Here is a 144,179-nt window from a genome sequence, read left to right on the forward strand (position 1 = left end):
TTGAGCTCATGTGCTGAAGCATCATGTTAGAGGAAAGAGGTGGCTGAGCTGGGGAAAGGCATCAAGGAGCAGTGTTTAAGATACCAGTCCTCACAGTCTCTACCAGAGCACAGAAAGAAAGGGAGACAGTGTTAATATGAAGGGATACAATAAATTTTTCTCACTTTTGTTCCTCTAGAAAGCTTATTGAAGAAAAAGAAGAAAACATGAAGTTTCCATTTTTGATACCCTCTAAATGCAGAAGCCTAGAGATGCATCAACAACCCAACTTGCAATGTTCTTATATTCAAAGTACGCATCCCTTCAAGATCCCAATAACGTATCTTTGCTGTCTAGAAGCACTGCAGAATCATCCAGTTTCCTTGCTCATTCAGGCCTCTTCCTTGCATTTCTGCTCTCCATCCTATGTAGGTGTAAGTATTCCCAGCTAAGGAACTCCCACATCTTCTTTACGAGATGGTTATTCCATAGGTTAATATTTCTTATTTCCAGGAAGATTTTCATGATCCTCAGCACCGGTTTTCAGGCTCCAGCTTCAGGCTCACTCCCAAATCTTTTCCCTTCCATGATTATACCTGAATCAAGGGTTACATTTCCAGGATGGTGATTCCCAGGAGTGCAATTCTTTTGACTGTGTGAAGGTCTGGCACAACCTTCACTGTTTCCAGGTCTTCTGCTCCCAACCTATTTCTGCAGGGTGGTAGATGAAACTTGCTCACTTGTAATTATAGAATCCCCAGACTCACATCACCCAGCACTGGCCAGTTTGCTTCTTATCCAATTTTCCACATATTTCTCTACCTCTTTTCTATCAAGAGCTATTTTTACAGATTGATCCCCAATTGCTCAAGTATATTTTCATTTTTATTTCCTTCTTGGTTTTGTTTGCTTCTTTTTCTTGATGATGGAAGGTTAGAAGAAGGACCTGGTATTTCAGCTGCATCACTTGTGCTCCGTCCCTCCTTTTCTGCTGATACATTGCTAAAAGTGCATTTTCATGCTGCTTATCCATTCATTCAGACTGCTTTTTGGCTGCCTTTATCTTTTCCTTCAAAGCTTCAGCTTCCTCTCAGTGTTGTTGTTTGATTGCTTCTCACACTGCTTCATGCCTTCTTTTTCCTCCTTGAGCTACAGCATTCTGGCATCTCCTTTTGGTACCCTGTCAGCTACTTCAGCCTCAGGAAAATCATTGTCTGTGCCCCCTCAAGAGTGGATTTTCCCAGTGTTTTACCACATCAGTTCCCATTACCATATCCCTGTCTATCACTTCACCTGCTAGATTTCCTCCCATGCCAAACTGCTTTCTTTTAGTTCATTATTGCTGTATTCTCTGAGCCTACTATGCTGAAATCCTGCCAGTTTCCTTGATTTTTTTTACCACGTCTTTTCTATTATCCAGGTGCCTTGCTTCTTTCTTTTTCCTTCTCTCACCTTCTGTTTTTATCATGCTGTGTATCACATTCTCTTAGCTGGATGTCTTCCAAACTATAGAAATTAAACTATAAATGTTCCATTGCCTGATTTTCCATCCTTTTATCCCCAAGTTGATTATCAGGGAGAAGGGAAGTCTTTTCAGTTTTCCCAAGGTTCTTCTAGATGTTTTCCACCAGATACTGGTGGCAGCTACTCTGTGATGGTTACTCCTGCCTATTATTGCAGCTAAAAGAACATTCAGCTATAAGACAGATATGAAGGGGAATCCTCTATCCCTGTAAAAACTCAGAGAAAAAAAGATGCTTCTCTTCCTGAAGAGCTCAACACCAAACTACTTTTAAGATAGAATTTGTCAAAGGCATTAATGGGGTTATACAATGTTGTTATATTGTGGAAGTGAGGACCGTTATCAATGGCATTGTTATAACAGTTAAGAAGGGAGAAGTTCTTCCCTGTGAAGGTGCTGAGGTGCTGGCACAGGGTGCCCAGAGAAGCTGTGGCTGCCCCATCCCTGGCAGTGTTCAAGGCCAGGTTGGACACAGGGGCTTGAAGCAACCTGCTCTAGTGGAAGGGGTCCCTGCCCCTGGGAGAAGCCTGGAACTGGATGATCTTAAGGTCCTTTCCAACCTAAACCATCCTATGAGCTTGGCCCTACACAGTCTTTACACCATGGGTCACAGCTGAAATCTAAAAAGGTAATGTAGCATCAGCAGAGATGCAGCAGTGCCTGGGGCATGGACTCCTGCAGTTCCCAAGGACCCCATAGGTGAAGTTCTCAGGCAGGAGGGCTCTAATAGAGCATTTCTCATCACAACCCACATGGTGTACGCGTGCTCAAGGCTGAATGTTTGCCTCATCTCATGCTTTAGTCCATCGACTGTCATGTGAAGTGATCGCAAAGAACTGCCTGTTCTCACCATCACTCCCTGCTTCACTGGAGGCTGCGGTTTGTTCCCCAACTATGAGCATAAGTACGAACAGAGCTGCCCGTGAGAGGAACAGAGCGTGCATGCAGACGCAATCAGGAATGTTCTCCACATTACCACGCTGCTCTGTTTGCTTCCTCTCGTGAGGAGGCTCCAGAGAATTGCTTCTTGTTCATTCATTGAAGTCTGAAGAGGTTATGGCCCACATAAAGAGCTCGCAACATGCTCATGTGTATACCCAACACAATGCTAACCGGTAATTGGAAACAGGAAAGGTCAACAGGTTTTTGCACAGCAAATCTGAGCATCAAGGTAAACCATTGCACCCAGCAATGTTCATGGCATTGCAGTGGCATAAACAAAAGGAACCTGTGATTGCAGCAAAGGTCCCTGGCCTGAACTGGGAAGTCTTCATCATGCAAGAAGAATAACTAGTGTTTCTACGAGGCCAGCTCATGGTTGCACAAAGACCCACTGCAGGACTTTACCTCACGGTCACCCCGCTTGCAAATAGCTGTTCTTAATTGCTCCCATTGAACTCTGTACAGCTTCAGACTTTGCTGCTTTTATTTCCCTTAAAGTACTCACATGTGGCTCTCAATTTGTTCCTTTTCCAAAATGAAAGGTTTATTTGCAGCAGTGAAGAATTACTTTGTCAATAAATTTATGTTCCATTAGGAACTTGTCTATGACTCTATGAATGCCTTTCACCTTTGCTGGGCAGAGCAGCATGGACTTTGACTTACCAAGGGTCTATAGTCAAAACTAACTATAGAGGACAGTGTGCATTCTGGTGACCATGGATCAGGGGACAGCAGCCCTGAACCTGATTCCAGTTTCTGCTATTTGACCTGAATTATGATTTTGGCTCAATCAGTCTCTTCTGCCTCCTACACCTCAGAGGTGTGCCTTTTTAGCATGTAAATGCTTTTGGGTCATGATTATCTCTCTAGTACTTGCATTTCTTCTGCCACAAAGGAACTTGATTTGTCAGAGGTTCTGCAGGAATGAATATGAACTCAAATAATTAAGGAGAAAAAAGGCCTGGAAGGCTTTTTAAGGGTTATCTTGTTCAAGCACCTTGCCTTGAGGTAGGACTGTCTTTTTCTGACCCACACTGGCAGATAAGTGGCTATGTGCCTCCTTCTTAAACTTCTTCCCCCAAGAAACAAGGGACGGGACAAGAGGAAACGGCCTCAAGCTGCCCCAGGGCAGGTTTAGATGGAGCTGAGGAACAATTCCTGCCCCAGAGGGTGCTCAGGCATTGGAACAGGCTGTTGGGAGCAGTTGGACTGGGTGAGCTTAAAGGGCTTTTCTAATCTGATTCATGATTCTTCCACAGAGTGACTTCACAGCTTCACCAGGCAGTGAATTACATGCTTCCTCTTCAGCTTGTTAAAAAGAGTTTCTGAATATCCAACCTAAGCACTCTTCACAGCAGTCCAACCCACAACCTCCTGACCTGTCCCTAGTAGGGAGAACAATTTATTCCCTTCTTCTTACCCAAGACCCTACATGATTTTGAAGATGACCAAGCAATTTGATTCTACATAGTCAAGGGCAGTTGTAAGCATACATAGAAATTGTCTGGCTGCGTTGTTTAGCTCTCTGAGTAAAGGCACGGGTGATCTGGAGGTCTTACCTCTGCCAACTGTCTGTAGGCATGTCCTAGTCATTGGAGCACTTCCACTGCCTGTAACACTTACCTGAAGGAAATGGGGTCACCAGATACTGAACAATCACACTGTAATGGGAATATTTCTGGAAAAAGCTGCCATCCCACCCCAGTGCCAGGTCTAGAGCTGGGGTCCTACCCAGGACGTGATGGGGAGCCCTTTCTTCATCCCTGCTTCACCCCATAAACAGGGCCTGATTCTTCACACCCCCAGCCTCCAGGGCCAATGCTGTTACACACAGCATAGCACAAGCTGCTCAGCAAAGACCATGAAAGCCCCAGCAGCTGGAAGCCAGCCCTGATTTACAGCCGGAGCCGCTCCGAGCGTTCGCAGTGTGTTGTGCTGTTACGCAGACCAGAAGATGTGGATTTATGTCTTCTCTGCAGAGAACAAGTGCAGTCATAGCATGCCTCTGCTTTCCTGCTGCTCAAATTACCGCTGTAACAAGAGTTGTTATTTATAAGCAATACACAGTCCTGTAGCTCAGTTTTCAATGGATTTATGCCTGGAGGGTGAACTCCTCTGTGGACTCTCCGGTGACGAATCAGGCGCATGTTTACAGAGCAGCCCTTCCTTCAAGGGTACTTTGCCTCCATCTGGCTGCCTATTTGCACAATATTTGATAAGCACATCTCAGCCTTTGATATCTTCCTCCTTACCAAGTCAGGTCGACTTTGATTTGTAAGTAAGGGAGTTATTAGGGAATGCACAGGATTAGGGGATAAAGAGAAAGATCCACTCAGCACACCTATGCAGACACCACTGGTGTGATCTCTTACCCTTGCACACAGAAGGGTGACCCTCCAAACCATTTATGCTTCAGTATCAACACAGGAGACAGAGAAATAGACCCTTCCCACTGCTGACCATGCCTTAACCTTCTTCATCCTCCTCCTCCCACAGCCCCTTCACTCATGATACACGCATGGTGTGATCAATTCCATCTCCATAAATGACCCGTGAACCCATCTGATCTCTTTGTTGACCTACACCCATTCGTTTTTAGACTCTCTATATGATTTGGGGATGGAAGTTATACTGCTGTAAGTGTTCTACTACTATAGAAAAATGAGCAGATCAGATTGTGAAAGGCTCCAAATGACTGAAAGCAGTTGGTTCAGATGCTGCCTTCAGACGTTTGTTTCTCATTTCTATCACAGTGAAAGTTTTCACTGACACCTTAAACTCTGACAGATTTTCAAGTTTCTGTTGAAAAATTATAAATCCAAAAAGTTGAATTTTTTACAGTTACTGGAAGTTTTAGTTTTCTTCTTCTTAACATTTTTCTGTTGCCAAAAATGGGAAAGGTTTATTTTTTTTTTCAACCAAAACCTCTCTAACACTTGAAGTTTTGACATAAACTAAATATTTTGATGAAAACTGAGTTTCTTTGCTTTTAATGACATCCACGGGATAAAAGACATGTCCCAACAGCTCAACTGCTCTGTGAGAGAGGTTTCTCTTGTAACATCACTGTTCTGATCAGAAGCATATTTCTAGAATGTGTCTACCTAAGATGTTTAACATGCCAGTAACAGCAAAGAGGAATCTCTGCCTATAAATGGATGATTCTGCTTCCACCAGGTTACGAGTTAACAAGTTTGAGTGTTTGATTTTCATCTTTAAACTTACTATTAGTTCAGCTACGATTGGAATCCAAAAGTGTTTTGGAGATCATTCATGGAGGGAATAATTAGTCCTTTGAAATTGCTTCTCTAGGAATACGTCACCTTCTCAGTAAGCTGCTGTCTTTATATAAAGTTTTGATTTCTTTCCAAAATACAGGATAAAGGAAGATGAGGAAAAGATGCAGTATCATATGTGCTATGATAAGGCTTTCCCATCTGGCCTTAATCTACAGGAACAATGGATGAAACATTTATATGTCTATTAATGGGTTAGTAAATCATAGAATGGTCTGGGTTGGAAAGGACCTTAAGATCCTCCAGTTCCAACCCCCTGCCATGGGCAGGGACACCTCACACTAATGCAGGTTGATCAATTTTATTTTGAATAAATAAATGGAACATGCCTAAATAAAATCAAATAAATAAATAAAGGCACTTGGAATGATAATATGAGTTGACTGAAATAATCCTCCATTGTTATCATCAAATTTAACATCTCCAATAACATTGAATTTAACAGCTTTGATGAAGGACCAGAATCCTTCAAGTGTGGGCACAGAAGAAAGGGAATAGAAATATGAACATCTGTTGGGGCTGCTGGGGGGTGTTGTATTTGGGGAGAGATGCTTTCAGAAAGCAAGGGGTGATTTGTGGGGGGACAGTAAGAATAGAAGCCATGTTTTCTTGACATCAAATTCCAGAAAGCAGTACCCTCAGGAAGAGTAAATCAAGGGCTGGAAAACAATAGCACCTTGTATGTTAGGAATGTGAGTGGTGACAAGGCGAGGGGAGATAGAAAGCCCTTGCCCTTTGTGGTAAGGTCTTTTGTGCTGAGTGTTGCTGGATTTTGGACCTGTGTGCTACCTCCATCTGTTTGTGAACCAGCCTTTTCTCCTGCATGCATTCCTTCCTTACTGTCATCATGCTCCCAGCACTGGAATGACCACAGCCCAGCTCGTGTATCGCTATAAATACGTGTCAAGGAGATGTCCCCGATGCCTCTTCCTTTTAGCATCGCCAGAAGGGTGGACTGGCAGGCACCACGGTGATGGGAAGAGCCTGAGCAGAGTAGTTTGAGAGAGGATTTAGGAGTGACTTCACCAGTCAGCCCAATCCCAGGGGCTGAAATCACAACAGCTCTTGACTTCGGGCCAAGCTGTGAAGGTGATGGTCTTTGACAGGAGAGCATCTCATCTCCCCAGCTTTGTTTTTGTCCTCCACATAACTGGGTGATGTTCATACCCTGCTCTGAAATTTTAAGAGGCCAAATATTAGCATGGGTTATCTCAAGTAGGAGCTGATGGATAATAAAAAGGAACATTTCCTCCTGCATTCACCTGAATTGCATTATTAGTTCAGCTAATTCTCTTTGTCCCTCCACTGTTCACTTTCAGTGGAAGATCCAGAGCGAAGACCAAGAGCCGGGTGAATGAAAAATACCATTTGTGCGTGTGAGGGAAAGAGCCTCAAAACCAAACTTTGTTTTTTCTCCAGTAAAAATTTCCAGCAAAATGTGTCAGGTTTCTCGTAAAATAACAGCTATGTCACACATCAAAAACTGCCTAAGAAAAATAGGCTTTTGAATAAGGAATGTGGGGTTTCAACACATCCAAATTAAAAATTCTTGCTGAAAACAAGGGAAAATATATATACTGAAAGATTTTCATTTGGGGGGTGGAGGGGTGTTTCTTTAATTTTTCTCTTTTAAGCATTATAAAGTTTTGCCCAAAAATGAAAGGAAAAAATGATTCCAGTCATTTTCTCGTTGGTCAAAAGGTCATTTTGAAAGCAATTGTAAAGAAATCTCAGCATTAAAAAAACATCAAATCAGCTTCAGTGAACATATATTTTAAAATATAATTCTCCTATTAAAGTTGAAGGCAGCTCACTATTAATACTGGCAGTGATCCAAATACCAGGAATTAATCTGAAAATACATTAGTAAATGCTTTTAAATAATGAATATTTGGGGATCTACGTTCAGTTATACAAACCTTAAAATATATTTATATTTGCATCTGAATAGATGTGCCCTTTGTTAACGGCTAATTGAGAGAGTGGAATTCATGAAATAAACTCTTCATCAGAAATGGGACCTAAACCCGGCCAAGATGTTAGGCAGATGCTTAACTTTAAGCAGACTAACATCCCTGCTACATGTGGGTGATTCATAGTCTTCTGAGTGAACACAGATTTTCTTAATCCAAAGCTGTCCTTTGCTTTTCATGCCTGGAACAAGCTCACAACACATGATGCTACTGGCAGGGTCGTAATGAGCATCATCAGATTGAAGGAAAAAACCCATGTGTCATTAAAAGAACAGCAGAGAAGTAGATCACATCTCACCACTGGGATTCAGATGCTGGAATATCTAGGAATTGCCCCAAAGATCAAGTAATGGGGAAGGCTCTAGGTGCTCCTCAAACATCTCTGAGAGGTTTTGGGGTACTTGTGCAATACCAAGACCTTGTGGCAGTCAGTGCATCAGAGAGGCAAAGGGCTAACTGTGCTGATAGGATTAATGAGTGGGCTGGCCATGGAAGGGCAGTGGAAGCTGCTGTGTCTGCTGGGACTCCTGGTCTTGCTCCTCAGGCATCGGTGATTGCCAGTTCATCCTCTACTAGCACCATGAGGGCTTGGGTCAGGGACCTTACAGACCTTACACATGAACATCCAACTGCCTCCCAGTTCTGCAAGCTATCTGGATGGAGGCTTTGGGCTGAAAGGGGGTATCTATCTCAAGCAATCCCTCTATTAGGCTCTTTCCTTGACATGGACAGAGATAGGATGCTGGGGTAGATGGGCAGTCTTATCCAGTATACTAGACTTCAGCACTGAAACTCATGTTCTTTAAGCAACGAAAGTAGCATCAGAGACATATTTCTACTTCACAGTCTCACTATCTGCCTCACTAATTTAGGAATCTCCTTACAGAGCTCTTACAGAGCTCTTTTTCTAACTGAGTCTTTGGCAAGTCTCCCTGTTAGGAGAGGCATCCCACAGAGATGTGCTGCCTTGCTAAAACAGGCATGAGCAGCTCGTTTTAGTGAGGTTATACCTAAAGGGAAAGTCAAACATACCCTGCAAGATTTCCAGAATCAGAACTAAAGTGAAAACACTTTTCCTGTTTGGAAATCACCAAACACCAGAACTTCCTTATCTCTGCAGTGAAAATCTGGCAATGTTGGGGGTTTTTGCATGACTTCTTTTCTTTTTTAGCTCCAGGAAAGGGTTTTGCAGAAGCAGGAGACGCTACAAAGTGAAGGAATGGGAAGTGATTTGAGTTCAGTTGTTGTTTCAAAAAGAATTCAGACTTTTCCTTTTGCCCAGGAGATTTCCAAAATGCTTTTGAGACTAAAGAATGGAGAAAAATAAATGTTATCCACTCCTTCAAGGCAACCAGGACCAATGTGAACACAGCTGATGTCAAAGGACCTGCCCTAACACTGTATACTTGTTTAGAAGACAAACATCATGGAGCTCCATAAGCCACTAAACAAAGGAGAATTCCAGATGAGTAGAATTAAGCTCCATAAGCAAAGGGAGAATCTTCTCTTTCAATAGTAACTATTCCCTAAATCCGTGATCCTGGATTTAAGCACCTCTAATCCACAGATTTCAAGGAATATCTTTCTAAAAGGAAAAGAAGGATGTCATCTTTGATTCCTGTGGTTGCCCATCTCATAAGGGTACAGCAAGATCACAGGCCAAGGAAATGTGCCACACCGGTATCATCTGCCTGACCCAGCCTGCAGATGACAGCATTTGCCCAACATATATTCATGTTCTAAGGCAGTTTCTCATCCTACCACCCTGGCTATAACATCAGTGCCCTAGTACCTGACTTTGCCCTAGTTGCCTTGATGCATGAAGTCTTGCTGCAAACATGCCTCACCCTGCCTCTACTCCCATTCTGAAGTATCTCTGCTCCTCTCTCCTTCCTCACCCAGAGCTGACCAGGAAGCCTGGAGCCATTCCCTGGCATCAGGAGAAGCCCTGGACCTGAATTTGCATCCCGGCATTTCCTGGAAGACACCCCAAGCTCTGTCTTTTACACAGGCTGGTTGCCTTTCCTTCACACTCAGAGGTACTGGGAATGGATTTGACTCTTTCAGATGTCATGAAGACAGCTGGGTGACACCATCTCTAGAAGAACTTTAGCTGCTTCCAAACCACCCTCCATCCATCCAGACCTGTGCTTTGCGTAACCTCCGGGAATGATCACGATCCAGAGGGGTACAGCTGGTAGGAGACAAAGCAACAGCTACATCCTAGTAGACAATGCATGATGGTTTATTGCTTTGGACAGAGATCAGTAACATTTTCAACCTGCTTTGCCCCTTTTAACTCTGTGCTTAATTTATTCTGTATTATTTATAGGCAGGTAGGTTTGCACATTCATAAAACGTTCAGTTTCCTGTTATGTCTAGGGAACTGGTAGGAGGTATGGCAAATATATTCATAGCAGCTCAAATCCCCTGTGTGGTTTCCATTGAGTGAAATATTCATCACTTCCTGTCCTAAAGTCAGTGAAGCACTGCCAGTGTTTTAACAAGAGGCTCCCACAGAAATGTCTCCCTCTTCTCCCTTTTTACCTCTGCATGTGCCTTTCTTTCCATCCTTCCTTCCATCCTTCCTTCCATCATCCATCCATCCATCCATCCATCCATCCATCCATCCATCCATCCATCCATCCATCCACATACTTCTGACAGGGTCATACAGCACTTATCATCACTAAAAACAGGTAAGTCACATTACTCAAGAGAGGTCCATGATTACACACTTGCAGGTGGAGGAAAGGGAAAAGGAATCACCTCTCCTCAGGAGAATCTTAGCAAGAACCTCACTTTCAACTTACGGACTTGCTGAAACTGCAGAGGAACATTGCTGCGACATGCTCAAGCTGTCATTTGCTTTGGAACCTTCAGACAAAGGTCCAGGAGCTGGGGGCTGTCCCAGCCAGTGCATTGGACATCAAGAAGATCATCCCTGGAGCAGTCAGGAATAGATGCTGATTTTCCCAAGCTTTCACAGTACCTAACCTGTTGGCTGCATGGCCTCCTGTGACACTCTCCATAACTGACTCTTACTTGAGCTATTTTCTCTGCTCAGTGTGGGAAAATTCCATACCATAATGAGGGTTAATAATAGAAAGTTCTTATTTTATTTGAGAGTGTGCCGAAAAGCAAAAGAACCATTTCCGATCCTCTTCCCTGAGAATATGATTCCCTCAACCATGTATTATTATTCTGGGAGGGGGAGGCAGTGGGGGAACAAGAGGGGGGCATGGACCTTCTCAAATGAATGGCTGGGCTTCTGAATAAATGATTGTCATCTCCTTGTTCATATGGATGAATCAGCAGCGCCTGTCCAGATGGGAACAGGAGCCAACACACTCCGTGTGCTGTCCCTTGCAGAGCTTTGAGCTGCTTGAGTTTAATTGAGTTTCCTTTTCCCTTGCACAGTTGAACTAAGAAGCCACAAAAGAAGCAGAAAGGAAATCAAATCTGGAAAATATGCATTCATCTTAAAAGGGATCAGAAATGTGTCGACAATACAATAAAACATGGATGTGAAAAAACAACATTGACAGACCTCCTGAAACTCTTCTGGTTGGTAGCTTAGGTCAGATTGTCTTGCAGCTTTTCCAAAGGTCGTAATACTTCCCTCATGAACCCATTTATAGGGCATGGCTTAGATGCCAGCTCTCTGCATGGTGAGATTTCCTTCTTTTTCTTCTCAATTTCAAACCATATTGCGGTGCTCTTTATGGAACTGGATACCCAAGGCTGAGAAAACAGTTGAAACTCTTTAAGATTTGACTAATGCGAAGAGCAATGGACAGATGGAAGGACACATAAATATTGTGGAGGCATGAAGGACTTAGTGAGTAGATGGAGAGAAGAAAACACATTGAGGAGAGATGGATGCTCTGGTTAGAAGAATAGTTGGCGAGAACGAAAGGAGGAAGGAGAGCACTATAAATCTGTCTGTGTCGAAAGCTGCAGGCAGATGAAATGTCTGCTGGGGACGTGCTGTGTCTTGGAATCAATAAGACAATAACACAAAAGCCTACTCCAGTGTGTTTTCTGTCCCCAGAGTCAGGTGGTTCCTCACAGAATTCCTTCTGTCCACATTTGTCCGTGTAGTTTTGATCTACTCAGCGTCCTCATGAATAAAATGAGGTAAAGAAAACGAATTGCCACAAAACTTTGGCTTACAACAGCCTCCAGAGGTGCTGTCTGGTCTGGTAGGTACTCTCCATAACTCTTGGGTTTATTATTAGTTAGTATTTCTCCCCATGCTGTTCCAGGGAAGTTGCAGAGATATGGAAATAGTCACTTCTGGTTTGAGATAGATTTGAAGATGTCCCCATTATCAGTTTCAGAGTTGAAGAAAGAATGAGGATCACCTCCAGTATTTTTAAGCAAGGGAATTTAACTGCAAAATTCTTCATGGATCCTCAATAATGGGTGACCTGAATGCTTGGCTTTCAAGCTGCTGGTGATCCATGGACTTTTCTTGCCTGATTTTTGAAAAGCAATTAATAAAATCTAATTCAGCCAAATGATGTTTCCCTCCTTTGTTACAGGGGAATATTGCTGGGTTGAGGCCAGTTTGCTGGCCGCTAGGACCCACAGGTCTTTTTCAGCAAAGTACCTGTCCAGCCAGTCTAGCACAGCATGTAATGGTGATGCATGGGGCTGTTCCTCCCCAAGGACAGGACTTCACACTTCCCTGTGATGAAATTCATGAGGTTCCTGTTGGTTCATTTCTCTAGACTGAAGTAGGTTCCTCTGAATGGCAGAGCAACCACCTGGTGCAGCAACCACTCATGCCAGTTTTGTACCATCTGCAAACTTGCTGAGGACATTTGGAACTTCTTATGTTTGGACCTGGTTTCTGGGTGGACTTGCTCCATCACTTTCCTGGAGTCAATGAGAAGCTTACAAGCTTGTTGCTCCCCAAGTCCTCCATCTTGCTCTTCCTGAGGAGTGATATCTGCTTCCTTCTGTTCCTCAGGAACCTCTCCCCATTGCTATGATCTGTTAAAGATAATCAAGGGTGGCTCACAATGCCACCAGCCAGCTCCCTCAGCAGTCATGGATGCAGCCCATAGACTTGCCTCCGTTTAGTTTATGCACTCCTTAACCTCATTCTCCTCCACTGAAGGTAAGCCATTTTTGCTTCAGGTTTCTCCTCTGCTGATGTACATCTAGAAGCCCATCCTGTTGCCTTTCATAGTCCTCACTGGATTCAACTCTGAGCAGGCTTTGGCTTTCCTAGCTCCATCACTGCATACTCAGACAGCATCTTTACATTTCTTTTGGATCATTTGCCCCTGCTTCCACTTCTTGCATATTTCTTGTTACATTTCAGTTCCATCAGGAGCATCTTGTTGATCCATGCAGGCTTTTGGCTTCTTTTGGGGTATGATTGTGTTGTCAATGCCCATAGCTGTCCTCCACCACCAAAGAGGGTCCTAAAAAAGCTGTCAGGGACCTAAAAAGACTGACATAAAAGCCTAATCCCTGATTTCAACACCATCTCCACAATCCATTGTTGACCTCTAAGTTCCTTCCACCCCTCAAGCCCTTCTTCTTCACCAACAGGATTGAGGAAATGCATCCTGGTCCCCATGACCTTGGCCATCACCCACAGAGCTGCGTAGCCTATATATGTTCATATGAGATATGCCCATATGACATGCCCATTTGACAGCCCAGTTTTATATGCCACAGGTCTCCGTGACCATATTGTTGTTGCCTACATAGAAAAGCATCCGGGAGTAGTAGTCCAAGAGCTGGACCAGCCTCAGAATTCCCTGCAAAGTCCCAAGCCATGGCAAGGTGCTAACCTCCATAGACAACAGTCAAGTGGGCAGGTGGGGGCCTCCATCCCCTGAGGCAGGGAGCCCCATCACCATTCCTTCTCCTAGTACTCCTATGAGGCCCAGGCTACCAGCCTGGATGCTGTTTTGGGCATTGTCTGCTACTAGGGCACTGAACCCATTCTCTAGTTGAATATCTGTAAGCAGAGAAGGGAGAGCAAGGTTCACCACTGCACTGGGATGTGTTTCCATTATCCTCTTCCTTCAACCTCTTCAGTTCTCAGCTACCAGCAGAAGGAATTGCAATGCAAGGAAAAGGAAGCACCTGCAGGATCAGTGCTGCAGGAGGAACAGATAAAGGTTTGCTTTTTGCTGGTGTTTGGTCATATATAATGTGTATTTGATATCTCACTTGGAGATCACTTGGAGTCACTTGGAGAGAAGGCACGGACTACTACTTGTCTGACAAAAGAACCACAGCCTCTGAGAGCTGGTACATTGTGATCTCATTCTTTCCCAGTCCTGCCCAGCATCCCAGCATCCCACTTTTAATTCCTTCTCTACTGCCATATCCTTCATTCCCTAGAACAGAGCTCAGGCATCTCCCTGGCACTTATATCCCCAGATGTGCATATTCAGATGTGTGTACCCCTAGACTGTATATGGGTATGATGTGTATATTGCTGGAAGTGACGCTGTACCATTCCCCTTTCATGCTGCACTTCTCATGTACCAGGAGCAGACTCAGAGTGGTGGTGGCCCCTGCACAGCATGAGCAGACAGGTTTAAAGCTGTCCCCAGGCTCTGTGTAAGAAGGAAGCATCATCTTCAGCAGCTCTTAAATCCAAGCGGAGCTAAACCAGCACTGACCCATTTGTCCATGCTCCCTGGCATCACTCCTGAGAGCAGCACAGAACTGAATGCATCACAACCACTGTGATAGGATATTTCAGGTGGTGTTTCCTATCCCAAAACTGGGTTAAAAAGAGATGACAAAAAGTTATCAGATGGCTCAGAGAAGAATATCCACATGAAAGACTGTCCTGGGAGTATCTCTAAATGAAAAGAATCCATCCAGAGGGTTATCTCTCGCTTTTTCCCTATTTTCCTCATGGGAAACGGTGTAGTTGTATTCCAAATTCATTTTCTTATTGCTTTGCATGCTGTGCACTCATTTACAGCGGTGCATTCAGCACTTTGCACTGGCACCTACAGCCTCACTTTGTGTGTTGTAAAGAATTAACTCGAAAGCCCTGTCTGAATGAATGCCAACAGCATTATTCCTTCCCAGGCAATACACCCTGAGCTGCTGTAGTCCCTGCGGCAGCCTTGGGCTGGAATCTAAGGCTGCCTTCTTTCTTGAGACCACAGCTTTGCCAGGAGAGCTGGGATGGAGAGCCTAAACCTAATCCAGCTTCTCCAAAGCCACGGACGTGGTGGTAGGGAGCTGGTTTGGTTCTGATTTCATCCAAGCTCGTAAATCTTTCCCTAGACTGAATTTCATTTCAAGCCCTCCAGGGAAGCAAGAAGGTCGCCAGGATTCTCGTTGCCATCAAAGGCTGTGGGTACTTGCTCCATCACGATGAATGCGGTGCCACATCCCCTTTCCTCGCAGTCTCCCTTCTCGCTCTCCTCCCACTAGTTTGAATGTTGAATAAAATAAATAAAAATAAAGAAAATCCCTGACTTTAGATCTCATTATAGTGGATCTAGGTGGGTTTTTTCTTTCTTTTTCCCCACTTTTTTAAGGCACATTGCACATATATATCGTTTCCAAATCCAATTGCAATGAAGTGGCTATTGTGTGTGTGTCACTGCTGCCCTCTACTGCAGGGAATCAGAAGTTATCAGCTGCGCATCACAAACCTGGGGGGGAGCGCAGGGGTCCTCCCTCCCTCCACTGGTCCAGCTCTCCCCTGTGAAGATCGGTAGCACAGGAAGCATCCCAGTGAGGTCTGTGTTAGCAAAGGCTAATGAAAACCCTGGGATAAGAGGACCAGCAGAGGTTGCCCATTCCAGGGCTTTTCAAACATTTTTCGCCTTCTGGATCCCTGAAGATGCTCCAGTGGAGGTGTGAATCCTTGCACATGAAGATCTCTGAGTAGCACAAGAGGAACTTGTTTCTCTCAGGCTGAATTCTGCCTCACAGCCTTCTTAGGAATAAACCCCCAACGCCGGATGTCCACTGCCCACAGGTTTAAATGCAGAGATCTATCCTATCATCCACATACACCCCTCCAATCTCAGCTCACCTTAAAGCATCCCTTTCAGATCTTTCTCCAGTATATTCCTAGAAATCACTGTTTTTTCCGGTTGCATCAACTAAATTGTGAAAGCCTTTTGGTAAGAGCTGTCATGATCTGTTGGGGAGTTACAGTACAAGACAACTCATATTCCATTACTTGGGTTGCTAAAACAGTTCGGTGCCTTCAGAAGATGCCATACTCCAGGTTTGCCTGAAATCTTCTAGATCATCCTGAAACAAGAGATCATTTACAGAGCTCTGTGTATCACTGCTATGAACAGCCAAAAGCAGCTCAGCATCCTTTTTATGCAGTGAACTCTGCTACCCCGCTGCAGGGATAAGAGGGGCATGATGTCCCTGGGTTAGGTCAGATCAGGAAATGACACACGCTCCTAACAGAAAGAAATCCAGGAGTAAAAGTAAACCATAATCAGAATAACCCAAACAAAGGAAAACTCACATGGACAACAACCTCCACTGTGTGAGCTGTAAAGCTTCCACTCATCTGGGGTATTTGGAGGGTAGGGGAGAAAAGGGCTGCTCAGAGGGCTGACTTTATACATGCATTTATTTAATTGTTTTAAGGAGCCTTTCACTTAAACTCCAGGCCTGGAAAGGAGCCATCAGTCAATGGCAGCCAAGGAAAAGTTAGGATTTTTAACAAACAGATAAGCTCCTTGGAGATGCTTCCTAAAGCAGTTTCAGTTAAGGGATGCAGATGGGTATTCAGGCTGGGGAGAATGCAGCTTAGCCTGCCCTGTGTCACTTGCTGCAGCTGCTTGGTGCCTCAGTTCCCTTCTCCCTGAAGGACCGAGAGCTTGGGGAAATAAAGCCCAATCCCAGTGCTGCCCGAGCCTCACTTCAGAGCTGGGGTTGGTGAGTGCTCCTTTGCGGGATCTGATTACTTTCTGGGGCCACAAGGAGGTCATTGAGCGTGACAGTGTTTGTCATACTGAATGGCTAAGCACGCTTCAGTTCAAAGGCATTTCCTAAGGAGCAATGCAGGTATTTATGTGAATGAACTTTGCTGAAGGTTTATCTAATAGCAACAAGCACTTACAGTCGAAGCCTTTTACGCACGTTGCCTTAACTCCAACACTCCTGCGAGCTCAGTCAGGGCAGGTGAAGCGGGGAGAACCTCCTCTAAACTCAGGGTCATCCTTTAAACCCAGTGCACATCTTCAAGAGCTTTTGCCCACTGCTTTGCCCGCAGCGCATGGGGTCAGGATGGGAAAGAGGAGGCAGCATGGAATTCCTTTATCAAGGTGAATTTACAGGCAGCACGTGCTGCAGCACAAATCTTTGCCTTTCTGTCTCTTACAAGCTGGGAAATCGGGACCGGCCTCTGAAAACGTTCTGGAGGGGGTTATTCTATTGCTAATGTTTCATGGTTTAATTGATCTCTTTCACTTTTGTACCAAATAGAAAAAAAAGATGTGGGCTCCTGCAGAGAAACTGTGGGTCTGAGTAAAACATTTTTCAGCATAATATTAGGAAAAAGAAAGGGGGGAACAATATTAGATTTTTAGGTGCTTTTAGAGCAAATTCCACAGAATTTCAATCAGAATGGACAAATGGAATAATTCTTCTTCAAAGTGGTCAGTTAGAAGCTTTTGTAATTAATAAAAAGGCTCTGATTTGCTTTAGCAGCATGTTCGTTTTATGCCTGTAAGTGTAACTTGCATGTCAGGCAGATGGTGAAGTTATGGCAATAAACTAAGATGTAGAAGTCCCGAATCCTAGAATCCCAGGTTGTGCAGGGAGCTCAAGGATCATCTGGCCCAATCTTTCCAGTCACAGGATGACCTGGACTAGATGGCCCGGTACCCTGTGCAGCCCGATCTTAACAGTGTCCAATGCTGGGGAGTCACAGCTTCCCTGGGGAGATTATTCCAATGGATGGTTATTGTCAGTGTGAAACGCTTCCCTCTTGTGTCCAGTTGGGATCTTCCCAGGAGTAACTTGTGCCCGTTATCCCTTGGCTTTCCTATGGGACTCCATGTAAAAAGGGAGTCTCCACCTTTGTAGCCACAGCACTGGTGCTTGTTCTTAAGGTGAACAAAGACGATGCTGTTTCCAAAGGTGTTTCACTCTCACGGCTGTGCTGTTTTCAAGGGTGAAACCTGTTCTCATCCCCTCCAAAATGAACCATTTGCTTCACCTTATCACCTAAAGAAAAGCCCTTGTTGCAAGCTAGACCCAGAACTCAAAGGAGCCTTGAAACAGAGATGCTACACCTTTCTTCATCAATAATATCATCAACAAGCTGTGAAGGGAAGGGCTATGAAGGTGGTGGGTTCCACCCGTATGGCTGCACTTCCAATTCATTTCTCTTCACAACAGCATGTTCATATCCAAGCTGCCCACTGGAGATGGTGTGAGCTAAGCCCTGACCCAACTAGTTTGACCTGACTCCTGTTGGGCATTGCTACACCACAGGGACTGTACAAACAATTAAGCAGCCTGGTTGCTCTCAGTCCAGGGCCCCACTGGCTGCAGTGGCAGGTCCAAACCAGGACATTGGGTTGGCGTGCTCCACCACAGCACGTCTGTTGTGTTTGCACTTGAAGGATGGGTAGGAGCAGAGCTTTGTTTTGAAATATTATGGTCTCTTTTCCCAGTCCCAACTGGAAGCCTGAGAGGCACCATGCCCACAGCATTGATGTCAGCTTTGTCTTGAGTTCAGGCTGACCTCTTCTATAGGCAGGATGAACAAGCAGCTCTGTGTTTTCCAGAGGGAAAAAAAAACCTCTAAGAGTACAGAGCAAAAAGAGGGATGGTTTATTTGGGTCTCACCACTCCTCATCACTCACCAACTTCATAGCACCACTGCTATGTGATGCTGCTTTGGAACAGGAGAGAGATAACAACTCTGACAAGGAGCTTCTGTGTCAATATGGACAATGTGGAAAGATGGGGAAGAAGGGGTTTGAGGCGTTGCAACTCTCTAAAACAAGAGGTGTACAGTATACTCTTCCATTTCAGCTATACAAAGACACAGAGATGATACAAGGTCACATTTCTCTCTTCCTGAATGCATGACCCAATTTTAGGACACCTGAAAAATCTCAGTTTCTTGTTTTGCCGTTCATGGTTTTCCAGTACTGGGACAATATTGCCACATGGAGACTTATTTGCAATGTGTTTATAAAAAAATGACATTCAAAAGGGGTAAGAATTGTATCTGGTCAGCAAAGCTGGAAATAACTAAGAAAATCAAATGCTCCTTGTACTATTCTGTTGTTCAAAGAAAATGCTGACAGCACTGGCCTGCTGCTTCAGGGAATAAAACTCATACAGACCCCAGTTTGCTGGGAAAACATAATGGTTTGCTCTAAGAAAGTTGAGTCAGAAGTTAGTGGCTGTTGCCCCAGTGCATACACTTTTGCCTTCTGAAGGAGCATTTCCCAACCATAGAAGGGATACCACAAACGTGTCCAGAACAATTACTTTGAAGATATAGCATTTTAACTAGGCAGGCATGTGTGAAGCATCACCACCGAGTCTGGGTGTAATTTTCCAGCCCACTCCCTGTGGTTCCTCTTTATGTTGGGTCATGAGGCTGCTCCTTCCCTGCGGCAGGGACAGTCTTTTCTGGCTATAAGTCTGCAAAGCAGCTGAACCGCTTTTGTTACTCTATCAATAGCAGGGATAATCACTGCATGGAGATAGAAGGCGGCTGGACTTCTGGTTTTGCTCAAATGACTTCTCAGGCTAGTTGTGGTCCTCAGGGAGGGGAAGGACAGAGGCATCTCCGCATAGCTGAGAGATTTCTTCTTTTGCAACAGGAGCTAGGATGAGATCTCCATGTGGCATACGTGGCACACGGCACCGAAATCCCCTTTGGAACAAGAGTAAATCTGCAGCAGAGTCTGGATGTACCAACTCACCTGGTGCTGTGCTGGGGACAAGGGTGCATTGCTCCTCTGTGGTGCGTAGACATGATCAGAATGGTCCAAGGCGAGCTGTGGAAGGCTGGTTCCATCATGTCTAGTTTCAACAAAGCAAAAATGTTATTAGGCAAAAGGGTTCAGCGTGGCACTCATTCAGAGCCCTTCAGGGAAGATCTCAGGTTCCAAAACTCACAGTCCATAATGGCTGGCTCAAGACAAATGGAAAGTGAAGTGCTCTCTGGAGATGTGGTGACTCTGTGTCTGATCCTAGAAGACTGCAGTAATACCAGAGCATGTGAAAATGGAGAGGGTGGAGGAAGAAACACCACCAGAATAAATGTCTACCCAGTGTTTTCATAACTCAAAAGGGGTTTCTTCAAGATTCAGCCTGGGTTTTAGGTCCAGCAAACGGGGCTGTTCCCTCCCTCCTTCGCCTCCCCAGTTCAGTTCATAAACGTGATTTGTCTTGTGTCATTTGGGGATATCAGAGAGCTCTCTTTTCATGGTTATTTTTCTTTCTAGAATGTCTCACATTTTCTGCTGTGCTTGGCAGTTTCCAGGAGCTGGATGAATATTCAGTGGGGACGACGGTGACTCCATTTAAATTGGCATGATAAGAAGAAGTGCCAGACAAACAGGGTGAGTTTCTCACTCCAAGACTTTGCAATCCATGGCGAACAGAATCTGAACAGGACTTTTGCATATGATGCACTCCACGAGACCGTTTTAGTCTTTCTCTTTAAATGTTCCTAAGGGTTTATTCTAGACTTTGCCTGAGTATAAATTACAGAGCATGCAATTGCCTCCAGTGTGGTAGGACTACGTGTGCATGTAAGTAGCAAGACACAAGGGTGTGTTTTTCTTAGACACACCACATCTGGGTGCCACTGAAGAGATCCACGAGTGTTGCAAGCCTTAGGCAAAGAGATTTGTGCTACTACTGAAATAGGTTGACCTGATTTCATTTTGACCCAAAGCTTTGCTTCCCAGAATAACCTGGGCTGAAGGAATCACCTCAGCTATGCATGAAGCACGTGTAGAAATGGCACAGTCCAAGAGCTAGTTCTGAAGGAAAAGGATAAAGTAAAGCACGGCTTTACTAGGGAGAAGCCTTCAAAGTTAGTCTTGCTAGCAATGTGGCAGGATAAGAGCATGGGATGATCAATGTCTGTTACGTCTGCAACAGCTTTGGGCAGCTGCTGCACTGAAACCAGAACTGCAACTTGATTATAAATAAGTCCCTCCAAAGAGCTGCAGTCTGTAAGGGGTTTTTTGTACCTGTAAGTGACAATGTGAAGGTGCTCCCTGGACCATCAGGCTGAGTTTCTATCAAGCCATAGGAATACTGAGGCAGCCTGACTCAGTGATGTCTTTTTGAGCTTTAGAACTTCCAGAGCCGGTTTATCCTTAAAAGTATATTAACAAACCTCTTGCTCAGTGCCAGAAGGATGCTGAGGGTTTTGTTCTTCATATTGCATCAGAGATGGCTCTGTCATAGCAAGCAGACTGGGAACACCAGAGCTGAGCAGGGTGCCATAAGGACTTACGAGTTTGCTCCTGGAGCTCATCCAGGAGTCTTAGGACTGCATCCTGATGCTGACCGAAGCTGATCTACTCTAACTCTGAGATCTACATTCACAGAATCATGTAATGGTTTCTTTGTTGGAAAGGACCTTAAAGCTCATCCAGTTCCAAGCCCCTGCCATGGGCAGGGACACCTTCCCCTAGAGCAGGTTGCTCCAAGCCCCATCCAACCTGGCCTTGAGTACAACCTTTGGGCAGGTTACACTGGTAACCTACTGCAAATTAGTTCTCCATGGGGAAAGGATAACATGCAGCTTACACCCCCCTCCTCCCCCTTAATAGCAGTGAGCACCAAGGTGTGATTTACACCTCCATATATCCAAGTCTATCTATGGAGCCACTCAGTCCCTCTCCACTGATGACATGCAGAAACTAGTCAACCATCCTGCCTCATCATCCCACTTCTTGACAGCTCAAAAGAGCTGTTGCAAATCTCATCTCTGGTTCTCAGGCAGTTCATCTAGGTGGAAAAAGCTGGACTTCCAGTAACTTTGCTGAGACCACACACTGTGTTTGAGGACAAGGCACTGAAGGCAGCTCTCCCAGGATCCAACCGGCACATGGAACTGTCTCAGACTTCCAAAGCTTCTAAAAACTTAGGATTCGTGTTTTAAACCTTTTTGGCGTGCTCAGGAAGCACGCTAACAGGGAGAGAATAGGAAAGGGAGAGAAAATGTTAGCAAAGCATGTCAGCATCTGTGTGCTATCCCCTTTCTCCACAACCTGGGGAATTAGTAAGTCCTAGCAACAAATCTCAGGAGATGCTTTTTACAGGGATTTGTAGAACAAGACGAGGTCTGTATTGTCTGCTGCTGTGTCATGGTGACCTGAAGCCAAGCTCATGTCTCTTCTAACCCTACCATGAACCTCCCTATGCTCCAGAGGGAAGAATTCAGCCTGCAGGGAGGGGACTTAGCCTCACAACCCGGTGGCCTTGAGTCAGGAAGACATGGGATAGAGCCATCCAGGACGTGCTATAAACAAATGAGCCAATGGACAAAATATGAGTTGCTATGTCCTGGGGATGAGGAGACCCACACACACTCACAAGGTTGATTTTGGGGTGGGGTTTTTTTGGTGTATAAGTTCCTGAACAGCACCACTCTCCGAGGAGCCAGAGCAATCCACGTACTGAAACTAAACTGACCCTGACTCACCCTGGAATCATGTTTCTGTTGCTGTCAGCCTGCTGTCCTCTATGGGGTATAGTTACAAAACACAATTCTATAAAAGAAATACACTGTACAGCCATCTATTTTAAACACAATGTCTATTTTTCACTGCATACTGTAAACCACTTGAGCATTTCTAAAGTGATTCATTCCTTTATCTTCTAAACAAAGAGCTTGTGGCTGCGCAGGGCTGGGAATTTATGTTTAGCAAGTAGAAGGATTTTCCAAGTTAGGATTGAAAGACGGATGTAAAGAGGTCACTTGAAAGCAATGTATTGCCAGAATATAGTAGTGTTATTGTCTTCAGGGCTAATTTATGTACGATTGAACTGTGCAGTCGTACATCAGTATGTGCCTGCAAGACATACATTAGACATGACAAGGAAAGAGGGAAGAACCTTCTCAACAAATTTACTTCACCTCTTTCAGCTGTACCTTGGCTGTATCTGTACAGCATTTTCTTGCATGCAGTGAGCAGACTCAATGGCATTTTAATGACTAAACCTTTAGGCTGTCACACTTCGCAATGAGTTTCCTGAACATACAGCTAAGTAGGAAGATGGAGAGAGATGAAGCTAAACCCTTTCATAACAGCATGACTGTGGGCTTTCTCTGCTTTGTAATCCTGCAGAGTTTCATGTCTTCATCCCAGTCCACATTTCACTGTCTATAGGGAAATCCCAGCTCTGCCCCTCCTGCTGGGCTTCCTACAAAGTTACTCTGACAAAAATAAAGCCATTTTTCTTTCTTTCTTTCCAGTCTATCACATCATGAATAAGCATTGTAAATATTTCCCTTTTTTTCTTTATTTTTGTCCTTTCTTAGGAATTGACCTTCCTAACTTTTTTACCATGTTTCTTTTATCATTTAATGTCTGAGTTCATCTTCTAAAACCTCATACATCCAGGGCTACCGCTCTGTTCCCGAGCTCCTTCATTAGCACACAAACATTTGCATGAGTTTTGATGGACCATAATGAGTGCTTGGCATAGATAAGGAACAACAGGGGAAGACTGGAACTTTCTGAGTGTGAAAAATCAGAATCTCAAGGAAAAGGAATATGAAACCAGATCAAAATTCCTGCAGAAAAAAAAATAGAAATAAACAGGGAATCTTTACATAACAAGAAAGATAAAAAATACAAGAAGAAGGAAGTAGACTAATGAGATAAGAAAGCTCTAACTGGGAGACTACAAGATTTTGGGGATTAAGTGTGCATTGTCAGGAATGGTTTGATCTGCTCTGTGATGAGCGCTATTAAAATAGACAGCAGAAAGGTTTTCAGCTATGCCAATAAAAAGACACTTTAAGAATAAGAAACACGGCTGCTACTCATTGAATACAGTTTAGAGACAAAAAGATGCTCTGAATATAGCGTAAAAAGTAAAGGAGAAGTGTCTGAGACCATTAAAAATGGTGATTGATGCTGTATTTGAAGACATTCAAAACCCTAAGGGACAATGTCTTGAGCAACCTGCTGTAGCTGACCCTGTTTTGTGTTTGGGGGGGTGCTTGGTCTAGATGGTTTCCAGAGGTCCCTTCTAAACATACTCATTTTGTGATTTAGTGAAGGTAAAGTATGAGGTGGGGACAAAGCAAGATCTAAGGAACTATTAGAGGTGGAGAGGAGAAGAAAGGAGACTGGGTCTTCTCCATCACTGAATGCAAAAGGAAATGGCACATGATTCTGCAAGTCTAACATGGAAAGTGGGACTGGAACTGTTTGACTGCACTATAGCAAAGGTGACTCCTAGCTTTAAAAATAGGAAAACGAATTTTCTGGGAAATGAAGGTGTCTGCTATTCTTATCTCAGCAAGTCAAAAGTGAAATATTTTGTAGATAAAAGAAATGAAGCTGATCTTGTATGTCCACAGCTCCGTAAAGGCTTTGAAAGGGTGCAGTGCCACATGTGACGTCTTTAGTTAAGAAGAGATTTAAATACTATATGGAAATCACATCAAAACTTTCTATAAGAGAGACTAGAATAGGTATTGTCAGAAGAGACTCTGTAAGATTTGGTCAGGATAATGGAGCAGTCTGAGGATAACTTCTGGAACTAAACTCACTGAATATAACCTCCCTCAGCAAAGTGGGTGTGCTCTGATGAATCCCACTACTGAGAGAGCTGGGAAGCACTTTCAGTACAGAGAAAATGAGCAGTACTGGATAGGAAGTGAAAAACACATGGCCTTGGCAAGTGGCATAATGAAAACAGCAACATACAGCCCTGCAATTCAGGATTTATAGCCAAAATTCCTGCTTTTTCAGTGGGACATCATGCAAAAAAAAGTTCTCTACATAGTAATTAATTGTGAAAGTGATGCCTTTTAAGCAAAACTCAGTTTTCAAGAGGGATGTATCAAGCAAGGTACTTCCACCAGCAAGGAGGCAGTCTTCATGTCTTTCTTGTAGGTATGCAAGGGTTCTGAGTGTAGGCATGCACTGGGTCCTGAAGATTTTTAATCATCCAAACAGGAGGATCTGACACCAGATGGAGAATTAGGAAAAAGAGAAATCTTCTTCCAAGAAGGGACCACATAACGGTGATTTATCTGACTTGGCAAAATGAGTCCTTGGAAAGTTCTTACTGTTTTCTAGTCACAGACACGGAGGGTGAAAGAGTGCAGAGAGAAGCAGCGCTGGCAAAGTGGCTATAGGCTGGCTGTGGATAAATTTAGGTTGGGCATGAAGGCTTGTGACCGCGGGAGCAAGGAGATTCTGTTGTTATCCTCGGAGAAGGCTATTTGGAGCAAATAACCTCAACATTTTAAATACAGGCTTGATCACTTTAGGAAAGCAATGATATGTTGTGGTTGCTTGGGTTTGCCTGGGGTGGATTCACTGGCCCAGAAAGGTCTTTCTGGTTCCATGCTCTTCTATTCACTCTTATTTTATTTTCCTTTTCTGTACGTGTCAAGTAACATCTTTGTGTTTCCCTTCCGCATTTTCCTCTCCAAACAAAGATCTGGTTTCTGGTGAGCTGAGATTTTTGTAAATGGATCCGGGGAGTTATGAACTGAGGAACATTTTTTTGGTCTGGCATATTGTTTATTTAATTTTTTAGCAATCTTTCCAACCTAGAATTAACAACACCCCAGTCTCTATGAGTCAGCGCGAGGTGTTGATGCGCTCACTCTCTCTCAAGGGACTCCAGAGGGGAGGGAAGGGGGTGTCAAGCACGTTATGCTCATACCCTCTATTCAAAGGCTGAAGAAAAGAGAAAGGAAAACACACAACAGTTGGGGTCAGAGTGAACTTAGGTGAACCACAGTTCAAGAGGACGTGATCAGAAGAGAGCAATTCATCCATAGGAGTGTGATCTCGTCCAGCTCTGCAGTGTGGTGACAGGGAGGATCCCGTATCAAGACTTTCAAAGGTCACCTCTTTTTCTTTCTTACAAGATAAGCCCATGGCCGGGGTGCATCTAACACACCCTCTTGTGCTGGTGAAGAAATCACCAGGGCAAGAACCTGCAGCAGGTCCAGGCGGAGAAGGAATGGTCAGAGAAAAGACAAGGACATGGCCAAAAGGCTGCAAGCTTCGGAAATACATACATGGAAGGTGTTTAGGAAGATCAAAGCCAGTGTTCGTGCAGGTGCAACAATTTCTGGCTAAAAACCAAGGCAGAGTCTGCGTTTAAAAAGTGCAGAGATCTCATCTGGGGTGGCTGCATTTATAGTGCAGCATGTGGTCTATGTTTGCATCTGAAGAACAGATGCGGTCCTCTGCACAGTCAAAACACTTGATGCCCTATTTGTCTGCCTGGTCCTGTTCCACTGATCACACACACTGCAGTTATTATTCTTTCACTCCATTGCATTTAATGAGGTCATTTTCTCCAGGACAGACTTGTGCAAGACTAATGGTGGCTCTCACACAGATGTCTTCCTACAGGCAGCCAGTATAAGACGTTTCTGGACCTGTATGCACATCCCCTGCATGGTCAGCCACAAGCCTTCATGCTGTGCTGTATGATGGACAATACAGCCCTCAGTTATGTCTACAGATGGAAACACCATGCTAGTGAGCTGGACCTACATAACTTCAGCTGTTCTAATTGCAGGAAACGTCAATGTATTTACTGACAAATCTACCTGGACTTGTGCAAAGCATTTGATGCATCCAGCACAACAGCTTTGTCTCTAAATGGGAGAGACATGGATTTGATAGACAAATCACTCAAGTGGATAAGGAATTGGCTGAATGGTCTCACTCAAATAGTTGTGATAGATGGCTCAATGTCAAGTGGAGACCAGTGATGAATGGTGCCCCTCAGGGGTTGGTGTTGGGACCAATGCTGTTCAGTATCACTGCTGTTGACATGAAAAGTGGGATCAAGCATCCTCAGCAAGTTTGCCAGCAACACTGTGCTGTGTGGTGACATTGACATGCTGGAGGCAAGGGATGGGATCCAGAGAGACCTGGAAAGGCTGGAGAGGTAGGAGCACACAAAACCTGCAAGAAACCTGGAGAGGGGCTTGGGACAAGGGCCTGTAGGGCCAGGCCAAGGGGAATGGCTTTAACCTGCCAGAGGGGAGACTGAGCTGAGCTCTTAGGCAGAAGCTCTTCCCTGGGAGGGTGCTGAGGCGCTGGCACAGGGTGCCCAGAGAAGCTGTGGCTGCCCCATCCCTGGCAGTGTTCAAGGCCAGGTTGGACACAGGGGCTTGGAGCAAGCTGCTCCAGTGGAAGGGGGCCCTGCCCATGGAGCTGGAGGAGCTTTAAGGTCCCTTCCAGCACAAAATCACTCTATGATTCTATGAGTAGGTATTGCATCCTCAGGCATATGGTCTTTGTATTGTAGGCAAAGTTTGTATTAACCCACACCTCTGCCCCAGAGCTAAAGGAGGATTCTGGCATTGAAGCAACATTGCTCTTAAATCATTATTTGGTTCTTTTCTACAAAGGAAGGTTCTTTCCTTTGTACAGTTGGGAGTTGCTTGTAATGCTTTGTCCCTGCTGGCCCCATATTTGAGAGGCTGGTTTCAAGCTTTGGTTTGGCTATGGTTTGCAAGCGTCAAGGCATGAAATTTAGACTTACATCCACACCCCATAATCCCTCAAACCCAGAGAGAGCAAAGTTAGAGAAGGAAGAAAAGGCTGTTTAGGGAACCGTCACGCTTCCTTAGAAGTCAATACTCCTAAGAAGCCCCCAGTGTAAGAGCTGTTATTCTTACAAACAACAAAGACAAAAGCCAGGGGTAAAAAGAGGTGAATTGCACGACAATCATTCAGAGGAGCACAAGTGCACTCATGGGAGTGAGCTGCTTCCAGAGCATGGATGGGAGAGGAAGCTCATTCACAGACAACCCATGGAATGTCCAGACCTGATTTATCTTTTAGTACCCACAACATCTTCATGCAAAATCGCCTTCTTCAGGACACATGCCAGCTTCTAACAAATGTAAGCTGGGAAGTCATTTTACAAGGCAGGGCAAAGGAAGAAAGACATATTATCCCAGAACTGTGGAGTTTTCCTTATGTTTTCCTATAAATTTCCCAAGAAGGGACGGACATGGCAAGGGAAATGAATTTATAGAATCATAGAATAGTTAGGGTTGGAAAGGACCTTAAGATCATCCAGTTCCAACCCCCTGCCATGGGCAGGGACACCTAACACTAAACCATGGCACCCAAGGCTCTGTCCAACCTGATCTTGAACACTGCCAGGGATGGAGCATTCACAACCTCCCTGGGCAACCCATTCCAGTGCCTCAGCACCCTCACAGGAAAGAATTTCCTCCTTAGATCCAATCTAAACTTTCCCTGTTTCAGTTTGAACCCGTTACCCCTTGTCCTGTCACTACAGTCCCTAATGAAGAGTCCCTCCCCAGCACCCCTATAGGCCCCCTTCAGATACTGGAAGGCTGCTCTGAGGTCTCCACGCAGCTTCTCTTCTCCAGCCTGAACAGCCCCAACTTTCTCAGCCTGTCTCCATACAGGAGGTGCTCCAGTCCCTGATCATCCTCGAGGCCTCCTCTGGACTTGTTCCAACAGTTCCATGTCCTTTTTATGTTGAGGACCCCAGAACTGCACACAATGCTCCAGGTGAGGTCTCACAAGAGCAGAGCAGAGGGGCAGGATCACCTCCTTCAACCTGCTGGTCACGCTCCTTTTGATGCGTCACTTGAAGATGACATGTCATAGCTCCCTGAAAGACACATTTGTGTCCAGCTTCTAGGAAAAAGAAAAGTCAAGGAAAAGTCCTTTTCCATACAGATGTGATGAGCAGTGATTGGGTCAGCCTGTTTGAAGAGTTCCACATAAAAAAAGAAAGAAGTTCTCCTTGCCTTGCTTTTGCCACAGATAACCACCACCTTCGGTGCCCTGAGCATCCCTTTGCAGGCTGGGCTTCAGTGCTGCAGGGGACAGATGGAAAGAACAAACAAAAGCTCCCCTTGGCTATTTGTGTCCTATAAATAATATGTATTTAAAGCTGGAAGGGAGCCCGGGAGGAGGCTTTTTTGGTCTCGGCAGCTGGTCCCAGGGGAGGTGAAGGTTCTAGTGGGGTTTGAGGCTTCAGGGGAGGCCTCAGACAGCTCCTGCACACGGCAGGGTTTTCTTTCCAGATCTCCCTTTGCACTGGAGCGAATCGTTCGCAAATATTTAAAGAGAAGGGCTCCATTCCGCTGCTTCTGGGGGTTACACCAGGGCAGCCAAAGGACACGCTCCCAGCCAACAGCCCCTGGATTGTTTGCTTAGGAATTAACGTGTGCGTGCACACGTGTGGGAGGGAACGGGGGCCACCGAGAGGGTCACCCAGACGTTGGGCTTTGTTTTCTGTCAAAACAGCTCGCACGTGGATGGCGGGAGGGCTGCGAGGGAGGGGATGGGGGACAGGGACAAATTGCTGAGCTGGGGATACCATTAGCTCGGTAAATAGCCTTTTTTGAAGGAAAATTAACAAAAAGCTTCCCCTTTCCTCCCCCAACCAGCCGCTCTCCTCCTCCCAGTCAATCCTCACCCCATCCTCCCTCTCCCGCTTTCATTTGCCCTTGTTCAAGCCACCCTGTTTGAAAGCTGAAGTCTCCCCCACACCAGCTACTATCCTCTTTTCTCTCACCCTATTTCCCTTTTCTTGACTTTTGTTTTCTCTCTTTTTCATTTCTTCCCTGTCACCTCACCTTTCCCTTTCCACATCTCACTGATTATTTTTGTTTCCTTTTTCTTCCCTGGGTCTCCTTTGCCTCCCTTCTGCCTTTCCCTTCCCTTCTGCTTTCCCCTCTTTCCTTATGCTATAGCTATGCTGTAGATGGGTATGCTCAGCCCCTGATGAACAACCTGGCTTCTCCCCAACAGCAGAAAGCCCCATGCTTGCCAAGACCTTCCCTAGCCTAGAGGACCAGATGCACCTACCCCCAGTACAGAAAGAGCTGGTGTGAGCACTGCACAGATTTATCCCCTACACCAAGATCAGCTGTGCTGGAACTCTGCTGATTTATATCACCCTGGGGCCTGGGGCTGAGTGATTTCAATTTGTGCCAGCTGGTAACTGCTGTAAGTTCAGCTGCTATTGCAGGAGGAGTGTCTCTTGCTCTTCAGGTTTGGCTGACAGCTTGTTCCTTTCCATAGTGCTGAGCACACAGTCCTGGCTTTTTCGAAGCTTGTTTCTGTATGCATGTTCTCCTGGCTGGATTGATGTATGTAGCTGCTGATATGGTGCCTTTCTTGTGCCCAGAAGTTGCTCCGAAAGTTCAAAGCTATTCCAAAACACAGAAATGTATTGCCTTCATTTGAAACACTGAGGAACCCCAGAGGCATTTATCTGCAAACATCATTTAAAGCATCCTTCAAGCTTCTCGGGGTGCTTCTGGCGTTGCTCACCATAGAGAAGAAAGCGGTAACCCGTGTTTTGCTTTTCCTTTTCTCTTACACTGAAGACTGAAGCAGGAGGTAGCAGAAGCCCCAGTGGTCTGAAGCTTTCCCCGGTGAGCTGTGTACACATCCCATGGGCGCAAGTAGGTGTTGCTCAGGCCAACTGCCTCCCAGTCACTGTAGGATGTCAGGGAATCCAGCTCCAAAACAGGCCCAGATCTTCAAAGGTAGTCATAGATCAACTGTCCACTGCATTACATTTCCTGGATGGTTTCCCAACATTGCTTCGTGGTGGTTTTCCTGCAGATTTGGCAGCCATGTGTTTTACCTGAGATCCTCATTTCTCAAGGCTGAAGCCATCCTATAGACTGTGGTGGGATTTCACTCTCTCTCCTCCATCCTACGGGAATTTGCTCAATTCACTTTGAGTTCAACCCCATCACAGAATTACAGATTTTATTATAGATATATATTATCTGTAATATTATAATTATACGTATGATAAAATCATAGAGATATTATTATAAGATAGAATAAGATGTAATATCTTATAAGCTAATATATATAAGCTAATATATATCTATATATATCTATAAGATATAATCTCTTATCAAGAGCTAAGCAGGCTTTGTGCACACAAATAACTGAAACAGAAGCCTCACATCCAAATAGCTTCATTAACATCCCTCAGAAAGCTGGTTGGTCTTGACTGTCTTCCATGCTAGGAAAGTCCTTGACTAAAGCTAACTTCTGAACAGAGCCTGGGCATTTCTTGGTAGGCTCTTGCTTGGATTTGGTTAAACCCATACAGAAGAGAAGAGAGGGCTACAGGGAGAGCATATTGCTCTCGTCAGCTGCCTGACAGGAAGATAGAAAGTAGCTGGAGACAAACTCTACCTGAAAATGCACAGCAGAAGGGCAAGAGGCAAAGGCAGAAGTTGCACTAAGGGAAAAATCTCATTATATACTAAGGAAAATAAGTTTTCACCATAAGGATGACCAAACATTGGACTGGAATCCAGAGAGTTTCTGAGTTATCCATCCTTATCTAAGCTGACCCTGCTTTGAGCGGGGGTTTCAATCAGAGACCTCCAGAGGTCTCCAGCATTCTTTATTCTGTAATCACATTGAGAAGCCATCAGACCATTCCTCAAGCCTGGCCTTTGGCTGTAATTTTCTGCTAGTACAGATGAAACTTTCAAGCTCAAAACATCTCCATCCTTCTCCGTTGTTCCCCCCATGTCCTCCTTGTCAGTTACTCACTTATTCCCCCCCCGTAGTTTCCTGGGTTTTGATATTTCTGTTCTTTAAGCCAATTCCTTTCCCATGTTTCTCCTGCTGCTCACTGTCCCACCTGCTGTGGCAGATGCTCTGCCTTCGCGTTCCTCACATAGCTCGACTGCATCCCACTAGAGATAAGGGGCTGTCAAAAGCTTGAAGGATCCCAGCATTTCTTATAAGCTCATTCCATTTAATCCTCAGGGTTTGGTTTTGTTTTCCTAGGGCATTTGCTTTCCAAAGCATTGAGATATCTTCTTTGTACCTTTGGTGGCTTTCCAGCACTCACATCTGTGTGTAAAGGTGGAAAGAACATCTGAGCTGAAGAGCCGGAGTTTGATCTGTCTGTTGCAGGTTTTCAGTGATCCAAGCTCCTGGATATCAGCAGCTGCTTTGCCAATTGGTGATATTATTTCCTGCTGAGTTTCATTCTGCCAAGGCACGTGAATAAATTCACTTTTTATAAACTTTTGCCCTCTAAAAGACAGTATTTGAGCTGGAAACTGCTGGGAATCTCAGTGTCTTCTTATTTTCATCACAAGCTATTAACCTCACGTGGGATACTTAATTGGTGGATGATGGTTTCATTCCTGTCTGTGGGGCCGCTCAAATCAGCAAAATCACATATTTTACTTATCTGCTTCAGAACTGTCTCTGCTTTTCCCCTAGAGAAGTTAGTAGTGGTACCAAAGCCGATTTTGATATCGTTCATCCCTATGGTACATCAGTACCTGTCTGAACACAGGACACAGGACTGTTTTCCTTGACCCATGAAGGTTGCCCTCTGACCAAAAGACTTGATGATGTTGATTACTGTTTTTGGAATTACCCCAACTTCAGGGTGTCCCAAACTGACTCATGAGGACGTCTGTCAAATGGCTTCTCCAAATCTGCTCAGTGTGCAACACTTAATTTGATGGTTATTCTGAGGGTGAAAATGGGTTTGACACATTATCATCCTGGGTGTTGCGGTTTAACCCTATCTGGCAGTGAAGTACCACACAGCTGCTCACTCAATAGAACTGGAAGGGTAAAAGGGTTGAGATAAGAACAAGTCTAATAATTAAAACAGTAGTGAATAATAACTAATTATAAATTATAATTATTTCAAACTGAGCTGAAAAAGAGATTTCATGCTCTACGAGGCTCACGTTCCACCACAGGAAGTCAACATGGGCCTATTCTGGTCTTCGTACTGTAGTGGGTTTGGTTCATGAACAGCACACCTAACATTTGGATTAGTCCAGATTTGTGGCACTGCTTAAAAGAAAGACGAGAAATTGAAGAAAAGATAAAATAAAGCCAAAAAAAAATCTCTGAAAAAGAAGTAGCAAGAGATTTTCTCTCTCAGCCTGGCTCCAGAGCAGAGCTGCTCCAGCCCTCACAGCAGCTCCATGGCCTCCTCTGGCCTCGCTCCAACAGCTCCACGTCCCTCTTGTGCTGCTGCCCCAGAGCTGGATCAGGGCTGCAGGGGGGGTCTCCCCAGAGCACAGCAGAGGGGCAGGATCCCCTCCCTGAGCTGCTGCTCACGCTCTGGAGGTGCAGCCCAGCACACGGGGTAGATTCTGCACCCAAGCACACACTGATGGCTCATGTACAGTTTTTCATCCATCAGTACTCTCAAGTCCTTCTCTGCTGCTGGTGCCACATAGGTCTGAAAAAAGAAGCATCTCTTCCTTTCCAAATGCTAGAAAGGTCCTGCTTGGCACTGAGGTTTTTTTGCTCCACTGATGACTTCCTGAATTTAGGAGATGTCAATGCAACCTAAAACGTTTCCAGCCAGGCAGCCCTGTGCAGTAGCTGTTTAAATGGCCTTTTTTAACCTAAAGTGTGCTTTGTCACTGAAGTAGTAGGTGTCAATTCCACCCTAGATGACTACATGTTATGCGTAGTGATATATCTTTCAATCTATCTGTCTTCTATCTATGCATCTCATGCTGTTTGTGTAACTCAAGTGTCCCTCGACAGTCTGAAATTGTAGGTATCAACACTGCGTTCAGCTCTGATTTCCTTTACAGCCCCATCCTTAATTCCATTTCAAGTTATTATTTTTCTAATGTTCACTAGAAATAATACACAGCAGCATCCATTGTCCTCATACATGCATAATCTCCTGTAATTGGGTATTTCCTTCAATCCATCCTGTCAGCTCAAAAATACTGAATGAACTGGCTGTCACAATCAGTTAAGCTTTATTAAAAGCTGCAACCCAATATCTTTGATGTTGGCTCACTGGGAACTGTCTGACATAATCCCACAAATTCTTTCGAAAGCACGGTCATGGGCATGCCCTGTATGTTTTCCCAAGCAGTTTAGACAGCGTAGGGCTGTACTCCTAAAATCACCAAAATTAGAGATGAGGAAAGGACTTGTTATTATAACATCAGTTTGGACATTGATGGGCAAATCTTCACATAATGGCAGAGCTCCAAATAGGATGCAGGTGCTGTGTCTCCTGGGATCAAGGAGCTGATCGGCAAAGCTCATTCTCTTCTGTACATTTATGTTAGGCAGACTGCTGCAGAATCAATGTATTTCTTCATTGATAGATTTCATTTACATGCCATGGTGCAAAGTTCAAACCCTACTGCAGCCAGCTGGTTTGAGTTCTGATTAGAAAACCTTTGTGCTTGTTTAAGATTGTTTTCTGACTCCCATGATATAACAGTTCCAAAGCCAGAGTTATATGACATTGGAGAATCTCAGTTTTCTTTTCAAAACAGAAGTGAGAATCCAGCCTGTCTGTTGGTAGAAAATGCTTTGGCTTCAAAATGCAGAGAAGAAATAAAACCAATCCATAATTATCTCCTTCTTCCCTAAACTCTTGGGGTTTAAGCCAACTGGAAGATGTGCACTAGAGAGTGCTTCTTCATGACTATTGAGCTTTTAGAACCAGTGATACAAACCAGACAGGCTTTTGTTTCTCTGCACAGAATAACCTTTTAACCTCCAAACTCCACCAAGATCTTTGCATGACAACAGGTTTTGTACCATACAACCTGCAACTCCTTTGCTGCTGGCTCATGCAATGTGTTCCTGGTGTACCTTATCTCAAGTTGCAGGTGCAAAACAAGGGTGAGTTTCTATCCCCCAAACAAACTGCACAGAAAAACCTCATTGGAGCGAGACAGAAACCTCCAGAAAGGGAAGGGAAATGCAAGAAAGGAAAAGGGGAGAGCTGGAGAGAGGAAAATCATGGAATGGTTTGGGTTGAAAGGGACCTTAAAGCTCATCCAGCTCCAACCATGGGCAGGGACCCCTTCCACTGGAGCAGCTTGCTCCAAGCCCCTGTGTCCAACCTGGCCTTGAGCACTGCCAGGGATGGGGCAGCCACAGCTTCTCTGGGCACCCTGTGCCAGCGCCTCAGCACCCTCCCAGGGAAGAGCTTCTGCCTGAGAGCTCATCTCAGCCTCCCCTCTGGCAGGTTAAAGCCACTGAAGTCAGTAAGAAAACAAAGAGAAAGTTGCTGGCAGTCACTAAAGGCAGAAGACTTCCCCACTGAGCAAGGCTGTAGGCAACAAATAATAACAATAATAATATCCAATTCATATTCTGTACTACAGAAGCCCATATTTTTTCCCTGATCTCTGCACACTCATCACAGTGACTTCAGTGGGAGCTTTGCAGCTGATCAAGGGGAGTTTACAGCCTTCCCTTTTATTGCCAGCTCCTCAGCCAGGGTACATGCTTAATGAAACATCACCAGAGCTGGGAGTCTGCCCTTTCCTTAGGGGCTGTTGACTCGTGCTCTACAACCTGGAGGAATCTTTTGCCAAGGGGTTTCCATTTGTCGTTCCATGCTGGTGAGAAACACGGAGGCAATTCCTTGTCCAGGCCATTCAGTCATGGCTGGCTTTCTGTTGCATGCTTGGCAGCAGAGCAGCCTCTCCCCAGGTTTGCAGTCTCTCTCTGCTCTCATTTCCTGCACCTCAGGGTGCTCACCAGGACTCCCTGACGTGCTGGGTAATGTTTTTTCCCTGCAGAATATCTGTCAGATGAACTCCTTCAAACCCCATGAGCCAACTTGTGGTTTTAATCCTTGTCCTGATGAACAAACAAGTGCCATATCTGTGGGCACTGTGGTCTTACCAATGCTCTTCCATTAAACAGTTGCTCTACAAGAGTTACCCCTTGTGCTACTGCAAGCAATCAAGCGAGAAACTCACAGCATAACTAGGTCCCTTGTATGCTGTGTTCACAGAATAGGAATATTTCCATTTCTTGGAGTGTCTTCCCAAGAAAATGATTCAGAGAGCTGGAGGAGAGGGCTTGCAAGTGGCTGATGTTTCAGAAACTAATGGACAGTGGTAGAACAGGTACTGAAACACCCCATCTGCTTTCATAAGATGCTTGGAGAGGCTCAGAGGTTGATTGTTGTAAGGCTGAGGACATTTTATGCATCCTGAGCTCATGCTAGATAATGACTTGATCACTGCTGGGGCACTAGTGTGTTGTTAGTGATGTGTGAGGGTGGCCGGAGGTCTTGGATTAGATACCGGCTTTGTTAGAGTAATCCAAGATAAATAAATCAATCAATGAATAAATAAATGTGCAACCCTCAGTTTGCCCATCCGGGAAAGGGACTGCTGAGTCCTCATCAGACGTGTTCCTTTTCCTTTATGGCTGCACCCCTGAGCTTTAGGGAGCCTTCTGTTTTATCAGAAGACAAATAATTTCATCGCCTCAAAAAGCAAAACCGCAGCCTGGGCGATTCTCCAGGCTTGTAGGAACTTATTGGTCCCACATAAACCTAAGATTTCGGTCGTGACTACTCTATAAAGAATTAGTAAACTGTTCACAAAGAGCTAGGGAGTATTCTGCAATCCAACAGTGCAGGAAATTGAAGTATTTATAGTGCTTTCCACTGATGTGCTGCAGCACGTGACCCTCAGACCCATAACTTGGACATGTTCATCGCTTCTGCTGGTCATATATTCATCCTCCATAAACCTCCACTGAACACAGTCTTAAAAGGAGTATAACCAGTTTTGCCTGTGGGAAACCCCAATAGAAACCCTGTCAAGGCAGAGTCAGGAGTTTGGTCTCCTCGCAGCATCACTCCAGAGACACCAGGTATTTCCTACAGTAGTGGGGTTTTATTTTGAGAACTCCAGATGCTTCCAGGGGCTGTTCCATCCCCACTGAGGGACCTGAAGCTTTCTGACAATAAGTTAACACTTCTTGGTTATCATACACATAAACCTTTGGAGTACTCCAAGGATTTCCATGTGTCTGCCAACTACAGCTTAGAAACTACCTTCTTAAAGGCAGAGATTGTCTGTTATATGTCTGGACATCACTTGCCCAGAAGTTTTCTGTAGCTGCATATAGAATTAAACTAATATTGCAATAATAAACACTGCTCCACTCTCAAGAGTGAATGTTTCATTGACAGACACACTCTTGGACTCTGAAAAGAGAACAGCTTGACTACACAAGCCTGAAACATAGATGAAATGTGTAGCTCTTGCAGATTTATTACTCCCCTTGCTCATGGCAGAACTGTGCACTATCTATGTGCATTGTCAGCCCGCATCCAAAAAACATCGCTTTGCAAATAAATCAGCCCTTTTATTTCATGTATTGCCCCCAAAAGCCACAGTTTGCAGCAGGCAGCAGATCCCATGAGCCTCGGAGAACAGGTGGAAGTCATCAAACACAAAGCCATCAGCAACCAGTAGCTCTGGGAACATGCCACAGCTTGGGGGCAGGATGGGAACTGGTGACATGAAGACATGAGAACTGGAGAAGGAGGGAAGAGAGGGTCTTCATTCAAAAGAGGGACTCATTGATGTACAAAGAATTGTTCCCAACTTCCAGGAGGCCCCAGCATCAGCTCCAAGCAAAACCTACCGGGTTGCTGGCTGCCTTATGCTTTACTTCATTTATTTAAGATACAAGTAAAAAAAAGCTTTACATGTCGAGTAACACGAGACAATTTGTGTGTGTCTCTGTGTTTTTCCTCCTAAGTCGGTGTGTTTTTAGAGAAAAATTGTATTCATGAGCACGTTTGGCAAGTGGAGTCGTGTAAAAAAATATATATTAAAAAAAGAAAGACCCAAACTGCTATTTTGGCATTCCATCAAATCCCATTAAAAAGAGAGAAAAACCCACCCTAATATCTTTTTCATAATCCAAAATGCAGGGACATGTTTTAGTCATTTATGGCTTATGGGCTCAGAACTCCCACAACTGCTTTGAATTACAAAGAGTTTTTGGTCCCATTTTCCCAGATTTCATCCTGTTACAAATGCTTGTTTTCTTCTTCCTTCTCTCCTTTTTCAATAACAGAACATATGGATCTGTGTGCGGGTTTAATCAGTTCAGCAGCATTCCCATTCTTCCCCTTTTCCCTATCACTAATACAGGTGATGGGGAGCAGGTTTCACAGCAAAGGTGAGGACTGGCTTTAGGAAGAGCTCCCTTTTGCTTGCCATGTGCTTTGTTTTGGGTTAGAACAGGAAATATTCTGGATGTTGGATCTGCTATGCAAAATATGCCCAACTTGGCCATTCAGAAAGTCAAATTTTCATCATTCTGGACCATCCTGGTCTTCAGACCTGCAAATGAATGTCTGGACTTCTACATTCTGATGGGACACTATGGATAACCCCAGACTCTCAACCTGCCTGGACAGAAGCCAGTTCATAAACACATAAATATGGCCATAGATTAGAGCAGAGGTCCAGCTAGTCTTTTATCCTGTTTCCAGCAATGGTCTTTGTGGATGCTTAGCATAAGGACACGACATGTACAGATTGATCTTTTTAGACTCTTCTCCAAGCTCCTGGCTGTCATTATACCCAGACTTTCTTGCAACTTCTCTATGGCTCAGTTCTGCACTCTCAGACATCCATAAGAGATCTTTGCTCTCTATTGCTGCATCTGGTTCTGCTAAAAAAGAAGGGGAAGCATGGAGAGAGTAAAACTGATTAGGAAGCTATTTCTCAGCTGGAAGTGGTGGGGTTTATTCCTGATGTTGAGGTAAAGATCCTCTAAGACATAAAAACATGCCAACATGGACAAGATGACTGTGTCCACAGGAGATTTCTGTTGCATTAAAGAAAGGAAACTATGGGGCTGAATTTACCCAAATCAGTAGAAATGCTTGGGCTCAGGAAGACGTAACAGTAGTTTCAAACCAGCTGAGCCCACACTGAGAGGCAGATGTAGAAGGTAACACAGCATCCTCTTCCACTGACATAACACAATAGTCTCCTACATCTAGGATAGAGATGGGAGTGAATGGCAGGGATGAACGGCTGCTTTTCCTTTCTGTGAGAGTGCTTTTCATAGCATCATAGAATCACAGAATGGTTTAGGCTGGAAGGGACCTTAAATATCATCTAGTTCCACACCCTTGCCATGGGCAGGGACATCTTCCACTAGGCCATGTTGCTCAGTTTTGGGACACTCAATGAAGAAATTCAACTTAAGCCTCGCTTAGATAAAACCCTCGCTTAGATAAAACCTGAGTCTTTCTGGATCCTTCAGCCAAAATCTGGTCTCTTTTCTCTCTGGGAGTTTCTCCTACCACTGCCTACGTTGCAGCTTTAAAAATGAGGAAAAGACTCAAAGCAAACTCTTGGAGGACAAATACAGCTTGTTCTTCCTGGGTCATTCAGAAGGACTTCCCTGTGGAGCAATGGTACATGGGTTTATAGTATCATAGAATCATAGAATGGTTAGGGTTGGAAAGGACCTTAAGATCATCCAGTTCCAACCCCCTGCCATGGGCAGGGACACCTCACACTAAACCATGGCACCTAAGGCCTCGTCCAACCGGGTCTTGAACACCACCAGGGATGGAGCATTCACAGCCTCCCTGAGCAACCCATTGCAGTGCCTCAGCACCCTTACAGTAAAGAACTTCTTCCTTAGATCCAATCTAAACTTCCCCTGTTTCAGTTTTAACCCGTTATCCCTTGTCCTGTCACTACAGTCCCTTATGATGAGTCCCTCCCCACCATCCCTATAGGCCCCCTTCAGATACTGGAAGCTGCTCTGAGGTCTCCATGCAGCTTCTCTTCTCCAGGCTGAACAGCCCCAACTTTCTCAGCCTGTCTCCATACAGGAGGTGCTCCAGCCCCTGATCATCCTCGAGGCCTCCTCTGGACTTGTTCCAACAGTTCCATGTCCTTTTTATATTGAGGACACCAGAACTGCACACAATACTCCAGGTGAGGTCTCACGAGAGCAGAGCAGAGGGGCAGGATCACCTCCTTCGCCCTGCTGGTCACGCTCCTTTGGATGCAGCCCAGGACACGATTGGTTTCTGGGTTATGAGGGCACACTGCAGCCGGCTCATGTTCATTTTCTCATCAACCAACACCCCCAAGTCCTTCTCCTTGGGCTGCTCTGAATCTCTTCTCTGCCCAACCTGTAGCTGTGCCTGGGACTGCTCCGACCCAGGTGTAGGACCTTGCACTTGGCATGGTTAAACTCCATGAGGTTGGCATCAGCCCACCTCACAAGCGTGTCGAGGTCCCTCTGGATGGCATTCCTTCCCTCCAGGGTATCAACCGAACCACACAGCTCGGTGTCATCGGCATGGAGCATCTGTTTGAAGACAAAGACCCACAGCCCCAGCTCACTGAGGAAACTGAGGTGGGCTTGTGAGGATGCTCAGTGTGTTAAAAAGACTATTTTTTATTGTTCTTTTTGTTAAAATTTGACATCCAGAAATCTTAATCAGTTACAGAGCCCTTATCCTACCAGCTATAATCAAGGGCAAGTTCATGGAAAATACCACTACTTTTTTCCCCTCTTTCTTTATTAAGAAAACAATTCAGTGAGTTTAAAATAAGGTTTACCCCCTTGTAAAGAAATAAATTCACCAGAAATGGGCCCCTGAAAATCTTAGTAAAACACAGACAGCATAGTGAGGTTTTTGCCACAATGTTTTCCAGGGATTTAATAAGGATCAGAGGCCAAAACCCTACATATTTTCTGGACTAGGAGCAGCAAGAGCAAATATCCGACACTGAAATGGCATATTCCCACTGCTCCTAGAAAAGTGTATTATATTATTGCCAGTTAATATTATTATTAGTTATTACAGGTGGCAATGCTATTATTACTATTATCATCATCATCATTATCATTAATGACTCATAGAATCATAGAACCATAGAACCACAGACTGGTTTGGGTTGGAAGGGAGCTTAAAGCTCCTCCAGTCCCAACCCCTGCCACGGGCAGGGACCCCTTCCACTGGAGCAGCTTGCTCCAAGCCCCTGTGTCCAACCTGGCCTTGAGCACTGCCAGGGATGGGGCAGCCACAGCTTCTCTGGGCACCCTGTGCCAGCGCCTCAGCACCCTCACAGGGAAGAGCTTCTGCCTAAGAGCTCATCTCAGTCTCCCCTTTGGGAGGTTAAATGCTTTATCATTATTATTGTCATTATTATTATTATTATTACTACTACTACTACCACCACCAATCCCATTATCATTATTGCTCCTACTGCTGAGCCTGGTCATGACTAGGAAATGCCTTTGCCAGGAGCTGTATGCAAGTGTAAAGTAAAACATTCCTGTTCCCAGGTACTTTGTGCACACCGACTGCTAAAAATTGTTGGCAGCAATCAGAAGGGAAGGGACTTCTTGTTACACAACAAACAGTCAGAGATGTGCTCTGCTGACCACTGCTTCTTGGGCTCAGTTCAGGGTCTCCACCAGGATACTGTAAAACTGGGGGAGCTCAGCAGAGACTACAAAAAGAGTCAAGGGGCTGGAGCATGTGAAATACAGGGAGCTTGATTTGTTTGGCCTGGAGAAGAGACGTTTAGAGGGCAATCTATCCTTTTTCATTAAATACATCAATGGGATTCAGAGAGAGAATAAGCCAAGCTCTTCTTCTAAGAGTAAATGCAGTGTAAATAAGGGGGGGATGGACTAAAAGAAGAGAAATGTATCTCGGTGAGGATGGTAAAGCATCGGGACAAACACCTTGAGAGCACGTTGGCCTGGTTTTGACTGGGGTAGAGTTAATTTTCTTCCCAGTAGCTGGTATGGGGTTGTGATGGGGATTTGTGCTGCAAGGTGTTGATAACACAGGTGTAAGCTGAGCAGAGCTTACACAGAGGCAAGGCTTTTTCTGCTCCTCACTCCACCAGTGAGGAGGCTGGGAGTGCACAAGGAGTTGGAGAGGACACAGACAAGATAGCCCAGACCATATGGTGTCATGCTCAGAATATAAAGCTGGGGGGAAAAGAAGGAAGGGAGGGATGTTGGGAGTGATGGGGTTTGTCTTTCCAAGTCACTGTTACACGTGATGGAGCCCTGCTGTCCTGGGGTGGCTGAACACCTGCCTGTGATGGGAAGTGCTGAATGAATCCCTTGTTCTGCTTTGCTTGTGTGCACAGCTTTTACTTTACCTATTAAACTGTCTTTATCTCAACCCATGTTGATAGTGAGATAACCCACTCTTACCCTTCCCATTCTGGAGGCGAGTGAGTGAGTGAGTGAGTGGCTGTGTGGGGCTCACTTGCTGGCTGGGGTTAAACCATGACTCTTTTTCATCACCATCCTCTGGGAATACTCAGAATTGAACTGGAGAAGCCACTGAACAGCCTTCTCTCGCAGCTTGGTCTAAATCACTCTGCCCACACCCATGAGCCCCGGCGGTTCAAGGACTCGCTAGGTGCAGTTTCTCATCTCTTACCACAGTGACACCTACTGGAACTGAATATCCATCATTCTCACACCTTCCAGCCTATTTTTCCTTCCAATTAGTTTAATTGTAGCCTTAGAAATAAAGGGAATTCCAAGCTAAACACCTTATGGACTTTACATCTTCAGCAGGTTTTCTCAATCTATCCTCTTAAGAGTTTCTGTGGCAGAGAAAAATAAGCTGCTCTAGATAGATAGGGACTGTCCACCTTAGAATAGGGATGACTGCTTATGATAGATATTTATCTGATACACTAAGATAGATAGATAGATAGATAGATAGATAGATAGATAGATAGATAGATAGATAGATAGATAGATAGATAGATAGATAGATAGATAGATAGATAGATAGATTGATTGATATAGATATCTTAGATGTTCACCAAATCACGGGTAACAAAGACTTGAGTGTTATTCACCTCTGGTCACATATCAAGTAAAAAGGGACTGAAAAATTTTAAGGTCATAATTTTAAAAGAAAAAGACTTTTTTTTTGCATAAACTGTCTAATTTTGCTATCAAATGCATTTCTCACATGCTGTATTTAGGGTAATAGGTATAAATGACTTTTCCAAAGGGAACAGAAGAAATCATGGAGACAAAGCCATGAGTGGCTATTAAATAGGATCATTTGGCATAGGATGTCCTAACTCACCAGTGGCCACAAGCTGGAAACCTGTGGCTAGAAAAAGGGTCACATTTCTCCATTTTTCCACTTTTTGCTGAAACTTAGGTCTGGCAGGGACAGGACACTGCAACCTCAGCCAGGATGGCTCTTCTTACCTCCTTATGAGATGGCAATTGGAAGTGCAGGATGAGGTCCTCAGCTGGTTTATATTGACGGAGCTCCATGGATTTCCCTGGCTCTGGGCCACTCTACACCAGCCAAAGATCTGTCCTGCAGAGTTGAGATCCTTGTAACTAAGCGTTTCCTTGTAGTTTACGATGATGAAACAATAGCAAAGTGCCCATCTGCTGCTATCAAACTGTAAGCCAACATATTTTCCATAGTCATATGTTAGTGCCTGAATGGCCATGACAGATTTACTACAGATTTAACATCATAAAGTTGAGGTTATGTTTTAGTAGCTCTCTGCCTAGTTAGTGGAGTGGAGCTGTAATAGGCACAGCATGCTAGGCCAGGACTACGCCTCGTGACTCAGTAACATGTGTTTTATTGCTCCTCCAGTTCCATCTGAACAGGTTTTTGTTGGACTCGCTCAAGCTTTTGACCAGGTGAAGGCAACATCCATCAAGAAACAGTTACTCCGTGATGCTTACAGGGCTTACAATAATGGATGTGAGCATGATCTCACGAGGTATGAGCCACCTGCTGAGGTCCCCATGAGGTCCTTGGACCCCATGAGCAAACCTGACTCCAGAAATGGTCCATATTTGCCTGAAGGCCCCATATGGAGCGTTGGACATCCTGCAATTATTGTAAGATGAGCAGTTTGAAGCTTACAAGTGCTTGGGGTGAGCTCATGAAGGAAAACAGGGTGAATTTGCAGGTTGGGCATGATCAGACCAAATTGCCTTCATTACCTGGTGTTTGTTGGAGGCTTTGCCATTGCATAAAGTGTCCCTCATAATCTGAGCAATGCTGCCAGTACACGGTCCTCCAAGGGTTTGCTATCCCTTTTCCCTGTGTGGTATCAAGGGTCCTAAATCTATGAGCAGAACTGGGAGCAGAACCAAGCCCCAGCTTTCTTGTCCTGTTCCTTAATCTGATTATCTGTGATCTGTCCCCTTGGACATAAGCTTGCACCAGAGTAGTGTACGTCTGGACTGCTTGTAGAGAGCACAGGGGTAAGTTGGTGTTCAATGGACCACCCTCATCCGTCATGAAGGAATTGGATGTTCAGTGTTAATGATGTTCAGTGAATTTATTTCAAAGCCCTGCTTTTGGTTAATTTGGAATAACTTTCCTACATGTCCATGCACGTAAACCTTAGTCTGAGTAAGTGCATCCATTTGTTGTTATGGTTTAATAATCCGTCCAAACAACCCAAATGGGTGATGTCTCTTCGGCCAAGTAATGAGTGAGAGGATAAGAAGAAACGGCCTCAAGCTGCCCCAGGGCAGGTTTAGATGGAGCTGAGGAACAATTCCTGCCCCAGAGGGTGCTCAGGCATTGGAACAGGCTGCCCAGGGCAGAGCTGCAGGCACCGGCCCTGCAAGTGTTCACACAGCGTGGAGACCTCAGTGCCATGGAGGCAGAGGTGGCTTTGGCAGTGCTGGGAATGGTTGGGCTGGGTGAGCTTAAAGGGCTTTTCCAAGCTGGCTGATTCTGTGATCCTGTGTTGGGTTTTTGCTGTTTGGCTGTCAAACATAAAGTTGTACCTGGTGACCGTAGTTGTACCTAGGCGATGATGTTCGATGCTCAGTTTGCATTTGGATAAAGAGACTGTTACACCCAGACTCGTATGATCCCAGCAGCTTTCACCATGATTTCTCACCATGATTTTTCTATCAGAGTAGGGTTTGTTTTACTCATGAGCACAAAAACTCAGAACAACCCCAAAGCCCTTTGCACCAACTCTCCAGTTCCAGCACCACCTTTTGGAAGTGCCATTTATCTCCATTCTACCCAGTCACACACCACGGCTGGGCTAATCTTGCTGATGATATTTACAATTAGGGACAGAGCAGCACACACAGCCTTTGGCCCACACAGTGTTGTTTCGGATGGCTGTTCTCCGTTCCCAAGCCACCAGACTCTATTTAATGAGTGATTTATGCCCAGGAACCCATGAGAAAGATTACCACATGCAAATGTTAACTAGCCTTGATTACAAGGAAGGAAAAATTAATGTATGCTGCCCATTAAAGATATTTCCTAAAGAAGATAGTTCTAATCATGAGCAGAGATGGTTTCCAAGAGCCAACTCTCCATGCTGGGCTCTGCAATGGGGCCTGGGTGCAGAAAGAATAACAGATGTGGTCATCTTCTTCCAGCCCTTTGAGAACAACAGCACCAGCCCAGTCACACCGATATGATGTTACCAGACAGCCTTAGGATATGAGGGTGTTATCTCTGAAAGCAGCCCATGAGAGCTTGGGAGGGGAATGTTTTCCCATCACATCCAATCTGGGCAATGATACACAGGAGAATGGTGTTAACTGACGGTTAGGTGACTTCATTTGAAGTGCATTTCTCACATTGTCCATGCCTGGTGCCGGTATGTTGGGAGTTATTTACTCCAGGCTGGAGTTCATGCTCCCTGTTCTTTCTCACAGCCATTGATTAGGAAAACAAATCTTATCACTTGAGCAGAAGAAACTCCAAACACCTTGCAAAAGGCCTTTAATAGCATTGGGCCCGTTTTACAGGTAAAGAAGCTGAAGCCCAAAGAGGTGAAGTGAATCCCACAGCGGTTTCTCTGCAGAGCTGTACTACATTTCCTTCAGTAACAGTCTACAGGGTGGATTTGGGGGGGGAAAAGAGACTTTTCTTACAATGAAATGCAGCTGCCTCTGGGGTGGAGCCCAAGTAAGTTCTTTGTAATCAACACATACATATTACAAACATCTGTCCCCTAAACTCAGAGCCCTTTCCTGGAAGATTAACATAACGTTCAACAGCTACAGCAACTTGTCAAAACCTACCACTAATCATCCAGATGACTACAAGAGCTTTTACAGCTCTTTGTGGCAATGGGGTTCGGCAAATGGGGATGGAGGAGCCTGGGTTTGTGGGCATAAAACCTGTATTCGTGGTCGCAAGGCTTTGGGTAACTCAATTTTCCTCACCATGCCTCTGCACGTTGCTCATCTGTGGGAAAAAGATGCAAAGGAAGATGTGATTTTCCCAGTTCCTAAAAATGTTTGAGATATTGAACCATTTGCCTCACTTGAAATGAAAGATAATTATCCAAAATAATCTTGAGCCACAAAGCAGTGGGGAAAGTGAGCTCTAAGCTATTTAATTTCATCTTAATAATTATAATAATTATAATTAAGAATTCCTAATTATAATTAATAATTAGGAAACATCCTGTTGCAACTTACACCACAATATATAGTTCCTGCACTATTAGTTTGCATTCCAGAACAGAAAGACACTTGCAACCAGAGAAATAACATTGATCTTTTTTCTTAAAAGGAAAACTACTGATGTTCTTTTTCAAGTAATGTTGGTGTTGACGCCTTTCTCAAAGCCAACACATTCTGCGAGGAAATTTTGATACAGACAGATCAGTATTTTCAACTGTAAAAGTAATAACAGAATTACTTGACAGTGCTCAAAATTCATTCACGAGCATAGGATGTAAATTATCAGAGCCACGAGTAGCTTCTACTGCTAAAGCTCATCTAGTTCCAATCCTCAAGTCAGGGACACCTTCCATTGATACGTGGATAGACTCCACAACTCATTGAAGTTGTAACGTAGATATGCTTTATTCAGCGCTGAGGCGCATGGGGGATTGCTCCTCCAAAGCATGAGCACCTCAGCATGGTTTCCCTCTACGTTTATCCTCTAAAGTTATACGTATGCATGAGGTTACACAACACGCCTCAACATATTTATATCCTATGCCCGCTTCGCATTATAACGAGCTAAAAAGTCTTCTGCGATTGCGCAGTGCCTCCTGGTGGTCGTGGGCGAGGGCCTCAAGATGAAGTAAATGACTCTTCCTCGAGCCTGAACTTTTCACCCTTAGTTCTTGGACATGCCTCCTGGTAACTTGGTCATTGTCCAAACTGCAGAGCCAGCTTCAGCCGGTCGTCACGGTTCCTTCCTCTTATCAATAGTCATGTTCTTACCTCCTGCTCTAGCACACACAGTGAGTACGACAAGCATGAACGAGCAGTAGCATTGTCAGGCAAGCAGCTTAACCTATCCCCCTGTACATGGTTAACCCTTCACATCACCACTAGAGCAGCTTGCACCAAGCCCCTGTGTCCAACCTGGCCTTGAACACTGCCAGGGATGGGGCAGCCACAGCTTCTCTGGGCACCCTGTGCCAGCGCCTCAGCACCCTCACAGGGAAGAGCTTCTGCCTTAGATCCAACCAAAATCTCCCCTGTTTCAGTCTGAACCCATCACCCCTTGTCCTGTCACTGCAGTCCCTAATGAAGAGTCCCTCCCCAGCATCCTTGTAGCCCCCTCCAGACACTGGAAGCTGCTCTGAGGTCTCCACTCAGCTTCTCTTCTCCAGGCTGAACAGCCCCGATGTTCCCAGCCTGTCTCCATACAGGAGGTGCTCCAGCCCCTGAACATCCTCGTGGCCTCCTCTGGACTTGTTCCAACAGCTCCATGTCCTTCTTATGCTGGGGACACCAGAAGTGTACACAGCATTCCAGTACTCCAAGCTGGTGTCTCTCCAACTTGCCGTCAGGCTGCCAAGCAGCCATATACACCAGAGATGGGCAGGAAGCTGTCTGTGCTGTGGTCACGGGACGCTCCAGAGACAATGCTTTCAAAGCTACGTAGACATCGCCTAAACCCAGCCCTTCTGCTACACAAAGAACAACATAAAACTTGGATGCGAGCGCAGAGGCTTTGGGGATTTTGGAGCCTGGATCCATAGTAATAAATCCATAGAACACACAGCTCACCCTATGAATCCCTTTCGCTGATTCACTGAGAACTGCAAAAGGAATCTGGAGTTTTGGCTTGCTTCTCCTCCAGAAGAGAGATGTCATTCTACATCCTTGTTTAGAATAGGAAGTGTATGTGTACTTGAAAAGAGTTAAACTATTGAAGTGCTTCTCCAAGTCGCAGCCAGATGCTTCAGAAGGACCAGGCTGTCGGAAACACGCCACGTTTGGGGATTTTCCTCTGCTGAAAATTCCCATAAAATGGAACCAGGATAAAATCACTCTGATGATACAAGAAATTAGCAGGATTCTACGAAATGTATCTTAGAACTTGACAGTTGAACAGAAGAAGTTCTTGTGCAATTCATTGACAAGAATACAGTTCTCTATTTAAAGAAATGAAAACCATAGGAGAGGTCCTCCTCACAGCCAGCTCTAAGCCATTTGTGAAGATGTCTCTTTCTTATAAACTATGAGAGACCAACAGCTCCTTACGCCACTTATCCTCCCCCAAACCAGGAATAATCCAGATGTGGTGACACATCTGCCAAAGGTGCCTCTCCTGGAGGGTGGAGGGAACCCTGAAGAGTGGATTCATCAGGACTTTGAACAATTACAGATGATGTTAGGGAAGAACAATTTCACCTAAATATCTAAAAATAGAAGGAATTGGGCTTTCCCTTACCCTCCTTGTGCCTACTTCCCTGAAGTCATGGATTGCCACAGGAGATGGGCATCTGTACACCGTTAATGTGCACCAAGTGCTTTGCCTCAGCCTATCTGCAGATACCTTTTGAATAATCCATCTCTCCCCTCTTGTGGACCTCAGTGTCTGTAAGGGAGATAATGTTGGGTTTCTGTCTCCTGGAGGTGCTGGAAGGCAAACCACATCTAATACCATGAGATGCTCAGGTAACCAGGCATAGGGCTGCAGACTCATATCCTGTGTGTGATACCTGTGATTCTACGTGAAATCACTGTAGTTATTCCTGATTTTCAGCTGATTTTGCTCTCTGAACTCCCTGCACACATTATTCCCCTTGGGAAATACTGGAAATACCATCATCATCACACCTGGTTTTAGCTTTCCCATAGCCACCTATGCAACTTGAGATTTACTGAAGTTTTTAGTAAAAGCACACTAAAACAACCCCCCTAAAAAAAAGAAATCCCACCCAACAAACTCATTTCACAGAGAGAGTCTAAAAAACAAGGAAAATATTTGGAAAAGAGTAAGGACTTTTTTTCCAATCAGCAGTTCTAATATAATCCTACAGATGTTCAGACAAACCAGAAGACCAATTGTTTTCTATTTGTTTCTCAAGGGCTTTCTTTCCAGCCACAAATGGGAACCATTTCACATTACAGAAGTTGAAGGCTGTTCTCTACTATCACCATACTCTGTATATTTCCCACTAACAGGACATAAATAATTCCAGCAAAAAAGCACATTAAGAGGAACACGACTGCCAGAGGATGCTGCTTCCCTCCCTGCTTACAATTACAAGGATGTGTGGTTTTGCTTAAATGCGAAAACAAATAAGACTTCCCCAGCTTTTCCCTTCCCCTCCATCTCGGTAGACACTCTTTATCGTAAGCTAAAAGAGAAATATTTATAGGAAAGCCTTGTTAAAGTGCTGGCACAGTATTACTGCCTCTGGCCGAGCCATAAACTCACTTGGGGGAAAAAAGTCACCCTGAGAAAGATGCCAGCAAAAAGCCAGTGCATTGTTTCACTGCCAGGCTGGAACAATGCACGGGTCCTGCCTCAGATCTCCAGCCCAGCCTGGATTGCCCCTGTCAACAAGTCATTTAGGGCCAGATGGTTCATGCTCAGAGCTGACTCGGGCAGAGCTGATCCCTCTGTTTGAGACAAGAGACCCAATGGGCGTCATGTCCTCCTGGTTCTCTGTTCAAAGAGGGTCAAGCAGGGAAAGGGGAGGTGGAGAGGTGAAAGGTGAAGATGTGTTAAACGCAGAGGACTTAGGTTGGATAAGGCAGAAGCTCTTCCCTGTGAGGGTGCTGAGGCGCTGGCACAGGGTGCCCAGAGAAGCTGTGGCTGCCCCATCCCTGGCAGTGCTCAAGGCCAGGTTGGACACAGGGGCTTGGAGCAAGCTGCTCTAGTGGAAGGGGTCCCTGCCCGTGGCAGGGGTTGGAGCTAGGTGAACTTTAAGGTCCTTCCCAACCCAAACCATTCTGATTCTATAAACAGTCTCTCTTGAAGCCTCAGTGCTGCGTCCACTGGAGGGGACCGCAGAGTGAACATCTGTGCAAGCAATCCACGCCAGAGGACTGCGGCTCTCACGCATCTCTGCTTTCCCCAGTGTCCAGGATTAAGGGCCTGTGCTGCTGTATAAACAGGCTACTGTGCACGCTCTTCCTGATGGATGCAAACAACATCTAAGCTGCCCTCAGCAGCAGAAAGCAGGGCAAAGAAGGTCCACGTTGTGAGGGCATCTGTAGATGATTAATGTCAAATGCAAACTGCTGCTATCCCGTCCGTCAGCATCCCAATACTGCTGATGCATGTCCGGCTGCTGCTTGGAGCAGCCTCTACACCGTACTGCAGGTGGATAGCAATGAGTTTGGGAATCCCTGGGGAAAGGTCCCTCCACCAGCATCAAAGCAGCTGGTCCCAAAGCCTTCAAAGCTCGATTTGGCAGCTCCACATTATTACAACGGGCGGTGAACTGCCATGGAGACAGACACAAGAAGTCTGGCCCCATTTCCAGAGCAGGAGGTTGAAATAGATGGCAAACCCCAGTGGATGGAAAGCCCAGCAGTCCTTCAGCCAGTGGTGCCAATAAGGAACATTTCTAGGCACGTATCTGTGCTTCCACCGAGTGCTGGAAGCACGGCTAGGGAAAAGGCCAGTCATTCCAGGGGTACATTTAGGCTTTCAGTTATTCTATTTTCTTGCTCTCCCTGGAGGAAAGATCAGTAATGTCACTGTAATGTTTCTCCCCCACACACACTGCTCCAATACATCCGAGTAGGGAGCCACAAGCATCCCATGCTGAGGAATTCCTCTGCAGCCAAGGAGCTCTGGGCTCTCCTTCCATGAGGATCATTTGCTGGCCTTAACTACAAGAAACAGTGCATAAGGGGACTTATGGAAGGAAAGCAAGCAATCTCACCAAGGGCTCAGCTGTTCCTACAGCTGATCCTGGTAGTATGAGAGGTTTTGCTGAGCCACCAATTCAGTAGATTTCAATCCATCTTTAATCTGGAGAGCACAAACCAGCTTCCAAATGAGACTCTTCGACATAGGGGAAACCGAGGCACAGCGAGCAAGCTTCTCCACGTTCCTTTCAGCAGGCCAGAGCTGGAACAATGTGTCATAGTTCTGAGCCCAATCCAATTTTCCAAATCCAGTGCAAACAGCCAGCACAAAGCCCATATAAGCGCTGTTAGGATTAGGCCAGGAATGCCAACCAAATCCTCTGCTAATCTGCACCGTAAAGTTCATGAAATCAGGCTTCCTCTTTAAATGCTTCTTGCATCCAGCTGTGTCCAGAACACCTTCCAGAACATGAATCTGGAGATCCACTCCCAGGCAAAGCCCATCCGCTGGTATGCAGTAAGGCTTCAATGTAAAGTTGGTCTTTTGGCCACTGTCTGTGCCAAAATGAACTCGCCTGCAGGTAAGTGACAACGGGACACATTTTCCTTTCAGAACTGCTCAGCATCACTGTAGCTTTCTTTCAATACCAGGTAATGAAAGCCTCTGAATTCAAAGGTATAGAGTAGATGAAAAATCATCTCAATTGCTCACGTCAGGGTCTTGCAACTACATCTCCATCCCCATAGTTGTACCACCACGTGCCTGTGTTTACATGGAGCTTGTGCTCAAGCCCTTTGCTGCACGCAGAAGGTGAGCTCTGAAGGAATATGGGGATGCAGCACCCCGGGGATTGCTCAGCCACAAGGCATGGGATTAGTGCAAGAGGACTTGGTGCTTTTAGCTGGGCTGGGCTGTGCAGAACTGTGATTCTCGGTCTGCTGGCCTGGGCCTCTGCAGTTCCACCAGGCTCTTCTGTAGATCTGCCCCATCAGGAGCTTAGTAAGACAACAGCTTCACAAACACAGGGTAGTATGTTATCCCTGATAGGGGAGATCAGAGCTCTGGATTATAACGCTGCTGAAGTGGTGGCTCTTGCCATTGATCTTGGCTTCCTACCCTGTTCCCTGTCACTGTTAGCGGCTGCAGAATCATGCCTGTGTTTCGCCAAGGGGCAAGGTCCCGTGGGATGTTCCATACCCTTTAGATGCTGCAGCACCTCACCATTCCTGCATCCACCACCTCCTAATGAACATTTCAGATGCTCTGCTCCTGCTGCCAGTGAAATCACTGCAGAGCCAGTGCCCCTGGGATAAGGACTTGCCAGAGCAGTAGCCTGCGAGAACCTTCCTATTGTTCAAGCTCAGAGCTGGTGTGGCCATTGTTACTTATCAGTGGCTGCTGTTTTCCATTACAGCCTGCTCAGACATGAACTGGATATGAGCACTGGGCCACAAGCCGGGCTCCTAGGCCTCCAGAGCAATGCTGAAGCTCTGAATTGCTTCCAGCTCCTTCTTAGAAGTTGCTCTGTATTCAGCAGAGAATCACACTCTTGGGCTCTTCACTTCTCAACTTGTTTCTTGCCAGAGAGTTCAAACCAACCCTACAGTTGTTCTTGTTCCACTAGAGCCGAGAGGATTTTCCCAGATGCTTGTGAATTGCTCAGAGCACATCAACAGGCACAGAAGGCTTTCTCAGGCCAGAAAATCCATACTAACAGCATCTCTCCACAGGCTCCGAATCTGAAATGACGCGTGGATGAGGAAGTACAACTCCACGTTCAAGAATACTTTGCATTCCTAAAGCATCCTCCTTCTTGGGACTGGAACCCCACTGTTAACCATTCGGTCTGCAAGCAGGTCAGAAACCTCCCCTCCTGTATTCCCTTTCCTACAGCCCTGTTACACAAGTACTGTTCAAACAGAAATGCAATCACGATGAGGTCTTCTGCGGCATCCCTTTTATTTAGGATTTAGAAACACTGCACAGAGTGGAAGGGCACATTGGAGCTAATGGAAAAACTGTGGGAGATCTGAGTCCTAAAGACCCTTCAGTTTCTGTTACCATCCCATCCAAACTTCTTTGACCTGAACATGCCCAGACCAAGTCCCTTCTGAGGCCTGATGTCTAAAGTCTTTTGAAGACCAGTATTAAGCTTTCAGCAGTGCGTGGCCTGTGAGAAAAAACACAGACCAGAATCTGGCCATGGTTTTAGTTGAGATTTACTTTCTGTAACTCTTCCTCCCCTATGTGTAAAACAGAAAAAATAGAGTTTCAGGCCTGGCCACCAAAAATACAGCTCTCTGTGGGTATGGACTGCATGTTGCTCATGGGTCTACTTGTTCTGGGAAGGCAGGAAAAGATCAATCATGGAGACACAGGATCATAGACACACAGCACAGTTTAGGTTGAAGGGATCTTACATCTCCTTCAACTCCAACCCCTGCCCTGGGCAGGGACCCCTTCCACTGGAGCAGCTTGCTCCAAGCCCCTGTGTCCAACCTGGCCTTGAGCACTGCCAGGGATGGGGCAGCCACAGCTTCTCTGGGCACCCTGTGCCAGCGCCTCAGCACCCTCACAGGGAAGAGCTTCTGCCTAAGAGCTCATCTCAGTCTCCCCTAGGGCAGGTTCAAGCCATTCCCCTTGGCCTGTCCCTACATCCCTTGTCCCAAGCCCCTCTCCAGCTTTCCTGCAGCCCCTTCAGGCACTGGAGCTGCTCTCAGGTCTCCCCTTCAGGAGCCTTCTCTTGTCCAGGCTGCCCCAGCCCAGCTCTCTCAGCCTGGCTCCAGAGCAGAGCTGCTCCAGCCCTCGCAGCATCTCTGTGGCCTCCTCTGGACTTGCTCCAGCAGCTCCACGTCCCTCTTGTGCTGTTGGAAGCATAAGAAGATACTGCATCCCCTCACAGGAGAGCTGACAGTGTTACCCAAAGTCATTCGTCCTGATTCAGAAGAGCAGAAAAATAACCACGTAAGATTCTGCACACTCAGCAGCGGGTCCCAAAGCCAGAAGTCATTTGATAAAGGAAAAGGTGAAGGGATGTGGTTTCCAGTAAGGCCCAACTACACAGCACTGTGAAAGAAATCAGTCTGTAACCTCCAACACCTATTTCCACTGGGTCTGCACTGACTGCTCTTGCGATTCCACAGGAAACACGGGGACTTGGGAGAAATTCCTTTTGCTGCCTGAAGAGTGGAATTTCATTTATCCATGGGACAGATTTGATACGTAAAGGTTTCCCCACCCGTATTCACTCCATCACTAGGTCTTTATGGGGGTGCTCTAAGCTTGAGATGAGCGTTCTTCTGCGCACCCTCTCTAACCCTATTCCCCTATCCTGTCTGCGTTAGCAAAAGGCACCTTTACACTTACAATTCCATGTGTTTTCCCAAAGGCAGTGAGCAGAGCTCTATGGGACCTGCTGGGAACGGGGACCAGCTCTGCATCAAACCAAAGCAGGGATTTGTTTCTATTTTTATTGTGCTGAACCAAGAATCCTGCATTTTTATTTCAGAGCAACTCCAAATGTTTTGTTTCACCCCAAGGTGCTCTGTTTTGCTTTCAGCCCATTTAATCCTTGCAAAGAATTGTTTAAATTCCATGCTGAGACAAGGAACCGTTTTGAAACAGAGAATTCCAAATGCTCCATTATTTTTATTTGATTTTTTTAAAGGCCTCTGCACTGTTTTTCTCCCAGAGGAAACAATTCCCTGAATTTCTGTATCATTTGAGTCCCATTACTGCTGGAAATAAAAAAGTCCCTCAGCTCTCACTGCAAGTCACTGGAAGAATTAACACCAGATGCGGCTGTATCCTGAAGCATGCTCCTTTGGGTTGCCATTAAGAAAGCACCTTCTTTCCTGGTATTGCTTTATCTCTGTGTGCATAATACCAACCCAAAGACTAAATAATGGCTTTTAAAAGGTGCAAAAAATAGGCTAGAAAGACACTTGGTTAACAGCCACCAAAGGCATAACTAGGAGACCGGAATGCAGAACCCAGGAAGGAGAGGAATGTCTAGAGGGATGTGCTTGGGAAGGTAAATGGTGGATCTGGGAGATGAGCCCCCATGGTGTTACTCAGACACCCTGTAGCTGGCATTCAGAGGAACCCAGTGTCACTGCTGGATGTTTGCTGCCTTGCTGCTGGCTCCTGGTCCAGACCAAGGTACCTGCTTCTCTCTGTGAGGTGGAAGCAATTGCCTGGGGAGAAAACAGTGATTCTCTTGTCTTGCTTCCTGCAGGAGCATGTCACCATCACTCCTTTGGGAGAGGGACATCCATAGCAAGCTGCAATCCCACCTCCAAGGAGGTGGGAGCTGGGCCATGCTAAACCAGGCCAGTCTTGCATTTAGGCCCTTTTGAAATCAACATTTCTATTTGCACTTGATTTGTTGTGGATGCTGGGGGGGGGATAGAGATTAAACACCGCTCCCCACGCAGGCACAAGGCGCGTGCAAAGGGCTCCCTGCTCTTGCCTGCGCTCCTCATGTCCTCTGCAAAGCCTTGTGCGCTTCTCCATCACCTCTTTCCAACCCCTGCTCCGCACAGCCCGTGACTCACCCCTGCCCATCCCTCCCGTTTGTCTCCCCACATCTGGAAGCCATCTGGGTGGCAGTGCTGAGCCTCCCCAGCTCCGCTGCACAGGCACGGGGAGGAGAAGCTCTGCTCCAGCCACTGCAGTCTCCCATGGTCCCAGCCTCCCAGCTCTGTCCCTGCCAGGCTGCTCCAGCGATTCCCACACTCCTCCAGCACTGATTGTGAGCTGATGGCGCTGAGACCCTGCCCACGTCAGCATGGAATCACAGCATGGTTTGTGTTGGAAGGGACCTTAAAGCTCCTCCAGCTCCAACCCCTGCCATGGGCAGGGACCCCTTCCACTGGAGCAGCTTGCTCCAAGCCCCTGTGTCCAACCTGGCCTTGAGCACTGCCAGGGATGGGGCAGGCACAGCTTCTCTGGGCACCCTGTGCCAGCGCCTCAATGGCACATCCATACATCCCAGCTTCTGCAGTGTGGGCTGTGGGATGATGGGCTTTTGGACACAAGGCTACAAGAAGGGCAATGCAGAACAGGGTGAAATGTTCTATTGTACCATATCTGTCTGCACCTCTGGACAACAGCAGATGCTTCAGAAGGAATAAAAGGGGAAACAAGAAGAGACTACTCCAGAACACTGTCCAAGCCGCCTTCTTCTATCTACCTTTAGGTTTGGTATAAGGAGGAAGTTCTTTACTGTAAGGGTGGTGAGGCACTGGAATGGGTTGCCCAGGGAGGTTGTGAATGCTCCATCCCTGGCAGTGTTCAAGGCCAGGCTGGACAGAGCCGTGGGTGCCATGGTTTAGTGTGAGGTGTCCCTGCCCATGGCAGGGGGTTGGAACTGGATGATCTTGAGGTCCTTTCCAACCCTAACCATTCTATGATTCTATGATTCTTGCACCAAAAGCTATATTTGTTGTTCAATAACCTGATGTGGACATTTCTTCTCTGTTTGTTGTTTGATTTTTGGTTTGGGGTTCTTTTTAAGCATGTAAACTATTAGTTCCTGCAACATCTTTGTGCAGGGAGGTCCACATCTTCATGGCACACAATGAAAGCACCACCTTCTTGCCAAGTCATCCTTTCAAGCACAAGTGGCATCATTTTCATGGCCATTTCAGGCCATTCCACTTTGATGCCAAAAGGCTGTCAAAGGCACCTAATTTTCACACCCATATTCATATTCCCTGCGGTGCATCAGTGACTGCCCAGAACAGGCACAAGGAAGAAGAGATAAAGCAGACGGCCTCATGCAGGACACCGAGCTCCATGATCTAAGGGTTCCTTCCTGCCTGTGAAGTTGTGAATCACTGTGCTCTGTGGATCCTTGGCTGCTGCAGCAACCCTTGAGGGAGCCAAAGACAGCTGTGAGCATAATTCAGTGCTCCCCAGAGGCCAGTCTGGAGGTCCTCTGAGTGCCAGACCAACTCGAGTTGGCCAGAGGAGCGGGCACAAAGCCATCTTTGCCCAGCTTGGTGCCAAGCACAGCTCTGCTGGAGCATGAGGCCAGAGCAATTCTCTCAAAAAGCATCCCTTTTCTTTCCCTTTCTGTTTTAATTACTGGCTTTCTCTCACATTTGCTCTCCTCTCTTTGATGAGGAGGTGCAATGTCAGAGCACAGCCTGCGGCTGGGCCCTGTACTGGGGTGAAAACAATTTCAGAGCGAGAAAGGAAAACCAATTGTCCCCAAGACCCCAAAATTCCTTTAGGTCTTGCCATTTTCTTCCCTGGTTTCCAGATAAATGCTAATTCAGATCAAAGCATATTCTGCAGTGGAGCATTCCTCATACAGATCCACTGACACTGATCCTATGGCTGAGCTCGTGAGATGCCCCTGACTCCACAGAGACATAAACCTGGGGTTTTCCTTTTCCCCTTTGCCTGGGTTCTAACTTTCACAGCACTTGCAGGAACTTCAAGCGGTATTGATGGCATGAAGGCTCCCCCACTGCTGCTGCTCGTCCCTTCTTGCACTGATGACCCACACTCCACTAGATGTGCAGTGAGAAAATAGTGGGTGCCTGCTCTGAACCGTCTTTCTGATGAGATAAATACACAGCAGGAATCATTTCTCTGACTTAGCAGATCTCTGCTGGAAGCATCTGTGCCCTGGAGGCATCAATCCTACGCTCGGCATCTTGGACACTTTCAGCTGCTTTGCTCAATGGGCTGAACGTCGCTGTACTCTATTTATCTATCTCAGTTGTGCAAGGTTTGAAAGCTGGGAGGAAGGAAGGGGACAGACACACACGTTGAAGATGCACTGAGAGATTAGTTCAGGAAACATCATCAGAAACGGCTTAGTATCATCCTGATTATACTCTACTGCTGGCAGAGCCCAGTAAAAGCAGTGTCCACAGCAGTGAGACTGGAATTGTAACCTCCTCCCAGTCCTTACTGGAAAAGCTGCTTTCAGGGCTGAACCAGAGAATTCCTGCAGAAGGCTGCAACTGTGACCAGTGGGAGGCCAAGAGCATATCAGTGAGTGGTTCCCCCCTTAATGATAAATTGCATTGCATTGCACATGAAGATGCCTACAACAACCTTACAACCCAGAACTCTGCACTGAGGGCAGCCTCTGACATCCTTTGGCACTACTCTGGGACACGGACTTCTCTTTCTCCCTGCCACAGCACTGTTGCTGCCTGCGTCACCCTGGGATCTCCTCCTGCTTGCTCAGGACAAGGTAAATTCCTTAGGGTGAGTAGCATCACTGTGGTAGAGCCCATTTTTCCCTTCCACTTTCCCATTTGCAGGCTCTGCAGTGAAAGCTCTACGCTTCCCACGTCGGATATTGGGCAAGGTGCTCTGTTCCAGAAATAAACCCTTTCCTAATTTCCTACCATAATATGTTTTTCCCTTTTCTTCCAATAAAAAATAACAATAATAAAACAAAGCACCCTTTCTCCATTTCTCTTTTTTCTTACACAAACACATAACCCTGGTGCCTTAATGTCTCAAGAAACTCCAGACTGGAGGCTGCAGCCAGGACTCTGTGCCACCTCGGTATTTTGGACACGTCTTTGGACTCACCTACGCACTTACACGCACACACTTGGCCTTTCCCTGCCACAGCAGGACAAGACTTCAGCTCCTGTCTTGCATCCACAGACTTGAATGGATACACTGAGCCTCAGCAGGGAAAGGTCATTTCCACTCGTTGACATTCAGGCTGTCTCCCCATTCGTATCCTTCAAGTGATATTTATATTTAAAGAGCATCAGCCTGGCGGAGGAGAGACTTTCCATTCGTCAGGATTTCTGGGAAAGAAGGAACTTTCACACCTGTAGGAATATTGACAGGAAAATAATCAAAGCTTAATGCGCCTTGTCCTAACGGGCTTGCTTAGTTACTGCACGGGCTGCTGGCTGTCCTGTGATATGGTTTCCCAATAGGAATGGCTTTGTGAGCACACATCTCGTGCATGGGCTTGTATATTTGCCTGCTGCCAAACCATTCCCCCCCTCTTCAGTGAGTAACTTCTGAGCCTTTCGAGCAGTGTCAAACATGAAGAACATGGTGCACACGATGCTGAGATGCTACAGGGTAAACGCGTTGAGACAGCTCTTTGTACAATGGGACCTCAAGTCAGAAATAGGAGCCCCGCTCACCACAGCAGCAGAGATGAACTGGTCCAGTCATAATTCACAGTAATAACACGGCTGGAGACTGAGTAATAGCTGAGATAGAGAGGGAGATTTGGACAAGTAGAATGGGCAGGTGGTCTGTTCTGTTCAGTCCCACACCCCCATGTTAAGAAAGATACCCACGGTGCTAAAGCTGCCTAAGGATGAGACTTTTAGGGTGGAGATGGGGTGGGGAGTCACAGCCAGCCTGTAGAAGTGATCCCTCTATCACAGCTCATGTTCCCTCTCCACAAAGAAATCAGCCATTAGGTCTTAATGGCTTGACTATACACATAGGCTGGGATGAGGCTGGGATGGGGTAAATTATTATGGGTACTACACATCAGGGAAGTGTAGAAGACAGAGCAGACCTGAGCCTGGCAGCCCAAGAGCAGTTTGTGAGAGTCAGATTTCTGTGGAGATGAGGAAGAAGAGCAGACTGGATTGAGATGAGGATGTAGGAGACATATCCTGCTCAAAGGGTGGGTTAGCTGAGAAAAACCCAAGTTCATCACCTCTGGGCTCTTCCTATCACATTCCCCATCCATCCCACTTATCCTCTGCCTCCTCAGCCTGTTTCATGCCACCAGACAGAAAGACATCCTGGTGCTATACCCCATTATCCAACTCATTTCACCGTCCATCCCTCTGCACTCCCAAAGTGGTGGTGAGCACCACCTCCATTTTACCAAGAAGGAATTCCTTACCCCAGGTCACCCAGCAGCCCCACAGCTGGGCCAGGAACTAAATCCCATCAGATAAAAGTGTCAGAGGGAGAACAGCCAAACTGTGCTCCGGAGAGGTTGGCCAGATGAGGGGAACAACCAGGGAAAGATGCCGATGGAGCTTGGCGGGATGCAGGAGTCACACACGCCTCCCACTTTGGCAGGGATCAGGAGTTGCTCAGGCTTTTCAGGTCTGGAGGACTCACCCAGCACCGCCCAGCTTCACAGGAGATATTTGGGAATTCAGGGAGTTAAGGTCCTCAGCACCCTCACAGTAAAGAACTTCTGCCTTATATCTAACCTGAACTTCCCCTGTTTCAGTTTGAACCCATCACCCCTTGTCCTGTCACTGCAGTCCCTGATGAAGAGTCCCTCCCCAGCATCCCTGTAGCCCCCTTCAGACACTGGAAGCTGCTATGAGGTCTCCACGCAGCCTTCTCTTCTCCAGGCTGAACAGCCCCAATGTTCTCAGCCTGTCTTCATATGGGAGCTGCTCCAGCCCTTGATCATCCTGGAGATGAGAAGGTCAGCCTGGAGAAGAGAAGGCTGCATGGAGACCTCAGAGCAGCTTCCAGTATCTGAAGGGGGCTATAGGGATGCTGGAGAGGGACTCTTCATTAGAGACTGCAGTGATAGGACAAGGGGTAACAGGTCAAAACTGAAACAGGGGAAGTTTAGATTGGATCTAAAGAGGAAATTCTTTCCTGTGAGGGTGGTGAGGCACTGGAATGGGTTGCCCAGGGAGGTTGTGAATGCTCCATCCCTGGCAGTGTTCAAGGCCAGGTTGGACAGAGCCTTGGGTGCCATGGTTTAGTGTGAGGTGTCCCTGCCCATGGCAGAGGGGTTGGAACTTGATGACCTTAAGGTCCTTTCCAACCCAAACCATTCTATGATTCTATCCTTGTCTCCTCCTCTGGACTTGCTGTCCCCTGTAAATTGCCCAGAGATGCTGCACACTCGCTGTCCTTCAAGGTTTTCCAGATCAGCCTGGATAAAGCCCTCAGCAACCTGGTCCGGTCTCCTGCTTTGAGCAGGAGGATGGAGTAGGCACCTCCTGAGATCCCATCCAGCCTGAACTACCCCATGACCCCGGAAATTGCAAAGCTTGGTCACACCTTCACCTTCCTCAGGGTGATGCCACCCAGTTCTCTGCAGAGATAACCTGCAATAGCACAGATAGAGAATGACCCAGACTTGCCTGCATGGGGGTGGGTGTCCCGCACACCTCCTCCCTCCCAAAAAGCAGCAATGCTTGGCTGCTTTTTTGCATGCCTTACCTTACTCACGGTGACTTTCCCTCAACGTACAGCAAATGTGAGCTGCGTTGCATGAAAAGCACACTGCATTCAGGTCATGGGCAGCAATTCAGTCACCATAACTTGACCATGTTCCTCCTGTTCCTCTGCTTCTGCTCTTCAGCACAGGACTTTCACAGAACCACAGAATGGTTTGGAAGGGACCTTAAAGATCATCTGGTTCCAACCCCAAAACATTCCAGAGGTTTGCTAACCCATCCAAGAGGAGTTTGTGATGTGAGCATGCCGCTTTCACTCCTGACCTGAGGACCTCAGACCAAACATCTCAGACTCCAGCCATCAGCCGTATCACCTTCCTTTCCTATTTTCCATCATAAACTCCCCCCTGTTCCCCCACTCTACTTCCAGGGCTAACTCATCCATTGCCCAAAGTCCTCCACTGCTCTCCCTTCCTTCCATAATCCCTAAAACAGCAAAGCATTTGATCTGCCCTCTTTGGAAAGGCTAAAGGGATAAGCCTTAGGCCCCCTTGGCACAAGTGGTGGAAAAGATCTCACCCCAGGTAATCCTATTGTTCCTCATCCCCCTACCTGACACAGCCCTGTAGTGTTTTGCTGCCTGATCCCAGATGATGGGGGGAAGTTCAGCTCCGCACTGACTGCTCCAAACACATTAGCATTAAATTCTTACACAATCAAAGCTGCCCGCAAAATAAAGCCAATGATCTACCTGATTTGGATGTTCTTGGCACAGGGCAGCAGATTGCACTTTTTCCAGCAGGATCAATTTGTTATAAGACAAGGATTTTTTATATGTATATGTTTTTTTTACGTTAGCTTCTTTGCCATCCTGCCAGATTCTGTTAGTAATAGTGTGGCCTCAGGCCAACTTGCAGCTTGTTTGGAGTTCATCTGAAAACCTCTAGTAAAAGGACATAGACAGAGGTAGAAAGCTTCAAAAGGCCAGTGGTGGAAGCATTGAGCTGACTGTCTGGGGTCCCCAGCCTCGAGCAATTACCTCATGCTGCTAATGAGGAGTTTGCTTTAGGCTGTACTGAAGAAAGTTCTCATTCCCACTCTGGTTTTTAGGGGAGCAGTTGGTCAAAGTTGGCCAAACAAGTTCTCTTATTGGTTTCCCTGTTTATGCAGCCTTTTCAAAGCACCGATCACTAAAGGGGAGATGAGAGTGGATGGAACGCACTCTGATTTTCCAGCTCATCTTTTGACAAACCAGCTTCCTACCACAGACACTTTTCATTTGTCAGAGTTTGATTTCACCTCTTTTTTTAGCGAAACACGTCATTTCATGAGTGGGAACCAAAGCAGGCAGCATTTGCAATGCTGCTCAGGGATCTGGGATCAACGCGTCCGAAATGCAGATGCCACTTCTCATGGCACCATGGCAGCAGATGGCTCCATTTTCCATGGATGTTTTCAGAGAAGTTACTGAAAAGAACCACTTTTTCAGTAGGTTCTGCTATTTCATTCTTGGCCTCCTTACCGACATTAAAGACACCTGGGAGACATCACCTTCTGCAGGCTTTGCCTTGATGCAAGCCCATTAGAATCATAGAATCATAGAACAGTTAGGGTTGGAAAGAACTTTAAGATCATTTAGTTCCAACCTCCTTGTCATGGGCAGGGACACCTCACACTAAACCATCTCACCCAAGGCCTCATCCAACCTGATCTTGAACACTGCCAGGGATGGAGCATTCACAACCTCCCTGGGCAACCCATTCCAGTGCCTCACCACCCTCACAGGAAAGAATTTCCTCCTTAGATCCAATCTAAATTTCCCCTGTTTCAGTTTGAACCCGTTACCCCTTGTCCTGTCACTGCCGTCCCTAATGAAGAGTCTCTCCCCAGCATCCCTATAGGCCCCCTTCAGATACAGGAAGCTGCTATGAGGTCTCCACACAGCTTCTCTTCTCCAGGCTGAACAGCCCCAACTTCCTCAGCCTGTCTTCATACAGGAGGTGCTCCAGTCCCTGATCATCCTCGTGGCCTCCTCTGGACTTGTTCCAACAGTTCCATGTCCTTTTTATGTTGAGGACCCCAGAACTGCACACAATGCTCCAGGTGAGGTCTCACAAGAGCAGAGCAGAGGGGCAGGATCAGCTCCTTCGACCTGCTGGTCACGCTCCTTTGGATGCAGCCCAGGATACGGTTGGTTTCTGGTCTGTGAGCACACACTGCAGCTGGTTCATGTTCATTTTCTCATTGACCAACACCCCCAAGTCCTTCTCCTCAGGGCTGCTCTGAATCTCTTCTCTGCCCAACCTGTAGCTATGCCTACCTGTAGGCTATGAGCAGATGGGTACATGGTATACATGTAAAGCCAACTCAGTAAACAGTTCTGGTGGTGATGCACAAGAACGACCTGACTCCAGATCCCTCCAAATCCCCCCCTTCTGTCTGCTTTACAAAAGGCAAAAGTGGTAAAGAAATGTGTTTTTCACAACTGAAGCATCCTTGACTGCACACAGTCTGTCTGCGGGGTTGTTACACTTGGGTGTGAAATAGGTTTCCTCTTCTGTGAATTATAGTTTCAAATCTCAGCAAGCTTCCCGTCATAATGGTGGTAAGAAAAGCTGGAATAGTCCAAGCGCTGACACCCAAAAATCTAGAGATGGGGAAAGGAGGATTGTGGGCTTTAGTGGAATTGTCTGGTTTGAGCTATCTGAAGAAAGCCTAAAAGCTGTCATTGTCATTTCAAATTTCTATTTTCATTGCAATTAGTCTCAATTTCAAACAAGAATCCACCAAATTTGGCCATTTAAAAGATCACATTCAGAAAACATAAAATACCAAAACAAAGCAATTTCAGTGCTTCAAAGAAGTTCCTCTTTTCCCTTCCACCACTCAGCTTGAAGGAGGAAGCATTTTCTAGCACAGATGTTGGGGCTAAGGCCCCCATAGAACTTCTTGTTCAATGGAAGCAATACTGACTTCTGCAGAGCCAGGGGATTTCCTGTAATACCAGATAAACCTGCAGTGAGGAGAGTGCTCTTTACTGGATAGAAACCTGGAACGCTTTTGCCTGGAAGCAGTTTCAGGCACACCTTAGAGTTATCCAGTAATAATGCCACAGGAAAGCCGATGCCATCCCATAGCTCTGATGTAAATGCATACAGTTGTATTTCTTTCCCTGTGTCTCCTCCCAGCTTATCTCCAGCCATTCTGGTGTTTAATTCATATGGAAAACTAAGTTCAAAGCAGCCTTTCCTCCCCTGGAGTACTGTGGAAAACTGATGGGGTAGTGTTCCCACTATGGATTTATCTCATCCTGCCACTTGCTGGTTCAACCCAACCTAAGAGACTGTAAGGGGCTGACACTCCTGTAGAGGGTACTATCAAGGGATATGAGCATTAACACTCAAGGACTCCCTGAGTACTGGATACCTGCTTCTTTCCCATTGTCCCTGCTGAAGAAACGGTGAGGAAGAACATCATCTGCTATGCTCAATCACTAAGCTTTGCTTCAAACCATGGCATTCAAACTTTACCATGTGAGCAGACAAGGATGGGAGCACAAAGGACCTTCCTAGTGCAAAAGTCCTTGCAGAATCTTCACAGCACACTCTTAGCACACCAAGAAACGGTCTGTGGGAGCTGACAATGGCTTTTCCTTGCTCCATGTGTCTTCATCAGAGGCACCATTCCAGGACATGGATCCCCAGGTTGGCATTTCCACACAAGACGGCTTTGAGGTTTTATTTCATGTTGTCCCATATGCTCAGTACAGTGTTAAGACTGAAAAGGCCTTTCATTGCCTGCACTGCCTGGAGTTTCTCCTCTCCCCTCTGTCTTTCCCTTTATAAACGTCAACCCAAAGCTGAACTCATACTGAATTCATTTCCTCTCTGGATACTTCAGCACCAAACGTTCTATGCAAAAGAGAGTAAGCTGATCTCCTCCTGTTGAATTAGGAGCTCCCCTTCAGTTTGGATCTCAGTCCTGTCTGAATACTGCAGTCCTCAGCAGGGCTGCAAAGCAATGCCCATGAAAACCAGGACCATGCATATGAGATCTATTGGCTCTGAAGGCCTTCAAATCACCCTGGTCCCTCCAAAACCCACCGAGTCCCTCACCTCCAATTGAAGCCAGTTGGAGCAGAAAGCCCATTGCTCAGTCTCTGCTGAGTGTCCAGGACCTGAGATGGCTGCCAGGTGATGCAGACAAAAGTCTACATGGCCCATTATCAGGGAATCAGGACAAACCATCCCCAGTCCCAGTGTTCCTGGAAAGCCTGGTCTACATGAGCAACAGGAGCCACAAAGGGGAGACGAGAGAAGGAATCATTTATGGAGGCTGGAATGAGACATGGAGCCTGGATGCAAGAATTGGCACTTCCCATTCAGCCAGGGGAAGGTTTCCTAAACAAAAGTGCTGGAAACCCCAGAATATATAAACTTAAACAGTCCAAAACCAGGAGATTGGTTATGTTTGGATCTAACCTTCATGACTGGGTCTTGGCTTTAAAACAGCCATCTCTCCCCAGGTTGGATCACACATCTCTCTGAAACAGAACTTCCCAGCCAGAAAGCAGTGACCTCAAGGTAGGAATCAGTGGATGAAATCCTAGAGTTAAGAGGAAAGTTACCGCTGGATGCTCATCCTGGCCCTTCACAAACCTGCCCATTAATAAAAGAACATTCAAAGAACTTCTGAAGACGTTTGGATTCCAATGCTGATGTTTTGGCTGCCCTCCAGGTATAGAAAATCCAAAGCAGCTAACCATCCGACAGCAGAAGCTGGAAGTCAGAAAGTCCTTTTTCCTGAGTTTAAGAAGTGGGAAGATCAAGTTAAGGGTGTTTTTTTTATATATACAATTGGTAAATCTCAGTAATTGTCGAGGTTTAGGTTTGGACAAGTGTCAGACCCTGAGGGTTTATCATGGTTGTGATCGCTTCAAACATCCTTGATCGAGAAAATTAGGCAGGAAGTATTTTGGAGTGTCCAGCACTTCCTGAGTTGGAGGAGCCAGAAATCCCACAAGAACACTTCTTAGGTGTGGCATTATCATTGCCTTAAGGCTTGACCCGGCCGAAGCTGGAAATCCACAGAATCCAAGCAGAAAATTAAAGTTCAAATTTACCCTAGGGCAAAGATCTCCTGCTCCCTCTGCATGATGTCCCAAAGTCCCACGATCTGTGGTGCGTGCAGCTGCTTCCAGCATTGTGATAGGGCTGAAGGGAGGTCATACGCTTTAAATGGTCACATATAGAATCATGGAATCACAGAATGCTTTGGGTGGAAGGGACCTTAAAGCTCCCCCAGTCCCAACCCCTGCCACGGGCAGGGACCCCCTCCACTAGAGCAGCTTGCTCCAAGCCCCTGTGTCCAACCTGCCCTTGAGCACTGCCAGGGATGGGGCAGCCACAGCTTCTCTGGGCACCCTGTGCCAGCGCCTCAGCACCCTCACAGGGAAGAGCTTCTTCCCTATCTCCAACCTGAACTTCCCCTGTTTCAGTTTGAACCCATCGCCCCTGGTCCTGTCACTACAGTCCCTGATGAAGAGTCCCTCTCCAGCATCCAAATACTCTATTCTTCTCCTTTGGTGCCTCCAATGATGGCTTGTTGACAGCACCAAGTGTCGGACACAGTTTCAGAAATAACACAAGCAATAAACCCAAATTCAGCGACACTTTTTAGCTTGTTGCATTTTTATTTATTTTTCCATAATGGAAAATAGTTGTAAGAAATCAGGGATCAAAAGTTTCAATGAGCAAACGCTTGGCTCCCCATCAGCTCTGGCTGAAATTCCTCAAGCACAAGGACATGAAATGTGCATCTGTGAAGTGAATTTGAATCTGCACGTTAATACTCCCGTAAATTTCCTGCATGCTTGAGCTCTATATATGCACAGTGGGAAGATGAGAACCTGTATGCACTGGAGAGATGCTAAGGAATTACGCACTTGAGCACCAGGGGGGATGATTACATCTCCCATCTTGACACAGGCTGTTTTAGCTACTTCTGGGCTGAGCTTGGGGATTGCACATGCTTTGCAATGAATTCTCTCAGTCAGCTGAATCAAGTGCATGTTATAGAGCACATGGATCACAGACAGACCCTACCCGGTGTCTGAGGGCTGCCAAGGGATGTGCACTCACCCAAGGGGCTGCCCTGGCTTGTGACAGACCTGTTGGTCCTCCTGCAGGTGACTGAACTCAGTCCAACCACAGCTGAGAGCATAAGAAGGACACACAGGCAAGGAAAAGGCTTTCCCTTGGGCTTGCTTCCTTGTATCTATGGGTACAAAGGGGATTCAAGGGGATACCCCTTTTCTGCAGAAGTGTGAGGAGGATGAACCCATGGAGAACCTCAGGCATGGGTCCCTGCACCTGCTTCTGCTCTGAGTAGGAGACAGACTCCTCTGATTCTCACAGTGCTGTGAGTGCTGTGATCCTGAAGAGCTGGCAGTTTCCATGCTTCTCCCCTCTCCTCTCTTCTTTCTCCTCTCCTCTCCTCTCCTCTCCTCTCCTCTCCTCTCCTCTCCTCTCCTCTCCTCTCCTCTCCTCTCCTCTCCTCTCCTCTCCTCTCCTCTCCTCCCGTTTCCGCTCCTCTCCTCTCCAGGTCTGCTGGCAGCAAGCATCCATCCCTACCCACTTCAGATCCTGCTCTGCCACTGACTTATCCTTGGAGACGGATGCTTTTCCTAACCAGCACCTCCGAAAGGCCCCGTGGCTGCTGGGGTGTGAGCAGGCAGGCAGTAAAGCCAGGCCTGCCTGCAGCAGCGGGAGCACTGCCATTGCTTTCTTTGGTTCTCACACTTCCCACTGCTCTGGTTTGTTTTTCAAGTTCTTCTCTTCTCTTTATTATGCCCAAACATTTTCTTTCCCCCATAGGGCTGGCAGATGCCAGGGGCTGACATGAGGAGCACACGCGCACACAGGAGCTGCTGCCGTCTCCTTCCTCAGTTTTCCAAACTCTTCAACTCTTTTGGCCCAAGCAGATTTTTCTGGTTATTTCCAGGAGAAAATTATCCATGATGTTAACAAGGCGCTGATGGAAAAGTCAAGTCTGCTGAAGAGGCTCTCAGCACCCCATCCTTTTCTTCCTCCACTTCTCTTCTGAGTGGGTCTGTAAGAGCGGGGAATGCAATCAGTCTGGCCACGCATGATCCGGAGCCTGTCCCATTTCCTCCCTCTTGAAAGAGAAATGAAATTGCCCTCGATTCAAAAGATTTCCTGGAGAACAAGGAGCAAAAGAGAGTGGAAAAACATCCCTCCCAAAGCACCAAAACGAACAGAACACAAAGGCCTGAGGAAGATTTCAGTATTGCAGGCGATGGAAGGATGGTGCAGAGCAGATACTGTGAACAGCACATAGAATCATACAATCAACCACGTTGGAAAAGACCTTTAATATCATTTAGTCCAACCATTACCCCAGCACTGCCATGGGGAAATGGGCATTACCAGGTGGCACAACCACAATCAGGTGAAAAAGGGCTTCCATGAGGGATTTAAAAGTAACCTGCCATAAAGAACCAGCCTAAAGTTACCCTCTCATCTGGTCCCACCTGGTCAGGGTGAATCCTTATATGGCTGGTGTCCATAGGGAACATATAAAAGGGAGATAAAAGTATATTGGGAATTAAATTCACAGAAAATCAAACTGTGGGAGTGATGCTGCAGTGTCCTGCAGCGTCCTACCTGAGCATATTAACACGGTGCTCCTGCATCCTGCGTCCTCTAACTGCATCAGAAACCCCAAATCCCAGACTTTGTCTGACTTGCCCAGATTTCCTTCTCCTGCTTGCATAAAAGGGCAGCTGCTAAAGAAAAACCTACTGAGATGTTGCTCAAGGCTGGTGGGGCTGGATGCTGCAGTGAGGAGCTTGTCCCAGGGAAGCCAAGCTCCTCTGCGGGGACTTGTTAAGATCATAGAGGATCAACAACAATTTATTGAAGCCCCATCCAAACAAGTGTCCTCCAACCCTCTCACAGCAAGGGGCCATCAGCCCCCAGCATCTGAAAACGCTGTTTCCAGCCATCATCAGGAACGTTGGAGTTGCCTGGCTTGATCAGAGGCAACAGCCCCCCAAGGGTCAACTCTTCCCGACAGGATTTCATTCACAGAAAGCCTTCTGCAGGGAATTTCTGCTGGGTTAGAAGGGGAGAGGATGGGATGAGACCAGTTCCAGCCAGGCAAGGGCAGTTCTGGGGATCAGAGTTCAGAGAAGGGAGCATCAGCGGGAGGAGCTGAGTCTGGGAATGCAAAATTCCCCTCTTCCAGTGGGGTTTCTTTGAAACCCTTTGAGCACACACTTCTTCCTTGAACTCCTGTGCCAAGAAACCCCGTTGGCTGCAACATCAGAGGGAACCTAATGCAGAAAAGATTCCGAGCCCAAGGGGACAGAGTCTCTTTGGAAAACCCATTCCAGGCATGTACACAGTGATGCTCACACACGTGTCACACGCGCGGCTGCCCATGTGCACACACAGCACGGCCACGCATGGCTGGGAGCCTCCTGGGGAGGGGAAAACACTCCAGGGCTGCCCCAGCCATAGGGAAGCTTTCCTAATGCCAAAGGGAATGCTGACTGCTCGGATCAGGCTGCAGCAGGCTGTGGATTTCCCTCCCAGCTCAAGCCATGAGTGAGCTGTGCTGACCAAGGCTAACCCAGGAATGTTCCTATACCCTTTAGGATGACGTATGAAGCCTTCTCAGGCACATAAACAGTGTGCACACAGGCAGGGGTTCCCACACAGCCGTTTGCTGGCACACTGACACGGTCTATACCTTATGGAATCTCCCTGACCACTGGGGATACCACAGGGGCCAGCCCAGCAGCCCCAGTGCCTGTGGGATGGGAGCTGCGACCCAGGACAGTGTGGAAAAGAAGCTGTTATTAGCAGGGTATCCCTGGAATGAGATGTGGGATATGGTCCTCAGGCATTTGTGGTCAGACAGGCATTGCAGGGCATGTCACACAGGCGGGGGGATAATAGCAGTGCCACTGGTCTGACTCCTCTCTAAATAGGGAATGCTGTTGGCTAAACACAGCCTCTATAGCTTGGAGCGGATGCTTGCCTTTATGGAAACGCCTCTGAAAACGCCACTGGTGCAAAATGCCACCCCCTGAGGGAACAACACCCATGCTACAAAGAATGGATCGGCAAGGAATGTACCCTGGGACATCTACGGAGCCCCACACAATGCTCCCCTGAGAGATGCAAAGGGTGAAAGTGAAGTTAGTCCCTGAAAAGCAGAAGGTTTAGGAAAGTAGTTTTCCTGTCTAAAGAAAATCACCCATGGTCCAGGTCTGCTTGGTCCTGAGCCCCTTATTCCCTCTGGGACCTGTTTTCCCTCTGATAGTCTCTTTGTGCCTGCCTGGGTGATGGCTCGCTCCATTCTGGCACAGGGATGCAGCTCTCACATTCCTTGATGCTTGTGCAGCTTCAAGCACCTGCACTCGTGGCCCTGGTACCTTCTCTGTCCAGGGAATGAAGTAAGGAAGAGATTTATCCAATCAGAGAAAGAAATGCACAAATGTGCACAATGTGCATTGAACAAATGCACAAAACCAGGCTCAGATGCTCGCAACAGGAATGTTTGCAGCCTGGATGCATGTGCCAAAGGAATTTGGTGAAGCCACATCATGGTCAGTGTCAAACCCCGTGTTCAGCTCTGGGCCCCTCACTACAAGAGAGACACTGAGGTGCTGGAGCAGGGCCAGAGAAGGGAATGGAGCTGGTGCAGGGCCTGGAGCACAGGGGTGATGGGGAGGGGCTGAGGGACCTGGGGGGTTCAGTGTGGAGAAGAGAAGGCTCAGGGGGGACCTGATGGCTCCCTACAAGTGCTTGCCAGGAGGATGGAGCCAGGAGGGGCTGGGCTCTGCTCCCAAGGAACAAGGGATGGGACAAGAGGAACCGGCCTCAAGCTGCCCCAGGGCAGGTTTAGATGGAGCTGAGGAACAATTCCTGCCCCAGAGGGTGCTCAGGCATTGGAACAGGCTGCCCAGGGCAGGGCTGCAGGCACCGGCCCTGCAAGTATTCAGAAAACATACAGACGTGGCACCTGGGGACACGGTTTAGTGGTGGCCTTGGCAGTGCTGGGGTAATGGTTGGACTTGATGATCTTAAAGGTCTTTTCCAACCTAAACTATTCTATGATCCTGTGTTCAGGCTGTTGACTTGGATCTGCAGCTGGTGCCAAATGACTGTAAATGTCAGGGCTTTGCTGGTAAAAGGCCATGCACTAAAAGGCTCAGCAGCCTGTAGCATGTTCCCTGCGCTGTCAAGGTTGGGGAGCCAGGGTCTGATCCCAGCTCTTTAGAAGCAGGAAAAATTTAGCAGGCTTTATTTTATGGAAAGTGCATCCAAGTGGAGACTTGCAGGAATTGTTAAAGGAAAAGAACATGACATAAACAGAAAACTAAAAAACCAAGAAGAATAAGGTAATCAAAAAGAGCTTGCCATAATGATGAACAAGCACCATTAACCACCCTGCTTATGGATGCAGGATGAGGTCCCGGTACGGCCTTGCCTGTCGCTGAGTCTCTGGGAAAGGTCCTGCAGGAAGCCCGGATTTCTGGATGTGATGTAGGAGACTGAGTCAGAGCTCCTCAGGCTGAGCGGTTACCGGGGCAGAGCCCATCTGGTTGTGATTTTGGATATGGCAGAGATAGAAATGATGTCTCATGGGGAACGGATGGGAGGCTTCTGACAGGCGATGGGGTAGAGATGCCACGGTCCTCATAGCAGACTGCCATCAGTGGTGGGAACCACCAGGACAGAGAAACCCCCCAGCTCCTGCCTAACAAATTCCCTCCTTAAATAGGTGAGCAACTGCCGTACCCCCTCATGAGACCCCTCCCTGCAATCCTGTGTCCAGCTCTGGGGCAGCAGCACCAGAGGGACGTGGAGCTGTTGGAGTGAGGCCAGAGGAGGCCATGGAGATGCTGCGAGGGCTGGAGCAGCTCTGCTCTGGAGCCAGGCTGAGAGAGCTGGGCTGGGGCAGCCTGGACAAGAGAAGGCTCCTGAAGGGGAGACCTGAGAGCAGCTCCAGTGCCTAAAGGGGCTGCAGGAAAGCTGGAGAGGGGCTTGGGACATTCTATGACTCTATGGTGGCAGCAGAAACACTGGTTTTGAAGTCCCACACTGAGGTTTTGGTTATCTGATTGCTTTTCACCCTTCAGGGACAAAGCTCCAGTGCTGAAGCCACTTTACAGAGTTGAGCATTCCCAGCAGCCAGCAGTTAGCAGCTCCCTGAGCTAGAAATCCTGAGCTGGTAAATGCTGCCATCCTTGGGTTACACAAGCATATTGGTTTTGGCGGGTGCTTGGAGCATGAGTTTCAGGACAGAGGTTGAACCCCAAATACTGGCAAAAGTAAACACAACTAAACTGTAGCCAAAGGCAGACAGACAGGGATGAATCAGTGTGGCGGATGCCACATCTGATGGTGGGATGAGGAGGGGAAAGAGACTCTACAGAGTCCCACAGGGGTTGCAGCTCGGTGAGGCCGTTGCTGGGAACAAGCCTGGGAGACTCACCATCTCTCACATCCTCCTCCACTGGAGAGCAATGATGGAAATGAGACCATTCCCCAAATATCCCTCAGCCTTAAGCTTTCCCAAGGAGCCATATTCATGCACCAGCTGCTGATGAATGGACTCTTGATTCACTGACTTTGAGGTTATGAATAAGCAGAGGGGAAGAGAGGTGGTGAATATAACTTAGGATGATACACGGTGGCCGGGGCCTGGGTCGGAAGGACACAGGACCTCTTTGACATTAAAGTGTGGGACTGACATGCAGAAGCTCATTTCTTTCTACAGCCTTAGAGATCACATCTATTTATGCAAGACTTAAGTGACATAACATATTTTGGTTTATTTCTTCCCTTTTTTCTTGTTTTCCTTTCTCTTTAATGTTTTATCCATTCAGTTCATTCAAAGCAGATGCTTTGACCTAGTTAAGCTCCAGGCAAAGTCTACTTGGGATGCTCTGGATGAGTTACCATCCTGCTGATCCAAGAGTGCCTGACTCGGCAGTGCTGGCAACACGCTGGCTTGGGGCAGGCTAAGCTGTGCCGTATGGAGAACATTTCCTTCCGGAGATGCCCACTGCCAGCCAGACCAGACTGACTTGGACCAGATCCATTATTCCCAGTACTTGCCAAAGAGCTGGGACAGATCATATTCCACAGGATCTCTCCAAAGGGCTTCCCCTGGCTGTCCTAGTTTCTCCCTAGTTTCTCCCTTCTATGTCCTTGCTTCCGCAAGGAATAGCACTGGTGCTGGTGAGACCTCCAGTGAGGGTGTTCCCCATGATCCAGAGCTCTACACCCCCCCCAGGCTACTGCTTCCTCCTTCATCAAATGTGCACAGAAACCAGAGCATCTCCATTGATGTCTTCCTTACACAGCCTTATTAAGCTGCAAAGGGACCCATGCTATTAGGATTTATGTTTTTGAGGCTTTTCATAGCACTTTCATAGCTCTTTACAGCCACTGATCTCTCTCTCCTCCACCAGAAGCAAAGAGAGAAGCTGAGATTTCAGGACTGTGCCTCAATATGCACCCTTACAAGGCCTATAAGCATTGTTTTCTATGCACAAAACACCCAAACTAATGCCCATCTATCTGTTTATTCTGCTGCCACCTTCCCTGCAATAAAGTATTGGTTTTTAATTGCTGTATTCCACAGTCTCCAGTCTCTTGTGCCACTCACTCAAGTCTCTCTCTACTTATATATGTACGTATTTAGGAACAGAAAGGCAGTGGTTACATTTGACCTGTCAATCCAAGGTTCTCAGACACAGAAGTTTGACCTGTTACTATTAAATACCTTAGTTAAAGCTCAAGATGAAAGGGGAAACAATCCCAGTAATGAAATTCAAAAGTGGGACAAGGATGTGGATAGGAAAAAATAATAAAGCAGACGTTCTGGAGAGATCAGTAGCACAGTCAGGAAATGAATCCACAAAATCTTCCACTTGGAAAATCAAAGTTAAGGCTGCTGGAGAAAGCTGATCTGAAACAGCTCTTCAGCTCAGAGAGTAACCTGGCAGGCAGGGACTGTGAAACCGATGGAGCAGGGTCAGCAAGGAGCAAAGCAGGGCAGGCAGTGTCCTGTCAGCCCCCTGAAATCCCATTGCTCAAGGGCACGTGTGCTGGTCTGCCTGGGGGAATGGCAGGACAGGCAGAAAACGTTCCCTTGAAGCTGTTATTCATTGGAAAACCGGATTTCTAACACATGAAAACATTTAGCAAGACAATATTTGCTTCCCGTGACAACCTAGCTGTGTCTTTGTGCTGGGTTTTTTTTAATAGATGTATAGATCAAAAGGTGAGAAGTGTCTCTTTTAACCTTTTATTTGTTGATTCTAACTGGAGCTGAACAATTTAACCTGTTTACTCTGTTCTGCGTTTTGTGATTTGGTTTGTATAAAGCCTACTGCAGGCAGGTATGCTACAGACTTCCAGGAGGGAGACCTCTGGGGTTTGGGTGAACTGTTTTCAAGTCCTGTTTTATGATGAGTGGAAATACTCTGCAGGTACTTTTGGTGTGCCCTTCAGCAGAAGGGTAAAGAAGCCATAAGAAAGAACTGAATAACCTATGTTTCCTGACTTGTATTAATCATTAACAGAGGTATTGGTCACTGCCAAAGAGCAGAGACACCAAGATCCCTAGGTCATGAAAGAGCCTCCTTGGAGATGCTAATTTTAACAATGTGGTAAAAGATTCAGAGAGGAATTCAATCCCACCCGCCTCTAATCTTCCCTCTTTCCTTCCTCCCATTGTAATCCCGGCTTAGATGAGCTAAGCCTGTCACTCTTCCCATGACACAGCTAATACCACACTCCCTTTGCCACAGCTACCACAGAAAAACAAGGCTTAAGCCTCCTCTGTACCTACGTATTGTTGTGGTGGAGCAGCATGTCTCCAGTGGGAGCAGGGGGCTGCACGCAGAGCCATTGAAACATCAACACTTCATCACGGAAGGGAAACGTCTTACTGCTACAGCTCAGCGTCAGGAGATATAAACTGACAAAAAGAGAGATGGAAAGAAAAAGAGGGAGGGAGGAAAGAAAGCAGGAAAATAGAGCAATTATTCAAATGCCACCTTCAAAGTGATCCCGTAACTCAGGAATCGCTGTTGATTCTGTTATTTGAAGGCATTATATCAGATTCCTTTATGGCTCTTCCTGACTTTATCAAATTTCAGATCCCTCCGTTATTATCGATTACAAAGGAAAGATTTATTCATTTCAGCACATCATGGAGAGGGGCTTGGGACAAGGGCCTGTAGGGCCAGGCCAAGGGGAATGGCTTGAACCTGCCCGAGGGGAGACTGAGATGAGCTCTGAGGCAGAAGCTCTTCCCTGGGAGGGTGCTGAGGCACTGGCACAGGGTGCCCAGAGAAGCTGTGGCTGCCCCATCCCTGGCAGTGTTCAAGGCCAGGTTGGACCCAAGGGCTTGGAGCAAGCTGCTCCAGTGGAAGGGGTCCCTGCCCGTGGCAGGGGTTGGAGCTGGAGGAACTTTAACATCCCTTCCAACCCAAACCAGCATGGGATTCTATGATTCTGTGACCTTATGATCGTATCTCTGGACCTAGCTACCTACATTGCAAGGAGCTATCATCCAGCTGGCCCTGCACGGTGACAGGCTGCATCTCCCTGTTCACCATCCAGGCCACTATAGAGAACAGAAGGTGGTTTGTATAGAATCATAGAATCACAGAATGGTTTGGGTTGGAAGGGACTTTAAGATCATCTCCAACCTGGTGGTATCAGTTCCAACCTTAAAGAGCAACCTCCAGGTTGCAACTGATACCCTCAGGTATCAGGCAGAAAACCCAGGACCCAGTGTCCTGAGTTGTCCCAATGCCCAGGAGGGTGCAGGGGATGCAGAGATGGGGCTCACATACACCACAGATAATCCCAGCAGAAAGGGGAACTATTCCCCTGTCACTCCCTGTTTTGCAAATCACAAGTAGTCCTTTAAGAGGGGATCAAGGTGCAGAGAGCACTGGCATTCGCCCTCTTTCTTTGGGCCTGAATCTGTGTGCTCTGGAGCAGGGGGGAATTCTTAACCAGAAATATAAACAACCAAACAACCCAGCCATTCATAGGAAATGCTGGACAAGGGGCAAGTGTTGCCCTGTGTGCTGCTGGAATAATTGCCTTTTTTGTTCAAACATCCTCATCTCAGTCTCGTTGCAGTTCTTCAAGTCCCAAACCATCTGCTCTGTGAAACCTGAAGGTTAATGAGCGTTAAGAGCTCCTCCCCTAAGATTAATCAAAATGAAGAGTTCTCCTTTTCAAGGCTTTTCTCCACCTCCAGCACGGGCCTCTGAAGAAAGCCAACGTGCGCAAATTCATCTTCTCCACGCACGTCTCCAAACCCACCCGCTCCAACTCCATGCATGCAGAAGGAAAGTAAATAAAATAACATCTCTGGCGGCTGCCAAAAAAATTCCACAGTTTCGGAGCTGTTGCAACTGTATTCGTCAGGGAAAAAAAATGTCCTGGAAACCTCACCGAGCTGGTGATGGCAGCAGAGGGGGAGCTGGGAGGCGAGCGGAGGAGAGAGCGCGGTCAAGGCCAGGGCAGAAGTTCATGCAGTTGGTGGTTTGTGAAAATGTGTTTTGTTTGTTCTGGATTAGGCTGTGGATTCTTAAAAGAAAACATGTTTTAGTAAGCTAATTTCAAATCAGGAGGGGAAGGAGCAGGGTCAGGGGGAGAACAAATTAGCATCTGGATGTCAGCAGAGTGAAAGGAGGATTTAGACACGGAGGAAAGTGGGTTACTGAGGCTGAGGGCGGCCAAATCACTTTGGTTATACTCCCCCTGATAAAATAAATCAAGACTTGCAGCCCCAGACAATCACACGCACATAAACAGCAGCACACGAACGCACACGCAGCCCTAGAGGAACCCTCCTGAGGCAGCAGCTCCCAGCATCTCGTGGGACAGCAGGAGGATGCTGCCAGGCTGTCATGGGGAGGGCGATCCATTCACACTCGGGCTGCACTCACGCACTCCTTGGGACACACGAGCAGCTTCTGCATTTGGGATGCTGCCTCCTGGGCAGCTGCTCCCAGGGCCAGAGCAGAGCCTGAGGAAGGCAGGGTAGACCCATGCTATAAATCCCTTCTCAGTGCAATTGCCTCTGCTGCTGTGTGTGAATTACCTCTTTCTATTAAACACATGACTATAGAATCATAGAATAGTTAGGCTTGGAAAGGACCTTAAGATCCCCCAGTTCCAACCCCCTGCCATGCACAGGGACACCTCACACTAAACCATGGCACCCAAGGCTCTGTCCAGCCTGGCCTTGAACACTGCCAGGGATGGAGCATTCACAACCTCCCTGGGCAACCCATTCCAGTGCCTCACCACCCTCACAGGAAAGACCTTCTTCCCTATATCCAATCTAAACTTCCCCTGTTTCAGTTTTAACCCGTTACCCCTTGTCCTATCACTACAGTCCCTAATGAAGAGTCCCTCCCCAGCATCCCTATAGGCCCCCTTCAGATACTGGAAGCTGCTCTGAGGTCTCCACGCAGCTTCTCTTCTCCAGGCTGAACAGCCCCAACTTCCTCAGCCTGTCTTCATACAGGAGGTGCTCCAGTCCCTGATCATCCTCGTGGCCTCCTCTGGACTTGTTCCAACAGTTCCATGTCCTTTTTATGTTGAGGACACCAGAACTGCACACAATGCTCCAGGTGAGGTCTCACAAGAGCAGAGCAGAGGGGCAGGATCACCTCCTTCGACCTGCTGGTCACGCTCCTTTGGATGCAGCCCAGGATACGGTTGGTTTCTGGGCTGCGAGCGCACACTGCAGCCGGTTCATGTTCATTTTCTCATCGACCAACACCCCCAAGTCCTTCTCCTTGGGCTGCTCTGAATCTCTTCTCTGCCCAACCTGTAGCTGTGCCTGGGATTGCTCTAACCCAGGTGTAGGACCCTGACCCCAAATACCTTTGGGGCTAATCCTATATACATACATAATATCATATTATTATATGATATAATACTAGGGCCCCAAAGAACCTTTGTGGCTTCATCCCCCTGCTTTCTGGCTAGCCCCTGGCTCACAGTGAGCGGCATATGTCCAGTTTGACATGCATGAAGTCACCACTCCTGCTCAGGGAAGAAGAATGGCAAAGGGGGAGATACATGTGAGCAAATACAGCTGCCATGTCTAGGCATTTCCAGGCAGGACTGAGGAGCTCACCTGCAGGTGAAAGCAGAAAGATCAGCCTGCTTGTGAGCTCACAGAGCAAAGGCATCACCTGGAGTTTATCAGAGCCTGGGCAGCACAGCCAGAAACAGGACTTCATAGGAACACAGAATCCTAGAACGGCTTGGGTTGGAAGGGCCCTTCAAAGCTCATCTAATTCTAGGTCCCTTCAACACAAACCACTCCGGGATTCTGGGATTCTATGACTGGGCTGTTCCCCAGTATCACCATCCAGCTCTGGCTGACCCATGCCTTGCTCAGACTATGCTTAGTGGCACAGAGCAGGCAGATCTGAGCAGGGGACACCGCACACGATTTGTATCATGGAGGAGCACCTTTCTGAGCTCAAAACCTCTCTGCACCCGATTCTGCAGAAGTCATGAGCAACTGGCCTGTTTTATTAATGTCTGTAATTGTTATCCTTGGTTTCACCTATTTTTTATTAATCTTTGTAATTGTTATTCTTGATTTTACCTCTTTTTATTAATATTTGCAATTGTTATTCCTTTTTTCTTTTACTTATTAATCTTAGTAAATACAATGTGGTGGGTTTTTTTTTTTTTTTTTTTTAGACTATTACAGGAAATAAAAAAAATCCTGTGGCAAAAGGAGATGAAACATAAAGGAATAGGAGCATTTTGGTCTGCTGCTTCTTAGTTTGGCTCTAAAGAGCAGGGAGCGAGACCTCTCAGACAGTAAGAAGAGTCTAAATCCAGGATCCACTCCTGTCCTGCTGTGTCAGGTTCACATTCACACCTTTGCTACGAGCACTGAGAAAGGAAAATTGCTCAAGTGCATCCGCTCAGAAGTGGAGCCTTTTCCTCCATCTCTGAGGGGGTAGTACTAGAAAATGTAAGGAACTCACTTGTATGGGATAATCCCCTTGCAAGCAAAATAATTCTGTGCTACTCCTTTTAGAGCCCAGCTTTCAGCAGCAGGTTTTATATTGCATCCCAAAGGGGACACCACTTTTGAATTCTGCACAGTCCTGGAAATACCTGAGAGCTCCAAAGCACAGTCCAATCCTGGTGAAAGCAGAGATCAGACAAAGATCATGGCTTTTTACCCTTTTTAGTATTTGTCATCTTCTTTTTCATCTCCTCTGGCCTTGCCTTCTCCACTGACACCTTCCCAATGCCCCACTCCCATTCTTCCCCCTTTAACCCATTTCTCCAGCCTCCTCTCAACCTTCTCATGTCTTTTGTCCCTTTCCTGTCAGTGTTCAGCTTCCCCAAATCTGAAGTCTCACCTGGCCCCCATCTCTTCTCCTACACATCTTTTGCAATCCACCATCCACCTACTGCCCTTCACTTAAACTGCTCCCATAACACTCTGTACCAACCTCACCCAGCGTGGCCAAGCCCACACTGTATGCATGGATGATTTGGACCTGCCAGCCCCATCCATGTGGTCACTTGGCATATTCTTCTCTTTGAGACCTTGTTTCTCTTGATTTCCATTACTCTTCCCCCTCCTGGTTCCCATCACATCTTTCTAGGTGACTAGAAAGGTGGGATGGAAACCGAGTGCCTTTCACAGGACTCTCCTGCTCTTCCCCCAGGCTGCCTGTGGGACAAGGTATCATCCCATGTATCACAGAGATTTGCACACGCTTTCTTTTTCCTGTCTCCATGTCTCTGGGAACCTCATCCCCAAACACACCATCTGTACTGATGACTCACAAATCCACTTGGTGCGGATTCCAATACGTCTCTCTTTATGTCCGCACTGAAGTCTTGACCTGTCCTGGCTTCTCCTTATAAAGCCCTTGCCAGCAGCTCAAATCTAGTCTAGACTGTGCTTTTTTTTAATAGTTAATAGGAAAACAAAAAGGAACTTCCAGGCACGATTCACCTCATTCTGATGTAAAGTAAGCTGGATTGATCACAGCCTGTGAGCTCCTTTTCATGGAAGTATGGCTGACAGGTTGGGAAATCCACGCTGTTGACACCTATGTCTGGATGAGATGAATTCCAGCTGGAATGATCCAGGCTGCAAGTCAAGCCCTGTGAAGCTGCTGAGATGAATTTGAATTTGGGCTTTATGTTCAGGGGCTGGTAGAACACTGAAGCTGAAATGTTTAGCAGCATTCATGGCCACCAAAGACCCTCACAATGCAGCTATTCCAAAGCAATGGAGACTAAGGACCCCATATTCCTCACGAAGGGATGATTTAGAATCATAGAATAGTTAGGGCTGGAAAGGACCTTAAGATCATCCAGTTCCAACCCCCCTGCCATGCACAGGGACACCTCACACTAAACCACGGCACCCAAGGCCTCGTCCAACCTGGCCTTGAACACTGCCAGGGATGGAGCATTCACAACCTCCCTGGGCAACCCATTCCAGTGCCTCAGCACCCTCACAGGAAAGAATTTCCTCCTTAGATCCAATCTAAACCTCCCCTGTTTTAAGTTTGAACCCGTTACCCCTTGTCCTGTCACTGCAGTCCCTAATGAAGAGTCCCTCCCCAGCATCCCTATAGGCCCCTTCAGATACTGGAAGGCTGCTCTGAGGTCTCCACGCAGCTTCTCTTCTCCAGCCTGAACAGCCCCAACTTCCTCAGCCTGTCTTCATACAGGAGGTGCTCCAGCCCCTGATCATCCTTGTGGCCTCCTCTGGACTTGTTCCAACAGTTCCATGTCCTTTTTATGTTGAGGACACCAGAACTGCACACAATGCTCCAGGTGAGGTATCTCTTACTTGTGTGCTGATATTCACCAGCATCAAGAAGTCTCAAGGTTTAAGGTACCTCCACTGTTGGTTGCAGGGAGGCTAACACAGGGTTTGCAGCCTGTTTTACTCTCAGGATCATCCCATCTCCCCTACAGTTCCACACGCAAAGCTTTCCATTGCCCTTGCAAGCAGCAAAATGACAGAATCATAGTCATGATTCTATGATTTTGCCATTTGCCCTCCCTCTGCCTCCCTCTTCCCCAGTCAGCCCATCTTTCCTTCTCCTTTTCCAAGGTCTTTCCTGACCAGTGTCTCTGTAGCTTTTAGGGAAACTTCTCACAAACACCTCAAACTTTTAGCACATGCTGCTCCCCACTTCCAGAGGGATTCCCCCTCAGCACCCCTGTGTTGAGTACCCTCTAAAGCTCTTTGGTACAGACTCGTGGCAATAGCAAGGCTGTCGAGCTGCTTAGAGAACATTTGTTACACTGGCCCCTTCAGCTGGGTTTTCCAGTCTTGGCTGTGGCTCATCAAGGGCTCTTTCAGCCTGTCTCATCCAGCTTTTCCTGAAGGGCTGGCTTCCCCTTGGACTCTGCAGAGTGAAGTGATTCAGAGTAGTAGAACTGGAAGTTCAGTTTGGGCTTAATTCAGGGCTAAAGCCCATTCAGATGCCATCCAGTCCCCTTGTGTCCTCATTCCTTTGGTTTCTCCCCATACCCCACCACTGCCTCCAAGTCTGAGTTAAAATCACACAAACCAGCTCAACACAAACTGTTGGTCCAAGAGTGAATCTTGGAGCAACAGTAAAGTTCTCAGACTTGCAGGAGAGATGTTAACACCACTGGAGAGAATAAAGGGGTTGAGACATTAACCAGTGTGATGAAGAAGATACAACCAAAATGCAATGTCATTGAAAGGTAAGTGTAGGTCTGGTACCTCCCTGGGGCTAAAATAATGGATTTTAAGGTGCCCACTCTTGTGAGGGCAACTGCTGGGATTTTTCCCAGCTTCAAGAAATAGGGTTCAGCATTATGCACACCTTAACATAGGGATCTATGTCAAGGTGTGCATAATGCAGGTATCTAGATGCACAATGAGCATCTGTGGCCGCAGAGAGTTACCAAAGACCCAGTCAGTGCACTCTGCAGAGTTATGAATCACAGAATGAACCAGGCTGGAAAAGACTTTTAAGATCATCAAGTCCAACCATTCCTCAGCACTGCCAAGCCCACCAGCAACCCATGGCACTGAGGGCAAACTGACCTCCCCTCATAGACACCCCTCCTCTCCCCCCACCCCTTACGGCCACCCCTCCTCTCCCCCCATCCTTTATGGTCACTTCTCCTCTCCTCCCCCCACGCCTCATGGCCACCTCTTTTCTCCCCTCATTATCTCCCATGGCCACCCTTCCTCTCCCTCCATCCCTTATGGCCACCCCTCCTCTACCCCCATGTCCTGGGTTCAGCAGCAGCAGTCATTTTTTCTCCTCCTTGGTAACTGCTGCAGTGCTGTGGTTTTGACTTTCAGTCTGGGAACAGTGCTGACAACACCAATGGCTTTAGCTGCTGCTCAGTAATGTTTAGTCTGACCACGGACTTTGTGAGGCTCATGCTCTGCCACGGAGGAGAAGCCAGGAGGAAACAGAGACAGGACACCTGACCCAAACTGACCAAAGGGGTATTCCATACCACAGCACGTCATGCCCAGGATGTAACTCGGAGTTACCCGGAAGGGCACTCACTGCTCGATCAGGCTGGGTATCAGTCGGTGGGTGGTATTGTATTCTCTTCCCTTGTTATTTCCCTTATCATTATTATTACTGGTGGCAGCAGCAGTGGTTTGTGTTATACCTTAGTTACTGGGCTGTTCTTATCTCAACCTCTGGGAGTTACATTCTTTTGATTCTCCTCCCCATCCCTCTGGGAGCAGGGAGGAGGGAAGAAGGGGGGGAGTGAGCAAGCAAGACTGCATGGCTGACACCCCATCCCTCATGGCCACTCCTCCCCCCCACCCCTTATGGCCACCTTTCCACTCCTTCCACCCCTCATTGCCACCCCTCCTCTCCCCCCATTCCTTATGGCTGCCTCTCCTCTCCCCCCATCCCTTATGGCCACCCCTCCTCTCCCCCCATCCCTTATGGCCACCCCTCTTCTCCCCCCATCCCTTATGGCCACCCCTCTTCTCCCCCCATCCCTTATGGCCACCCCTCTTCTCCCCCCATCCCTTATGGCCACCCCTCTTCTCCCCTCATGATCTCCCATGGCCATCCCTCTTCTCCCCCCATCCCTTAGGTTCACCCCCCCTCTCTTCCCATTCCTTACAGCCGCCTCTCCTCTCCCCCCATCCCTTATGGCCACCCCTCTTCTCCCCTCATGATCTCCCATGGCCACCCCTCCTCTCCCCCCACCCAGATTCCATGACAAGTGACTGCATGGCTTTTCTCAGGGATACAGGACCTTCTGGTGTCCCCCTCTCAAGGTCTGTCCCCGGAGAATTCCCTGCCCTGAATACAGATCCATGCTATGGCTCCAAAGAGCAGGAGCCACACCATGACCTTGCTTTGTCAGGATATGAAGGACAGGTCCAAGGCACAGCTGTAGGCCTCACACCTTCAAAGGTCAGGCTCTGCTGTTGCTGTTGTCTTAGTGCCCCAACTCTACCCTGGTTTCAGAGCTAGACCGAAATGAGAACTTAATGAAGAATAGAGCTTTGACCTCTACAGGGGCTTCCAGTCTAAAACTGGATACCTCTGGGAGTGAAGCAAGGAGTGTGCAGTGCTGGAAATGAACCTGTTTAACTAGCCATGAACGTGGTGACTTTAGTTCTGGATCATTACCCTGCCGCCTGGCAGCAGCCAGGTCTTCGGCTTCTGAAGGAATTTCCACCCTGAGACTGGTGAGAACAGAGCAGCAGTAGCCAAGTCTCTAAGCATGAGAGCGTGAATTAGGACCTGCTAACTGCCATGGCCATCGTCAGGATGGGAGGGGAATTCCAGCAGCCACCGAGCCTGTTTTATGGGGATGCTAAGGAAGTGTTGGGGGTGGGAGGCGCTGGAGTTAGCAGCAATCACGATGAGATGCTGAAAGGGGAAGAAATGGAGGAAGGAGATGGAGGTTCCACCAGACTTGGCTTTTTTTTCCCCACTGGAGGACAAAAGAGGTGGTGGTGGGAGGCAACGGGAAGGAAAAACAAACAAAACCTGGCCTGCATTCAGCTCTTCTGAAGGGTGCTAACAGTAAGGAGCTGAATCTGCCCCAGACGCATTTAAGCCCTTCCAGCCCATGAATTCTTTTTCCAGAAGTTTCGCAGAGTTCAGCAGAACGAGTCCAAGACTCGGAGAGCTTTGACATTTGGCCATAAATCTATGTGTCAGCAGCCTGGGAGTGAAAAGGGAAGGGAAGGGGGGGGGGGGGGGGGGGGGGGATAAGGAGGAAAGGAAAAGAAACCCAAAATAAAAAGGAAAACCAACACATGTAATGAAAGAGTGATGAGCTCAGTGCTTGGAGAACGAGGTTTGGAGCTGGATGTCGTGAGGGGTGGCCAGGACAGAGAGAGGGATAGGCAGGGATGGGGAGGCAGGAGTAGCACAGTGCGGGTGATGCACAGACGGGACCATGCTCTGGCGGTGGGATGATTGACAGGCATCGAGCACGAATGGTCCCGTCTGGAAGGAACAGGATGGGTATGAAATGCGAGTCCCCATGGGGGAGCACAGCCCACGGGTCACCTCGAGCTGGCCACTCGCCACGGGTGTCTTAACACGCCTGAACGTGTCTCCTGAGCGAACGCGGAGAACTTCAGGCTTTGGGAGGGCTTTCCTTTCACTTCCTTTTTTTGCTATTTTAATACAAGGGAATCTCTGTCTGGGCGCAGTGGGAATAACGGATGAGGGCTCCAGCAGTGCTGTGGATGCCGGTTGGATTCAGGGGGTGTTTTCTTGTAGGAGTGATTGATGGCTCCTCTCAAGACAAACAGAACACAAACCTCCCCTTCCCCTGACCCAGAGACAGGCTCCACACATCCAGTGCCTGCTTCGACAGGCAGGGTCGAGGTTAAACCCAGATGCAGGCTGTGAAGGCAGATAACCAGGCTCAGGATCTCACAGCCCTCAGCCCCACTGCCCCTCACAGATTAAGGCCTCTCAAGCTGAAGCTGAAGCAGCCAATGTGGTTTCCATCAGCCCTGACAGGTTTTACAGGAACTGCTTTTGTCTTGCTTTAAGCCCTCAGATGCTTGTGTTAAGCTTCCCCCAGTTAAGCTAGGCTGGGTTTCCAGGGAAGGGGTTCAAGGAACAGAGAGGGGAAAATGGGATCTGTGTTGCACACTAACAGGAGCACTCTTATCTAACGTCGTGCTGCAGTGGTGTTGGCCAAAGGAGACCTCTGACCTGGGGTCCCCAGACTACAGCTTGCTGTGCTTCCAAAGTGCTTTTTTCCCCCCCAAAGAGCTACATATTTGTCCCATTGCCCTTCCTTAATGCCCCCACTATGGACCTGGGGAGGCTGCTTCTGAGGAGTTCCGCAGGAGCTGTGCCTCCATCCCAGACACTTCTGCTCCATGGAAAGGGAAGCAGCTCTGGTTCCCCCCTCTCCAGCAGTGCTCGGGGGAAGGGGGGGGGTGGGGGGTGGCAGGGCACGCTGCAGCCCCAATGGCTTATACTGTGATTCCATGAACCCCAGCAAATGCCTTCCCATGAAGGTTTCCTGCCTCCTCAGTGCATTTAGGCTGTGAGCTTCTTTTGCTGGTTCAAATGTGACTCTGCCATGGCTTAAGCCATACTAACATGAATTGTATCAATGTGAATAAATCGCATCCCTGCTTTAGGCCATGTTATTCTTAGAACACTGAGAATCTTGGAACCACAGAAGGGTTTGAGTTCAGAAGGATCTTTAGGTCTTCCAGCTCCAACCCCTGCCCCGGGCAGGGACCCCTTCCACTGGAGCAGCTTGCTCCAAGCCCCTGTGTCCAACCTGGCCTTGAACACTGCCAGGGATGGGGCAGCCACAGCTTCTCTGGGCACCCTGGGCCAGCGCCTCAGCACCCTCCCAGGGAAGAGCTTCTGCCTAAGAGCTCATCTCAGTCTCCCCTCGGGCAGGTTAAAGCCATTCCCCTTGGCCTGTCCCTACATCCCTTGTCCCAAGCCCCTCTCCAGCTTTCCTGCAGCCCCTTCAGGCACTGGAGCTGCTCTCAGGTCTCCCCTTCAGGAGCCTTCTCTTGTCCAGGCTGCCCCAGCCCAGCTCTCTCAGCCTGGCTCCAGAGCAAGCACATCTCTGAGCTACCACGGGGCGCAGCAGCCCCGGCAGCGGGAGAACCCCGAGCAGCGCCCGCTCTCCCTCACGGCTCTGTCAGCAATGGCGCCCGGAGCGGGGGCTCTGAAGGAAAAGCGCGCGGTTTCCGAGCCCGCCCGGCCTTCGCCCCGCCCCGGGGCGGGGCCTAATGGCGGCGGCGACCACGGGACGGGGGGGTGGGGGCTGGTGGAGTTGGCGCCGTGGCAGCGCCCAGGTCACTGTCCCAGACTGTTTAGTCTGGCGCTCGCTGTCCCTGTGTGCTCAGAGCCCGAGGGGGGTCCGCACACCGCGGTGTGCCCGTGAACGGCAGCGGGCGGTGGGTCAGGAGCTCGCCCTCCCTCCCCCATCGCCCGCCGGCCGTTTCAGCTCAGGAACCGCCGGCCCTGCGGCAGGGCGGCAGAACCGGTTCAGTGGGGCTCGGGGGCAGACCCAGCATGGGATGCGGAGTAGAGCTCGGGTGTCCGCAGCATGAGGACGTGGAACTGCTGCGAGGGCTGGAGCAGCTCTGCTCTGGAGCCAGGCTGAGAGAGCTGGGCTGGGGCAGCCTGGAGAAGGCTCCTGAAGGGGAGACCTGAGAGCAGCTCCAGTGCCTGAAGGGGCTGCAGGAAAGCTGGAGAGGGGCTGGGGACAAGGGATGCAGGGACAGGACAGGGGGAATGGCTTTGTTATAAAAACCTCGCCAATCTGTTTTAATTGATTTTTATTATAATTAATATCAAGAGACAATAATCAAGCAGCACTGGGTGCACCCGGGAGTCTCGGCTCCGCCCGAGACAAGCGAGGGAACTTCCGGGGATAGTCTCTTATACTCTTGGTTTCCCGGGCTTCTTGGGTTTCAGCCAATCCTGTTGTCTTCTTTTCCCGGGCTTCTTGGTTTCAGCCAATCCTGTTGTCCTCTTTTCCCGGGCTTCTGCACCTGTTGTTGGGGTCTTGTCTCCGGGTCAAGAAATATTATGTCTGTCACAAGCCTGACCGCCATCTTAGCCCCCATAAGTTCCACTCCTGATGTGTTTATTTGCTCAGTGCACAGGTTTCACAACGTTCTGTAACAGGACATATCTCTAAGTTACCTACCCTACCCCCCCCTCCCTTTTCTAGGAGCATTCATGCAATTTAAACAATGAATAAAACATTTCTTTGCACAGTATTGCAGTTGACCCAGGGGAATTATTCCCTTGTTTCTTCTTCCTCCTCACTGTGGTATTGACAGGGACACTTATCATGCCCTTTGCACATAGCACAATGATCACAAGGGATTCCATCTCCACACAAAGTGCAATGATCACTGCAACCCCCGAGTTGCTGACACGAATCACTTTGATGTAACTCACACAGGAAGCCTGGAGAGGGGCTTGGGACAAGGGCCTATAGGGCCAGGCCAAGGGGAATGGCTTTAACCTGCCTGAGGGGAGACTGAGCTGAGCTCTTAGGCAGAAGCTCTTCCCTGGGAGGGTGCTGAGGCGCTGGCACAGGGTGCCCAGAGAAGCTGTGGCTGCCCCATCCCTGGCAGTGCTCAAGGCCAGGTTGGACACAGGGGCTTGGAGCAAGCTGCTCCAGTGGAAGGGGTCCCTGCCCGTGGCAGGGGCTGGAACTGGAGGAGCTTTAAGGTCCCTTCCACCCCGAAACAGCAGTTCTATGATCAGTCAGTTCTTCTGTCTCAGCCATACCAAGGTTTACCTAAACATCTTTGGAAGCAGGTGGAAAGGGATCAGAGCAAATCAGTGCCATAGTGACAGGCCGTGTCTGGGCCAGCAGGTCTTCAGTGACTGTGCCAGTGCACCCAAAACGACACTGGTGCAGGCAGACAGAGCAACAGATCAGCAGCACTGTGCCCAAAGACGCTGCTGGTCCCCGACACCTTGACCAGCACCCAGTCATATCCAGCTGGGATTCACATCCCTTTTGTTCCCACATCACTCACACACATTGGATTAGAACTGTGCAGGTGAACCGGAGTCTATATTACTATATATAAATACAAACTTATTTCTGTATTTTCATGTGTATTACATAAATATGCGTTTTTATATATATTTATATATATATATACAACTTTTTATGGATTTATATTAATGTAAAAGGTGAATAAATGCACTCATCTTTCAGCCTGGAACAGGGGATTCTTCATGCAGCGGAGCCTGCATCTGTTTTTCCCTTGGGCTTGTTCTCTAACCCAGACCTGGTTCAAGGCGGGTTGAAGCTCAGATACAGCAGGAAAGGAAGATAATAGTGAGATTTTTAGCATAGTAACAATTCTTTCTGCAAACTCAGGGGCAGCAGCAGCCTCCCCGTGCCGGGGAGCGTTTACTTAGCAGCAGGAAGCCTGAAACTTGATGCTGTCTCCACAAAAATCCTCAAGTACATTTAACAATAGCCCTTGTTTATAGGCATCAGGCCATTTGTTTTCCTCCCTTTCCTACAGTGATGCAACAGGCACTGCTGAAGAATTTGCTTTCTGAGCCAGGGGTTTTGGGTTTAGTTCCAGATTTACAGGGAGCACATTCTGGCTGCTTTGGTTAAATCTCTTCCACACTGTCTGAGGGAGGCTGAGCTCCCCAGGGGGTGATTCATCCTTTCTGCAGTGAGGGTTCAAAGGGGTGCATAGATGTAACTCAAGAACAAGGTTGGGAAGCGAGAACACAGGCTTTTAATCATATTCCCTGCTATAGATTTGCTGTACAGCCAAGGATGGGGCAGCTACAACTGCGCTGGGCAACCTGAGGAGTAGGAACAGCTTGCCCAGAGAAGCTGTGGCTTCCCCATCCCTGGCAGTGTTCAAGGCCAGGTTGGACACAGGGGCTTGGAGCAAGCTGCTCTAGGGGAAGGGGTCCCTGCCCATCGCAGGGGTTGGAACTTGATGAGCTTTAAGGTCCCTTCCAACACAAACCACTCCGGGCTTCTGTGATTCTATGATCATAGCTTTGCACCTAGGTACCCGCATTGCAAGGCTGGCACTGGAGGGTGACAGTTCCCAGTTCACCATCCAGAGGACAAAAGGGGATTTGTATAGACACAGAATCACAGACTGATTTTGGCTGGAAGGGGACTTAAAGATCATGCAGTTCCAACATCCATGTTTTGATTCTGAGAACATGGGCTTTTTGTCACATTCCCTGTGACAGACTTCCTTATGGCCTTTCTCTTAATCTTACTGAAAGTAACTCAGTGTCCACCCACCATGGGAAATGAAAGGGGTTTGGGGCTTCTTTTTGCATCTTCAACATGGGTGTCACTGTGGTGTGCCCAAGAAAAAGAATGGATGTACCTGAACACAGGTCACAAGCAAGATGCAATGAAAGGAGCAGTGAGCACTGCCAGAGGGGGTTCTTATTGGAGGAGTCCCCACTTAGGCAGTGTGTCTCATGCATCAAATTGCTCTGCTGTGGCAGGGCAGGAGGTTGGGGATGAGGAGGTGGAACGGTTTATCATGGGCCACAATGCTCCATGGCTGCTTTCAGGGCCAAAACCATCCCCATCATACAACCCTGGCACAGCACTGTCCGATGCTTAAAAGAATAGTCTTAAGGAATGCGACCAGCAGGTCGAAGGAGGTGATCCTGCCACTCTACTCTGCTCTCGTGAGACCTCACCTGGAGCATTGTGTGCAGTTCTGGTGTCCTCAACATAGGAAGGACATGGAACTGTTGGAACAAGTCCAGAGGAGGCCTCGAGGATGGTCAGGGACTGGAGCACCTCCTGTATGAAGACAGGCTGAGAAAGTTGGGGCTGTTCAGCCTGGAGAAGAGAAGCTGCGTGGAGACCTCAGAGCAGCCTTCCAGTATCTGAAGGGGGGGTATAGGGATGCTGGGGAGGGACTCTTCATTAGGGACTGTAGTGACAGGACAAGGGGTAACAGGTTCAAACTTAAACAGGGGAAGTTTAGATTGGATATAGGGAAGAAGTTCTTTCCTGTGAGGGTGGTGAGGCACTGGAATGGGTTGCCCAGGGAAGTTGTGAATGCTCCATCCCTGGCAGTGTTCAAGGCCAGGCTGGATGGAGCCTTGGGTGCCATGGTTTAGTGTGAGGTGTCCCTGCCCATGGCAGGGGGGTTGGAACTGGATGATCTTGAGGTCCTTTCCACCCCTAACTATTCTATGATTCTATGACTCTACGCTGTGCATGCAATGCAGACTGACAGAAGGAAGCAGCACGTCAGCACCTCACTGGGTGAATGCTACTTCCCTGCACTGCTGTTGGCTTCTTGGTTTGCAGTAAAGTACAGACCATGGATAAAGAATCACAGCAACACAGATTCTGATGCTTCTAGGAGCTGAATGACAGACATCTCCACACCAGGCCTGGAGCCTGGGCCTTTAATCAAAAGCTTTCCTATGAAAGTTTTCAGTATTTCTTTGGATTTGCCTGTCTGAAGCTGTTCCTAAGAGCTTGATAACAGACATAGACAGAGCCAATGATCTGTTACATTAATCTCGTTGTCCTTCAAGGTAGCAAATGACATCTTCTGCCTCTCCTCCAGGTCCACTGGGCACTTTGAGGAGGAATGTGATAAAAGAACTGAAAACTTGCCATCTTTGAGCATCAAAGAGGGGAAAGAGAACAAAATACATGCTATGTGAACAGTTCTGGTGGATGAAATGCTGGATTAGGCCATAGGAAAGTGGCTTCTTGAATCTGTCACCTTCATAGCATTGCTTTTCCTTTCCATGGATTTATTTCTGATCCTTTCTTCTCTTTAGATTGCACAGTGGGGATTATTTCATGTGTCTTATCACAAAACAAGCAAGTAATGATCAGAAGAGCTGAAGTGCTCACATTAAATAGGCAGGAAACAAAGTCCACGCTCATACCTGACGCAAGTGGTCTTTGCCGCACTTTGGAGAGGAAGATCTAGCCTGCCAAAGGGTTGGGAGGGACCTTTTGGGGTTTACTCGGACCATTTTCAGTGAGGGTTCATCTCAGTTCATTACTTGAAATGCAGCCACATGCAGCTCATTGTGTCACTATACTGAATTCTTGGGTTACCCTTTGCACTGGGATCTGCTTGAAGACCATTGGGTTCTCAAGCTGGACTATGGTTGAGTGAGGGATTTTGCACTTGCTCCGCTTCATCAGGCTGTTTGAGGGTCCTGGCCAGGGTTTTATGGAGAGGACTGAGATTTTACATCCAGTTTCAATCCACAGGGAAAATTGAAAGTCTGCAGAAAACCTTTGACCGAGACAAGCCCAGTGGAGATGAGCCCCTTCCATGAGCTGGAAGATCTCTTGATGGGGGATGTCAGCAAGTGCTTTTCCCTGCAAGGGCTGATCAATGAACATGCTTGTGGCAAACAGGGCTTCTTGGCGAGTTGTGCAAAGTGAATCACTGCAGCAAGTGATGCACACTCTCTTCCAGCACGTCTCGCATCCTGTGTATTCATCAAATCATAGAATAGGTTGGGTTGGAAGGGACCTTTAAAGCTCATCCACTCCAACCCCCCTGCAATGAGCAGGGACACCTTCAACTAGATCAGGTTGCTCAGAACCACATCCAGCCTGGCCTTGAATGTCTCCAGGTGCATCTACCACCTCTCTGGGCACCCTCGGCCAGTGTTTCACCATCCCCAATGTAAAATGGTTCTTCCTCACATCTAACCTAAATCTCTCTTTTCATCTGGAATTTCATGTGGAATCTAGTTGAAGATGTCCCTGCTCATTGCAGGGGGTTGGACCCAAACTATCCTGTGATTCTAATTTCACCCTTGTTCATAAGCCCATGAACTACAGAGATGCCTGATAATCATAGAATCATAGAATAGTTAGGGTTAGAAAGGACCTTAAGATCATCTAATTCCAGCCCCCAAATACACCCAATACACCTAAATGAGGTCTTGATCATACTCGTATTGCAGTTAGAGGTAGCACATGGCTCCCTGAACTTGACTGTGCATACGAGAGCACAGATAGTGGCAAGCAGGACCCAGAATGGGCTACATCTCTACCAGAACAGTTTTGGGGACCCATGTGGTGCCAGTGCTCTGAATAAATAAAACCTGCTTCTCACTATCCATCCATCCAGCACCTCTCAGCAGCAGCAAACCCCCTTTAAACAGGCAGGAAGGAACGATGCTTTATCATGCAGCATGGTGAAAGGCAGCATTGTTGGGCTGGATGGTTTCCTTACCCCCTTGTGTACGAGTCCATACACCAGGGTTTATGTTCCAGAAGTGAAAAATGACCTGCTCCTGTGTGTCCATGCACCACTTCACCCCACATGTCTGCAGCACAGCACCCAAGCAGCCTTGGTTAGCTACATACCTTGTCAAAGGGACAAACCCCACTCCGTGGTGCTGCGTTTCTCAAATTGGCTCCGTATTCCCTCATCTGCACCAGACAATTAGGAACAGGCTTCCAGGAGTGTGTTGTGCTCCGAGAAACCCAGAAAAGCCTCTGCCAATCCCCCAGTGACCCCACGACCTGGAGGTAACATCCATACTAAGCTGTTTTTAAGACAAACAGAAGGAAATACTTAGGTGTAAAATTACTTGGCAGAAGTCGACCCGTTTCCTTTTTTGACAGGGGCAAAATAAATAGAATAATCATCCCTGATCCTGAAAAACCCAACCACCCACTAAGGGAAAGGGGGGCTGTGTGCTCCTGTCGGATGATACTCTGTGCCCCTTGAACCAGGAGGCAGGACTGCCCTAGCTCTCCTCTCATACACAGCTGAGTGCATGAAAGGAGCAGGGAGTGGGAGCCAGACAGGTTCCTCTTGCTTCCCCATCACCCTCTTATCAAGACATTCCTCTCCTTCCTCAGGAGCTCTTCTGTAGGCTGCAGGGGTAGAAACCCAAGGAAAGGGTCTAGGATACTGCCCAGCTCCCCTGACACCCTTTGAGGTTGTTTTCTGGGCAGTTCCAAGGAGCTTCTTCCCTCTTGCCAAATGCAAGTCATGCGGAAGCAGCAGAGACCTGGGGGGGGAAGGCAATAAGAGGTTTGCCAGTGTGGCAGCTCCCTCCTTGGTTGTCCCAGAGGGACCCTGCAGCCCATCCATGAACCTAGAGCAATGTGAGCACAGCACAGGACACAGGGAGCAAGAGAGATGAGCCCTTGGCACTGGTCTTTGGCATTTGAGATCTCACTCTGAGCAATGTAGGAGATTAAAGCCAACACCACCCCTTGCCAGGTTTGTTGTCTAATGAAAACTCACCTTGGATTCAAACCCTGTGACTAAACAGAGGAGGAGAGACATCTCCAAACGGTGCTTTGCTGTTCTAAGGTCTGCATCTAAAGCAAGGCAGATTCCCTCCTGAACATTCAAAAACACCTAGATTTGCAGTAGACTCGCTTGTAGAGCCAGAGAGAACACTAGCAGCTGAGGATGCCTGAGCAGCCCAGCAAGCTTCACTTGTTTGGGAATCATTGCCAACAGTTTGAGTTTGCTTATGGATTTTGTTTAGTTCTAGCTGGAAACTATTCAATGTATAGTATACTATAACATCATGCTAAATCATGCTATGTAATGCAGCTAACATCAGGGGCCACAGGCAGTAATCAGTGCTAAGGCACTGCTCAGCCATACAGTGAGGACATTCATGGCTGCCACAGAGCCAGAACCTTCTGCATCTGCTGAGATGTAATAGAAGAAGGACAGCAAAGTGCACAGCTCTTGGGAGCAAGCACAAAGCCACAACCAGAAGGCAGCATCCTGCTCATCTTTTCCACTGTTACTATTCTGGTTAAGGATGGTTTTGTGGCCATTTACCAGTAGAACTGGTAAAACCAGTAAAAAGAGATCCCAGTTAAACTTCAGTTACAATAAGGATTGGCTCAAGCAGAGAAAAATCACTTCCCAAACTGAAATAATCACACTGGCCCATGGCCATGTGTAGAGCAAGGCGCTGGCTAGCTGCATGAACAATGTAACTCTTAATTCCCTTGTCTTTTCTCCTCACCAATTCTTTCTTCTTTTTCCCCCTTGACTTCCCAATACTCAGGAAAAAAAGCAATGAAAGGAGAGAAAAAGCTCCTCTGCCTAATGGAAACAATGGGAAAGAGTTAATACTGTTGTTTAAGGAAATAACTGCCTTTATTATGCAGCAGCATTCTGACAAATGCAGAGATTTGACAGCTCAGTTAAATCCCAGAGGCTGAAAGTTCAGATGCAATTTAAACATATTTGAAAATACATTAAGAAAAGTTGATCATTTCCTTTTAAATTATTTCTGTTCTTCAACCCTTTTGTGTTTTTTTCAGGTGTTGACACACAAAACAGTGACAAAACCAGAGAAAAGGTATTGAAATTCTTACGTTTCCATCAGCATGATCTGATGCTTAACTCCCAACTCCATCTTCAGATGTTCACTGTGTAAATTGCCTCACTGCTATACCCCATCTTTTTTATTCATGGTCATAAGTCTGATGTAAGCCTATAGTTTGATATTTCATGCTCTTCTCCCCTCCCCACAAGGCAAAGGAATAAATAATTGAAAGCCAAATACAGTATTTTTTAAACAGAATATATCAGGTGCAGTTTTAATCTTTGGAATAGATAATCCCATCAGCTAATGGTTCTCCAGCCTGGTTTTAAATAAAGAATACAACTGAGAATACTTTGAGGAGGTTGTACATTGGAGTGTAGATGTCCACAACTGTGGAAGTCCTTCTAAACTCCTTTTCAGATTAATGGAGAGACATATGGCAGAGGGATTGGAACTAGATGATCTGAAGGTCCTTTCCAATCCATACCATTCTGAGATTCTGTATATACCTACTCCAACTGAGACAACTTGGCCTAAAAAGATTAATGAACAGGTCATATGAATCGATCTAGGACTCCTCACTACATTTTGGCTCTAGAGGAATTTTAGGCAAACCACTGTAACGCAGATGTTATTCAAACAGTCTGATATTCAGCATAGCTTTTAACAGAGTCCGAGAATGGTTTGGGTTGGAAGGGACCTTAAAGCTCCTCCAGCTCCAACCCCTGCCACAGGCAGGGACACCTTCCACTGGAACAGCTTGCTCCAAGCCCCTGTGTCCAACCTGGCCTTGAACACTGCCAGGGATGGGGCAGCCACAGCTTCTCTGGGCACCCTGTGCCAGCACCACAGCATCCTCACAGGGAAGAGCTTCTGCCTAAGAGCTCATCTCTTAATCATATATTACTGTTCCTCTGAACGCATCATCTCCCTCCACAGGCTGAGGTGGATTCATGGGGTTTGTGTTAAAGTGGAGACTAACCTTGACATTTAGAAACCTTTTATCCTTTGCTAATGCTCTGCAAGCTCTGACCACCCGAGCCCCTCTGCTGCATGAGGTTACCCTCCTCTTTCTTGTCTAACCACTTTGTGGCACACCTTGATCTCCAGAAAGCCAGACCAGCATCAGTCTGCAACACACAAGTTCACTAGCACATGTCAGCTGATGTGGGAAATAAGCAGGGACAGGCTTGGTCAGACATCACCTTATAAGAGCACAGATGATTAAATGCATTCGTATTTTATACTTTTGGCTTTTCAATTAAAGTATAAGTGGATTGGTAAGAAGAAATTGTGTTAGGGTTTGGTTTTTTCCCCTTCGGAAAATACAAGGTTTCCTTTCCACTTGTACCTGGGAAGGTGAAGCTCGTCCTTGAGCTAACCAACACATTTGGAAGGATGAATATCATCTGGCTGGTTTCAGATGAATCAGCCTGGAATAAGACCAGTGCGGAAAGAATTTAGATACTTTCTATAGACAGGGTTAACTTCAAAAGACTGAATTCACTTGGAGATCTGGGAACCTAAGGTGGAAACATCCTGGCTTCATGAGATGGGAAAAGTGTTCCTTGGAAAGTCATATTGTGTAACTTTGGGAAGTGCCTGGGAATTCCCTGTGCTGGGGAAAGCTGGGCTAGCAACCAGCAAGATCTAACACAGAGGCTTTGAAATAGTATAAGCCAAATTGCCATGGTTCTTTACACAGGAAAGGGGAAAACCACAGCAACCCATGCACACTTGCTTCATTGCACAGTTCTAAGAAGCAGTTCTCTGCTACCAGTCCTGAGTCACCTTAGGCAGGGAATCTGCAGCCACACTCAAGCCATTACTGGGAAAAGGCTCCTGAGCTCAAGTGTTCTCAAGCCCTTAGTAAAAGGATAGAGGATAGAGCATGGGAAAGTAGAGATGTTGGTAATAGGGAGAGCAAAAGGGAAATGAGGAAGAGGAAACTAAGCCTGGGAGTGATGCCTTCATTATATACACAGGATCAGGTAGAACATGAAACAGAAAGGTCACCTGTCACCAGGTAAGACTGGATCTAAGCCCATCTCTGGCAGAAGGTTGTCTGAAAGTGCTATTAAACCTCTTGGCAGAACTGAAGGCAGTAAAAGTCTCTCCAGTTCCAAGGAAACACTCTTGGGTAAGAGCTGAAGTGACAATTTATAGCTCGCTGTCAGCATCTGCTTGGCTTCATGAGAAGAGCCATCAGACCTGTCATGCTCTGAGGAAAGTGCAGTTGGGGCTTCCTCCCTCCCACTTCAAGTGCTGCTCCTGGCAGGCGTGGAGGCACAGTTCTGTGCTGATGTAGGCACATCGTTAACATGGAAAACTGCATTTCAACATCAGGTTTTGTCTCTTAGGCAAAACATTTGAGAGCTGCTCTGAGAGAGCAGGGGAGAAAGAGGAAATCACACTGCTGCAGAGTATGGAGGCAGGGTTATGATGCACTGACAGAGCAGATAGTTTTCTCTCACCACTCTCCAGAGGATGCTTTATGCTTGAGCAACTTCAGGCCAGCCTGCTTGCACTTAGACAATCTGATGCACTCCTGCATCATTTCATCACATGCTCTCCTTCCCCATTGATCCTGACCCCATTTGATACCACGAGTGAGCAGCATGAAGGTAACAGCTGTTTTAAGCTAAGACTTGTGCCTTTCTAGAACAGCATATGGAGGCTGTCGGTGGCCTGACTGCCACCATCTACAGCATTACTAATACAGCTAGTAACCTGCACGTAAGCAACAGAAACCTTCCAAGATGAAGTCTAAAACCCCAAGGTTTTTAAGGGATTTTAGAAACCAAGGTTGTCGATTCTACAGGGGAAAAACCAACAAAAACAGCTGAAGGGTGTAGAAAGAGTCTGCTAACACAAATGTCACTGCAGGGATCAAAAATAGATTATCCAAACACCTGGGAGGCCTCTTACACACAGCTCATCCCGCTCCAGAGCACAGGCTGTGCCAGGTGACCTCTCAGAGACCTTATCTAGCATATTTCCATGATTCCTACAGCAGGTTTGTGCTCCAGCCCTGATGAGTATAGGAATTCCAATGTGATGTCATAGGACAGAGTCTCTGTATTTCTTGGAGTTACTTGGTTAAGTTGGAGAAACACCAATATTAGGAATGAAACAAAAGCGATGCGAAAAGGAGATTGGCACAATTGCAGAGTCAACCACCCAAACAATAGGAAGCGCCAAGATTCAGGCTGCTTTTCTCTTTCCTGGCCTAAACTAACCTTTTTCTCCTTGCTCATCACAGAGCATGCTTTAGTACCTAAACTGCTTTTCTTGTCCCTTCTCTTCCCATCCCCTTTTGGGAGGGCACTGACCCCTCAAGACACAACATCAGCTAATACAACCTCCAGTACCAGAGTGGAAAAAACTGCTTACGTGTCAGAGAGTATTAGTTTGTTTGTACATCCCAGGATAGTACAAGAGCAGAACATTGCTGACTCACATTCACAATGTGACCCATTGTAAACCCTAGCTCTTTCCCCTCATGCTGGCCCTCTGTCCTTTTCAGGCTGGTTAACCTCACCTAAGCATGGGCATTTCTGTTTGTGCCCATGGGCTCGCAACCTGTTTTTCCAGGCTACTTCTCCAGTTTAGGGTTTTTGCTTTGGACTCCCTTCCATTCTGCCGGCATGACCTTTCCTCTAGCCCTGACCAGTGCCACCTGCACACCTAATATGTAAAGTACACCTAATATGCAAGGTATTTCTTTATATAGGTCACCAATGGAGATATCAAATAGCCCTGAGCCCTAGAGAACACAGCTCTGCAGAGCCTTCTGCTTTAGCAGCAAACAACTATGAACCTGTTCTTACATACATTTCCATTACTTCATCCAACAGAGCTGCTGGCACATGGATATCTTCTTTTCAAACCAAAAAGGGGATGGGACACTTCACAAAGGGATGCTCGAAGAGTTACTGAAACCATGAAAGAATAACACTGAGAAGCTTTAGCAGGTGAAGCTACTCCAGATTAAAACACTTCCCTATGATCATGAGAGCATGCATCATAAGATAGCAACAAACCTGTTTCACAGCACTGTCAGACTGTATCTTCAAAAGGCTTCTTAGTTAGCTAGGGCAAGGTGGTTTTCAGTGGAAATAACAAATAATACTTTTGTAAGACAAAGACCAACACAACTTACTTAGGTTTCAAGATGAAGCAGTGCTCAGATTTAGAGACAAACACAACAAAGAGCCCCACCACACACAGGATTCCAGAATTCAGAGCAAACATTTCCCTCACAAGTAACTAAACTGTTCCAGCTAAGAAGTTTAAAGGTGTAAAGAACCCACTCCAAACTAGGAAAACCACAACCACCAACTTCACACCTTCTCCCAGAGAGGGGAAAATAAAGACAGAGAAAGGGTGATAAAATGCAGCAACACCAATAGGCCAGCACGTTTTCAGATTTCCACCCAAACCTTTTAAATGCAGAAAACATAAACTACACTTAAGAAAATACAATAGAATTAAGTCCACTTATGGCTCACCTGGAGGAAAGGGGAACTACAAGAAAGTGCAGGCTACCCAAGCATAAGTAGACTCCAGCTATAAATGCATTGAGCATCTCAGCCCGTTAAACCAGTTCTTTCCTCATTACAGCCCAGGTGGTACAAATCTAATCCTCTCAGTAATGATTGCTGGGCCCAAATTATCTCACAGTATAAATGAAGCAATGGTGTAAATGCTGTACACCTGGTGACATAGATGTCTGGGAGCTATAATAGGATAAGGGCAATCTCCTACTACTGCCTCCCCTATGTATACACTGAGAAGTGTTTGCTTCAATATGAAGCCCTCACCATTCTCCCCACTTTGTGTTTTCTGTTGCTCTTAGCTGTATTTCAGAAAGGAGAGAGATAATTTATATCCGCTTTTTCCCTGCTGCAAATTTGTCCATATATCATATGGTTTGTGATGATTTAAGGGCATGGAATTACCTGCATGCTGCTTCTTTTTCCTGCCAGCTACTGCCTGCCTTCCCTTACATTAATGTGGCAGGTTGCAGGAATTTCCTTATGATTTTCCATCCTATTTTGTTTGTGACCCAATACCAGCTTTGTTTTTTCAAACCATACTTGCTTATTGGATTAACTTCTTTCTGGAGTGGAGTATCACAGCTGCCAACTTTCTCTTATGATCTTACAGTATTGAAACTCAACCAATAGGTAAACCACGGGTAATCTCTGAAGCATAGAATATCTTTGTTTCTCACCTAAAACTGGATTGGTTTTAAGACCCTTTAAGCTTGGGGAGCTGTGGTGGTGTCAATGAGACACATCATTGAAATGTCCAACAGTTATCTCAAGTATTGTTGAGGGTCTGTGGTGTCTGTGTTCAAGAGATAATTGAGACAACGGGCTTTTTGTGGCCACTAGGTGGGGAAGCCATAGAAAGAGATATGAGAAGCATCTAGAGGGCTTTCCCTAGAGGTGTTTCACACCTTTGTCACCTGTGCTTTAAAGCTTTCCTCCTTACCTTGAAATCCATTTCCATGATGGCAAGCCCTGAAAATTGCTTTCAATCAAAACTGATAGTGCAGCAGAACATGAAGTCTTGGCCAACAAGTAGCAGATGCCACCAGCTGGAGCAGCTCAGAATTCCCAAACAGGGAAAAGAGTTCTATTGCCCTGGCTGGGGCTCAGATAAAGCAGACTGCCATCTCCCAGAGTTTCCATGATAAGTGCTGGAAAAGAGCCCAGCCTACAAGGAGCAGATCTGATTACAGCTTTACTATGGTTTTGCCATTAGAGGCAGAATAGGTAGGAATGTTTAAACTTGTGGTTGCCTGAAACTTTTCACTTTAAAGCCCTGTTTTCATCTGCTTACAGTGCTGTCAAAACTGAAGCAAAGCACCATGAAATGAAGGGTGTATGCCATAGGCTGAAGTTCCCTGGATGCTTCAGCCAGAAGAGTTCCTGAGAACACGGCCATGGGGGGAAATATATTGTTCTCCCTATAGTAAATGATTCTGGAAACCTCCTTCCTCCCGTTGGAAAGCTGCAGTGTGCCTTTGACTTTGAACAGGCCCTCACAGTTTAGCAGGGAGCACCCTGCTAAATATCCCTGGTGCAGATGTGGCTTTTGGCACTGATAAAAGCATTTTCTCAGGCTTGATTGGGTTAAAATTGCAGAGCCTGCGTGCACTCAACAAAGCCTAATAGTAATAGATGTAATAGATGTGCAGTTAAAGTCTCTGCCCCACCCAGGCTATCTCCATACAGAGGGTGCTCCAGCATAGGCTCTTGAGAGGCTGAGCGCTGCCAGAGGTGTACATTAGCTGAGCCTAATGTCTCATTCAGCTTTTTCCCTTAAAGAGAAAAGCCTCTGATGACCTTTTGAGGGATGCTGGGCACAGCCTTCTGCTCCCTCATGGGACATCTCATGGCAGGAGTTGCTCTTTCTGGCTTTGTTCCTCAAGGCAGAGAAGATAAATCATTTCCTCGCCTTCTTCTGCACTCCTGAGATGATTACAAGTGGTGTAGATTGAGATGAGATCTTGGGAAGCTCATCTCTGCAGCTGCTGCTTAGCTGCATGCAGGGCTATAGTTCTGTCTTGAGTGATCTGGTGGGTATCACAAACTATACCCAATCTGCTGAGATAAACTAAAACTATGGCTAGAGAGATATGGTCTAAGAAATCCCTCAAGGCAGGTATGAAAGTGTCTATACTCCTTCTTTTGGATGTAAGACAGCCAAGAAGCTGGGAATTGCTTGGAATTAGGCACTGGAATCAGGTCAGTTACACTGACATAGGTGAATGACACTGAGATGTCCCAGCTGCAGACTCCCTGCCAGTGATTCCTGCTCTTTTCCTTCCTCTTTTTCTCAACACACAGTGACTTGGAGGAGCATACCTATGGTTCAGGTTGACGCCTAAGTAAGGAAGAAAGCCAGAATGTCACAAACTTACCCATTTTGCACATTTTCCTTTGAATGCTGTAGGTAACCCTGTCAACCACCCACCTTCTGAAGTTCTCCTTCAGCTTTCCCTGCTCAGGGGACATGGGGCACAGCTTTCATTTGGGAAGTTCAGCCCCAAAGCTCAGTTGCTTCTATCTAAACAGCACTCATGACTGTCTAGTTCTCTCTGGTTTAGTTCCTCCATCTGTAAAAGGCATTTGTAGGCAGCAGCACTGCAGTGTCCATTCTAGGTATGGAATAAATGATGAAACTCTACCTTGATGTTGCCATGATGTACCAAAATAGAGCATTTTATCTCTGCAACTAAGAGCTGAGGCATGTTGCCTGCGATGGAGGAGGAAAGAATGAAGGTGAATTCTCTCTCCCCACCTCTAGTATTTCAGGCATGGATTTAAAGAGCAGCCAGAGGAAATTTGGCCTGGAGTTCCTACCAGATTTAGCCATTTTACTGATTGAGGAGCCTCTGATTAAATAAAATGAAGAAGGGAAACCCTCAGGTTTGCTGCTTCCAACAGAACGCATGTCAGAGCCTATGTTCCATCAGGGATGGGTGCTCCAAGATGTCACCAGGAGCTTCATGGCTCTAGCCAGTGGGCAATGCTCTTTGCTGCTGTGTTTTTCCCTTCACCATGACTCCACCCTGCTGACCTTTAAGTAATAGGCTGAGAACACTTCCAAAGTGGAGCACTTTTCCAACTGCCTTACAATCCCTCTGTCTATCAGACCCAATAAGTATAAGCCTCAACCACCAGTCCCACCGGCATCTGCCAGGATAGATTTCCAAGTCTTTTTATGGCCTTCATAAAGTTGGGATCAGGGGGATTTTTTCCACAGGAGTTGAGTAGAAAGAAAGACTTTCTCCACCTCTGTTTCTCTTTTTTAACTTCATCTTTTGTTCTTGCATTTGGGAAACGAGCTCATTCCGTGAATAAAAATAACCTCTTGATTTGTGTCCTTCTTCCTTAAAACAGAGCGAGACTTGTTGGTGGATCTAATAAAGTTTTTTCTCTCCCTTTCTTTTTCTCATGCACTGTTAAGGCTGTAATTTTATCCAGATGCCTTTGCTACTAATAGCCTTTCACTTTATGCTCTTGTATTTCACACACACACATTTGCCAGCCCATCTTTGCTTGATGTATCTCCCATCTTTTCGCCTTCTGAAGATCACGGGACTCTGTAGGACTCTTCCTCAAGTCTTTTCCTATTCTAATGTTTTCCCCTTCTATTTTCCTTTCTATTAACATGTTTCTGAGGCTTCTCATCACAGGCACCTCAGGGCTGTTAGAGGAGACCAAAGCAAACTGTTAAGAATGAGCCAGCGCAAATAGGTAGTCAAGCCAAACCAGGGGAACTGGTGATGAGGTTGTCTCCACCAACAGCTCCAGCTGAAGGAGAAGAGATCCATTCACAGTTAAAGCAGAGAGAAAGGTGGTAACAAATTAAAGGAATGAAAAGGATGGAGGTGCCAAAACATGTTGTCGCCCGAGGGCCTGTGATGAGGGACATTATGTTTCCTGCCAACAGGAGGGGTTCTTACAGGTGTTGGCTGCCAGCTCAGTGTCTTGTGCACAACCTGTTCCAAAGTCTCTGGCACCAGGTCCATCCTTTCTCTTGGTGTTTACACAGCATTCCTAACCTCTGTGGGGTCCTAAGGCCATGACAGAGCCTCTTTACCATGCTTGTAGCACAAGTAGAAAGAGTTAACTCCACTCTGGTCAAGCCCCTGCGCCTGCCAAGCAGGGTGAAGAGCTGGTCGGCAGGCCTGGAGGATACTGGTACGGGATTTAGGAACAGCATGTTCATTTTGCCTTTCCACTTGGATTGTCCCAGGAGGACACAGGCAGGGGGTCCTGGATGATCTTAATGTCCTTTCCATCCCAGACTGTTCTATGATTCTATGAACGCATTCCTCTGCTGCTGGTTCATCATCTGTAAAATAAGGATGCCATCGTTTCCTTCAGTTGCCTTATTTATGCCACAGACAGAGTGGAACCTTTGCTGACATGGGCCTACTGAGAAAGAAGCCGTGGCATTTAGTGATGGTGCTGGCAGCTTCTCTATCAAAGTGTGCTGGAACCTAGTCTAAAAGTTAGAATAAAAGAGCAGGAGAGTGATCAAGTCTTCCCAGCCCTGATTCCAGTATGCTGCCTCTACTGCCTTCTCTGATGTGGCTCACAAGCATAACAAGTTGAGGATAAGGTTCAGTGACCTTATTCTATTTGGGATATCCTAAACACACATAGAGCTGGTAGATATGGGAGGGAAGCTGAGGAAAACCTTTGCCCTTCTGGAAACACAATGGGAGGCCAGTGGGAAGTGGCAGCAGATGCATTTGCTTGGGAGGCAGATTTCACCTTGAAAGATTGCTTCTCCACAGGCAAAGTAGGGTTTTCCCCCAGGTCTTGATCAGAATTCCTGCAGAGGACTCCGAAGAGGGGAGGAGCAGCCCAGTAAAATCCATCCCAGGGCAATGGGTCCTTTTCAGTAGCAACCACTGGATCAAGACTGTTCCTTATTCACAACTCTTTCACCTGTACGTGGTCAGAGACTGATGCTAAAGCTTTTAAGATTCAGAGTGAAGCTCAGTGAAACTAAACCCAACCGAAGTCACAGAAGCCCCCTGCAATATAAAACAGTCGCTTCTGTGTGCATGCATCTCGTCCTACAGCAAGCAACAGCAGCTGGGCTTGAGCACTGCCAGGGATGGGGCAGCCACAGCTTCTCTGGGTACCCTGTGCCAGCGCCTCAGCACCCTTCCAGGGAAGAGCTTCTGCCTAAGAGTTCATCTCAGTCTCCCCTCTGCAGGTTAAAGCCATTCCCCTTGGCCTGTTCCTACATCGTTCTATGATTTCATGATCTTTATAACCAGCTGGTTTGAGTTACCCCTTCAGGGTCAAGGGAAACCTTCCAGTTGCCCTGGCTTGTTGGCTTTGCTTTTGTTTTTTTGAGGGGGTTTCAAGTCTTAATGAGTGACTTTGTCCCTTAAATTAAATCCCTTTCCTGTTTGGGTTTGCTGCGCTCCTGTGAGCTCAGGCTTCTACATCACGTTTAAGCTTTGGTGTTTGATTTGGCCCAGGTCGTATTTATTTGAGCACCTATTATGGGGTAGCTCTGCACAGCCCTGGGTGGGCTGCGTGGCAGAGAAAGGCACCACAGGGTGGTAATGTGGCCATGCCTACCATGCACTGGGCTGCTACACCCCTCCTGGAGGTGGTGAGGAGCACGGAGAGAGGATGATCCAGGTAGACTCAGGAGGAAGAGGGTGTGACTGCAAACAGCATCCGCCCCAAGTCCTGGTGTTGCAACTAGAGGACATATAGAATATAGAATGGTTTGGGTCGGAAGAGACCTTAAGATATCCAGTCCCAACCCCTGCCACAGGCAGGGACCCCTTCCACTGGAGCAGCTTGCTCCAAGCCCCTGTGTCCAACCTGGCCTTGAACACTGCCAGGGATGGGGCAGCCACAGCTTCTCTGGGCACCCTGTGCCAGCGCCTCAGCACCCTCACAATGTGTGCTCTTGTGTATCTTCTTCCTTATATCTAACTTGAATCTGCCCTGTTTCAGTTTGAACCCATCACCCCTTGTTCTATGGCTACAGTCCCAGATGAAGAGTCCCTGAAACACCACAGTGCATTTACCTGTCTCAGTTCTCAGGTGGTTTGACCTCGCATGTGTGTGCTATTTGATGTCAGCACAGAAAACAGGTTCAACAGGGAGATGGAAGTGGGAGGGAATAAACACTGGGAGAGAATAAAAACTGGGGCTGTTCAGCCTGAAAAAGAGAAGCTGCATGGAGACCTCAGCAGCTTCTGGTGTCTGAAGGGGGCTGCAAGGATGCTGGAGAGGGACTCAAACTCTTCTGTGATTCTGTGATGCCTCTGCAGCTGCTAGGACAAGCAGGAGCTCTTAGCAGCATAAATGATAGAAGCCGGAGCAGTGTGTGTCTAAACTCTGGTGCTGTGAATTAGGTGGCTGATAAAAAGCCAGATAACCCCCCTCATCCCTCTGGCGTTGGGGAGAGAGCAGGAATAGGCTCCCCTGCTGAGGCTGAAGTCGAGAGGAGACTGAGCATCGGGAGCAGAGGAAACGCCAGCGGCAAAGCTCCCTGCGCAGGGCTGAGGTGTTAACTACATGGCCTGCCATTTGTGAAGGCAGGACGGCACTTCCTAGCTCACACTGCAGCCTGCAAGGGAACGGCTATTCCCAGTCAGAGAGAGCCTGGAGCTTAAATTTAGCAACGTATTCTGCCTCTGCTAAATCAATGCATTCCTTAAAAGAGCTGGGCCATTCATGCAGCATAATTTCGGTTTACCACATGGCTTCTTGAAGCGATAGCCAGTGAGTAATCTGAAAAGGTTCCCACTTCAGTCATTCTCGGTATTGCACTTTGGTCACTTTGACTTAAACGTGAGCCGTCCCAACCCCATTCAATCTGCCCGTCAAGCCCTCTTTGCTAAGTAAATGTCAACAACAACAGCAAGCGCCTGGGATTCATTTTGCCATTGAATCGCGCATGATTGGTGGCAGGTTTTCAATCGGAAAAGCACTGGCTTCCTTTCCCTCCCTCCTTACCCCCTCCCTCCCTGACTCACTGTTCCAGGCCCTTGAGAAACTGTCAAAGTGCCACCAAAACCCAAACAGGCTTCCAACACAAAGGGGGATCCGGGATGAACCAGAGGGGTGTTACTGCTGACAAAGAGGCGTGAAGCATCCTTAAGAGGGAAGGATGAACAACACCCCCCCAAAAGAATATTGATTCCAATTTAATAGTTCTGTTCCCAAGAAAAAGAAAAAAAAAAGGAAAATTCGCCCCAACTTCACAGGCACAGTGGAAAAGCTGGGAAGGATTTCTTTTATTCCTGATTTATTCCTTATGTTTCTATTCCCTTGTTCCTTTTTGACCAATATAAGAAAAAAAGGGGGGTGGTGGAGGAATAAAAAGGTCATTCTGGGGACAGCAACTGTCAGTGATAGTGAAGTAAATGGCCCTACTGAGATGATCCACACGGGTGTCTCCTGTTCCCAGCAAGAGATTCTTGATCTTGTAAATCATGCACGCTGCTGCTGCTTCCCTCCTGTCCCTTCAAAATCCATCGTGGAAGAGCAGCATCTGCACCGTTCCTGGAGACTGATGGGGATAAAGCTGGATGCTTCTATTTAATGTCAAGTCTTTGATGAAAACTGACTCCAAAATGGAGTTAAACAAGCCAGTTTAACTGGAGAGGTGAGGTGTAGATTAGGGGAGCTGTGTGAATGCATGCACTAAGGTGAGGCAGGAAGTGATGCTCTTGCCATAGGAGATAAGGCATGGAGAGGAACACCCTGCCAGATGCTGGGAGCACCAGGAGTGGAGGATGCTTGCTGGGAGGCTCTGCAGGCCAGGAGGACCAGTGCATCCTTAAAAACCCCTGGCAGGAGGAAAGGGCTGAGGAACGGCACCCAGGTGAATGAGCAGGAGACTCCTGGGAGAGTGGAAATAGAGCCACAGGCACCTCTGAATGGGGAGTCCTTGCTGATGGTGTGGAGTTGGAGTGAGCTTTGCTTTTAGGGTCATGCCAAGGAGTGACCCATTGCATATGTAAAAAGACAACCCCTATGTCAAAAAGTTCTCCTTTTAAACCAGTTCAACTTAAAAGCCTGAGTTTTACCTATCTTCCAAGCAAGGTTTGAAGAGAACTGTTTTCAGCCCATTCTTCACATCATTCCCTGCACTCCTAGACATAGCAATGAGCTTTTTCTCTCATGTTACGTGACTGTGCACCCACATTAAGGGGCCTTGTTTTCCCCAAGGGAGCATGGGGTGCAGAGTATTACCTACCTCTGGCCCTTTCTTGCAGCATCCCAGTGTTCCCCAGAGCAGCTTTCCTGCTCCCAGCTGTAGCTGCAGTTGGTTACACACATTGCATTGCATGAGTCACTGTAAGCAAAAGCACTGAGACAGACTTCAAACAATATCCATTGTGGATTAAACTTGGAACGCTAAAAGTAAGGAGATTCTGCCCTCATATGGTCAAATGAGTGATGTTTTCTTGCTGCAGTGGATGGAGGTTTCGAGGTCAAGAGTGTTGTTTACACTCATCAGTTGATTGCCCTTAGCAGTGGCTGTTAAACTTCCCTCAAGTTTATTTTCCTTCCTTCATCCCACGACTTAACCCTCCTTTGGTTGGTTTAAAAAGCTTCAAGGAGGCAATTGAAGATAAATAAATACCGAGGCAAGTACGAAGTGAAAAGGGAAGGTTGTGCTGGATGTGCTGTTTTCTGTGCCCACCAATGAGATCTGGCCAGGTCATTGCTAGAATGGGAGACCACGAGGGGAAATGCTTATGAGAGCCTTTGATTTAGTGATCTAAAAGCTGACTTCATACCATAGCTCACCTCTTTCCTTCCTCCATCAGTCTTAATGCAGTTTTAGAGGAGGCAAAGTCGCTTCTCTCAGCAGAGATATAGCATGAACCAGGGAAGTCTCCTAGGCTGTGGTTATTGAAGGTCTCACTATAAAATAAAGAGCTTTAATTGCTTGTGCCCAATCAATTTAATCTGTCTTTTTAATATCTGTCCTTAACTAGTGGATGATATTTCCCCATAGCCACAAAGCAGCTCTTGGCTTGGTCCCCAGGGGTGGCTGGTTTCCATTGCTAGGCAAAATCATTTGTTTCTGTAAATCTGTGAATGGGAGTTGTGGGGAAGAGAAATCATTAAAAAGGAAATCAAGAGGAGATATTACAATTGGGGAATGAAGTGAGGGCTCCTCACAGCAAAATCGCTCTCCTGTTTTTGTCCAGCTGCAGGAGCCCTTTGATTGCCAAAGGGAAGTAGGTCTGGGAGGAGGAATGTGAATCTTCTCACTGTCCTTCCAGTTCTCCAGTCTTTTTGTTGCCATTATGCTCAATTAATGAAGTGCTTGATCCATCCAATCGTCCATCCATCCATCCATCCATCCATCCATCCATCCATCCATCTTCTCCAACATTTGTAGTCCTGTTTTATTCCAGCAAGGACACTGGATCCTGTATATAAATTTTGGTGCACAGAAAGGATCGTAGAATCATAGAATAGTTAGGGTTGGAAAGGACCTGAAGATCATCCAGTTCCAACCCCCCTGCCATGGCCAGGGACACCTCACACTAAACCATGGCACCCAAGGCTCTGTCCAACCTGGCCTTGAACACTGCCAGGGATGGAGCATTCACAACCTCCCTGGGCAACCCATTCCAGCACCCTTACAATAAAGAACTTCCTCCTTATGTCTAACCTGAGCTTTCCCTGTTTAAGTCTGAACCCGTTACCCCTTGTGCTGTCACTACAGTCCCTAATGAAGAGTCCCTCCCCACCATCCCTGTAGCCCCCTTCAGATACTGGAAGCTGCTCTGAGGTCTCGACGCAGCCTTCTCTTCTCCAGGCTGAACAGCCCCAACTTTCTCAGCCTGTCTTCATACAGGAGGTGCTCCAGTCCCTGATCATCCTCGTGGCCTCCTCTGGACTTGTTCCAACAGTTCCATGTCCTTCCTATGTTGAGGACACCAGAACTGCACACAATGCTCCAGGTGAGGTCTCACAAGAGCAGAGCAGAGGGGCAGGATCATCTCCTTCGCCCTGCTGGTCACGCTGCTTTGGATGCAGCCCAGGATACGGTTGGTTTCTGGGCTGTGAGCACACACTGAAGCCGGCTCATGTTCATTTTCTCATTGACCAACACCCCCAAGTCCTTCTCCTTGGGCTGCTCTGAATCTCTTCTCTGCCCAACCTGTAGCTGTGCCTGGGATTGCTCCAACCCAGCTGTAGGACCTTGCACTTGGCATGGTTAAACTCCATGAGGTTGGCATCAGCCCACCTCACAAGCGTGTCCAGGTCCCTCTGGATGGCATTCCTTCCCTCCAGGGTATCAACCGAACCACACAGCTCGGTGTCATCGGCAAACTTGCGGAGGGCGCACTCAATCCCACTGTCCATGTCAGCAATGAAGATGTTGAACAAGACCGGTCCCGACACTGATCCCTGAGGGACACCACTCGTTACTGGTCTCCAGCCGGACATTGAGCCATTGACCACAACTCTTTGTGTGCGGCCATCCAGCCAGTTCTTTATCCACCCAGTGGTCCATCCATCAAATTGATGTATCTCCAATTTAGAGACAAGGATGTCGTGTGGGACAGTGTTGAACGCTTTGCACAAGTCCAGGTAGATGCCATCAACTGCTCTACCCCTGTCCATCAGTTCTGTAGCCCCATCATAGAAGGCCACCAAATTGGTCAGGCAGGATTTCCCCTCAGTGAAGCCCTGCTGGCTGTCACCAAGCACCTCGTTGGTTTTCATGTGCCTTAGCATGCCTTCCAGGAGAATCTGTCGAAGATTCTGCCAGGCACGGAGGGGAGACTGAGTGGTCTGTAATCCCCTGGGTCATCCAGTTTCCCCTTCTTTGGTGGAACAAAGTTATTTTATACCAGCCCAAACTGCTTTCCAAGGTCCTTTCAGTCTTTGGATGTTTGTCAGTCTCTACCATATTTCCTCATCACATGACTGACATTAAGAAGCTTTCCTTGTGAGTCAAATCATAGGTGGGGGAGAAGAAATCGATTTGGATCAACAAAATTTACAGATTAAATGAAATGAAAACACACTGATGCGGCTGTGACAAATGTCTTTAATAAATGCAATGCAAGCTCTCAATGTCAGTGTTCTAAAGAGCTTTCTTGGCAAGGTGAGGTTGCCATTAAAGCTGGAATAGAAGGATTTTGTGAATGGGAATTGCAGCGCTGCCCTGATCCCCTTTGGCACGAGCCTCCTGGAAGCAGAAGGGAGGGAGACAGGGAGGAAAAGACCTTCAGGGATGATCTGCAGATGGGATAACATTAACAATTGCACCACGAGAGCTGCGTCAGTAGGGATGTGAGATTCCTCTCCTGTGTGTTCAGCAGACCAAAGTTCAAGTGGATGGCAAATGGTTTCTGGGAAATAAGGGGCTGAGATAGATGAGCCCCTCATCCCTGGCTCTCATCATGGTGTCCCTGCCCACGGCAGGGGGTTGGAACTACATGATCCTTAAGTCCCTTCCAATCCAAACCACTCTGTAATTCTATCTGGGGTGGCAGCCTTAAGGCTGCACCATAGCTTAGTGGAAGTGCAGGAATTCTGCTGCAGAAAGCCTGATATTATAGCATAGGAATGTGGGGCTTGAAGGGACGTCAGTGGGCCACCTCATCCATTTCCCTGCTTTGATGCAAGTTCAGGTATAGCTCAGGAATTCCTGATGTTTGTGTAGCATACGCATAAAAATCCCCAATAAGATGTCTTTAAGTCAGTGCTGCAGTGTCCTTGTCACTAAATGGTCCTGGTTTACTATCAAACCTGCCTTTCTTTGATCTAAACCCAGGACTTCTTAATGTCTCCCCAGCCAACACGGGGAATAGATTGTTTTCCTCTTTGTAGCTCACTTTCATGTCTTTGAATACCATTACATCTTTCCTCAGCCCTCCAGGCTCTAGACTAAACAGCTGTAGTCTGTAAACAGTCCCACTGGTGTCTCCTCCTACATCGTATTGTGTGTAATCATAGTATCAGTATATAAATAGGATGGAACAGAATAGACTATTTCAGTTGGAAGTGCCCTACAATGATGAACTAGTCCGACTGCCTGACAAATTCAGGGCTGACCAAGGTGAAGTGTGTTATTAAGCAGCCTTCCAATATCTGAAGCACGCTACAAGGATGCTGGAGAGGGACTCTTCATCAGGGACTGCAGTGATAGCACAAGGGGTGATGGGTTCAAACTGAAACAGGGGAAGCTCAGGTTAGATATAAGGAAAGTTCTTTACTGTGAGGGTGCTGAGGCACTGGAATGGGTTGCCCAGGGAGGCTGTGAATGCTCCATCCCTGGCAGTGTTCAAGACCAGGTTGGACAGAGCCTTGGGTGCCATGGTTTAGTGTGAGGTGTCCCTGGCCATGGCAGGGGGGTTGGAACTGGATGATCTTAAGGTTCTTTCCAACCCAAACCATTCTGTGATTTGATGATTAAGAGCATTGTCCAAATGCCTCATATGCATACATGATTTATCGTGGAACTTCCTTTATAGTCATGGCATGACATGGCTCTCAAAATCGCTACTGGTGCACTAGGATTCTGTTCCAGACTTGGGGATCCTGGTCACTGTGGCATTAGTGGTGGGTAATAACAAATAAATTGTTTAAAAATAATCCTCAAAATACTGCAAACCCAGTAACTCCTATTTTCAACCTGGTCTAGTTGAAGATGTCCCTGCTCATTGCAGGGCGGTTGAATTAGATGAGCTTTGGAGGTCCCTTCAAACCCAAACCCTGGCCTTTCTGTGATGATTCTGTGATTCCACTCTTCTAATGGTTTATATTGTTCAAGCTCATTTTCTTTATTGGTTGCTTTTCTATGCAGTTAATGCCATGTCTTGTGTCTGCTCCTTCAAACTGAAAAACAAGTGTGGAGATAGCAAGATGTGTAAAGCACTTTGCCTTGCTCTCTTTAGCCATCTGAATGTTGGGGATCTAATTCACAACACTGCTCCAGGTTCTTTGGTGACTCCAGAGAATGCTTTATCAGCATGATTTTATCCACCATCTTTAGGTTGCAACAAATGACCACATCTTTGACCATGATCTCTTTTTCTGAGTAACTCAAAAGGAAACCTAACTGCTTGCTTTATCTTAGCTGCCCAGCTCCTGGAGGGGAAACAGGCTTTGGGTGCTTCTGAAATGAAGGCTCAAAATAACAACAGTTTAATTTGGAATGAAGGATGAAGAGAGAAGGGAGACAAGGAAAGAGGGTGGAAATCAAAGGGTGGATATAAGGGAGAAGGAGGGGAGGAGAAGAATTTGTGAGAATACATGAATTTCATAAGAATCTCCTTTGCAGAATGTCCCATCACCAAGGCCAATGGTTCTGCTTGCAGAGAGAGCTAGAGCAAAAACCATAGACATGAGTGAAAGAAATGGGGAGGCAGGACAGCACACACCTCTAAGCTTCACTTAGATCCTTCTGTGACAGCAGCATTCCCAAGTGCTTCAAAACCAGGCTCTGCAGCAGAGCGAACATACAGGAGACCAGTTTAACTGGAAGGCTTGGTCTATAGAGAAGGAGAGCCCAAATTCCATGGATTCAGCACTACCAGGCCCCAGGGAGTTCCTAAATCCATTTCCGAAATGCTTTGCCTCCATCTACAGTAGAGGAGCCGTCAGTGTAGGGCCTGAAGTGAGAAAAGGCAAATAGGGCCTTAAGTGGGAAAAGACAATGCTTCTTCAGGTCCCCAGGAAAGTTAATGCATTTCTTTGCTAGAGTTTGGAGAGGCCCATAGGGCAAGCAGGCTGAAGCACAGATGTTCTTCCAAAGCTGCCTTGAATTGGAGTCAGCATCTGGGGAAAGGGTAAAATGACAGGAATCAGTGGGATGCTGCGCCCTCCAGATCAAAACCACATGAAAGCAGGAGGCTGGTTTTTTTCAAAGAGGGAAATTCCAGAAGGGAAATGGAGTATCTGTAGCTGACATCACTCCCCATCAGGCTAAATTGATGGGTGGGAGAAGATATCAGCACCGACTTCGGCATCCCCGCTGCCTGATACACAACCAACCAAATCAGCAGTTCGTAGCCCTCAAAGAGGAACCAGTTGTCTCATCCCATTGCACAGAGGAGATCAGTGATAGGATAGAACAGTGCTTGGGGAAGCACAGTAGTGCTGCTGGCCACGCACAGCCTAAGGGAGCCATCTACCAACCCTTAGAGCTCCTCTGGAATCCTCCCACGGGCTTTTGCTGCCACAAAATCTGGGAAGGATTGAGTTCATTTTCTATTTAATATTCTTCTTTTTTTCCCCCCAGGATTCATAATTTTCCAGGGCACAACTTTGTCACACATTTTTCCAGCATCTGTTTCTCAGATCGCTCTAAGGCAAAGATCCTTTCTGACCCCATGCTGCTTCCTCAGGCGCAGAGGGACAGCTCCTGGGTTTTTTCCATATGCAGGGATTTGGGGAAGAGACAGGGGGGCTGCAGCAGATTTGTTATAACATAGAATCATGGAATAGGTTGTGTTGGAAGGGAGCTTAAAGCTGATCCAGCTCCAACCCCTGCCACAGGCAGGGACCCCTTCCACTGGAGCAGCTTGCTCCAAGCCCTGTGTCCAACCTGGCCTTGAGCACTGCCAGGGATGGGGCAGCCACAGCTTCTCTGGGCACCCTGTGCCAGCGCCTCAGCACCCTCACAGGGAAGAGCTTCTGCCTAAGAGCTCAGCTCAGTCTCCCCTGGGGCAGGTTAAAGCCATTCCCCTTGGCCTGCCCCTACAGGCCCTTATCCAAAGTCTCTTATATTGCAGGTGGAGTGACCTGGAGAGTTTGGGAGCAGGCTAAGTGGTATTTCTCTCTCCTCTTCTTGGCTTTCCATTGCATCACTAAACTTATAATGCAGATAGAATAATGGTTTCTAAACACAGGGCAACTCAGAGCAGCAACCGGAAGGGGCAGATGCAGCCTTCAGTTCAGGTCCAGATCACCCGTTTTGACATCTAACAGGAACATGGATAACATAAAGGTTCAGCACCATTCAGATTGCTTGCTGCAAGGGTGACCTAGTTATAAAGGCATGCACTTCTGATTGCTGCAGTGATCTAGGACTGAAAAATTCTATAGGCACTAGTATACAAGATTGGCACTGGAGAAATGGCTAGGACCACAGTCATAGAGACATAAACTGGATGTAGATCCTTGTGTTTGCTGGTGGAGGCAACTTCACCTCTTTAGGGAAACTAAGGCAAGCTCTGAATCTGCCCCCAGTTTGGGGGCTCAGCAGATAGTTTAGGAGCCCATAGGAGGTGACTTGCATTTGGCCTTCTGTTGTGCTCTACCTTCTTACAATGTGAGACAGGAGCATTTCTCTTCTCCAGCCTTGGCCTGTCTAGACTGTGAGTGCTCATATGAGCAGCACCTGGCGCAGCAGCTTCCAGGCTATTCAGAAATAGCTCCATGCTGGGTTCCTTTGCAAAACCAATCTTGGACCAGGCTGGGTTCATGCAAAACTCATTGCCAGCTCTGATCCTGTGGTGAAAGGCACTCGGTTTGCCACAGTTCTTAACCGAAACCCAGCATCACTTTGGCAGTTGTGGGTCTGAATGTTTGCACTGTTCAACCCTGACTCATCCCACGGAACAAGAGGAGCAGCAGGAGGAGAACCCACAAGCCCTGATGATGGAATAAAGTTTCAAGTTAAAAGGAGTAAAGGCTTGTGGAAATCCCTAAGAACCAAACCACACCATCTTCAGCCTTCTACTTCTGTAATTGTGTCAAGTCTGGGTGGAAGAGAGGCACCGCTGTTGTCACCCAAAGAGATGTCACGTTTTATTTAGACTGATTTTAATACACTCCTGATCCAAGGCTTCTGGTGTTTTATATTTCACTTAGAAATAATATAAATCTCCTGTTTGTCTCTTTGTGGTGTGGTGAAACAAATCATTTCAAGGGTTATGGGACAAAGCAGAATGGCCACTTTGAGAGCATTAACACGCCTGGTAAAGGACATACCTACATTTGTATGAGGGGAAAGAAAGGCCAAGCAGAGAGACTAATATGAGTGAATCAGAAAGCTCCATACAAGAAAGAAGGGTTTGCATTGAAGCTGAATATTAACCCCAGCAAAAAACTCCATGAACACTCTGTTTGTTTGGGAGATTCTTTCTAAGCAATGTCTCATTGGTCCTGAAGGGTTAGAGCACCCTTTCCTATACTCTCAAGTGTGGACCAAGCACAGACATGGTCTACTGGGAGATCCTACTTAACAGTGTCCAATACCCAACCAAATTTTGGTTATTCTCAGGAAATCCCAAATAAATAAAATAAATCCTGGTTAATATAGGGGGTAAAAGATGCTGAGCAATAGGGTGTGATGATGCCAGAGACACCTGATGTCTGCAGTGAGAGGGGCTCCAGCTTACCTGTCATTTATGAGCACCTCATGACCTGTCTCTGCAACATATTGCCCATCACCACAGGTTATGGGATTGGGTCTCATGTCCCACATAAGCTTCTCCACTTTCTGGGTGTTCACACTGAGGGTAAAGTTGGGGTTCATTTTGTGTAACAGTCTAGAAGCCAGCGGGATATGTCTTAATTCTGTGGATCGAGGCTCTTTCTGTAGCAGATTTGCAGAAAGAAATCTCCAGAGAGTCCTAATGCATTAAAGAAGAATATATATGGGAGGAATATTTGTATTTCAAAAAGGAAATGGTGTGTATTCCCAGTTACTGGATAGTTGCACAAAACAGCACTGGAAGGAAGATGGAGATACACAAAATCTCTCTTCTGCAAAGATTCAAAGAGCCTAATCCATCTCTGACAGATGATCAATAAAATTCATCTTTAGAACTTCCACCTTGGGAGATTCCACAGCCTTCTCCGGTCATTGGAGTCTCCCACATCCCCTGTGTTTTGTCTCCTAGTATCTCATCTATGTCTTCCTTTCTGTAATGTAACCCTGACTTCTTGCCCTGGTCTTTATCAATAAGGAAAAGAGGGAGAAGTGATGAGCCTGTTGTGATGGGAAAGTTACTTTCCCATCAGGAATCAGCATGGCAGTATTTTCTGTTGCCATGGATTTATGGCAATTTACAATCTGCAGAGGAAGCCTTGGAAAACTTCATCCCACCAAGAAATTCTGGAGTTCAATTTAGCCTGTACATAACCCATCCTCAGCTCCAGCTGAACTTGTGGTCGGCTTTTCTGGCCTGGGATTAGCCAGCATTCTTTTGTGTTTGTTTAATTGACTCATCCTCGGGGAACAAAAGTTCAAATTTCAAGCACAAAAGCGTTTTGTGAGCAGGAACCAGCTCCGAGGAGGCCACAGAATGAAACCGTGAGAGGTTTGCAAAATGTCAGGCTCTGAGGTTCACCCACTTCTAACAGAGCCGTGTTCTCTCGCTATGCTCCTGCACAGGCTCCGAGTGAAGTTCCTGGAAGCAGGGATTACCTCCTGTAACACAGTGTCGGGTGGCTGGCTGGCTGGTTTCTCAATTTTCCCTGTCTCTGGGTATTCAGGGACATCACCCTCTGGCTCATCTTTGGTTATAGTCCTGATCCTGTGTCCCTTCCCGTATTTAGAAGAACAGGGAGAAATACCTTTGTGGAGTCATTCCAAACTTCCCAGGGAAAATGCCACTTCATTGGTCATCTCTTGCACTATGGGCCTGCAGATGGTGTCTCACCAGAAAGGACAGAAAATGGAACAGAATGATGACCACTTCTGTAGGCAACCAGTGCCTGTTCTCTGATAGGTTTAAAAGAGAAGTGCTCACTGCAGACCTACCAAACAAGGCAACCATCCATCCGTGCCACTGAGGACCATTAAAGTCATTCATGGACCCTAGTAACAGTTGCAGAGAAGCTGTTCATTTGCAGAGTATCACACATTTAAGAGTGGAAGTGTTACTGCTCTTGCTCTTGTTGGGGCCTCATGGCTCGTACTCACCACGCGCACCCAAAGCTTGTGCTTACCCAGTCACTGCTGCAGTTAGCAGCTTCAGCAGAGAGGCAAAGTAGTGAATGGGCTAAGTGAATTGTCTGTCTGTGACTGCGTGGCTTTGGGGACATCCAAGGAGCAAGCAAACCAAGCATCAAGGAGCAATCTGAACCAGTGCTGCTATGAACAAACCTCTTCTAGAGCTGACCTGATGTACCCACTTGAACCAGACCCTTACTCAGAGCATATCCGTATTGTTGGCACAAAGTGATACCCTAGGATGAGTTTTAACCCTTGGATAGTGCTTGTGTTTCATCTCAGAAGGACCTGATGTGAATGCATTGATGAGATTTAGGGAGATACAACCTATGTACAACACCTGAGGTGGGCTGACTGACAGAGTAGGTATTCCCTCTTTTCCTAGGCCAAATGGGAATACCCTTGGAAACAGGGGAAGAGAAACATTTGCATCATGGCATCTGTACTGTCTGGATGTAGTCAGATATCTCCACATCCTCAGACACCTTTCATCTAAGACATCAAAGTCAATGCTAATAAATAGACAATAATAATGATGCGATAAATGGAGGCATCTCAGACCCAATGCAGAAGAGAATATTGCTGTGTGCTATCTCACTGGTTGGTACTATCAATGAATGATTTAACTTGACAGGTCACCCTCTAATGACCTGCTCTCCCATGGCTCTCCAAAACCCATATGTTAAGCAGGAACAACTTCTGGGCCAGTGCCCATTTAGCTTAAGAAATCTCCTTTGCTTGATTCCGTGTGGTGAAACGGAGTTAAATTGGGACCCATGCTGGGGAGCTGCCTAAGCACATCTCTAATAAGGAAGAACTGATTGTGAACCATGTTCCCATTGTGCTGGAGATGCTGTGGCATTGAGAGAGGTAAAATACCCTTTTGCTAACTCCACACCTATCTGAGACCTCATGGTAGGAGGTTTCTGGTTTCGGGGGGTTCCTGGCATGGTCAGAAATGGTGGCAGAGATGCACATTGTGAAGCCACCCTTGAGTAACATGCTAAGGACCCCTGAAGGAGCACTTGCTCCTCGGTGACTCTCTCTGACATCAGTTAAGAAGGAGGAAATGATAGATTATTAACTGGAATTCCACAAGCTGGAGGTCAATTGTGGTTCAGTCCATGGCGGGCTGTGGATATCATAGGGCCGGTTTTCTCTCCTGCTTGCTCACTTCTGATGTGCATGTTTACTATTGAAACAAATGATGGTGGCTGAACCTTGACCCTTCATTATCCGATGGCTGAATCAGGACCTTGAGGAAAAGCCATTAGGACAGTAAAGTCTCTGAAGTCTCCTACCATCCTCAGCTGAAATCATCAAAAAGGGAGAGATTTAAAGGGGGTTGAAGTTTGTGGTATGGGTGTTAACCATTTTCAATGCAAAGATCTAAAATACCTCCGAAAGAGCCTGAGCTACAGGGAATACTCAGGGAAAGCATCATCAAAGGCTTGCCCTGCATTTGTATTCCTTCCTAGGCATCTGCTATGGGCCACCTATAGCGAGAAGACATTGAGATGGACCATGGGTCTGAGCAGTCCAGTGTTGTTCTTATGATCAGTGAAGAGTGGAATGAGATTTCCAAACAAGCTCTTAAAAAAACATTGGGAACCAAATTCCAATTCCTTCCAGTAGCTGTTGTTTCACCATGCTGGATGTGCTCCACTGGTCAGAACAAATGCTGGACCCCGAAAGTCCTCTGCAGCCCTTCTGATCCCTGGGCTGATGTGTGAAGTGGTACGATTTGCAAACATGAAAATTAGATCATGCTCTGATACCTTTCAAGTGTACAGAAAAGCCAGCATTTCTCACCATCAGAAAGGGAGGGAGAAAGATCAAGGGAAAATAAGGCAAGAAAAGGCATCTCATGCAAAAGCCCAATAACAGGAATGTTCCCAACAGCTCATTTGCAGGGCTTTGCTCACCCTGATCCCGTCTTTTTCTCTCCAGACTGCTCCGTAGCCTTAGAGAATTCATTGGAAAGTCTTGTTTCCTGAAATTCCTTCCCTGGTGCTCACCCTAAATTAGCTCTTTTCTCAGTTGTCTCCCATTCCTTTTTTCCCCTTTCTCTCAGTCCTGATCCACTTCTTCTCTGCTGCCAACTCTTGCAATAGTGCCGTAAGTCTTGCAATATTTAGTGTTTTACTGTAATCCGCAGCATCTGGAAGCAAGTGGTTGTGCAAGGATTCCAGCTTTCATTAAAGCAGTCTTTAGCCCTTGGAGTTGCTTAGAAAAGCTTGAAAACTATGACCTGAGTGTAGTGTAAAGAGAAAAAATACAAAGGAGAAAGATAAAATCACCCCAAAAAGCCAAACTAGAAGGAAATGTATATACAGGAGTGAAAATAAAGAGGAGATTAATTTCAGGTTGAAGAGTAATTCACAAATGGGGATATATGGGATTGATGGTATTGGTGTTTGAAAAGAAGCCTATAGGGATATATTCCAGTCCACAACACAGAGAAACAGACTGTTTTCCATATTCAGTGAGGGCAGAAGGAAAAGGCACCAGTCTAAATGGCATTAGACAGGTGAAATACAAGGTAAAACATCTTGTAACCATCAGAAAGGTTAAAACATTGGGAGTCTGGTCTGAGAGAGCGGGGACTTCCCTTCTCGGGAGATCCTTAAGAGCTGGTAGATACACCTCATAGAATCATAGAATAGTTAGGGTTGGAAAGGACCTTAAGATCATCAAGTTCCAACCCCCCTGCCATGGGCAGGGACACCTCACACTAAACCATGGCACCCGTAAGAGAACCTTAGGTGGATCAAGCTAGGAGCTGAGGGAAGATGGGAGAGCAGTGGCAGCATGAGCCCTGAAGGCCACTACCAGCCCTCTGCACTAGGATATTCCACTCTCCTCTCATCCACCTTCTTACGTAGCCTCTAACTTCACCCTCACCATGATGAACAGCCAGGGATGGGGAGGTGAGGCGGCGTGGTTGCAGAGATGCACTTAACTTCCAGACTCCTTCTAAGGACAAAGTCTCATGGCTTGAAGCCTGTATTGCTCACTGCTAACAACGACAATGATCCCTGAGCTCCTGGAAACCTGGCAAGAGAAAATAGATTCCATAGGGGAAGCAGAAGCTTCATGCAGGGATTCAAGTCAGCACGTAGGTTTATAAAGGTCTGAAAGACTGAATGAGGTCCTGTCGTATTCTGAGAGCATCCAGAAACTCTCCAGTAGGGAAGTCAATGGGTACCTGCAGTCCGTGGACAAATAGGGTTACTGCTGTATTTCCCTGTTTCTGCTGTAACTAAGATTTGGGAGGTGGGGTAGGGAGGATCTGTCCCAGGCCAGTGAATCTACCCCTTTATTTTGCAGAACCCTGTATCATGAAGTGATTTATAACAAACATGGGTTGCTCGCCCTTCACTCTACCCCAGCACGGAGGCTTTCAGCATCTCACCTCACTAGCACTTTAACCATCTGATTTCCAGTGTGATTTTATCTGTGGCCAGTTTCCCATCCCTTTGTTCCTGTGCCAGCACTGGCCTTTAGCTTTAATAGCTGTCTCCCCACGTTGCTCTATTACTCCCAGATGTATTTCTAGTCACCAGTTACATCACTTCTTAGCCTTGCTTTGCTAAGCTAACCAGGCCACGCAGCTCTAGATCCCTCTCATTGCACCAGCTCTCTGCTCCCTGGTTACCTCAGCAGCCTTTTTCTGCACCAGCTTCAGGAGCTGTCTCAGCAGCATTAGTTCCCTTGCTGCAGACATCAGGAATGAAACTATGATCTTGACTTTCTCCTCTGCATTGGGCTGTATCTTTCCTCTGACTGCAGTGGGAGCAGCTCAGTAATCCTCTCATCTCAAAAGGAGGTATTGTAGAAGTCCTGAGCAACAACAAAGACCATAAACTGAGTGTGCAAAGCCTGTCATCTTGACGGTGACTTCCATTTAAATAGGGCTCTTAAATGCTGCAAATCTTAAGAGATGAGTTGTGTGATAATAGAGACTTGTATATTCATAGAATTATAGAACCCCAGGCTGGTTTGGGTGGGAAGGGACCTTAAATTCATCCAGTTTCAACCCCTTGCCATGGGGAGGGACCCCTTCCACTGGAGCAGCTTGCTCCAAGCCCCTGTGTCCAACCTGGCCTTGAACCCTGCCAGGGATGGGGCAGCCACAGCTTCTCTGGGCACCCTGTGCCATATTGTAATTAATCAGGAGCCACTTGAGTGCTGATACCATTCACCTGACTGTATCCATCCAACCGTTATTGATATTGTATAAACTAGTCATCTGCTGCCCCAAAAAGACCCTGGAAAGAGGATGGCATCTCCAGAGAGTGGGTCAAAAAGATGATTTTCAACAGTATTTTAGAACAGGAGGAATCGCACCCTAAAGAGACAATCCTTTCTCCCTGGCTTCACAGGAGCTTGGGTGACCAGACACAACTCAACACCTCATTCTCCAGGGAGCTACCAAGCCTTAAGATAAATTCTGCCTTAAATCGTGATGGAGGGTTGGAGCCCTAAACTGGTATTGGATATTCTTGACTGCTGTTTAGTAAATGTCTACTGAAACCTGGCAGGAAAAGCCAGCTGCAGATGTTGCAGGGGTTCATATTGCCTCTGGGTGGGAGAAGCATCTTGGAAGTTCACGAAAGGATGCATTTCGGGGTCCGGTTTATAAGACTGAAATGAAACCAAGTAAAGTGAGCAATTAAGTAAAAGGTTTTAACAGTGTGTACTGTGTGTACTGACTTAAGTTTGTGTTTAAATGGGTCCTGGTCTACATCTAAGACTTCTTGGGGATATTAGGTAAAAACAGTTAATGAACGAATATGTATAGAATATGGACAAAGTTCTCTTGTGTCTTGTAAACTCTAGCTTCTGATTGACACAGTAGGCATTTTGTTACTAATTTCTATACTCTGCTTTCCCAGAAAAGACAATGGCCACAGAGGAAACCCCGCAACAATGATGACAACCCCCTAAAACTCTAAGAGGAGATGGGATTGTGCTGCTCTGCTCACAGGGATTAGCGGGTAAGGGAATTCTCTGGCCCTGACTTCATGCCAAGTAGTTCAGGACCTTTTTATCCACCTCATTGGATTATCCACAGGACGTCTTCTGACTCATTAACTCCATTGAGAAGGTCAAATAGGATTTGCAGCAACCTTAACCTCCTCTCAGCAAGCGGTTATGGGCTGCAGAGATCGCCTTGATTTCTGTCGCATCCAACAATCTCTGAAAAGACACTGGAAAACTCTCTGGTTTTACTTCATTTTATGAGTGCTTATGACAAAATGGCCAGTGAAGATAAGGACACAGAGGCCTGTGGATTTCCATCCTTTTTCAGGGATATTTTTGGACTCCAATGGCTCTTTCACTTTGAGCTCCAGTGTGACTTTACCTAGCGTGCGACTGTCAGGAGCATGGGAAACATGACTGAGATCTGGTCATAAGTCTGTAAAGAAAGGTGGGAGAGGTCAGGTTAAGAGAAGCACCTCAAAGAGTCAGGGATCCCTTTAAATTTGAGTAGGTCTAATTCATTTCCTTCATTTAATGAAAACGACTTAGCTTGAAGGATAAAGCTTCTGATCTATGCCTAGGGGAGCCTGGCAGTACTGCTGTTGCCTGCTGTAGGGGTAAGACCATAACCTGTGAGAAAATAGAGATAGAAACCCAGGTTAACCTTGAGGGTTGGGCTACAGCTGAGAAATGGGTCTGCTGAGGTGGGCATGTCTGAGTGGTTGAGATGGGTAGAACCCCAGGACTCAGAGGAGACAGCAGCAGGATCTACATGAGGAGGAAAGGGCACTGGAAGGGAGCTCTTGTCCAGCTGAGCACTGTCAGACTGTGGACCAAGGAAGAAATGTCATTAACCCAATGGGTGGGTTCAGACCTGTGTCTGGGTCAGGCTTTGGGCAATATGGTTATGCGTGAAGGGGTTTTATGGGAGCTCTGACTGCCCTGATCTATGATCATACATAAACTGGGAGATCGTAGAATCACAGAGCCATAGATTGCAGGTTGGCAGGGACCCCAAGGACCCTCTGGTCCAACCTTTCCAGGCAAAACATGAGCTAGACTGGATGTCATAGAATCATCATAGACTCCTAGAATGGTTTGGGTTGGGAGGGCCCTCAAAGCTCCTCCAGCTCCAACCCCTGCCACGGGCAGGGACCCCTTCCACCGGAGCAGCTTGCTCCAAGCCCTGTGTCCAACCTGGCCTTGAACACTGCCAGGGATGGGGCAGCCACAGCTTCTCTGGGCACCCTGTGCCAGCGCCTCAGCACCCTCACAGGGAAGAGCTTCTGCCTAAGAGCTCATCTCAGTCTCCCCTCTGGCAGGTTCAAGCCATTCCCCTTGGCCTGGCCCTACATCCCTTGTCCCAAGCCCCTCTCCAGCTTTCCTGCAGCCCCTTCAGGCACTGGAGCTGCTCTCAGGTCTCCCCTTCAGGAGCCTTCTCTTCTCCAAGTGGAATCAGCCCAGCTCTCTCAGCCTGAGAGAGATGTCTGTGTCCCAACACCCTGTCCAGCCAAATCTTAGCAGTGTCCAGCCCTGGGGAATCCACCGCATCCCTGGGGAGACTGTTCCAGCATCTGATTGTTCTTAGCGTGAAAAACTTTCCCCTTGTGTCCGGTTGGAATCTCCCCAGCTGTAACTTGTGCCCATCACCCCGGACTCTGGCCTAAGCCCAGGACAGGCAGCGGACCAAAACTGCACAGCGTGGCCAGCACCCAGGCCCTGTTCTGGCTATGAGCGTGGCTGTAGCCCATGTGTGGGGGGCAGAAGGACACCCATCCTCTCCCCGATGAGCTTCTAAAGAGCTCAAGGAGCAGAGAATGAGCCTTTAGACCCAGTAACATCTTAAGCAGCTGTGGTTTGTTACTTGTTTCTGCGCTGTCTGGTTTGCGTTCGCACCTTGGGAATTAGTGCCTATTTGCTGGTTCACATCAGACTGGGGAGCCTGAGCTCCGCTATCACTTCATCAGATGTTTTGGTATCAGGTTCCTGCTAACCTTAAAGGAACATGGGGGTTGAGGATGGATTTTATGGTACTTCTGTGCTGTGGAAATCACCTTCTTAGCGCCGTGCTGCAGCTTAAGGGACGGTTCACAGAACGCCCTTTGCATGCAGATGACCTTCAATATGTTCATTTAATGGAGCTTGGGAATTGCTTCAGCTCTGCTTTCAGTTAAGTCCTTTATGAATTGAGTTTAGTAGCAGCTTATACATAGAGAGAAGTTCAGGAAGCGAGTCTCTGCCTACCAAAGGAGGAAAAAGACTTCATGAGACCTATGAGGATATAAGCACAGCGGCAGCAAAGAAAAAGATGGTGCTTTACTTTATACCATATCAGTAATAAACACTAATGTTGTTGTGGTGATGTTTTAGAAGAGAAATGGGAGTGAGTGAGCATGCTAAAAACACCATGAGGGCAATTGAATCAGAAGAAACCCACCTTTCAAAGGCAGAGACACAGACAGCTCATGCTGTGGTATCAAAAGGAAGGTGGGGGTGTTGTGCAAGATGCTTCCTATGAGGAAAATACAGGCATGGAAATGTTCTGTAACCTGGAAGGAAGAGGCAGGAGACACAAAACAGGGCACCTGAACTGGGAAAACTCTGAGAAGTGGCAGCAGTTCCCTGTGGGAGCACTTTGCCAAAGGACAGGGATGGCATCTCTCTCTTGACGCGCATTGAATCTGGATGTCTTTTTGCAGGGGAGTTCAGCTGTGCACACAGCTTGATGCAGGGGTATTGGGGTGAAACTGAGAGCTTCTGAAAACAGAGGTCCTTCTAAGTGATTAAATTGATCCTTTTTATCTTATTTCTAGCACTTTCTGTCTGTATGCAGCACCTTCATTGCGGAGGTGCTTGAATGCAAAGCCAGAGCCCAGAGGAGTCAGACGTGAGCTTAGCTCTGGGGAAAGAGATCCTGAAGGCAGGAAAAGGTGTGTTTAAATGGACTTATTGATCAGTGCCCCTCTTCTCCTATGAGGGATTTATTTATCACTCCCTAGGGGATTAAGCTGATTGTTCTGACTATCCATATGTGCCACCAAAACATGAAGTGAGGGATTCAGATGATGCAGAAGTTGCAGGAAAAGCATGGATGGGAACACACCTCAAAGTACAGCAGCTGAACCCAGGCTGAAGATGCAAGAGCATCCTTGCTGGGTGACAGGAGCCATCTGTGGCCAAGAACCAGGGGCCAGGAAGGGTCCATGCAAGCATCTGGCCACGGCGCAGGGACTTTGCAGGGGACTGCAGTGAGTTCGAGGTTTGGATAAAAGAAAGGAGCTGTGTGGTCTTCCCAGGGGGCCTCTGTGGTAGCCGGCACACTGTAAACCTACACTAACTCAGTGGTACCCTATGCAGAGACCTGAATAAAACCCAGATCAAAATGTGCCCAGGGAAGGCCTGTATTTAGCAGCATTTATCAGGCTTCTGCTTTTACTGAATTAAAAGGACAAATCAGTAATAGCCTCTGTTGGTTTTTGCATAACAAACTGGGGGAAATCTATGGCTTGAGCTGGAAGGACAAAGCCCTGCTGCAGATAGAGAGCTGATGTCAGCTGTCATCCTCCTTTAGAAACCCCCCAACAATGGCTCTGAATTAGGACAAGCCTGAAAGACATCCCAGCCCTGGGAGCTTGGGTGTCCTGCCTGAAAGGGCCCGAGGGCCAGTCATTATCTGCAAAGTGAGGTCTCCTTTGTTAACCCTGTCACCACTCCTCCACCCACAGCGCCCGGCCCTATTCCTGGTGGCCAAGGAAACAAAACCCGTCCCGGCCCACTGGGAGGAGAGCAAGGCAAGAAAAGATCATCTCAAATGCGCTATCAGATAAGGACTGTTGAAATAAGCCTTTTTTCCCTATTTCCCCCCCCCTTTATTCTTTCCATAGCTCCCTCTGCAAGCAGCAGCAATGGGAGGAAATAGATAATTAAAGGGCCTTTTCAAATGGCCCCACTGTTGTCCCAGGGCTGAGAAGGTGCGCTGGCAGGACAAGTGAGATACCCAGCGAGCAGACCTTTATCTCTTCCTAATGACTCGCAATGAAAAGGGGGTTTTTTGTTCCTCAGGCCCTGGGCTCAGCCTCCTACCCTGGGAAGATTCCATTCTCAAGGCCAGGAGAATAAGTCCTCTTGTCCACTTGCAGGCTGCGGATAAATGGGCAGCACTGTTGTGCTTCCACCGCCCCGAATGTCCCCGAATGAAAGGGGAGAAGCTGGAGGAATTGATCTCGGATGTGAACACTTCCTCCTTTCACCTGCCCTGCCCTTCCCACCCTGGCTTTGGAAGATTTCTCTCTCTTTTGGTTCTTGTGAAGCAAAGGGGTCCCAATCTTTTGCCCTCTCTGTCGTTGCTGCGGGGTGACCAGGGGTGTTCCCCAATCCCAACCAACCTTGGCATAGCTGAAGTGGGGTGCACCCAGTCCTACATCAGAACAGGTTCATACCTCATTGCTTGGCTCAGGTAATCAGAAACATCTCTGTCCATGCCACCCATTCCCCCCTGCACCCTGGACAAGTCGTTCTCCCCCGTGACCCTCCGTGCTTGTTTCCTCAGTCATAGAAGGGGGGATAACTTCTCACCATAGAATCAATCCTAGAATGGTTTGGGTTGGAAAGGACCTTAAAATCATCCAGTTCTAACCCCCTGCCGTGGGCAGGGACACCTCACACTGTCCTAAAGCCCTGTCCAGCCTAGCCCCTTGCCTGACCGCCATGGGGTGGTTTGATGCCCTGAGACAGAGCCAATGAGTAAAGTCTTCCTTTTCAGCCATTAAATAGCAGAAACCTGGGAAGGAATTCAGCTGTTCCCACCAGCAGGGACAGCCCATACCCCATGAAGGAGATGTCACCAACACTACATCACAACGCACAGTGCTGGCTCCGCATGCAGAGCTCCGCACACCTCGAAGCAGATGGGGTCTCAATTTACAGTGTAAATGAAACAACAGAGTCAGCTCTTTATGAGAGCACAGGTACGATTTTATCTCCCTATTGGCAGGGGCAGAGCTTCTTACTCTTGGGTTTTAATATCATTTCCTTGTTTTATTGGATATTAGAGTGACTTCTGAAGGAGGACCAGCAGCCAGGCTGTCCTGCATTGCACTGCTACCTGGAGAAGAGGTGGGAAGTAGAAGCAGTTCTTATCTTTCTGCCAGGAATATTTTCTAGTGTTATAGGTATTTTGCTGCTGCTGTTGTACTTACTAGGGGTTTGCTTCAGCCCAGGCACTGGTCAGGAGCTGATCCCTGAATTCATTTGCCAGCTTCATGGAAATGTCACCATGAAATGTTTGCAATGGTTTCTGCTGGTGGTTCTCTTGCTGCTCTGCATTTGGTCCTGCAGCAGCCTGACAGCCACAGGTTAAGCAACACCATGCTGGACTTTGCTTGCCAGTCACCCTGAAGTCCACAGCATCTGCAAACACTGCACCCCATCCCAAAGGATGTGCCAGGCAGCAAACAGGCTCTGATGAGAAACCTGGAGAGGGGCTTGGGACAAGGGATGCAGGGCCAGGCCAAGGGGAATGGCTTTAACCTGCCAGAGGAGAGACTGAGCTGAGCTCTTAGGCAGAAGCTCTTCCCTGGGAGGGTGCTGAGGCGCTGGCACAGGGTGCCCAGAGAAGCTGTGGCTGCCCCATCCCTGGCAGTGCTCAAGGCCAGGTTGGACACAGGGGCTTGGAGCAAGCTGCTCCAGTGGAAGGGGTCCCTGCCCGTGGCAGGGGTTGGAGCTGGAGGAGCGTTAAGGTCCCTTCTAACACAAACCAGTCTGGATTCTGTGCTTCCATTCCTCATCCCGTCTGTGCAAGTCTCTGCACAGCTTCCCCTTTCTCTTTGCCTGCGGTTTCTGCTCTGCCGTGGGGTGAAGTGAGAGCCCTACCTGAGCAAACGGGGTGTTAGCTTCATGGAAACTCAGCCTGTGCCTGCTGCGGCCTTTGGTGCCCTCATAAAGTGCCAGGAGGATCCAGTGGCAAGTGCAGCACCTCTCCTTGCCCTGAGGTCAGTGATGTGAGCAGGGTCAGCACGGACTGAAGCATCTCTCAGTGGGAAGCCTCTGAAGACACTGAGGCAGAAAACAGGAAGGAGAAACAGGCAGAGAATGGGAAGAGAGCTCCTGAATCCTGCCAAACGTGAGGTAGAGCAGGGAAAGGATGAAGGGAATAAAGGGCAGTGTTGTCTAAGACTCTAATGAATGTAAAATCACAGTTCACTTGGGCAAAGACAGATCTTTTTACTGAGTGGAGACAGTTTTTATCTGCCCTTTGCAGCTCCGGCTATTCATCCCCTTGGCATCTGGTTACCTATTTAGCACACTGGTGTGTGCACACACTCACTCCCATCCCAGAGCCCAGCCTGCTGAAGGGAGCTGTGGGTTTGCTATGGTGTTAATTACCCTGCTCACAATGTCCAGTAGTTTCCTGGACGCCCTCAGGATCCCCTGCACAGCGGTGTTTCGTTTGCTAAAGCATCATCTGAAAATGGAGATAGACATGGTAGCTTTGAGTTTGCATTCTGGATTATGTAGTCAGTGCTGCCCCGAACACCAGCAAGGCATGAGGGAGCTCAGAATCAGGTTATGAATGAAGGAAGATGATCCTTAAGGCTCCTTCCAACCCAAATCATTGTGATTCTATGATATAAAGTCATAGAGTCATGGAACGGTTTGGGTTGGAAGGGACCTTAAAGCCCAACCAGCTCCAACCCCTGCCACGGGCAGGGACCCCTTCCACTGGAGCAGCTTGCTCCAAGCCCCTGTGTCCAACCTGGCCTTGAGCACTGCCAGGGATGGGGCAGCCACAGCTTCTCTGGGCACCCTGTGCCAGCGCCTCAGCACCCTCACAGAGAAGAACTTCTTCCTTATATCCAATGCGAACTTCCCCTGTTTCAGTTTGAAGCCATCACCCCTTGTCCTGTCACTACAGTCCCTGATGAAGAGTCTGTCTCCAGCATCCCTGTAGCCTCCTTCCAATACTGGAAGGCTGCTATGATGTGATATGAAGAGATTATTTTCAGGCTCATTTAGTTCTAATGATGGGATTCAGTTGCCCAAGCAGAGAATTAACAGCAGAAGGCCACAGATCTCCTGCATGTAGTTTATGTTGGTCCCATGCAAATCTCCCAGCTAACCCAGAGCATCTAAAACTAGACACCTTCATTTAGGCTTTTGCATTGCAGGATACATCTCTCAGAGGGGACAATCACCCCACAGATTTCCTTTTTATTCCCTTAAAACCAAAGGGATTCCAAAGACACTCCAAAAACTCCGCTGATCCGGTTACTTCAGCCTCACCCCGTGGGTCATTTTCAGCTCTGTGTGTCCTCTTTGATGGGCAGAGCATCACCGAACAGCTGATGTCTATCTCAAACATGTCCCACTGCAGCCTCAGTGCTGGGTGGTTTTGGAGGCTGGCTCAGGATGGTTTCTCCCCTATTACTGGTGGGTCCCTTGTGCTCTTGGATCACGAGTGAAGCCCTTTTGGTGGGCTCCATACTGCAGTTGTACCATTTTTGCCAGGCACAGGTATAAAATGAAAACTCCCTTCAAAACCTCCATATCTATTTATCAAGAAGCAAAGCTGCAAAACTACCTGCAGATGCCTGTTCTACAGATTATCAGTTTTCTTTTGCAAACCTCCCCATGTTCAGCTTGAATTGCCTTGTGTCTTGCTTCTCCTTACATGATCATCCTTTTATCACTTAATGCACTTCCTACCAAGCAAGGACCAGTCATCTTCTTTCTCTGTACCATTCTACTTAAAGTCAGAGGAGTTCTTCTCACCTTATGTTTGCTTTTGAAGTTTACTGCTCCTGTTCCACACTGGAAACAGGATGCGCCTCAGGATTGACCTGCAAGCTCCTCACTGTCCTTCCAGTTGTTCCAGCTGTTCAAGCAGGAGTCACCTCCGCCTTCAGACTTTCCTTTGCCTCTATGAGTGAAGTGTGTGTGAAAGATGCTTTGCAGAAGGTCTGGGTTCTTCTGGACAGTGCATCAAGTGAAAACTTGTGTTTCAAGCAGTTCCTCTGAGCCTGGACCACTGTGTGATGCATGGAAATCCCATCCCATCCCATCCCTTCCCATCCCATCCCATTTCTTCTCTGCCCACACCTCCAGTTCTGTTTATTCATCTTTTGCTAATCCCAGCTGCATGCCCTGATTCACACTGATGCTGACCATGGCTGGAGACTCAGGCTTACCATTGCGATTACGACAGGTAGTAGCTGATACTCCTTACATGTACCATGCATAGTGAGCAGGAAAGAATAGCGGTGCAGGAGGAATCTTTGTATGAAACTAAATCAGACACCCAAAATCTTCATGTTCACTACCTGCTTCTGTATTTGTTTCAGGCTCAGCAAATATAATGGCCACAACAGCAAGTAAGTTGTCATCTGCATGGCTAGACAAGGTCAGGGGCACATTATTGAAATGTTCTTCTCAGTCTTCTTTTTATTGCCATCAAAATGACTAAAAATAAGTGGAATGACATCCACACCGTTTTTATTTAGATGTAAATCACTGAAACACATGGATAAGAGCTCTGTGTTTTATTTCCTTTCATGTGGAATTCACTCTGCTTTCCAAACACAAAAAAAAGTTGTGTGTGTGTATGTGTGTGTCTGAATATGCAACAGGCATATTTATATTCTGTGTTTTAGTTATTAAAAGCAAAGTTTCAGTCGAAACAAAACATGTGCTGGGCCAGCCAGTAATGGTTATTTATTCAGCCAGATGTCACCTCCTGGCGAATAGCTCTGTGCTTTGGGGTTTAGTCATAAAAAATAATGCATTAAAACTGTGGAATGTTCCCCAAAGTGGAAACTCTGGATGGATGGACACTGCTGAGGAAGGGGGGCCAGGGAGGCTGCTCGAGCCCTGCATCCCTCCCTGTCCGTGCTGCTTCACCCGCGCCTCGCTGGCTTGGCTTTGGACCACCCCAACTTGATCCCTTGGAGATGTGGGTTTGGGGATAACCCAGTCCTGTTACCCCACCCCATAGCCTGTAAGGGTGAGATTGCACCCACATGGGCGCTGATCACTCCGCGCACTGCTCCAAACCTGGTCTGGAAGGGTTTGCATCCTCAAACAGGCTTGAAACACACCCGTCCATGCTATACCTGCATCGGATTGTAGCAGAGTTCACATTATCTCAGACACTTTGAATGGAAAAAACCCACATTAAATATGAGTCTGTGGGGGGGGGGGACTAAGAGGAGAGTCAGGTCTGCTGCTACCTGCTGGAGATGTGGTCAACCTTCCTTTAGGGAGGACCAGAGCTGTGCATCATGGATGTCAGCCTGCTGTGCCCCTTGGTCCTTGCTTTGTTTTGCTCTGCACTCATACCTTGAGTTGCTGCCCAGCTCTGTTCAATCCACTTGAACTTCTGCATCAGAAGATAAGTAACTCATTTGGTTGATGGAAGGCGGGGAAGTTTCTTCTCCCTTCTTTGTCCATCCCAAGGTCCCCTCAGTCATCTTTGGGGCTAGCGAGAGGGAGCCATAGAATCATAGAGTCAACCAGGTTGGAAAAGCCCTTTAAGCTCATCCAGTCCAACCATTCCCAGCACTGCCCCATGGCACTGAGGGCATCGTCTCCACGCTGTGTGAACACTTGGAGGGCTGGTGCCTGCAGCCCTGCCCTGGGCAGCCTGTTCCAATGCCTGAGCACCCTCTGGGGCAGGAATTGTTCCTAATATCCCATCTATAAGCAGCTCTGTCATTTGGGGATTTCATCAGCCTATCCAACCTACCACCTTGACCATCTGTAACAAAGATGAGCTTTGCAAGTTATTGTGTTGACGGTGGCGACTGGCTTTGAGTTCCATGCCATGAGAAAGAGGGATGTGGGGAAGTTATAAGGAAATATGGGACTAAATGGTAAATCTAGCTGCTTTTCCTCCTTCCACAGGCTTGAAGGGAGGGAATCCAGGTGTAATTGTGCTGGTGTTCAAGTGAGGGTGGCCCTGGGCTTCAGTCAGCACCTGCTTTTGATGGGAATGACAGCCCCTCTTCTTCCCAGCACAGGGAGCTCAATGGGAGCCCGGCAGCCTGGCTCAGCCCCAGGCTCCCGTGACACAGGAAACACTGTCTCCTTACTGCTTGACAGGCATCCAAAAGACAGGGAGGGAAAAAGGGATGCAAACAAGCAGGGAGTGATTTGCCATGTGGAGAGGAAGCTTCTCCCCAGGGGTTGCAAGATTGCTTCTGCACCAAATGCCTCGCAGGATGTGTTAGTGGTCACAGTCATCCAGGCAAGGAAGAATATATGGATTTGCTACTGAGATTCATCTGAATGAGGATGTAAAAAGCAAACCAGCCCATCACAGCAGTTCTGCAGTACACCTGACCCTGTTCAGCTTGCATCCAGGAGCCTAAAGTCATTGATGGAGCTGAAAGCAGCAGAAGGGTGGGTAGGGAAGGAGTACGTGTGTGTGCTGCGTTTGGGGGTGGCTGTTGATTTATGGGAGGACAGAGGTAGTTAACAGTATGAACTCAATGCACCATGGCACATGGCTTGCAGACCAAATGGGTTTTGCACATCCCAGTCTATGTATCCAATCATAGGATCATAGAATTGTTTAGATGGGAAAAGACCTTTAAGCAGTCCAGCCATTCCCATCACTGCCAAGGCCACCACTGCCCCATGGCACTGAGGCCTCATCTCCACACTGTGTGAACACTTGGAGGGCCGGTGCCTGCAGCCCTGCCCTGGGCAGCCTGTTCCAATGCCTGAGCACCCTCTGGGGCAGGAATTGTTCCTCAGCTCCATCTAAACCTGCCCTGGGGCAGCTTGAGGCCGGTTCCTCTTGTCCCATCCCTTGTTCCTTGGGAGCAGAGACCAGCCCTCACCTAGCTACAACCTCCTTTCATGCAGGTAAAGAGCAATAAAGTCTTCCTATAAAGTATTCCATCTTCAGTCAGGAGCTGCACATACCTCTGGGTGAGGGTGGGGAATGGCAATAATGTGCAGGTACCCCTTAAATCTGAGAGGCCCTTACAGCAGAGAAGCTGAAAACAGCACGGGGATGCTCAGGACCAGATGTGAGCTCTGTCTGCAAAGGTCTGATGGGATGGGGCTTTTTTCCATCCCAACCGGTTTCCAGCTCAGAACTGATTATTTGGTTTAACCAAAGCTTTAAACAAAGTTCCTGCTTTATGTAGCAAATCTCAGTGGAAAAAACAAATCACGGTGCTAAAAACCATCCTTTTAGCTAAAAATGCTGGAAAACTGAGGAAACCTTGATTTGGGGCAGAGATTTTGATAAATTCTTGAGAGACTGAAATTATGCGCAGAACTGATTGGACCAAAGGAAAAAAAAGTCTATATATTTCATTTTTAAATTCCTTTCATATATGCTGTATTGTTCGCTCCAATGTTCATTCATCAAGTTAAAGAAAAAGCCACATTTTAAAACCTTGGAGTTTAAGACTTCAGTATAGTCATAGACAAGGTCTTTTCTTCCCGTTCCCATTTGTGATGCTACCTGTAAGGACGCTTCATGCGGCCCAATGCCTTCATAGCCTGGAAATCATCGTCTGAAAATCATGTATTTGACTAAATCTGAAATCTCAGCTTCCCCCTGAGAACTCTTCAACTTTGAGGCCCTGCCTGTTGTTAGATGCTTCTAAAGCCTCGCTAAGGACCTCCCTTTCTGTTGGAGGATATACCCTAAACCAGGCAAATCCTAAAGATTCTGACTCCCAGGAAGGCCTCATTGGGATTCCCAGATTGGGGTCTCAGCAGAGTTGCTGGTGGGGCTTCAGAGGAGAGGTAGGATGCTCTAACAGAAACCTGCAGTTCTTCCTGGTCCCATCTGCCCTGTTGCAGGAGCTCTGGTGCTTACTGAACTCTCAGAAAACCACTGACCTTTCTTTTCTGGTTTAGTTCTGTGCCAACGAAAGGAGCCAGAACAGGGGTTCAAAGAGTGCCAGAGTCAATGTGAGGGCAGGAGCAGGACCATGTGGCAAGGAGCCCTTCAGCAGCTGCGAGCCCAACCATCTCATAACGCCTCCCCTCCAACATGTCCCAGGAGCACCTCCCTGGGCTTTCACATGTCCCAACCACAGAAACCCTCTCACTATACCTACAAAGCCTGCAGTTAGAGTACAAATGCGTTTGACTCACCACCACCAGCATAACCCAGCCATTGACCTTTAAGACAGCCTGGACCAGCTTTTCAGCACATGTTTAAGCTCTCTCACTTTGAATTAAGTATTTCAGCATTCATTGCTCGAAGGATGGGGACCCAGGCATGTGACACTTAGTCACAATGAATAGGAGACTAAGTCCCAAGCTAGAAACCGGGCTCCCAGTGCAGATCACAGCTCTGTTCTGCTCCAAATTACATTCGTCTGCTACTGTGGCATTAAAGAAAGCATCCAGAGGGGAGCAGGGAGATGATGTCTGTGAGAGCAGAGCTGGAGGTTGTACCCGAACTTGGACGGGTCCCAAGGAATTTCACCAGCCTATTAAGGATGCATTTACATCAACCACAAGTTGCTTAATGTTTACTATGTTAAATAATCCAAATTCCATGGAACTCTTTGTTCCTATGCGTTCAGGGAAGGGGGGAAAGCGATACCTATAAGCAGCACTCTCCAAGCTCTAATAGCTTTGGCCCTGTTTGCTCCCTGTGTTCTGGTGGCTTTTGTGCAGTTACCCCCCAAAGCATTGCTCCTTGCAAAGCACGCACCCCTGGGGATACAGGTTGTGCTTTGGGATGCCAGACCACCGTGCCAGGACCCTTGTGGACCCGCCGAGGTGAGAGTGAAGCCTCTTTGCCTGAGAAGTGATGCTATCAGCTGTTTCTCTCAGAGAATCCCCATTATGGCTGAACAGAGCTGGAGCAGAGAGGAATATAAGCAAAGAGATGATAATGATTCCTCTTTTTTTTTGAAGCAACATAAAAGAGAGGCAGGACTTCAGCAAGAAACCTGAGGAGCTAAGAGGCAGCGCTGAGGTCTCAATGGAGATGGGGTATTCTTCTTCCCCTCTCTGAGCCCTGGAGGTATTTTGGAGCGGTCAGAGCCAGAGGGGAGTTAGCAATTTGCCTGCTTGATAAAGGGATCATTGACTCTGGAAGGTGAGCATGGGAGGAGGGGTTTCACACTGGATTTGGGCCAGGGCCGATGGACTTAATCAGCTTGGCTCCCAGGCTGGCTCCCGGTAGCTCCATATCCTGCCCTTGTGGTGCTGGGAAAACATGAGTGAGGTCGGCAGGAACCCTCATGGATGGAGGGATTTTCTGCTGGAGCCTGAAAAGAAGAGAGGGGGGATTCAGAGCCACACGTCTCAGATGCCTTGGCTGGGCTGGAAGGCAAGCAAGGCTTTTCCTGCTGGCTCAGCATGATGGGGCTCAACCCATGAGGCCCTTCGTGCTCTTCTCTACCAGGCAGAATGCCCTGCAATGACCCTCCCATGGGATAAACAAACCAGGGGCTTAGGGACAGGGCAGGATTAGCACAATGGCCTCTGTCTTCTTCACAACATTCCACATCCAGTCCCGTGGGTGATCCTGCTGGTTGGAGCTATGCAAAACACATAGATATGCCCCAGTGCGTCTCCAGCACTTGCACCATCGTGCCTATTGGAGATCTGGTATGGTGCCCAGACATAAGGCAATGGCAAGAAAAGGATCTTCAAGCCCTTGGGCTCTGACAAGGTTTTTCCTCTGGTTTGGTGGCAGAGCACATGACAGCCCTTGTGTTGTGGGATCCAGATTTACAGCTGTGGTGGAAGCGGTTTCAGATTAGTACCCAAGTGACTCCACCAAGAAGCCTTCACATGGCAAACAACTCCTGCTGAAAATGAGGGAGAAGGAGGACAGGAAGTTCCCAAAGAGGTTAAGAAAGTCCTGTGTGGCTAGAGGAAAGAAAAGAAAGGCTCGGGGAGAAGGCAGGTGGATGAGGAAGGGACAGCAATCCTGCCTCTTGTGTGATCTTCACAGCTGGGTACCACCTCACAAGCTCCTTCTCTGTTCTCAGCTGTGGGCTTGCAGAGTTTCTATCTATAAAGGTGATGATGAAATAGATGTTGGTAATACTCAGTGATGAGAAGATTGGGCTGAGAACACTGGGGCTGTTCAGCCTGGAGAAGAGAAGCTGCATGGAGACCACAGAGCAGCTTCCAGTGTGTGAAAGGGGCTACAAGGATGCTGGGGAGGGACTCTTCATCACAGGTTGTAATGATAGGACAAGGGGGATAGTTCAAACTTAAACAGGGGAAGTTCAGGTTGGAGATAAGGCAGAAGTTCTCCCCTCTGAGGGTGCTGAGGCGCTGGCACAGGGTGCCCAGAGAAGCTGTGGCTGCCCCATCCCTGGCAGTGTTCAAGGCCAGGTTGGATACAGGGGAGCATCCTGCTCTAATGGAAGGCGTCCCTCCCTGTGGCAGGGGGTTGGAACTGGATGATCTTAAGGTCGTTTCCAACCCAAACCATTCTACGATTCTGTACGTGTGGGACAAGTCTACTGGATGCACCAGGACATGCTGAGGGATTGGGATATGTATGTTTGGAAATGCAGGAGAGCAAAAGGCAGAGTCATTGGAGCACTTCTTTACAAACACATGTCCTTGGTCAAAAGCAATGCAGGAAACATCTGATGAAGCATCAGAACAATGATCTGAGTCAAGAGCTTCCAGGAGATGTCTGCACTTCTGAAACCACGGGCAGAGCACGCAGGCTCTGCTTGAGTTTTTCTTCCAGCCCAGTTGGAGCAGCTTCTCTTGGGCTGGATGCTTCCCAGGCTCTCATGACAAGATCATACACCGTGCTTCACTTCCCATCTCATGCCTTGGGAATGAAAGGATGAAGCAATGCACATGTGCTTTGTCACCAAGGTTGTTAGTGCTGGCCCTCCAGAACGCGTTTTGTACATGTGGCAAGGCAAATCCACACTGCTTTCTTCCCTCTTTGATTTTTAAACAACAGCGACAACAAAAGGTCTGTTTAGCATTAATTAAACAGCTATGAGAACTATTCACTTAGGACAGCCCATGCTGTTTCAGGCAGCCATCGGGTCACAGTTGTCAACTGAAGTGAACATTAATTGCCTACATGTTCTTGTCTAATGAGCTGTCGGCTTCATTCTGAGCTGCGGTCATCATGGGGTGATTATTGTGAGCCTTGAGTTCCAGTATGTTTGAGATGTGCACTTGAGGCACTGGAACAGGCTGCCCAAGGAAACTGTGCCTGCCCCATCCCTGGCAGTGCTCAAGGCCAGGTTGGACACAGGGGCTTGGAGCAAGCTGCTCCAGTGGAAGGGGTCCCTGCCCGTGGCAGGGGTTGGGGCTGGAGGAGCTTTAAGGTCCCTTCCAATCCAAATCAGGCTGTGAATCTATGATCACCGGTCCAGCATCCTTTGGTCCACATCTCCTCTGAGATAAGGTGAAGTGATGACAAGGATCTATTAAGGCAGCACTCTCTAGTGTTTGGTGATGCCTGAATCTCAGCGCTGTGCTCTCATCACAGCCCTGCGGCTAAGAAACAAGACTGGTTTGCTGTAAGTAGGGTTAAACCTTCACTTTCCTCTTTCTGAGGCAGAACCATGAAATGGAGAAGGGCAAGGCATAGCTTCATCTATTCTGCCTTTGCTAGACCTACATTATTAAGGAAAATAAGCAAATCCTCATACCCTGATCTCAAAGTCTAAAGGCAAAGCACAGGTCGTGTACTCACTTCAGGAGACTCCCTGCCCCTCATCCTCCCTTCAGAGAGGTACAGAAAGGCACTTTGAACTGAAAGTCTCCTAGGATTAAAGCGAAAGGAAGCTCAACTCACCAGAGTTTGCCTTTTGGATCTGTCTGACAAGCAGCGTGACAGAAATACGACGCAGTCTCTCCTTTTTCATATCATGCTCAGCTTAGATTGCTTCAAGGGGAGTGCACAAGCATCCACGGCATGGAAAGGAGACGTAAATCATGGCTGTAAATCACGCCCAGGCTGCCTGTACTAGGAAAGAGAGGCAAGATTGCAGCAGGTGCATAGATTAGATCCCATATTTTATTGCCCCCATCACTGCACCTTCTTCTGACTTAGCAAGCAGTTCGTGGAGAGAAGAGTCATTTTCTTCCTTACCACTTGTGTCTGGAGTTTGCTGCAGAAGCACAGGCCCAGCCAACGGGTCTGTGGGTCTGGGAGCATGGTTTTAAGTGAGAGGTGCATCTTCTAACATGTAAAGAGCTGCTGGCTGAGGGGGAGGTCAACAGGGATCACAGGATCACCTGGTTGGAAGGCTTCCCTAACACTGTGTGAAGTCACGTTATTTCTCCTGGCTTCAGGCTAAGTACACTGTTGATCCAAATGTTATATCCATTCAAGCTTGCTTTTCACCAGAACGGGGAGACTGAGCACTCTCCTTTGGGGTTCAGGCCAAACTTCTTTCCTCTCAAATAAATTTGTCTTTAATTTCTCTTTTGCTTATTTTTGGCTTCTGCGTTGCCTCGACACGCTCATCTCTGCTGGCCAGGGTGCTCTGTCATCACCCAGGCTCTGTAGAAACATCATACCTCTGCCACAATGCCAGCCAGCCAGCTTTCTTCTGCCTTTACAGACTTCAGCTCTCTAACCCACCTCAGAGAGCATTGATCTCACATCAGCTTTAGGCATCACGAGTCAGGAAAGGTGAACCCCAGCTTCATTAAAAGACATTTCCAACCAATGCTCTGATTCTGGCACCGCATCTGAAGTTTGTCGGTCCTTTAAGCGCACCAGATCCCAGCGCCTGTCTCGCCAGCGCTGTGCTCTCTGCTCTGAGCCATTGCTTTTAAGGATGCCATTAATCTGGGCTGTGATTTGGTTGCAACAGGAGCTTGTGTTGTGCTTCCAATCCTCTCTGAGCCTTCAATCCTGTAAAGAGCTGCTCTTTTCTTGGTCTGTCATTCCCTGGTTGTGGCCGTCCTGCCTGTCTTACGCTATACATGTGTGACTGCATCAGCACAGCAAGAAAATGCATTTTATTAACTCAGGCTCTGTTTGGTTGCCCAGTCCTCATCATGGCTTGACTTTATTTGTTCACTGAAGCTTTACCTGTAACTTTTTCGGGTTTTTTTTCGTATGTATTTGTAGATCCACATTCAAAACGTTGAACAACAGCAGGATTTAGATCTCTGCAAACTTCCTTTCCGAAATCCCTCAGCTTACAAATGATTTTCCAGTGATGTACATGCCCTGAGACCTGTCAATCATTCTGCTCTTGGTACCATAAATACAGCATTATGGATCTCATTAGTTTAATAGGAACAAAAGGGAAAACCTTCAGCCATCAAGGAGCAGGATGTCTGCAAAGGTGCCTCCATCAACCATTCATAGCAACTCCATTAATATTTGAGCTGCTTTATTTTGCTCTGGGATTCACTTTTTCTCCCCTATTCCTTCTCTTGTACGCAGTTCTGATGCACAGGCAGGTCCCAGTACAGCAAAGGGGAAATTAATACTGTTTATAAAAGGATAAAGCAAATCTTGAATATAAAATGCTGAAGTAGTAGTGCCATTTCATGTGCCCTTTGCTACTGACTGCACATAAAGGAAAGGCAGCTTCCTTTCATTCCTATGGCTGTCAAAAAGCCTTTGACTGTGTTTCCTCATCGCAGCCTTCATGGAATTCTCTGAGACATGGCTCCCTTGGGAAGCTTTGGTGTACGAGACAGTTGGGAGCAGCGAAGTGGAGACCTCTGAGCATTACACTGCAGGTCCTTTGAGGGTCAGAGAAATTCATCTTGTGGAGAAGGAGAAATTTCAGTGCGAGCCGGAAAGGTTAAGTTAAAGCCAGGATACTGTAATGGAGAATATTGTCATGACCTGGATTAAAGATCCGAGAGGCAGACCCTCAAAAATCCCTTGTTACGTGTTACACAAGTGCATTTCTAAAAGGCAATTGAAAAAGAGCTATTTCGTCGAAACTGACCTTTCCCAAGAGCTGCATTTCCTCAGGATCAGCCTCTGGTGTAAGTTAAAGTCATCAGGATGAAGATTTATCCAGCAGCGAAAGAAATGCTCTGGCTCAAGCATGCATTTCTTGTTGTAGTGGAGGGCTATAGGGGGAAAAGACACCAAGAGGACTCTTGCTTGTTGTAGGCGATGCAAAGGGATGATGTACAGCAAGAATCGCCTGCCCTACCAGGGCCTCTGATGGATAAGCTCCTCTTTGTGTGGATATTTTCAAGGTGTTCACATATTCAAGGCTAATGTGTTGGGCCACCCCCCTGGATTCTGTATTTCATGGAAACATGGGAGCAGGAATGTTGTCCTGCATTTGAGTCTAGTAGAAGGATGATTTCCTGGGTAGCAGCACATTTCTGAAGGTCCCAGCTCCTCACTTCTGGCTGGTATTGTGGATTGCCTACGTGGTCTTTGCCAACCCATGTAGACCTGATCACCCCGAAGTAGCTGGAGCCTGAAATTAGAGGCTTTCTGTCTTAGAAGATGTGGTCGCAGTGTCTCAGTTCCTCTCAGCTGAGCGTGAAGAGCCTTCATCCGGTTATTTAAACCTGAATATTTCAAAGCTTGACAGGGACTGCAGTCCTGAAGTCCAGTCACTGTCTCCTTCACAAAACCAACCACACACAACCCTTCATGGGCAGACAAGTGTCCTTGTGTTGTCCCTGTGTTTCCTAATGAGAGGCTATTCCAGAGCTCCATTGCTGCAGTGATTGGTTCATGGCCAGTCAACCCCAGGTGTCCTTTTGTCTTTTAACCTGATACCTATCCTCCCGCTGAGGCTGCTCTCAGCAGTCACATATAGAATAGATCACCTTCCTTCTTAGACTTGTTTGAACATTTAAACAAAGCTACTTTCTTCTCTTCTTCTGTGGCCAAGTCTCCACTTCCCAACCTCCCTCCTTACCTGCCCAGAGCTGGTTTTAAACACCAGGTTCAAGAGTCTATACACATTCTAGAGATGCCACCAGTGCTGTTTCTCAATGGCACTAAATCCCCCACTAAATGTGAAGTTTCCCTCTTGTGTCTCAGGTGTTTTCAGATCCTCTCGATGAAGAAGCGGTTCAGTCCAGCAAGAGATGTACACAAACTAGATGAGCCCTTTTGCCTTTGAAGGAAGCAGTAAAACACCTTGTGTGTAACTTGGAAGAAAAGATGAGGGTCCAGAAGGCTGCCATTTCTACCTCTTCAGTATGAAGCTGGCAGAAGGTCACCCCTGCAATCACAGGCTTACGACTACTGCCAGATGCTGACATGTACATTATATGACATATGCATTAGACCTTAGGCAGAAGCTCTTCCCTGTGAGGGTGCTGAGGCGCTGGCACAGGGTGCCCAGAGAAGCTGTGGCTGCCCCATCCCTGGCAGTGTTCAAGGCCAGGTTGGACACAGGGGCTTGGAGCAAGCTGCTCCAGTGGAAGGGGTCCCTGCCCGTGGCAGGGGTTGGAGCTGGATGAGCTTTAAGGTCTCTTCCAACCTAAACCATTCTATGACTCTGTATGATAGCTGGAGGCCTGACCCGTTATTGTATAGATTAGGATGAGCCAAAGCTCATGTTTGTTTTGTGGATCCCCAGAGTCCTGCCTTATCCAAGAAAGTGTGGGAAGGACAAGGAAGAATCTCTTTAAAGTCAGCCTGAGGAGCTGCTGCAAGGTTGTTGGCTTTGCCTCTCTCCTTCCTTAGGTGAATTTCAATGAGGTGACCGCCTGCCTCGCACGAGCTGCAGCTGCTGTAAATCCCAGCTCCAAATGTCAGAGTCGTAAACTATTTTGATGAAATGCCATCAAAGAAATCATATTTATCGGGATGATTTGTTGATACTGAATATCCAAACAGTTTGGAGTGCAGTAAAGTTCAGGGGGATGCAGGGATTTATGGCTCTCTGTTGCTGAGGTTGTTAATAACATTTCAGGAGACTAAACAAGAACGTTCCAGGGACGTGGATGGCTCAGGCAGGGGAGGGACGAAGAGTTTCTTAGTTCTGAAAAGAGCAAAGAGGTCACCGGTGTGTTTACAGAGGCAGATTATAGCTCCATTACGTTAGGAAGCTCTCTGGACCTGAGGAGTTACTCATCATGACCTTCATTTGGGGCTTTTTCAGTTCTTCTCGAAATCTGGTGCCTTGAGGTGGGTTGTTGTGTTGGGAAATGCAGTCCAGCATTCCCACATTCCCTGAGCAGTGGAGGGCAAGGACCTGTTACCTGTCCTCTGTTGCACTGAGTGCCATTTGACTTCATTTCTAAAGGAGTTTGGTCCTTCCAGAGCACTGGATTTCTTGTTGCTCGTGTGAGCACCCTCCCCATCCTGCTCTCCACCTGTGTACCCTCTCAGTTCCAGAGACAAGCATTCACTCTGAGTTGCACTGAGCAATTATACCGTATTGAATGCAAGTAATTCCCTTCCCTATGTCCCTTTTATTGACTGACGTTTTCCCCCTTGCCACAAGGGAATAGTTTCTAGATGCCTTTCTCTACATCACTCATTATTTCATATTGTGCATCCTATTCTTCACCCACTCCGATCAGTGGTGCCATTGAGTGCATGTCCATCAGGAAGGCCCACTGTAGTCTGGAACAGGTGATGTGTCATGTCTCAGCAGGACCTGACATGGCGTGGAGCATGGAGGAGGGAAGCAGGTTTGTCCCAAGGAGTAAATGTGATTTCCTGCCCAACTACTCAAGCCCTTAGCCACAAATAGGCAACACTGGGGCATGAAGGTGATGAGAAAGCTGAGATTTACCCCGGTATAAATGCTGTGAACTTCCAAATCATGGGTTTGACCACGTGAGGAAACTCTTGAAAGCTTTTGCAGGAATGGAAGGCATTTTCCACTCAGCTTGAGCACTGGTTGCCCTTTTTATCCCTGTCTCCAAGGGGTGGTCACCAACAAACACAGCGGGAACCTATGTTATATTTGATCACAGGTTCTCAGGAAGGGGTCAATGGCCTCATTAAACATAGTAAATACGTTGGGGGAGCGTTAAGTTGATCACGTTTCCCATTCGATATGTTAATAGGTTCAAACAGAATGGGTTGTCTCATGGAATCAGGCAGTTTGTTGGCTCCCTTGTGTCTCATGGTGGGAAAACACAGTATTGCTGTCAGAAAAACAAAAGCTTTCCTCTCCTTTCCTGACAGGTTTTGAACAACAAAGAGCTGAGGTTGTACAAGGGCAAAGACAAGACGCAGACACTTTCCAGCCAGCTGTAGCCTCCATTAGTGGTAGATGACAACGGGATTTCACGATGCTGATGGGAAAAGAATCCCCAAAGTTTTAGTTTTATTTCTTTCCTTCTTTTTTGCCTTTCTTTCTTGTATTATTTCTCTCTTTTTCTAGTTTACAGTGAGACCTTCGTGGGTGGAAACAGTTGAAAGCCACTCGGTTAGATGAATTCTGAGAAACATCTGCCTTGGAATACTGGCTGCTCTTGTAAAAGGGAAATATTGACCATGGTTTTGGGGTGGTTTTTTGGATTTTTGGTTTTTAATAAATCCAAATAAGTGGCTATTAACGGGATACTGTCATTGCGCAAGAACAGGCAGCTGAACAGGGTTTTACTCTAAGAGTTTCTAATCCAGGATATAATAATTAAAGCAACATCGCATGGCTACTGTAAACCCTGAGGATACTTAGATGAGTAGGCTTAGTAGATCTAAAGCAGGACTCGTATACACCAGTGACAATCTGGGAGGGAGAGCCTGCAATTCAGCCGAGTTCAGGGATCATCTTTGCTCACGTCTGCAATGATAAAAGCAAAAGCTGGAGAAGCATTTACAGTAGGAACCAGGATGGTTTGGGTTGGGAGAGACCTTAAGATCATCCAGTCCCAACCCCTGCCACGGGCACGGACCCCTTCCACTGGAGCAGCTTGCTCCAAGCCCCTGTGTCCAACCTGGCCTTGAACACTGCCAGGGATGGGGCAGCCACAGCTTCTCTGGGCACCCTGTGCCAGCGCCTCAGCACCCTCACAGGGAAGAGCTTCTGCTTTATATCTAACCTGAACTTCCCTGTTTAAGTTTAAATGGCAAGGCCAAGGTCATGCAGTAGCTTGGAAGAAAATGGAAGAAATCACAGCTCTGGAATTTGGATCCAGTCTGCAGCATCCCCATTTGGGCTGGATATAAAATCTTACAGCATACACAGATTGTCTTTGCCACAAAAACTGATGCTGTTGGTGCAGTCTGGACCATGGTGTGTACATGGTGGGGCTGCTGTTTCTGTTGTTCCTTATGTGGTTTGGTTCTGGTTTGCATGGTGGGGTGGCCAGAGCAGTGCTGAGCAGACCCAAGGGTTACCTGCATTCCTCACTGGAGGAAACAGCAAGTCCTGGAACCACTGGGGCCAGCTCATGGGAATAACCTGGACCATTGGTGTTCCATTATCACACCGGGAATGCCAGGATCTGTCACCTTCATCTGCCCAGGACCCTCATACCATCAACTCACCAGGGTTCCACTGTGTCCTAGTGCCATCTGAGGATGGTGGTATCTGGTTCATAATAAGATCAGGACTTTCCATCAAGGATTTCAGGGAAAAGCCACATAACAAAGGT

Source organism: Pezoporus wallicus, unplaced genomic scaffold, assembly GCF_028554395.1.
Source record: "Pezoporus wallicus isolate ANWC-B61680 ecotype Strahan unplaced genomic scaffold, APGP_CSIRO_Pwel_v1 contig_8837, whole genome shotgun sequence".
Lineage (NCBI taxonomy): Eukaryota > Metazoa > Chordata > Aves > Psittaciformes > Psittacidae > Pezoporus > Pezoporus wallicus.